The sequence below is a fragment of the Canis aureus genome, chromosome 16 (assembly GCF_053574225.1).
Source record: "Canis aureus isolate CA01 chromosome 16, VMU_Caureus_v.1.0, whole genome shotgun sequence".
NCBI lineage: Eukaryota > Metazoa > Chordata > Mammalia > Carnivora > Canidae > Canis > Canis aureus.
Genome location: NC_135626.1, coordinates 7,680,277 through 7,798,834, shown reverse-complemented (window position 1 = coordinate 7,798,834; position 118,558 = coordinate 7,680,277). Strand labels below are relative to the sequence as shown.

At 48.1% G+C, this 118,558-nt stretch overlaps 1 protein-coding gene and 1 pseudogene across 7 annotated transcripts; one reads left to right on the top strand and one right to left on the bottom strand.

The window, feature by feature from the left end:
* Positions 1 to 14,273: 14,273 nt before the first annotated feature.
* Positions 14,274 to 67,755, bottom strand: FUBP3 (far upstream element binding protein 3). 7 transcript variants are annotated; one of them, XM_077851076.1, is made up of 20 exons: positions 67,575 to 67,718; positions 54,860 to 55,009; positions 53,834 to 53,939; positions 43,637 to 43,667; positions 41,053 to 41,102; positions 40,635 to 40,706; positions 39,318 to 39,375; positions 37,050 to 37,212; positions 35,483 to 35,581; positions 31,374 to 31,478; positions 29,990 to 30,092; positions 29,260 to 29,360; positions 26,304 to 26,445; positions 22,093 to 22,253; positions 21,252 to 21,325; positions 20,875 to 20,955; positions 20,629 to 20,705; positions 17,968 to 18,039; positions 16,577 to 16,704; positions 14,274 to 15,617 (listed from the first exon to the last, which is right to left on the bottom strand). In XM_077851076.1, the coding sequence occupies exons 5-20, from the start codon at positions 41,063 to 41,065 to the stop codon at positions 15,609 to 15,611; spliced, it is 1,458 nt and encodes a 485-aa protein (XP_077707202.1). In that variant the 5' UTR covers positions 41,066 to 41,102; positions 43,637 to 43,667; positions 53,834 to 53,939; positions 54,860 to 55,009; positions 67,575 to 67,718; the 3' UTR covers positions 14,274 to 15,608. The 7 variants fall into 7 exon arrangements, with proteins under 7 accessions (XP_077707202.1, XP_077707201.1, XP_077707199.1 ...); XM_077851075.1 differs by having other exon boundaries at positions 43,637 to 43,670; positions 67,575 to 67,711; XM_077851073.1 differs by lacking the exon at positions 54,860 to 55,009 and adding an exon at positions 65,924 to 66,109 and having other exon boundaries at positions 67,575 to 67,702.
* A 46,975-nt stretch (positions 67,756 to 114,730) lies between these two features.
* Positions 114,731 to 115,331, top strand: LOC144285234 (ragulator complex protein LAMTOR5 pseudogene; annotated as a pseudogene).
* The last annotated feature ends 3,227 nt before the right edge of the window (positions 115,332 to 118,558 follow it).

Here is a 118,558-nt window from a genome sequence, read left to right as displayed (position 1 = left end):
AGAGGGCCTCGGGCCTCGGGCCCCGCGGCCGCCGCCGGTTTCTACCTGTTGCCCCGCGCGGAGCTTGGCGCGCGGCGCGGGGAGAACCAGGGCCACGGCGCGAGCTGCTCCCGAGGCCCGCGCGCGCCCCACCGGCCCGGCGGCAGCACCCCTGGGCCCCGGGACTCGGGGTGGGGGACGGCCCGGGGCGCCCCAGGCCCCGCGGCGCGGCCGGCACAGCACTTTCGTTCTCGCCTCGGCGCCCGGGCTCGGCTCGGGGCGCCCCGGCCAGACAGCGCGCCCCAGCCGCGCGCTCCGAGTTGCAGCCGGGCCCCGGGCCCGCGCGCTCACCCAGCCGCCGCCCTCGGGTGAGGGGGTGCGGGCCGCCCAGGCGGGGCCGAGCGCCTGGGTCCCCGCCCCCCCCCGCCCCGCGGGCCCTCCGAGCGGCAGAAAGGAGCCCATTGTCCGCCGGGAAATACATTTTTGGGGGCCGAGTGAAAGCCCGTCTTTCTTTTGAACTTTAGAAGAAAGTCTTCTGCCCTCGCCCCTCGGAGGGAGAGATTTGTCTCCCCTCCCGGGGGCCCTGCGCGCCTCCTCCTCCCGAAACATCTGCCGGGGGAAAATCCACCCTGGAGGGCAGATCGCGCTCGCTCTAAGCCCCGCGAACTCATTAAAAAGATATTAGCGGCGGGGGCAGGTCCCGCGCAGGTATCGATCGGCCGGAACGAGCCGGAGGAAGAAAAGACGGAGAGCGCGGTAGTGCCGCGCCCCGACCCCCTCCCGGGTGCCCCGGCCCCGCGCGCCCCCAGCCCCGCGGCTCGCCCCCTCCCCCCGGGCGCCCCTGCGGCCCCGCGCCCCCGCCTCTCCGCGCCCGCACGCGGGGCCCCGGCTCCTCCCGCCGCTCCCCTCCTCGGCTCGCCGCCGCCCCGCTGTCCCCCGCCCGCGTCGCCCGCCGTCCCCCGCCGTCGCCCGCGCGCTCTCCTCTGTCGCGGGCGCTCGGGGCCCCTCGCCCGCGGTCTCACACCCTCCCGTCTTCCTCCTCCCACTTCTCTCCCGTGCAGTCTCAGTCTTTCGGGTCCCCGGCCGCCGTGGCCCGGGGAAATTGCTTCCTCTCGTGGGGCCCGCGCATCCCCCGGCCCCGGCCCCGGCCCCGGCCCCGGCCCCGCGGGACGGTTCAGGGCTCCAGGGCGCCCCCGCCGGCGCCCGCTAAGGCCCCGCCGGCGGCCGAAGTGGGGCGGCGTCGCGGGCCGCAGAGACTACGGTTGCATTAGACGTGCCCGAGCCGGGCCTGGTCGTGCCTGCAGCGCGGAGTAGCGGTCGCAGCGCTCCCCCACCCCCCACCGCCCTCCTCGATCTAATTAGCCTCCCCGGCCCCTGAGAGACAAAGGCGCGCCCCGGGGCCCAGGTGACTGGCACGCGAGTCTCGCTGGGCGCTGAGGACCAGGAGCCCCTTCCTGGCGCCTCCCGGGCGCCACTCAACGCCCAGGCCCGGGGCCCCCAGCCCCGCGGTGCCACAACCAAGTCCGGGTGAGCCGTGCAGCGGGCCCGAGGGAGGGGCGCTCGGGGCGAGGGAGAGCTACAGCTCCCGGGACACAGACACAGGCTTATGGGGGCAGTGGGAGGCTGAGACGACGGAGGGAGGCTGAGGCAAACAGAGCCCGAGATGGAAGGATCCAGATAAAAATTAAAGTCTGGGAGGTGGAGATAGTGGGACCTGTAGAGATGAGAGGAGGCAGACCAGGAATTCTCAAAGGGCATGGGGCTTTCGGAGACTTCTGAGAGCTAGAGGTGGCCCGGAAGCAGGAAGAGGCAGGACAGGGGCACTTGGGACAGAGACTGGGCTGGAGGGTGTTGGGGGAAAGCAGGCAGGCAGGCAGGCAGGATGAAGAGAGTAGAAGATGGGAGATGGGCCTGCACCTCGCCCCAGCCTGTCTCCAGGCAGTCTGCATGGCCCCTCAACCAGTTTCCTGCCCCTGGGAGTCCTGGAGCAGCCAAAATGAATGCCCAGACCCCTCACACCCTCTCCCTTCTCCAGTGGCCTTGCCCACCCGACACCCAGCCTGCCTGGCCTTCCTCCATTCCTCCGCTGCCTGCCTCCCAGCCCTTGCACCTGCTCGCCCTCCTCTGGGATGCCCCCAGAGCAGAGAGGGTGGGGGCAGAGGGCTATGCCCTAATGCTGCTGCCCCTCATGCCCTACTGGCTGCCATCCACACCATATCTGGCCTCACAGAATCCTAAAGGCGCTGGTCATCCCTTTGTCCAACAAACACTTATTGAATGTCCACTGTGTACCAAGCTCTACACAAGGCCCTGGGGCACCCAGGTGACCATGGCAGACCCAGTCCTTGCTTTCTCTGACCAGCTTCCAGGGGTGGTGGTGGGGTGCACCCTGTTGGGGCTTCAGGTGCTGGCGGCCTGTGTTGGTGCCAGTCTGGTGGCTCTGATGCCTCTGTCCAAGTGGACCTTATCTATAGAGTGGGAACAATAACCCTGCCTGCCTCATAAAGCCTGATGTGCCCGGTGTGTGAGCTCACACTTGAGAGACGCCTGTGGTTGTCATTCCTATTACTGCACCCTCTTCAAAGACCATCCAACCCGACCTGGATCTTCTGGACCCATCAGGAGATGCTCCAGACCCTGGAGCCCTGAGGATGTGAGTCCAATCCTGGCTCCAGCAGGTACTGGCCGGGAGCCAAGACATCAATTTCCCCTCCTTGAACCTCAGTTTTTTCAGCTGCAAAATGGGCATAACAGTAGGCTGGGAGGGCTATCGTATGGAGTAAAAGACATAATGCATGAAAAGCTCATAGAGGGCAGCCTGGGTGGCTCAGCGGTTTAGCGCCTGCCTTCAGCCCAAGGCGTGATCTTGGAGACCCAGGATCGAGTCCCATGTCAGGCTCCCTGCATAGAGCCTGCTTCTCCCTCGGCCTGTGTCTCTGCCTCTCTCTTTCTCTCTCTCTCTCTCTCTGTGTGTCTCTCACAAAACAAAAAAACAAACAAAAAAAAGAATAAAATCTTAAAAAAAAGAAAAGCTCATAGGATAGCAAATATGCTTCATATATGGAAAATATTAGCAATTTCTTACTCTAGAAAGTAACATGGGGCCAGGCTTGAAAATTGGGGAAATATGAAAGTCCTAGGTGGATACAAATATGCCCAATGGGACACTGAAAACCAGATGCATTTATCTACTCCTACCTCTACCACTCCCACCTTTATCCACTCCTGCCATTCCCTCCTCTCTGTCCAGTCTGACTTTGGGTAAATTAAGGAGGATAAACTTACTTGAAGACCAGTTAAATAAGCTGTTGTTATGATAAGGAAGTTTACTGCTTCAAAGGTCCAGTAAGTCACAAATCGTATTTATTCCGAAGGTTTCTGGATACTCCAGACTCTCAGATCATCAGGTATTTATTTTAATTGTGCAACTATTTAACGCACACGCATAATGTGCCAGGCTGGACCTGGAGTTAGGCCATTGAACAAGGCGAGTTGTGCCCTGTAACATCAGCCCAGCCCTGACAACCACTGGTGCCTGGAGACTTTAGCTAAAGGTGAATTGGTCCAACCAGCGTCTACTGAGAATTTGCACTGAGCTATCCCTGTCTGAGCACTGAGAGGCCAAAGAGGACCCTTCTGGTATCTATCCTCGAGATGCTGGTGTTTTTCTGAGCACACTGGCATCTCCTGCAAGGTGTTAGCCAGTGTCCTGGAATTCAAGCCTCAAATCTCCAGCCGGGAAGAATGTCCACTTGCTTCTTATGGCTCCCATGAAGGGGACGCTTAGAGCCACTGGCCCACCATGCCCACTTCTGGGCCAGCTCCATGCCTCCTACCATGAAGTGCAAAACTGCACTCTTACACACCCAGATGAGAAGGGGCTTCAAATCTTCAAATATGTGTCGAGTAGTGAAATGCTTTCTCCAGATGCACTCTTATAAAGAAATCTAATTTAGAAATCAGACATAGGACTTCCACTTCCAGCCCCAACATGTTGAGAACTTGGAGGCCATCACTCTGGTCCTCACAACAATAAAAAGCTGGACGCCCTGAAAATCAGCAATTTTTCTGTGACCCATCGGAAAACTGAGGTTGCAAGGCCAAGTGTCACCTTGCATTCTGGGAAGACAAGGGGATCTGGAGGACCACAGGCAGGACCTGTTGACCTGGAGCAGAATTGCTGGGGGCAGAGCCTTATAGGAACATTTCATGGTAATTTTGACAAATTGTTGGCTGCGTGTGGAATAGTATCATAGTATCACCGTGAGAAACTCCTGGAGTCTCCAGTCTTGGGGATGGCACGCTTTCATGGTTTTTTACCTCCAGGATCCCCACCAGCACCTCATCTCCTGTGCCTCTCCACCACACCAGCGGAGCTCCAGCATATGGGTGGTGGATCCCAGCTAAAAGAGTTGCAAGCCACTATCTGAGGAGGAGTACGCAGGGAAGTCCCAAGTCAAGAGAGGAGGTGAGAATAGACACTACAGAATTTGAAGCCACAAATTCTGTGCCAGGACCCTAGCAACCACAGCAAACGTTACACAGCCTCACTCCTAGGTGAACTCATGTATCCCCTCACCCTGAGAGCCTATTTACCCCCATTCTTTGATATAGCATGTTCAGCTTTCAATAAAAATTTATAAAGCATGCCAAAAGGCAGGAAAAAACACAATCTGGAGACACAAAACAATGATCAGAACCAGACCCAAATATGACACCAGTACTGGAATAATCAGATAAGGAATTTAAAATAACTGATTAATATGTTGAGGGCTCTAATAGAAAAAGTGGGCAACTGGGGTGCCTGGGTGGCTCAGTTAAGCACCCAGCCATTGATTTCAGCTCAGGTCATGATCTCAGGGTCGTGAGATCGAGCCCCAAGTTGGGCTCCACTCTGGGCTTGGAGCCTGCTTAAGATTCTCCCTCTCTCCCTCTGCCCTCCCTGCTGCCACACTCACATGCACTCTTTCTCTCTCTCTAAAACTAAGAAAAAGTAAAACCAGGCAAGATTCGAGAACAGATGGGCAACGTAAGTAGAGAGATGGAAACTCAAGGAATCAAAAGGGAATGCTAGAAATTAAAAACACTGTTAACAGAAATGAAAAATGCCTCTGACAGGCTCATCAGTACGCTGGACAGGGCTGGGGGTAAAAAATCAGTGAGCTTGAATATGTGTTGATGGAAACGTACCAAACTGAAGTGCAAAGAGAAAAAAGAATGAACGGAACAACTGCTTCAAATCTTCAAATATGTGTCGAGTAGTGAAATGCTTTGATAGCCGAGCACTGTGGAATAATTTCAAAAGGTGCAACATATGTGTAATTGCAATACCAGAAAGATGAAGCGAGGTCGGGCAGAAGAAATGTTTGAAGTGATAATGGCTGAGAACTTTCCAAAATTAATGACAGGCAGCAAGCCATAGATCCAGAAAGCTCAGAGAACATTAAGCAAGCCAAATAATAATTTTAAAAAAGATTTTATTAATAATAATTTTTTAGGGCAGCCCGGGGTGGCTCAGCAGTTTAGCTCTACCTTCAGCCCGGGGTGTGATCCTGGAGACCCAGGATCGAGTCCCACATCGGGATCCCTGCATGGAGCCTGCTTCTCTCTCTGCCTCTGTCTCTGCCTCTCTCTCTCTCTCTGTGTCTCTCATGAATAAATTAAAAAAAAAATCTTAAAAAAAAAATAATTTTTTAAAAAGCACCCAAAACAGGGGCACCTAGCTGGCTCAGTCAGTTAAAGGTCTGCTTTTGGCTCAGGTCATGATCCCAGAGTCCTGGATTGAGCTGTGGCAAGGTGAAGGTGGGAGGGATGTCTGCTCAGCCGGGAGTCTGCTTTTCCGTCTCCTGCCCCTCCCCCTACTTGTGCTCTCTCATTCTATCCACACCCTGTCAAATAAATAAGTAAACAAACAAACAAAAATAAATAAATAAAAATCTTTTTTTTAAAAAACGTACCCAAAATAACACAAATAAAAAGAAACAAAGCCAATAACAAAAACCCAATACACAGAAAACGCCCCACTCCAGCATAACATATTCAAACTGCAGAAACCCAAAGGAAAGAGATACAAGGTAGCAATAGATGGATACAGCTACTTTTACAGTATGTACTTGCTAGGTGGTCAGACAATGGACACCAGCAGTGAAGCAATGAGACATTCAAAAGGAGAAGGGTTAGGGGGTGATGGTTTCCCATGAGCCTCAATGTCCGTGTTATTTTGAATTGGTTGCATAGCGTGGGTGTGATTCTGATTCAGGCAAATAAGCAGTCGTTAATGGCTACTGTTATTTGAACTGCTTATCTTGTTATCTTGGATACTCTTTACTAAAACTGATTCAGAAGATTCAAAGAGAAGGTGGGGGAGGAACTTTGTTTCCAGGTTGAATTGTTCAATCACCACTGCCAGGCATACACAAGCCCTTCTGCTGGCTAGCAAGCTCCCTGAGGGGAGAAGCAGCTTTGCCTTAACTCCCTCAATGTGGAGCACAGCGAGGTGCTCCAGCAGCATTACTTGTGGGTGTTAACTGCACATTGACCACTGGCCACAGTGAGATGATCTGCTTGCTGGAGCCTTGTCTGGGATCCAACTGTGTTTGGGATTCAATAATTAACCTTTTGGTACAGTTTTGCTGGAGACCCAAATCCAAAGACCAGTCTAGAGTTAGAACATCATTCTTTTTTTTTTTTTTAAGATTTTATTTATTTATTCATGAGAGACAGAGACACAGGCAGAGGGAGAAGCAGGCTCCATGCAGGGAGCCTGATGTGGGACTCAATCCCGGGATCAGGATCACGCCCTGAGCTGAAGGCAGATGCTCAATCGCTGAGCCACCCAGGCATCCCAGAACATTCTTAACATTCTTCGTCTGGAGTGTGACCAATGATGGCATACCCAGATGGAAATGAGTAGTAAGCTAATAGCACAAGTCAACATGTTTCAGGTCTTCATTGGGTTAAATTATGATTTAAATTATAGACTGATTGTTCTCTTGAATATACATGCTAACATTCTAAGCAAAACTAATAGCGATTCAATCCAATGATATATAAGTAATGATAATATATTACAGCCAAGTAAGTTTTATTCTAGGAACTCAAAGCAGGTTTAAAATTTGACAATAATGTAATTCACTATATTAAAATTAAAAAGGAGATAGTGATTTTTTTAAAGATTTTATTTATTCGATACAGAGAGAGTGTGGGTGCAAGCAGGGAGAGGGGCAGAGGAAGAGGGAGAAGCAGGCTCTCAGTTGGGCAGGGAGCCTGACTCAGGTTCCATCCCAAGACCCAAGGATCATGACCTGAGCCGAAGGCAGATCCTTAACAGACTGAACTACCTAGGTGCCCCTCATGTGATAAATATTATAGATGCAGAAAAAGCATCTGAAAAATGGAGCACCCAGTCACGATAAAACTTTTGGCTAATGAGAAACAGAAGGGAACTTCCTTATCTGATAAAAAGTACGTATAATAAATGAACCACAGATATAATTAATGGTGAATTATTAAAAGTATTCCCTCTAAGACTATGGATGAGACCAGCCAGAATGCTCACTGTTGCTACTTTCAGAGAACAATCACTGGAGGCCTTGGACAGGGCAGTAAAACAATCTATTTTTTAAAATGGCACAAGGATTGGGAAGGAAAAAAAACAACACCATGTTATTCATAAGTGACATGATTTAGAACATAGAAAATCCAAATGAATCTACAAGCTGTTAGAAGTAATAAGGAATTCAGGTAAAATCATTGGAATCCAGGTTAATATACTTAAAAATTATATTTCTTAAACCAGTGACAAAGAAATGAAAAATGACATTTAGAAAGTACCATTTTCAATAGCAGCAAAACATAAAAAACCCAGCAATAAAAGGAAGGAAAGGTGTGCAAGACCTCTCCACTGAAAATTCCTAGAATTCTAGAGAAAAATCAAAGAACTAAACAAAAGAAGGGGTATACCATGTTCATGAAGTGAGGGATTGAATATTATTGGTTTGGTGATTCTTCCCATGTTGATGCATAGATTCAGGGCAGTCCCAATCAAAATCCTGGCAGCTTTGAACACATTTTTTTGCGGGGTAGAGGGGATGGATAAAGGGATTCTAAAATTCACATGAAGACATAAAGGGCTGAGAATAGCTAAGGCCAGCTTGAAGAACAGCAGAGCCGAAAGATCCACCATGAAGGCACAGTATCTAAGATAGTGTTGTATTGGTACAAAGATAGACAAGCAGATTGAAAAAAATGGGAATGCAGTTGTAACCTACTTGAATGCATGGTGTGTTTAAAAAATTCTATTTAGGGGCGCCTGACAGGCTCAGTTAGGCATCTGCTTTCGGCTCAGGTCATGATACTGGGGCCCTGGGATCAATCCCCACATCAGGCTCCCTGCTCAGTGGGGAGCATGCTTCTCCCTCCCCCCATCACTCCCCCTGATTGTGCTCTCTCTGTCTCTCTCTTTTTTAAAATACAGTTCTCTTATTTTTTCCCAAAGATTTCATTTATTTATTCATGAGAGACACACAGAGAGAGGCAGAGACACAGGCAGAGGGAGAAGCAGGCTCCCTGCAGGAAGCCCAATGCAGGACTCTATCCCCGAACTTGAATCACGCCCCGAACCGAAGCTGATGCTCAACCGCTGAGCTACCCAGGTGTCCCCATCTGTCTCTCTCTCTTGCTCTCTCTGTATCTCAAATAAAATCTTTGGAAAATTAGAGTTAAAACATTTTAAATACATTTGATATATTTTATTGGAATTTGAATCAAACAACAGTGGAACCCTTGACCCCAGCCTAATATAATTTGGAAACCACTGATGTGGTCTAATTCCCATGGAAGAGACACTGAGTGATGTGACTAGTTCTAGTCACAGAGAAAGTCAGCCGTCCAAGTTGGGAACAAAAGCCGGGCCTCTGGGCTCTCCATGTGACTATTGACTCCCCTTGACTGAGGAAAAGGCAGGCTTGGTGAAGAGCTTGTTGGTATATACACTTGGACGGGTTGACTGGTGGGATGTTATCAATCCCAAGAATGAAACCATTACCACCCGATCCTTATTGTCATCCTTTTCCTAAACACAGCTGAGAGCACCCGACTACACCCCAGAGAATTGAAGGTTTGTGGTGGATTTCTGGAGTGTCGTGTGAGCTCAGCAGCGTGGCTGCAGTGAGTGCAGCTGGGACGGTTGGGGGCTCCAGTCCTTTTCAGGGGTCAAGGCTTCCTGGGAAGTCCAGATTAGAGAGTATGCTGCACGAAGGAGGAGACACAAAGGATCAGAATCCTTTTTGGTGTGCTTGAAATCGGATTGCCTTAAACATCATCTTGCAGGCAGGCCAGAATTGGGCAGCCTTGATCCCCCAAACACTGGCCAAAGTCATCTCCTGCACATCTGTGGCACACACCGATATGCGTGTGTGTGTGTGCGTGTGTGTGTGTGTGTGTGTGTGTAGAGGCTTTTCCCAAAGTTGCCCCACCTGCCCTTGGGGGCTGTCCTCTCCTAATGGCCTAGCTGCCATGGCTTCAGGGGATCAGTGAGCTATACCTGGGGTCACAGAATCCCGGGGAGACCAGGAGAGTCCAGAAGAAGCTGGAGGGTCAGTGGTGAGGCTGACACTTTTTTTCAGATCACACAGCCCCTGGCATTCATCGTGGAATAGAAAAAGCCACCAAAGAAGGTGGAAACCCTGAACTCAATATTACCACGAGCTGCCATATTTTTAAAATGCTCATTATGAGGCAGGTATCAAGTGCTATACATATTTGTCAAATTGAATCTTAACTCAGCCCATGACCAGGGAGGTAGTTCTTATGCCCATACTGCAGATGAAGATACTGAGGCATAGAATGTTAATTTGCCCAAGGTCATGGCTTTGAGTGGTGGGGACAGTGCCCAAAACCAAGCTTGAGGGGAGCCTGGGTGGCTCGGTTAAGCATCCGAGTCTTGATTTCCACTCAAGTCTTAATCTCAGGGTCGTGAGATCAAGCCCCAGATCAAGCTCCACAGCTGAGCATGGAGCCTGCTTGAGATTCTCTCTCTCACGCTCTCTCTCTCTCTGACCCTCCCCTGCTCACACACACTCTCTCTCAAATAAATAAGATCTTTAAAAACAAAAAACAAATGAGAACCCCAAGCTTGAGTGTCCCTACATGTGTCCCCTACACTCTGCTGCCCCAGGTGGGCTGAACCTGCTGGGTCCTTCTGGAACCAAGTTAGGTGGCCTTTGCACACGGGCCATTTCTTTTCCTTTTTTTAATTGTTTATTATTTATTGTTTATTAATTTTTCAAAAAAGATTGTATTTATTCATGAAAGACACAGAGGCAGAGACACAGGTAGAGGGAGAATCAGGCTCCTCATGAGGAGCCGATGTGGGACTCGATCCCAGGACCCCAGGATCACGTCCTGGGCTGAAGGCGGCGCTAAACTGCTGAGCCGCCCAGGCGTCGTCCTGCACACATGCCGTATCTGCTCACAAAAGGGGCAATGCGGGCAGGTTTTGCAGTCACACTGAGGTCTGAGCCCGGGCTCTGCCACCTACACGTCCACGGTCTGACTCTGGCAGGAACCCCTTCCAACATGCTTCCTCCTCTCCAACATGAGCCCAAGAGCAGCGGAGCCCCCCCGCTGGAGGTAAGAGACAGTTGATCCTCCTTATCTGCAGTAGTCCCGGCTATGCAGTCTGGAGAACCTGAATCAGCGAACGCGGCACCATCACTCCCAGGAAGGCGGGGGCGGGGGGGGGGGAAATGGATGCAGGGTTAGGGGCCCTCCAGCCTTGGCACAACGTTTCATCCATCAGCGCCTAACCGTGTTTATATGCGTTTCTGTTTAAAGACGCCTTGCTTAGTATATCTTGTTGATTTGTTAAGATCGAGCTCATCTGGCCGACAGCACCGCAACTTGTGACTGAACACAGCTTAGTTGACACGCGTGTCTTCTCCATGGGGCACGTCACTGTCTTCTTTTTTTTTTTAACATTTTATTTATTTATTCATGAGACACACACACACACACACACACACACACACACACACACACACAGAGGCAGAGACACAGGCAGAGGGAGAAGCAGGCTCCATGCAGGAGCCTGACGTGGGACTCGGTCCCGGGTCTCCAGCATTGCGCCCTGGGCCAAAGGCAGGCACCAAACCGCTGAGCCACCCAGGGATCCCCCACGTCACTGCCTTCTCGTACTTGGGGTACCAGACAGCACTATGCGTGGGGGCCGATTGGAGCAGCAACATCACCAACAGCAAGCACAGATGTTGCAGAACCGCGGCACTAGACAGACCTCCAGGACCCTTGCCTCTGGCCTGAGAGCTGTGACCAGCAGGCTGGATGTTATCACTGTTTTCCTCCACTGGACACATGTGCATCGGGCACCTCGGATTTTTTTTTTTTTGCTGAGAGTGACTGCAGGAGAGCAGGGAGTATTCGTTTTAAGATTGTGAACACGTTTTAGTGAGGAGGTGTGTTTGTAAACATGGAATCAAAGATCATGGTTGACTGTAACTCACTTACAGGGCCCAGCCCAGGTGGGTGCCATCCCCCCACCCAACCCCTGCCTAGTGCCCCGTAGGGGCTACTTCACTTGGTGGCAAAGCATAGAACCTGGCACAGAACCGGCCCCCACGATTGTGCACACAAGGACGGGTCACTTAGCTTCCGACTCTGAGCCCTCGTCCGTGAAAGGGGAAGAACAGTCCTGTTTACCCTCCAGGGTGTGGGGACCCTCGTCAAAGGAGGGGCCAGAAAGGACCAGAAGACCCTTGCTGGGTGCTGCTAGAAGGCCCTCAGGACCAAGGCCAGCAAGCTCCCCCACTGTTTCAGCGGTTCATTGATGGGGGCTGTCTTTACTTCCCCTTCCACCCCGCACAAGGCACCGGCCGGCAGCCAGCACCTCCTTTGGAACTGAGTGTCAATCCACTTTCTGGCCATTAATCTCTAAGAGTGTGTCAGGACCATTTGCATTAACCTGCCTCAAAGAACCCCAGCTGGGCCCCGGTGGACCAGAAGTGGGGCTTGGGCAGCCAGCTAGAGGCCGAGGCTCCCAGGTCTCCCAATGCCCTCACCCTCGTGGACCCGGCTCCTGCCTCATGCCATTTGTGCCCCAGCCGAGCCTACTGTGGGACACCATGGGGGGCCACCCCTTAGAGGGGACACTGAGAAGACAGCACCTCCCACCTGACGGGAGGAGCACGCTGCCCGGAGTACTCCCCACCCCCAGCCTGAAGTCTTGGGTCTGATGGGAACTGCCCAGCTGGATCCTTGAATACGGAACTTGGGACCCGGGGGCAGGGTGAGGGGGGAGAGACCTAGTGTGCGTGCGTGGTGGTGGGTGGGAGCAGGGGCAGAGCTCTGAAGACAGACAGGGCCCCCGCCACAGACTGTCCTCTCAGTGATGACCGTGCAGCTTTCTTAATGGAACACAATCGCTGAACCTGGTACATTTCAAGCACTTTAGCCTTCCAGAACCCCAGACTGCTGATGAGAACCATCTTCGTGGGCGCCATGTTAATGAGGCCAAATTTCATATGCTTGCAAACTTTCCCCCTGCCTCCTGCTGTACTGTACCCCGCCTTCCCCTGCCTCAATAAAAGGTTGCATCAGAGAGAGAGAGACAGAGGGAGACAGAGAGAGAGAGAGAGAGAGAGAGATTTCCATAATTTATAGTATGGGCATTTCACTGGGGACAAGTGCTAATCTGTACTTACCGATACATTTAAGAAAATGCATCCTCCCGCAAGCCTGCACCATTTATGACTCTTGGCACAAACCGCAATGCTCAGTCTTCAATTAAGGGACACCTTAGGGTTCATTATCACACAATCGCTCCCTGTGAACCATGCCAAATGCTGTTTTGGCACAGAGCTTGGAAGATGAATTAGAAGGAAGTATTCTCTGTAATGCCCTCTCCCCAACTCCCATTACCGTCATCAGCGTTTATGCCCTCCTCCTGCTCGCCCCTCCTTCTTTCCAAGTGGCTTTTACTATTCAATTTCTCAACGTCAAACTCGATTCTCTAGAGGTGTAGTTAAAGATGCCACATCTCCTTTTTGTCTTCCGGCTTTCAACAGGCCTCAGAATGGCTGCAGATGGGCTGCTCTCCACACCCCTTTTCGGCCTCAAGGAGCCACAGATGCTTTTTTTCCCCTCCTCTTAGAGCTTGGGGTAGAGAAAAGAAAAGGGACCTGAACTGGAAACATGAGCGCACGTATACACACACACACACACACACACACACACGCACGCACACACGCGCGCATGCACATGAGCTGCAGGGAGGTTTGTGCACGGGATCCTCACAGCACCGGGCGTCTAAATGAGGAGATGACTCACACGTAAAGCCAGCAGCAAAGGGCAGGGCATTTTCAAATATTAAAGTCAGGAGCTGTGTCCAGAGCCAGTTGCTTCAACCGACTGGAAAGGAAGGAGAGAAAAAGAGGAGTCAAAGGCTCTTCTCTCTTCTTCGATAGCCTCTAGTGGAGGGCCTACACTGTCACGCTGTGTCCTGAAACTGCAGGACCCTCCGTGACTTAAACCTATGGGTAAGGACACTCCCTTTTGTTTCCTTAATGGAAACACCAAAAGAAAACGAGCACGTTTGCTGGCACCTCCCAGCCACCTGATGCCCCCCAGCGGGCACGGGGCTGGGAGGGTAAATGCCACCTGGCCCCACTGCACAGCCACACAGCCGCGGGCTGAGTGCCGGGGACAAGAGGGGAGCGGCCCAGGCAGCCGCAGCCCGAGAAGCGTGTACCAGGAAAGCATGGAAGGACCGGCAGCCCAGGGCGCCAGGCCAGGACCAGCCCGACCTCCTCTGGCGACTGGCGACTGCATGCCAGGGCAGGGGTTTGGGGAAGCGGGCGGAGGCAGGGGGTGCGCTGACCCAGTTACGGGAAGAGTGCTGATCCGGCTGCGGGCGGTCTGCAGAGCTGGTCACAACCTCCCTTAAATGACTCCTCCAGCTCCACTTACCATGACAGCGCCTCTGCGCGAGGAAACTTGTTATTGGCTTCTTGATCTCACACCCACGTCAAGAGCTGCTTAGACCTGACAGGTAAGAGGGGCTGGTGGTAATCAAGGCTCTCGAGTCACACTGTCAAATTATACCAAGCCATTAAAATAAAATGAGCGTGACGAAGGAGCTAGGCACCTGGGCTGCGCGCCGAGTCGGGCTCGCGTAGTGCAGCACGACCGACAGGCTGCGAACTGCAAGAAATCCGCTCGATTTCATTGTGGGGGGAGCGGGCAGGGGGCAGGTCGCACAAGGAAAGCAAACAGACTAAAAATACTTGGCCCACAAGACGTCTTGTGGAAATTTTATTATATAGAGTGTAAAATGAATTGTCAGTCAAATAAAAAGAACACTTTAAAAAAAAAACCAACATGCATAACATTTTCCAATTGCCTTTTTTTAATAGTTAGACATTTCAAGCATTATAAGGAAAATAAGGAGAAAAATCCAGAAACTGTAACTTCGGTACATTTCAAACGGAATGTCCCTCGGGTCAATTAAAAATGCGAGAAAAATAGCTTCGATTCCGTTTTTCTTTCCTTTAAAAATACATGTTATCTGTACAAGTTGCACTACAGTAAACACTGAAAATCATATTATCCCTTTTATTAAATCAAAATTATTTAATTCATATGGTGGTTAATACTAGATTTATTTATCCATCTAGTTAATTTGACAAATATTAAGAAAATATTTAAAAGAAAAAAAGGAAGAAACATCTCGGAATTAAACAACAGTTACTACATTTTCACGCGGTTTAACGTTCCACAGTGTTTGTTAAAAGTTATATCGAATTTCTTTTTAATATTAAAAATAACAGTATTTATATTTCTGAGAGAAGAAAGGTTTTTTGTTTTGTTTTTAAAACAAGCTTGGAGGTCTTAGATACACAACTGCCACTGGTAATAGAGACACGGAAAAAAACGTTTGCTAAACACACGGACACATTTTTATATTACCCTTTAGCACTCTAGAAATTATACAAACCCTATAAAATGCCCCCTCCCAATCCCTGTTGGACAGCAATACAATTATCTGTCTCAATTCAGAATTCACATAATTAATTACAATACATAATAGTTCAGTTTTTTAAAAAATGCAATAAAACCAGACAGCCAAGATAACAAGAAATTAGAAGTAAAACATTTAATGAATTTACACATTTAAGAATATTTAAATACTGTTTAAAAATTTTTTAAAGAATTTGTTACATACCACCTAAGACTTCCAAGCCACTTTCTGTTGCAACAGAAAAAAACTGTAAATAAAAAGACACGCAACAAAACGGAACAAAACAAAACAAACACACCGTGTTGAAATGTCACTGCTCTGAGGCACATTCTGGTGCCTGAATCTGCAGGTCTTGCTCCAAAAAGAATCCCAGAGCTTACACATTTGAAATAACAAACAAAAATAATGAAACAGAAATTACCAGCAATTTTTAGTAACTAATTTTCCCGATTTTTAGAAAAATCCTGTTAATCTAAATATAGTGTTTCACAGAAAACAAAGGTTCTTCATCAAAAGGTTTGCAAATCTAAAAACCTCTGTTACAAATACGTTTTTGCTCACAATGATTTCGGGGAGAAAAGAGCCGCAGGTGGCTGTCCTACTGCTCCTGTGGGAAGGAAGGGGACAGAAGTTAGTCTGTGAGGCCAGCTCTTGTGTCCTGTCTCAGCCTGGGGCTCTGAAGGCAGGGAGGTGACAGGTCACCCTTTCCCCTGTGGCTCTGGATCTGGCCCAGACACATGCTCTCTTGTACAGGAGGTCCTGGGGCAGCTACTCAAGCAGGGGAGCCAGCACGAGATACCTTTCCACCACTGCCCACTGGCCCTGACACCTGTCTCCACTGAGCCCAGGCACAGAGGGCCAATTTTGGCAGTGAGATGACCAGCGAGTTTGGGTCCATGGGGACCTGGTCAGCAGCAGGTCACCTGAAAGGTGCATGGGGGCGCCTTTGGTCATGTTCCTACATTAATAAGAAATCCATTTTGGCTTCTAACTGGATGGAGCCCTCCAGCTTTCCGTGCGGGATGAAGATCTGGTGCTCTGCCCTGCCCAGCCTTCAGAGGGTGTGGACTTGCCCTCTCCCTGCCGCCCCTCACTGCTGAGGGCCGGGGGGTGGGAGGGCGGGGGGAACAGTCTGGCCACACAACCTTCTTTAAGAGCAGCAGCAGGTGTGTCTCCCACGCTCCCTACCATAGTGCCAAGCCCGCCCAGTACCACAGGCTTGCCACTCTCACTGACGGCTGGGGAAACTGAGGCCTAGCAAGAGAAACTGGAGTGTCACTCAGCCTTGCATGGTGAGGGCCGAGACATGAGAGAGAACCGGGCATTTCCTTACAGAGGCTGCACAGCCAATTCCTCTCCCACTCAGCCCAAACCTGCGAGGAGGGGGCCAGCGTGGTCCCAGCCGGCCTCTCAGCAGACAGCTGCCATGCTGGGCGGCACAGGGGCGAGGGCCATCCCTCCGCAGCCGCGTTCCTGCCCTGGGGTCAGGCACACACACAGGCTTGGCAGAAAGGGGGTCAGGACTGGTCTGGGTAGGCCCTGCGGTGCTGGTGATGGGCTACAGACCTGGCTGTGGGCCTGAGCTTGCCCTAACGTCTGCCCGTAGAAAGCCACCTGCTGTCTGTAATATTCCGCCCAGGCCATTGTGTAGTCCGGCGGGGAGCTGGCCTGAGGAGCAGCGCTGGCGGCGTGACCTGATGACAAAGGAGAGCACAGGGGTTATCAGGGGTGGGGATGTGTCTGGGGAGGTAAAGGACGCTGTCAGCTTAGAGGAATCCCTTCCCAAAGATGGGGGCAGCTGGAAAAAGTGCCAATGCGCTCTCCCTCTGGGCGCTGTTGAGTCTGGCGCTGGAGGGTCCTTGGGACGCTGTGCAGTTGGGCACTGCCCAGGGCCCTGCTGCAGAAAGGACCCTCAGCCACGTGCTACCTGTCCCTGCTCTGCCCCCACAAGATCGCACATCCGTCTTCTCAAAATCACCATCTCTGCCTCTGTCTGCCTACCCCATGGGCTGCCAGGGCCAGAGAAAGAGAGAGAGACACAGACACACAGACAGAGAGCGAGGTGGAGAAGGAGAGGAGGAGGGAGGGAGGAAGAAGGAAAAGAGTGCAAGTGCCCCACTGGGGGCAGGGTGTACCTGTACAGAGCATCCAATCCCAGGAGGGCTGGGGAAGATAGGGCATCTGGCCTTCCAGCAGGTGCTCTGGGTGACGAGGACCTCCCTGACTGCCCCAACCCCCCAAGCTATCAATGGGGTGACAATCCAAACACCAGGGTAACCATTTCTTTGACACTCCTTGACCTGATTTTTGTCAACCAGCAGGTAACATACTCTGCAGTCAAGACACGTGAGCACCTCCTCCAACCACACTCTGGCTCGGTACTTTTGGAATACTAAGGAATTAGGGCTAATTTTAAAGGATTCACTTGGGGGCTTTTTTCGGTTGCTGTAACTAGATTTTTCTTCTCTTAACCGTTAAAGAGATGGGTTTAGTTTCTGGCACAACTAAAAAATGAGCTAACTTAAGAAAAGAAACAAGCACGTTGGCACCCACACCAACTTTGGGCTGCCTTCTTGGAGTTTTACCCTCTTTCTCCTCCCTGCCCTGAAAGGATCAGAAAGAGCTGGGTGGAGGCAAGATGGTCAGGGACCAGGGGCCTGCTGCTCTGAGTCCTGGCCAAGCGGTTCCAAAGGGGATGGCTGAGGCCGGACAGCTGGCCCCGAGCTTGTCCTTAGGTTCTCTGGTGTCTAGAAGTGGGGGGGGGGGGGGGGGCAGCAGACGGCTCCACCACGTCTTCTCTGACGGGGACACAGGGAGACAAAGGCAGAGACTGAGAACGAAGTCACACAGGGAGAGCACAGGAAGAACGAAGGTGACAGGGCACCACGACCGCGAGGCCTCCAGGCGCGGGGGCTCTGGGCCTAGGGTCTGCTTGTTCAGAGGGCCGTCTCACTCACTCTGTTTTTTGTAATAGTCTTCCCAGGCCTTGCTGTAGTCAGGCTGGCTGCTCGGTGGCTGGCTCTGCTGGCCTGTGCGGAGAACACAAAAGCAGTCAGGCCCCTGGCGCCGGCTCTGGACCCCATGGCCTGGTAAGGCAGCAGCAGGCCGGCCGTGGGGAGACATGGGGACGCCCCAGAGGGCCTCCACCCAGGCCCACGAGGTGTGACTAAGGCCCCTGGGAGGAGGGGGTTGGGCAGGACTGCTGCCCCCCCCAAGAGCAGAGGGTCGGAAGAGCCTTGATCCTTCAGATGGAGATATGAGCTCAGAGTGCCCCGGAGCCAGAGTGACCTCATCTGAGGCTCCCTGAACTGAATCGGCCTTCGGATGGAACAAGGAATCCAAGTGGTGCTGACCACACTCTTCCCCTGACCCTTCTGTTCAGAGACTGACGGCTTTAACTCTGGACAAGCAGAAGCACAGGAAGCGTGAGGGGAAATGGCCCGGACATTGCTTGCGACAGAAGACGAGGTACACACAGCGGAGGGGCTGAGGGCCACAACATGCATCTGACCTCAATCTGGCCTCGTGCCTTTCTGGGGTAGGAGTGGAGGGGAAGAAGAGGTGTGTGGGGCTGTTCCTGGCACCCCACCAGGGGCACGTGCTCTGTGTGGCACTGGCAGGAAAGATCTGGGGAGCGAGTGACTGCGGCCTGCCTCTGCAGGGGTTAGAAGCCCTGACCAGAGCGACAAGTTGGGACCTTTCCTTCTGCTGAGGTCAGGGCTGGCTCACGTGTCCACCTGCTCGGACCCCATTCAGCATTTGGTTTTCTGTTAGAATTGCAGGTGGTGGCTAGTGACCACAGTCACAGCAGAGTGTCTTTCCTGCTACTTTACTGCAGTCTGAGGAGGGGCGTGGGGTGAGGGGAGTCTGTGTGCGGGGCAGGGGGAAGAAGTGAGGTGGGGGGACCAAAGGGCAAAGATACCCCCCACCCCCTCCTCCCAGTGGGGCAGGAAGTGGCTCAGGATGATGCGAGGAACAGAACAAGGTGGTTCTGGAGAAGGCCAGGAGAAGGGCAGCAAGAGCTCTTCCCGCAGACGCCAAGGGTTGGGCAAGCAAGAGGTTTCTTCCAAATGAGAGTTCACTAGAACCAATTCTCACCGCCTCCTATAGACAGACAAAGCTCAACACAACAAGATGAAGGAATGGGAACAGAGGCAAGAAACCAGGCACTGACTGTTTTCTTTTACTCGACCCACGGGCCTCTGCCAACCCCTCTGGGGCCAGTGGGGGTTTGAGGTTGCCAGCAGGGCAGGGCCTCTGCAGAACCATGGCCCCAGGGTCTAGTCCCCTCAGGCAAGAGGATGTGTCCCCTACCAAATTCCCCCCAGCCTAGGGCTCTCTCTCAGTCTCTGTCTTGAGCAATGGGGCAAAATGTGAATTCAACCCAGGCCCCCTCTTAGTCTGAGGGCACTTTCCGATCAGAACAGAAGCAAAGAAAACAGGAACAGGCTCTAGGACAAAGTGAGTGCAGTGAAATGGGCCTGGCACACTGTAGGTGGTGTACAGGTGTTCTTGGTAAAATTCTTCATATTATTCTGTATGTCTGAGACATTTCATATTAAAAAAAATATATTGGGGAGGAAAAGGAATAAAAAAAAGCTATTATACAATTTTAGGGCTCATGGGTACTTTGGAAATCAAACCTAAACCCTTCATTTCACAGACAACAGAACTGGAGTGCACAGGAGGGGGACACGCCATGTATAGCTTCGGCCTCGGGACTCTGACCCCACTGGGCTGCTTGTCTAGCTGTGACCTTGAGCAGCTACCCCCAGGCAGGGCTTCTGTGCAGAGACACTCTGCTCAGGGGGAAACAAGAGAAGCCCAGAACGAGGCTCAGTGCCCGGGGAGCTAAAAGCTGCATGCAGGGTCCTGCATCTGGTGGGCCGCAAGGATCACATGCAGATGCACTGAAGAATCCCTTCAAACACAAGCAGGCCACCACTCCGGAGGGACAGAAAACCCGAAGGTAAGGTGTGTGTTTTGTTTTTGAAGGCTGTGAAGGTGGCTCTACCAGCAATATAACTCCAGAATGGCTCCTGAAACTCATGTGGGGCCGGAGGGCAGGCTTAGGGTGTCACTGAGCAGAGCTAATTCTCTAGCTCTGTGCTTTCTGAAAGTTCAGGAGATAGAAAGAACATCCTTTCTAAGCCAGTGCTGGAGAGAAGCGGGCGGGGGGACGACGGTCACCAGGAGGCCAGAGCTGGGGAGTGGGGAGGGCTTCCCAGCAAGTACGGGGGCCTGGGAGGGAAGTGAGGGGAGGAGCTGTGGGCAGGGTCAGGTCCAAGCCTGCAGGCCTTCCTGACCCATTTGTGGAAACAAGGCGGACACCAGCCCCTAGCTCTAAGAACAGAGGAATGGGAAAGAAAGGTCTGAGAGGAGGGTCAGGAGGGAGCCAGCTGCCATCCCTGCTCAGCTGGTGGCTTCCCCCTGAGCCAGCTGCCATCCCTGCTCAGCTGGTGGCTTCCCCCTGCCCCGGGAGGCTCCCGGCATCTCTGGGGAGGGACATGCATGCCGGGCCTACTGGCCAAGATGTGCGACTAGAGCGTTTCAGACACACCAGCCCCTTGGCCCTCCTGAGGGGGGGCGCGCGGTCCCATCTCCTCCACGTCACTTACTTGGGACCTGCTGTGTGGGCTGCTGCCACGCCTGGTAGGTGCTGCCCCATCCCTGGGTCAGAAAGGCCGGAGGACCACTAGGAGGACAAGAGAGCCACTGGTTCCAGAGCAGGCCACATCCCCCTCTCCTCACCTGGGCCCACCTCCCACCAAGCCATCCGTGGTCTAGCTCTTCTCTGCTCCCTCCACCCCACCGGTCCCGCCCGTCCCAGGAGGGCCACAGGGATGGAGCGAGAAGTCACCTACCTCACAGGGGTGCTGTGGGGGTTTCCATTCACTTTAGCAGCAATGCTCGGGAAGCAGCCTGAGCTCCTTGGGGGAAATGTGCTAAAAGAAAGTAAAGAACAAATGAACACAGCGGGCCGAGGACCAGGTGGGGAGAGCCGCTGAGGGATGCTGGTGCTGGCCCCAAGGCCCTCTGGCTTCTGGGAGGCTCTCACCCCCAGGACTGGTCAGTGGGCTGTGAACAGGCTTACAGGGGCCGGTGGAGAGAGGCAAAGGGAGGAATCTTGCTCAAACCCAGGACTCCAGGCTTTTGGCTGGCACTCCCTAGAAGCAGCTGGAAAGAGGACCTCCTGAGACGGGGTGAACTCTTCCCACTGAGACCAACCCAAGAGACTCACTTTTGATGAGGTGCAGCAGGTGGCTGGCTGAAGGGGCTCTGTCCAAAGGCTCCGGGTGCTCCGAGACTGGTCCCCTGTCAAGGGCACAGAGGGAGTTCTCACTTGCTGTCGGCTGCACCTCTGCCCTCTGCCCAGGCCCACCCCAAGGCAAAATACAGCTTTCGGGGAGACAGAGTCAAGTAAAGTACAGATACCCTATGACACTCGCTAGCCTTGCTTCCCCACAGTGGACTTTATCTGCAGAAATGGCTTCTGCCCCATCGAGTGACCGATACCACCACACAGCCAACACGGCACCACCACAGTTGCCCTAGCGTGTCACCCTGGGGGTAGGGACCAACCTGCTTGACTCTCCCGTCAATTTAGGCTGGCCCATGGCTCTTTCTGCCATTCTACGTCCCCTTTGAGGTGAGCAGTGGCCAATCTGTCCTCCATCAACACTCCCTTTCTTTATCTGCTTTGAGGTGCCTGAAACTAAAGCCAGAGTCAATGAAAGCTGCCTGCAGGGCTGGCTGCCAGAGCCACGCCCGCGGGAGTCCGGGGGCAGTGCTGGGGGGGGAAGGCTGCCGCCTGGCTGCTCATCTAAGCCTACAAGGGATACGGCTCTGGGCCTGAGCTGCTGAGCTGCGGTGGCCTTGGTGAGTTCTGCCAGAGGGCCTGGCCCTGGCATCTCTGGGCCCCGACCTTCCCCCTTGGCAAAGTGGGAGGGGCCACCCTCACGTGACACGAGGACTGAAAGGCACAGGAAGTACATGGTTCTGGGGGAAGAGCAGGTACCTTGGACATCCAAAAGAAAACCCAGCTATCATTAAGCCAGGCAGGGGAAGGACCTTGTACGTACGCCAACTTTCTCATCTATGAGATGTCTGGCCACCTCGATCTGTTGAGGAATGCCCCTGATGGTGAATATTCGCAGGTTGGGGTCAGTGTTGGGAGGGGGGTTCCGCTGGAGCTCCACGTGCGCTCCTGACTGCTGATTTATGCTTTTGATGTTGTCACCCCCTGCGGGCAGGTGGACACAAGACAGAGGATAAGTGGCAGTTGTGGCAGACCCAGCAGTCCGGCAGTACTCTGCTGTGAAGAGGAGGAAAGGTGTTATCTGTACCCCAGCACTGGTCTGAAAGCAGAGAAGTTCCTTCTGGGATCAACTCTGAAATCCTCCGCCTCCGGACAAATGTTAGGGCTCTCTTGTTTGCAAAACTAGGCTTATGAGCTGAGCCAGGGTTTCTCTCCGAGCCAGGCCGAGGCCTGGAGCCCATGGGTGGGTGCATGACGGAGCTGGGAACCTCAGAGGCTGGCTCGTGCTGCTCCTGGTGCAGCCAGGCCTTGGCCCCGGGAAGACACTCCATCCTTAGCCTTGTGGGCCACGGCTCTGCCCTCTCCCTCCCTCCACTGGGCAAACAGACAGGGCCACTGGCTCCAACAATGCCCAGAGCCCACTCGGGCCTTCAATATCCCATCCTGTCACTTCTCCAGTCCCTGCCTCCTCCATGGGCAGTGGGGGGAGAGGGGGGGGCAGGTCTAGACAGAGAGGCAGCTGAGGATATGTGTGTGTCTGTATGTGTGTGAGAGAGAGAGAGAGAGAGAGACAGACAGACAGAAAGACAGAGGCCTGGCTGGAGTGGGGTAATGAAAATTTAGTTGGACCCTTTGAAAAACCTGTGAGAGTTCCAGTCTCTTAATGAGATTTGCGTAACAAAAGCTCCAGCAGTGTCACAATGGTTTGATTCTTCTTTTGAAATTTCACAGAATTTACAGATCGGTTCTGCTCAACTGGGGGGGTGGGGTGTAGAGGGCAGAGTACAAGGAAAACCTGGAAGCCCAGAGTTTTGCGAATTTAGAAAAAGACAATCTGTGGACAATCTGGTGCAGGTGAGCAGAGAGCCCCACCAAATGATCAAAAGGCAAAGACTAAAGGCCAGTCTCTGTGTCACTCCACCCCGCCCAGAGTCAAAACTAACCTCAAATGATATTTGTCATTTTACGGTAATGTGTCCATAGTCCTTCCAGCCTGCTGCTGGAGCACCTATCAAGCAGGTGGACAAGGAGGGGGTCCCAAGAGCAGGCCCCGCCTGTGTTGTGTCTTACCTCATCCTCGGTGGGATGCTACGGGAACAGGAGGCAAGGATGGAGTGGGGGTCCTGCGGCCTCCTGAAGGCAGACACCACAGGAAGGAAGAAACTGGGAGGCTGCTGGCTTTCAGAGAAAGCTTTGTTCAAATTGGCTCGTGCCATGTGTCAGTTTAGTTGATGTTGGGTTTCAATTTAAGAGCAAATGAAAAACAACAATGCAACACACCAACGTGTTACACACATGATTTTCTTAAAGTTCTGCTACGGTGGAAGAAAAGGTGTTTTCCAACTGGAGCAAACTGTACTGGCCAATGCAGAAAAGTCATAGGAAGCCTCCAGCGGCTTGCCGGCCTTGGCAGGAGTAAGCCCTTCCCAGCCCGGAAATACTGTCCTCTGCTCAGAGGTGGTGAATTTATCCTCTTTGCACCATGAAAAGCAGGCAGCTTTGCTACTAAACAAAGTGTTTCTGGGGCTGAAGGAAGAGCAAGAAGAGCAAGTGGAAGCCTTCCTACCGCACACCCAGAGCTGGAAGGAATCCTCCAGCCTTCCCCAGGTGCCGCTGGTTCCGAGGCAAGAGCACAAAAGGCCGCGCGCGTGTCTGAGGCTGAGAGCCAGACTAGCAGTCCTCCGGAGGGCACTTGGAGCAGCAGTTCCCCAGGCCCTCTCCCCTAAGCCCAGGGCAGCATGCTAATAAGGTGAAGAGGCACCACAAAACTTCGCGGGGCCGGAAGGAGTTAATTTAAGTTCATCTTCCTTCAAAATGAGGTCACCAGCTTGGCACATGGAGGCTGTCTACAGGCTCATTCAGCAGCCTGTCCATTCTTCCACCTGATGGGGGGCAGAAGCGACCCACCAGTGGCCCCCCGGCTGGATGTGAAATCGTAAAGCAATTAATCAAACCTGCTAAAAGCCTGGCTGACAAGAGCAGGGCTGGCCACACTATCTGTCACCACTGCTGTATTTATCATGGAAATCCAGCAGGGGCCCAGGGAGGCTCAGCGTCTGTCCAAGGACTGGAGCCGGGGGCCGGTGGGGGGGGTGGGGGGGGTGGTGCACCCAATGGCCTGACTGCTGGTGGCTCTCTCTCCCATCTCCCTTACTCACCCTCATCCACACACCTTCTCTCAGAAGATGCACCCCCACACCCAGGCCTCATGTATGTGTGTGTGCGTGCGTGTGTGTGTCCACGCCCATGCAGCAGAGAGCAGCAGTAAAGAGAGACCCCGGCTGACAAAACTTTGGGCCTTTTGAGGCTGCTGTCAGAGCCCCAGGACACAGAGCAGTCACTTCCCTGTGGGAGTCACTCAGGGTGACTTTGTTGAGGACAAACTACAAGGGGCGGTTCTGGCCACATCCAGATTTAACGGACTACCAAGACTGGTCACAGTACAGACAGCGAGGCTGCCCGTCTAGAGCAGACACACAGTCAGCGAGTCAACCCTCCTTGACAGGATGGTCCTCCAAAGGCAAAGACACCAAGCTCTGCTTCTCAACCCACAGGCACTGACTGGTTTCAATCTCACAGCAGCCAAGCTGATGGTCTGGGTAGTGGCTCTGACTTACCACTAGCATCTGGGCAGCTGACAGCACCCCCTAAACACTGATCAGCACATACACCCTGCCAGGAAATGAAAACAAACTCACGTGGCTCCTACCACCTCCAAAGATTAATATTCTCTTTCTCTCTCATGAATAAATAAAATCTTTAAAAAAAAAAAGGGGGGGGGATCCCTGGGTGGCTCAGCGGTTTAGCGCCTGCCTTTGGCCCAGGGCGTGATCCTGGACACCCAGGATCAGGCTCCCTGCATGGAGCCTGCTTCTCCCTCTGCCTGTGTCTCTGCCTCTCAATCTCTCTCTCTCTCTCTTTCTCTCTCATGAATAAATAAATAAAATCTTTAAAAAAAAAAAAAAGATCAATACTCTTGAAGACAACAAAGAGATCAGAGATAGACATTTCAAGAGAGCATACCTTAGACACTGGCCACGACAGGGCCAAATGCAGACTCTAGAAGGTGAATGAGGGGCAGGAGGGATCACCCCCATGTGCTAGCATGGGACAGTATGCTAAGGCAGCTTTAGCTCTCCAACCAAGACCATTCCCAAATTGTGCTCTGTGGAACGTTAGCTTTTTCCCACAGGTCAGAGAGGTGGTGGCAGAAATTGGAGAAACTCGCGGGGGGGGGGGGGGGGGGGGGGGCGCGGGCGGTGTAGCCTGCATTGACTTCCTCCAACATGTACAAAGGCAAATACAAAGGCCAGAGGTGAACCTGTGTGTGCTGCCCAGGGTGAGGTTTCCCGAGAACCTCCAGGGAGCCAAGGCCAGCCTGCTGCAGCCCAGGAATTGCTTGCTCTTCCCCTTGCTCGCAGTGATGGATGGCTAGCGGCCACATTAGCCACTAACAAGGGTTTCTTACCTAATGTTCTCTACAAAGCCTTGAAACAACTAACCAGTCAATTTTTATTTCCCTCCACAGGGTGTCCGTTTTTCACAGTAAATGTGCTCAAAGGATAAAAACCACTCTTACACGTGTCAATAAAGCCCAAATACCCAAATCCAGTAAGCACAAAAAGTGACACATTTGTCACAGGGCAACCTTCACTTGAGGAATTATCTCAACTGTTCCTCTGAGCGCCCGGGAGGCAAATTAATCACTAATCAGTCGATTGACAAACATCCAGAGGCCCCATCATCCTGGGCAGGGGACCTTTTTGACAACCTACGTGGCTTCACCAGGCAGTGGGGTCTTACTTTTGGTCTGTTTGTACATGATAACCGACAGCCCACTCTGCGCATGTTCATGAGAAGACCCTACCCAAACAGGGTCTCTATGGAAGGCTGCTGATGTCACAGATCTGGCACCTGCAGTCAAGTGCAGCCAACAGACCTGACTTTATGTTCTGGAGGTACCATCTGGGCCCTCTCTGCTGTCGGGTAGGACAGATGGAGGGGAACCATGAAACTCCACCAGTGGCCCCTTACCTTTGCCTATGACGAGGCCACACTTATCTGCCGGCACCGTGTAGGTTATCTCCTGGACGCCACCAGGGGCTCCCACACTCCAGTCACCACGGCCACGTCCTCGTCCTCTGGCCACCGTGAGGCCTCCGAACCCATCTCTTTCCTAGGAAGGACGCAAAGCTCAAGTAAAGATTTCTGCCTCTGCCACCAGGACCACTTTTCAGCCCCAGGGAGGAGGTGAAGTGACAGGATATAATCAGTGCCACACACTAGAACCTGAGCACCTTGCCACATTTCAGTTTCTGAAGTGCTCTTTCAAAGCCAGAATTAACACAAATCACAGGAGCACTGAGGACATGTGCAGATGAACGTGTGTGGTTTCACAAACAGCCCCACTGTACTGAACTAAAACACGCAGTCAGGTATACACTCCTGGGCTGAAGCCCAGTGCCCTCTTGCTGAGTCTTAATTACTGGGCCCTAATGTCCAGGTATCAGGAGCCGTTTTCTCCTCCGTGGAGTCTGCCCTTTCCCGTGGCTAACACACGCTGGGCCCACCAGCCAGGCATTAGATGTGGAAGAGCTGCAGGCATTTCAAAGTGACAAGTATGCCTCCAACCCTCCCCTCCGCAGACACTGCTGTGGGTGGTCAGAGCACCTCACAATCCAACTAGCAAATAGGATAAAAGCCTTTTACAGATAGCCGGGTTGTGCCATTCTCCCAAAAAAGGAGGGAACAAATCAGGTGTGTGGGCCTGTGGTGTGGGGTGGAGGAGCCTCCGACATTCTCATGCCGGGCCCCCAGAACAGGGCACATCCATGGTCAACACCTAACAGAAGAAGGTTCTTTTCATTCAAGGGCAGCCAATCTCATTGGAGGTCTCTGTTCTCTGAGTAACTATGGAGCTGCAGCATTTAAATTCTTTTTTGTGGGCAGCCCGGGTGGCTCAGCGGTTTAGCGCCGCCTTCAGCCCAGGGCCTGATCCTGGAGTCCTGGGATCAAGTCACACATCGGGCTCCCTGCATGGAGCCTGCTTCTCCCTCTGCCTGTGTCTCTGCCTCTCTCTCTCTCCTCTGTGTCTCTCATGAATAAACAAAAATCTTAAAAAAAAAAATTCTTTTTTATATGTTGAGGGCAAATCTGGCCAAAGCTGAGAGCCCCTTCGTGGAAGGGAGAAGCCATACAGATGTTCAACAGAGTGGACAAATGTTTGGCAGAACCTACCTGTGCTGATTAAGAGTAAACTGAGTGTTTACCCAGAATTAAAACCAGCAGAAAACAGAGATGACTAGAGTGCTTTTTTCCTTGCACTCGGCTTTTATGAGAGACAAATGATGAGTAAACAAAGCAATTTTAGGGATTTATGTTAAAATGTATGTACACATGGGTACGTGCACACATAGCCGACTTCCTGGCCTTCCCCAGAGTCTCAGAGATGAGGCTATCTCCCCACTGCCCTGAACCTCTGTAGCTCTGGGTCTGTAGACTCCTCCTGTTACCAAGGACGCTGGTCTCTTCTGAACTTGTCTAATCCTAAGAATTGCTGCAACTCTAGCAGAAGCTCAAGCCTCCTCTCTGGGGTATGCTGATTCTGGAAGTCTGTGGTGGGGGCTATAAGCCTGTAACTTCAACATGGCCACTCCAAGACCTGGGGGATTGTGTGGGCTGCACTACCTGGTGCATACGAATCATCTGTGGTCGAGAGCTCAGCCCAGGGAGGCTCAGAGGCTTGTCCCACAGGCTTGTCTAGCTATCAGCAGAGCTCGGGCTATAGTTTCCAATCTGTGCTTCTCTTCAGCTCCAGGTGTTTTTTTTGTTTTGTTTTTTTGTTTTTTTTTTTTAAGATTTATTTACTTATGAGAGAGAGAGAGAGAGAGAGAGAGAGAGACGGAGAACAGGAGGAGGGAGAAGCAGGCTCCATGCCGGGAGCCCGACGTGGGACTTGATCCCGGGACTCCAGGATCGCGCCCTGGGCCAAAGGCAGGCGCTAAACCACCGAGCCACCCAGGGATCCCCCTCCAGGTGTTTTTAAACTTGCCCTCAGTTTGGCACACCTGGGAGACATGCCAACCTAGCGTCAGTCACAGTGGTTCCCAGAGCACTTCACAATGGGAGGCGGGGGTGGGGGGCGGGGGGCGGGGGGCGGGCAGGTGAAGATGCTAACAGCATCACACAAGCTAGCTCGCATCCTGAGAGAGAAGTGCAGGGAATCCAGTGTGTGAAGACAGCTTTAAGACTCTGGAGGATCCAGAAGTGTTTTCTGAAGCTAAGATTAGAGTTTATTTTTTTCTTCTTTTACGATTTTATTTATTTATTCATGAGAGAGAGAGAGGGGCAGAGACACAGGCAGAGGGAGAAGCAGGCTCCATGCAGAGAGCCCAATGTGGGACCTGAACCCAGGTCTCCAGGATCACACCCTGGGCTGAAGGCAGTGCTAAACCGCTGAGCCACCTGGGCTGCCCAAGCATTTATTATTTTTTTTAAAAGAGACTCCATGCTTAGTGTGGAGCCCAATGTGGAGCTTGAACTCATGACCCTGAGATCAAGACCTGAGCTGAGATTGAGTCAGATGCTTAACCAACTGAGCCACCCAGGCGCCCTGGAGTTTACTTAATATATTTCCATGCCAAGTATACCCAATGGCTTGAAATGTGACCTGCACTGTACTTCTCCAAATAGTTTACACAGTCAGGAACTTACTGTGTCAAGAAAACCTAGATAACAAAGAGCAAAGTATCTAGGATATCTGGTATAACAAAGAGCAAGAAGCTAGTAACAAAATACATGAAGGGAGGAAAAGCGCAGACGTAGAAAAGCTGCCAGCCATGTACCTGGAGGCAGGCAACTGGCAAGAGCACTGAGCTCCAGAAATGTGATCCAAGAGGGCGTGACTTCTCTTTGGTGCTGCCCCAAGACCCTGTGTGGCACTTTCTGCTTTTGCAGGTGATGTGTCTGAACTCCAGAAAGCTGGACTCACCTGGGCTGTAAGAATAAGCTCGTTGATGACATGTGCTGCATGCTGACACCGATCTGGGGGTCCCATGACTTGTGCAGCTCTCTCTGGACTAATACCATCATCTGTAGAACAAAATGAGAGACAGGGTTAGGAAAAGCCTGACTTTAGTTGGAAACAAAGGTCAGTCTGATTTGCAATCAATATTCCTACCAGATGCATAATCATCTTTTTGGATGGTTTATATCAACACTCGCTTCTTATGTAATTACAGGCATTTTAAAAAGATATCATTACAGAAACACAAGACAGTAAGGCAAAAGAAAGCAGAGCTGGTAATATATGGTATAGGTTGCCAAAATTAGCCCATCACAATGTTTTCCCATCTTCAGAGAAATGAGGAAATTAAGACAATGTAAGTAATTTTGCTCATGAAGACAAATCTACAAAATTTAAAGAACTGTCCTTTATTCTAAGATGTTAGTCTTTTTCTTAAATGGTTTTATCTTTAAATAATGAAGTCAAAATAATAGATTGTTTTTTGTCTCTCCTTGATAAAATTAAAAGCTGGAAATGCTATGAGGGCCCAGAGGAGAAAGCTAGATTGATAATTTGGTAATAGTATGGGGGGGAGGAGTGGGGAGGAAAGAGGGAGGGAGGGAACACACATGAGCTAATTATAGAGTCCCTAGCTTGTTAAGTACTTTATAATTCTTCATAGCACTAAGGATTTTTGAGAATCATCAAAACCAACCTGGCTTGAACTGAATCCTCACCCCGGCATCATTCTGAATCTTTTTGATCATTTCCCCATTTCTTCCTATTACAATCCCAACAGCAAACCTTGGCACAGACACCTGAGCACAGGGAAACAAAATCTATCAGAGCTGTCTGCAAATCTGTTATTTCTTAAAGGATACATTAAAAAAAAAAAAAAAAAGACCCAAAGAACAAACAACTTGATTTTGATTGCAGTGCCTTCCTAGAAATGATATGATACAGCATATTTTTCCCCTCTTAGGAAAAATATCGTGATTGATGATTACATTCTTGCCTATTAAGTTAGCTAATGCATCTGAGATTTCATCACATTAGTTATAAAAATGAAGAATAAACCTTATAGATAAAAGGTTAAAGATGGCAAACTTATCTTCCCAATTCTATGAAATAAGCATAAATATATCATGTACACTGGTCCTTGAAAATGTCCCCCCTTCATTCTTTTATTGTGATAAAATATAAGAACACATAACCTTTATCATTTTAACCATTACTTAGTATACAGTTCAGTGGCATTAAATATACACACAACGTTGTGTAACCATCAACAGTCTCTGTACTTCCAAAACCTTTTCATCACCCCCCAAAACTATGTATCCATTAAACAGTCTCCTTCCATCAGTGCTGGTCACCTCTGCTCTACATTCTACCCCTGGGAACTTGCCCATTCTGGGCGCCTCACATGAATGGACTCACACAGTATTTGTCTCTCTGTATCTGGCTTACTTTACTAAGCATAATGTTTGCAAGCTCTATCCACGGTGCAGCGTATCTCAAAACTTCATTGTAAAGGAATGCTTTTTGGGGAGCCTGGGTGGCTCAGTCAAATAAGCACCTGACTCTTGGTTTTGGCTCAGGTCATGGTCTCAGGGTTGTGAGTTCAAGCCCTGCATTGGGGTCTGCACTCAGCAGTGAGCCTGCTTGAGATGCTCTCTCTCTGCCCCTCCCTGCCCCTGCACTCTCCTTCAGTCCCTCTCTCTCATAAATCTTTAAAAACATTTAAAAAAATAAAGGAAAGCTTTTCATTCCATTCCACCTCATCAATAAGTTGGCCTTCCAGGTCTGACACCATCACAACACAGAGCACTGAGAAAATCTGGCTTCTAGTCTTCACCTGGGCAGCAGGAAAGTGCTGAGGCAAAACCTCACAACCAGGAAGATGGCCCTGTTCCTTGAAATGCATGCAGCTGGCTCCCCTCCCTATGGTTGACTCTCTCGGTCCTTCCTCACACCCACCCAGGCTCCGAAGAGATCAAAGCTCACTCACTCACTCAAGGTTAAAGAGCTAACCAAAGTGTGGTCTACAATCTAAAAGCGCAGCCCGTTTGCCTGGAAACTAACCTGTAGGACAAGCATACCTCTATGCTGCCTCCTCCCACGCGGGCACTGAAGTCACCTCGGACACCTCGGAAGTCAGCTTGATCTTTCTCTCGAATGATCTCTAATACCATTTCTCTCGCTTGCTGCGTAAACACAGAGGAAAGGCATTATGGAAAACAAAATCCTAAGAAAAGACATGACACCAGGTGAAATTTCAAGATCAGACCCCATTAAGTCAGGCTTAAAGACTCAGAAGGTGCTCAGCTGTGGGAGAGGTCACTTCTTGTATCACAACATGGGACAGGAGGAGGCTGCTAGGGTGGGTCACATAGACCAATCTTAGGTGACGTGTTCTTTACATTGCCCAAGACATCCACACAGACAAGGGCCTGCCTTCCTTTAAGCCACAGTTGGATCAGCACATTTGTGCTAGGTCAGAGATTGATTACTATGGCCCTGAGGCATTTTGGCACACTGTTTCTTTCTGAGAGCTCTGTGGGCAAGTTCCACGTAAAAGACATCACAAGGCAACCAACCCATCGCAGAGGAGCTCCAGGGAGGTGAAGGGAAAAGGCCAGCCTAGGGGGCCTGAATCTATCCTCCAACACCCAGAGATCAAATATCCCAATTACCACCTGGCAAGACTACCTGCCAGGCCTGATGCTTTTGGAGGCACACTCAGTGTCCTCTGCCCCCCCAATGCACTTTAAGTCAGTCCATCTTGCCCATACCAGTCCCAGCCTCAAGGAACCTGCACTGGACATCAGCCATACATAACAACTCAAGTCTGGGAACCCAGATTGCATCCTGGTTCTGGAAAAACCAGCCAAATAAAAACAAACAAACAGGAATTAAAGTCTTCAGACATTTGGAGAAACTGCGAGCATGGGACTATAAGATCATGTTATGAGACTTGCTATCATTTTCCTAGGCCTGATTATAGAAACCAGTTCTTGGGAGATACATGCTGCAGGATCTGCGGGCAGACGGTCATGATATCTGTCACTTACTCACAAATGGTAAAGCAGAAATAAGTAAATAAATAAAACACACAAACACACGAGTGTGGCAAAATGACAGGTAGGACGAGGCTACACAAGTACATGTTCACTGTTCATCTTTTCAACTTGTCTGTATGTCTAAAGATTTTTATAATAAAAAGTTGGGAGAGAAAGCAAACACACAACCATTTATCCTAAACACAGGAAACGGCTTTTCCCAAATAAAAAATGTAGAATACAAGTACTTTTAAAATTAAAACAAAAAAACTAAAAATATTTTGTTGTGACTTTCCTGCAAATGCGTGGAATGTCAAGAAAATAAGCTCTTTCATAAAAGAACAGAAGGTTCCACCAGAGAAGGCAAGCAGGGAGCCAATGTGCACACATTTAGAAAGGTGAGATGCGGGATCCCTGGGTGGCTCAGCGGTTTGGCGCCTCCCTTCTGCCCAGGGCGTGATCCTGGAGACCTGGGATCGAGTCCCACATGGGGCTACCTGCACGGAACCTGCTACTCTCTCTGCCTGTATCTCTGCCTCTCTCATAAATAAATTTAAAAAATCTTTTGGAAAAAAAAAAAAAAAGGAAGGTGAGATGCTTTGGAGGGGCAAGGCACCTGGGGGACCCTGGCCTGCTGGAGGGGAGTGAGGTGCTGCACCACTGCCTGGAGTCCAAGGCCTGAGGCCGTCTGAATCACTGGCCCTCAATTCTGCTTTAAAATCATGATTCTTAATCATGATGTGAGGCTTGATACTGGGACCCCAGGATCACGCCTGGAGCCAAAAGCAGATGCTTAACTGCTGAGCCACCCAGGTGTCCCTAAAACCAGGATTTTTACCTATGTACCTGGACCGGAAGAACTCCTGATAACAGCAAATTGAGTTATGCTGAACAAGAACATTAAAAACTGGGGGAAATTATACTGTATGCTGGCAAGCTGAATTAAAAAAAAAAATTAGGGGATCCCTGGGTGGCTCAGCGGTTTAGTGCCTGCCTTTGGCTCGGGGCGCGATCCTGGAGTCCTGGGACCGAATCCCGCATCGGGCTCCCGGCATGGAGCCTGCTTCTCCCTCTGCCTGTGTCTCTGCCTCTCTCTCCCTCTCTATCATGAATGAATAAATAAAATCTTTAAAAATAAATAAATAAATAATCAAAAAATAAAAAAAAAAATTAGGGCAGCCAAGGTGGCTCAGTGGTTTAGCGCCGCCGTTGGCCCAGGGTGTGATTCTGGAGACCTGGGATCGAGTCCCATGTCAGGATCCCCGTGGGGAGCCTGCTTCTCCCTCTGCCTGTGTCTCTGCCTCTCTTTCTCTCTCTCTCTCTCTGTGTTTTTCATGAACAAATAAATAAAATCTTAAAAAAAATAAAAATAAAAATTAAAAAAATACTTAAAAAAAAAAGGAATTGGGGGAAACAGGGGTGCCTAGGTTCAGTTAGTGAAGTGTCTGCCTTTGGCTCAGGTCATGATCTCAGGGTTCTGGGATTGACCCCCACATTAAGCTCCTTGCTAGTGGGGAGTCTGCTTCTCCCTCTGCTCTGCTCATGCTCTCTTTTAATAAATAAATATTAAAAAAGAAAGAATTGGGGGAAATGAATAGGAGAAGGGGATTAAGAGGTATAAACTTGCATTTATAAAAGTAGTAAGTCCTGGAGTTGAGAAGTACAGCACAGGGGACATGATCACTAATACTTTAATAACTGCACAGTGATGGATGATAAGCACACTATGGTGAGCCAAGTCGTGATGGATATAATTTTGCAATGTGCTGAATCATTCTGTTGTACCCCGAGACTGCCATAATATCATGTTAATTACAATAAACATATATACCTACATAAACACACACACAAATACATATATGTGTAAATAAAGTATCATCGTGGGAGGGGAAGAATGGGGGAAATATTTTGCAGGAGACTGGTAACCTCCACTGGCTCAAAGCCCCAGAACTCCTGTGGAGAAACAGCTGTTACTGACAGCCTAGCTCACCAAGGTATGCCACCCTGGAAGTCCTCTAAATGCAGCAAAGGCACAGTATGCTGCAGTGGGCAGGAAAAGAACATTCGTATTTCAAGAGAACAGACACATTCCCACACCCGCAGCCCACTCACATTCCTGCTGGCAGTGAGAGTCAGAGGGTGGAACTGCCCCAGATGGTCTAAACCTAAGCCCTTTACTGCTTTCAGAAATGGGCTATACTCTGTGGCTGGGAGCTCAGGGCACAGGGCGCTTGCTAGGAGGGCACACATATACGGGTGGGGTGCTCATCTCCCACCTAAGCGGGAAGTCTTGCAAAATAGGACCAAGAGAGAACAAGCAAGTAAGAGCCAGAGAGACCCAGCAGCCGAGGTACCCAAAGGCTAACAGATGGAAAACTGCATCTTATCAGTGCAACAAAATCATCTTCATTTATGGGAATGTTCCATATGTGCACTGTCCATGACCAGAGCTGCCATCCTCATGTGGCTCTTAGGCTCTCAAAATATGGCCAGTGTAAACAAGAAACTCCATTCTCATTTAATTTGAATTAATTTAAATGGCCACTTGTGGCTAGTGGCTCTGAAGGAGACAGGCCGACCTCATATCCTATCATCACGCTTAGTTTGGACAACAGTTCACCTTAAATAAAACAACACCCAGTTTGATAACTCCCTCCCTCCCTCCCTCCCATCCATCCATCCATCCATCCATCCATCCATCCATCCATCCATCTATTAGAGGCATACAGTGAGAGAGAGAGAGGCAGAGACACAGGCAGAGGGAGAAGCAGGATCCATCCATCCATCCATCCATCCATCTATCTATTAGAGGCATACAGTGAGAGAGAGAGAGGCAGAGACACAGGCAGAGGGAGAAGCAGGATCCATCCATCCATCCATCCATCCATCTATCTATTAGAGGCATACAGTGAGAGAGAGAGAGGCAGAGACACAGGCAGAGGGAGAAGCAGGCTCCATGCACCGGGAGCCCAACGTTGGACTCGATCCCGGGTCTCCAAGATCACGCCCTGGGCCAAAGGCAGGCGCTAAACTGCTGCACCACCCAGAGATCCCCAGATAACTTCTTGAATAACATACAAGCTCGACACATTCCTCCCAAGTGATAGCCCCATACCCAGGACCTGCCCCATTCGTGACTTCTTTCCTACCTGTACTTTGAACGGGTCTCCAGTGATGCGGAGAGGCTTGTCTGCTCCCGTAGGCAATGGGCCATCCTGGATCATGACCATTTTCACACCTGTCCGCTCCTGTGGGGGAAGCACACCAGCAGTACAGCCCTCACCGCCATGAACGAGAATGCAGCATGGTGCAAGAAGCATGGGGCTGGGCCCCATCCCCCATCAGGCACGTTCCACCTACCACAAGGTACCGCCCTTTGAGAACATCAGTGTACAGTTCATGCTAGACAGCTGCCAAGTGTGATATGGAAAACTATTTCCCCAAACCCTCCTCTTCTCCTGGTCCCCAGAATATCTCAATCCAATGAACTACTTTTATGACATATCAGGGACTAACATCATCTAGTTAGGGCCCATGCACAGCTCTGAGAAGGAAAGGCTCCTGCTGCCCTATTTCACTGATGGGGCAGGCCCTGAGAGCAAGCTGCCCAAGGTCTCAGAGCTGGGGCATGGGGGAGCAAAAGGTGGCTTCCAGGACCCTAGAGCCCACATTAGAGTGCCCGCCAGGCCAAGTGCTGGTGCGTGAGAGCGCACGCTAGGCAGCCCACGACCCCTGACTTGCAACTTCAAAAGCCCAGAAGTTTGGAAATAAGTTTGCTCATAACTCATTGGGCAGCAAAACTAATCCAAACTCATGGAAGCATATCTGTACCCCTTCTCTCACTGACTATGACTGTCAAGATGTTTGGCTAGGCCAACAGGCATCGGATTACAGGATGTGCCCTGGAACTTCCTGGGGGGTGTTCTTTTTTTTTATCTTTTTTTTTTTTTAGATTTATTTATTCATAGAGACAGAGACAGAGACAGAGAGAGAGAGGCAGAGACATAGGCAGAGGGAGAAGCAGGCCCCATGAAGGGAGCCCAACGTGGGACTCGATCCCGGGACTCTGGGGTCACACCCTGGACTGAAGGCAGAGCTAAACTGCTGAGCCACATGGGCTGCCCTTCTGGGGGTGTTCAATTCTGACACATTTCTGGCTTCCCGTGTCTCACATGAGGGGTTCTGGAATAGGAGCAGCTAATGTTCATGGAGCATTTACTCAGTAACAGGCTCTGTTCTAAGGATCTTAAGTAAATATAAAATCACAAGTATTATTTCAGCTTCATTACAAGAGTGAGGCGGGCATTTCCCCACCTTTACAGACAAGGACTCTGAGCCCTGGAGAAATATACAAACATATTTAAGGTCAGGCAGCTAGGGAGAGGGTGTGTGGCTGGCTAAAAGCTCCAGCTCTGGATGCAGTTCTTTCATCCAAGATGTTGTCTGATGGTAAAAACAAGCCTAACAGAGTGTGACCACCCCAGTGGGCAGTACCACTTGGCATCATACCTGGACTCAGGCCTGGCCACAGTAACTATTCATAAAGTATCTGTCGAATGGAGGATCTGTGCACTGACGTAAGCAGAGGGTGGCAGGGGAGCTCTGCACCGAGAGGTGTATAGCCAGTCTAGCAATGGGGAGTTTGGGTTATGACTAGCCCTAACCCCCAGTCCCAGAAGCCCTCCTGGAGCACCGCTCTGTTAAGGGCTCACATACCTGCAGCTGCTTGATCGTCTCCCCTCCTTTGCCGATGACCAAACCCACTTTAGATGCAGGGATAAGAATTTCCTGGATTGTGCTATTGCCGTCTATGTCGTTGTGAAAGCCAGGTCCATTCCGACAGCGGTCCACAATCTGCCCCAGGAGCCGTTTGGCTTGTCTTTGGGAGGGAAAGAATCACAAGAGAAAGAGCATTACATGAATGTGCTAGTTGCCTGGAGAAGGAAGGACAATAGCATTGGGGGAAGACCATGAAGGAGTCAAGGCAGCCCTCCATCCAGCTCCAGCTCCTCCCCTACAACCCGGGAGGTCTCTGCCATTCGCCACGCTACTGGGCTGGAATTTAAAAGTGACACGCACCACACACCAACATTCCAACACAGCCCTCTCCGGCCTGCCCTTTGCTCATGACGGTGTCTCACATTTCCATCACAAACACGTTTCGTCTCCTATCAGAACCTTCAGCTGCTAAGGTGGCGGAGACCGCCTTTGATCCCTCCTCTGCACCTCTCTCTGGTCCCCAGTCCAACGTAACGCTTCACACAGAGGAGATACTCAAGAGACACTGGTTAAATATGGGCAGGAGAGAGCAACGAGAGAGATAGGAAGAAAGAAAGCGAGGGTTAGTAGTCACCATCTGAATTCCCAGATTCCAAGTTTCTTCCCCCAGCCAACCTGCTCTACAACTTCTGAGATGACCTTCCAGCTCAGGCTATGGCTGATCGCCAGTGTGGTCTGAAGGGGTGAGAAGAAGAGGCAGCACAGCCCCAGTGCAGTCACAGGGCCACAGACGTCTGCTTTGTGCCTGTCCACTTGGATTTTCAGGCTCCTGCTTTCCCCTGTGATGCTGTCTGGTGCCAGTGGACCCGAGGAAGGGGAGGGAAACGGCAGTGTTGACACAGCATGGCCTGACCAGCCGAGGCTGCCTGTTGGGGTGATCACCTTTTCAGCACCAGAAGCTCCCGTGGCTGGTTTTTCTGTGGGTTTTTTTTTTCTTTTTGCAGGATTTATTCCTTTTTTTTTTTTTTTTTTTTTTTTTTTTTTTTAGTATTTATTCTTTAAATCACCATGTGCAATCTGTTTTTTGGTTCCTCCGATAGGATAGCATTCAGCTACTATACAGGCTGGCTGTACAGTATACTCGAAGAAAATGAAACGGTTTCCTCCTAAAGTTACAATCCTGTTGCCCCGACTGCCTGGGTAGAAGAGGAAGCAGGAATGGTTAGAAGAGTAGAGGAAAGAAAAGAAAGGGAGGAAATAGATGTTGCCTTTTGTAGTCTTGAGCCTCTCTGTATACAGAATTGGCCTGGCCGGTCTTCTCAGCGACACCAGCAGCTTAATATTTTGCTTGTGTACTAAATTAACCTGTGTTGGAAGAAAAATGCCTTGACTCCAGCAAAATCCTCCCGCTTGCCCTATAATGCACACCTACCAGCAATATTTATTCTGGTTCACTGCTTGCAATGTTACGGCAGAACAAGAGAATTTAAACTCATCTGGACTCTCGGAGAAACGGAAACAGTAAAACATCCCTATCTATTGAGCCAGGAATAATCTTAGCTACCCTGTCCCCAAATGCAACGCTACTCGGTAGATTGAAAGAGGAGAGTGAGCAGACACTTAGTACATCCCTGTTCCCCAGGAGGCTCGTGGACTGATGAGGCCTGCATCTGACACAAGCCTCTAAGCACAGGGGCCCCAGAGCGGGAAAGCAAATGCTAGTAAAGTGCTTGCCAGGGCACCCAGAGTCAAAACATACTCTGACCAGTCCAGACAGCCCTCTAAGAGGAGTGATGGCCACCAAGAGTCAATTCATTTGGTTCTCAAATAGCAGTAAGGCAGTGGGATCAGTCTCAGGCAAAAGACCTGGTACCAGGATTCTCAATGGTTCACCAAGTGACAGGCTCACAAATACAGACCTGCTCAGGTAAAGGAGATATTACAAAGGAAGAAATAAGCTGCTTAGAGCATTTAGGCGGGGTGAACGCACACTCTTTAAGACCCTGGTGTATGGAGTGGATGTTATAACAGCTACCAGAAATTCTGTAGGGTTTGAGAAAAAGGAGATACCTTATGTGTTTTAAGTAACAGAAAACTCCCCTGGTGTGGCAACCTCCCAGATCCTTCTCCACAGAAGCATGTGCTTTCGTGGCCAAGTTGCAGCACAGATCCGCAGTGTTCGGTAACAGTTTTGCCCTTCCATGTCTCCCCATTTGGGGAGGGAGGAAGAAGAGTGAAAGGAAAAAGTAAATAAAATAAACTTACTCAATACTTTCTGGGGTTCCGGTAAGTACACAGGGCCTCTCTGGAATCCCAGAACTCTCTATAAGAAGAATCAAGAAGATGAGGTGTGTTGGTGGGCATCAGGCAACCGTGTACCTGTGCCTCTGTGTACAGATTGTCTCTCTGGGCTGGTTCCTACACCGGCCCCACAGAAGCCCAAGCCCCAGAAAAAGACAGTTTGCTTCCATTTGTGGAGAGAACAGTCAGCTGGTAGCTCCACCCTAGATTCTCAAAGTAGAAACAAATTCTGCAGGGGAGGTGGGCAGGATGCAGCGGAGCTTTCCCAGCGGGTCCTAATTAGCAATCTCAGCTTCATTTCTCTGACCCATTTGTGTGCTAAAAAGTGCCTGAGTCGCGTCACCCGCTCTTCCTCAGTTTCTCCACCTGCAGAGTAGGTTAAGATCACCTGTTTGCACACCAGTGAGCAATTTAACGGCAGATGCACGTCAGGGCTATTACCAGCTATGGCACGAATCTCCCAAGAGAGCAGTGACATCTATGTGGAACTACTTCCGGACCATTTGGCAAGAGAGGAGAAGCTTGCTTTCCAACACCACACGACGCTTACTTTGTTCCTAAAAAAAGTGCCCTTTGAAATTCTTAACTCAAAAAAGAAAAAAAAAAGAACTAAGAGCAGTTACTGCCTTCGAGACACTGTGACGTGTATCTTTTAAACAGACAAACGCTTCTCTAGTTAACAGTCTTCCACGCCCCCTTTTCCACTATGGAAAGAGACCAAACTCAAATCAGTTGTTAGAACTATTAATAATATGAGAACACTTCTTTTCCTTAAACTGTTTCTCTCCATAACCCATGGTCAAATGGACCCAGCTGGGAAAGGTCCTGAACTGTGTTTCACGTGCACTCGTTTAGCCAGACCCCAGCTGGCCTCTTTCCACAACGGGAGGGGACGGTCTAATCCAGGGGAGCCAGTGAGCCGTCCCCAGGAGTGACCCCAAAGCCACAGCACTCCTTAGGCCCCACTGTCTGACATAACATTCTGGTGCAAAAATCAGAGGTCCTAGAGCAGCAGGTGTCTAGCACGGGCTACACGGAGCTGTAGAACTGTGGAGGGCCTCAAGAGGCCAGACGGGCAGCCTCGTCTCTGGGCCTGCTTTTGCCCTGGTTTTTCTGGTTCTCATCTGGGAGTCCAGCTCTAAAAATGCAAGGAAAACAGCAATCGCATATACTTACCGAAGCTCTTAGACTTCTAAGCAACAAGCAAAGGTAATAAATCTGGAAAACTTGGCAAAATACTGATTTCTACCAAACTGAGATCTATGAAAAAGGAAGCCTTACCTGAAGCAATCTGAATTTTGCAACCAGATTCTGCTTGAATCCGTGAAATCTGCTCACCTCCCCTGCCGATAACTGAAACAAATTGAACAAGGTCAGAACGTGCCTCTGTTCCATATTTAACCATGCATGAATGACTTAATTAATTCAGCAAATATTTACACTTGGCTTGCGGCACTGCAAATCAGGATGGCCTCCGTGAGCCACGGAAATCATATGTGAAACATGGCAGACAGGTACAAGGTATTGCAGCTGAAGGGAGGAGAGAGGTTGGGGGCAGGGGGACACGGGTCTCTCTCAGCCTAGTGAGAGACCTGCAGTCCTTTGGGACTCTGGGGGATACAGGGTGCAAAGCATTCTACCATTGTGACAGTCACACTGACAGATTAATGAAGGTAAAGTAGATAATGTGTATACTTACTAAATCCAACCATTTTATCAGGCACTTTGAATTCTTCTGTTATTACTGCCCTAAAAACAAAGAACATTTTGGAAAAACATATAAAGAATTTCACAGCCACTTCAGGTTCCCCAAATTCCCCACATTGGCAATACTGAAAGAGAGAGGGACTTTAAAATGAATCATGCTAGTTTGGCCAGCAAGTCCATAGCCCCCAAGAAAGAGCATCATCCGGGATCCCTGGAGCAGTTTAGTGCCTGCCTTTGGCCCAGGGTGTGGTCCTGGAGTCCCGGGATCGAGTCCCACACTGGGCTCCCTGCATGGAGCCTGCTTCTCCCTCTGCCTGTGTCTCTGCCTCTCTCTCTGTCTCTCATAAATAAATAAATAAAATCTTAAAAAAAAAAAAAAAAAGAGCATCATCTAATGGACCCTTTGGTTAATCACTTCTTGAGAAGATCCACACCTCCTCTCTCATGTCAGAGAAAGAAACTTCTGATTTTTCATTAAACCATCAATTCTACTAACAACTACCTTTTCTTCTCGACATCCCTTAATGCTTAAAAGACTCTTTGGGGCTTGAGAAGTTAGTTTAGACTTTTCCTCTGGTCTCCTTGCTAGATACAGATATCCAACTTCTCTTCAACATCCCTTGTTTCCCAATCTTTTTATTGCTTTCTGGACTCTTTCTAATTTATCTATTGTTTTGGGTGAGATGCTCCAAATGGAACCAGTATCCAGCAGAGGCCTAATCAGTGTTGACCAGGACAGAATAATTATCTCGCTGACTCTGCAAGGTACTTCTGTTAAGTGCTATCCCGTTCACTACGTGTTGTTGTTGTTTTTTTTTTTTTTAAACAACTACTGTACTGGTTCTTTCAAACAAACCTTCAAATTTGCCATATAGTGTATCGTGGACAATATCCAATTTGCCCAACACCCCAGAAAGCAATTAAATTTAAACATGTACCTTAGGAAGAAGCTAAATGCAAGTAGTTTAAAAAGGAAAAAAAAAAAAGGTTAAGTGTTTTTAAACATCTCTCACTCGGCTGGATTTTTACCCATCATGGAAAGGATTGAATCAAGTGCATGTTTTTAGGGAAAGCGTGGCACTTAAAAGAAATGGCTGTAGCATAAATAGTGCTTGCCATTGTATCAATTTGATGAGAGCAGACTGTCTCTTCTCTAAGGAATTTACCTCCTCCAGTTTGTACATGGGCAGGAATCCTCTCTACCTCTTGGGATATTTGAGTTCAGCTGGAAATCAGGCAGTTCTTCTAACTTCCTAAATCAGTAATACTGCGAACAAAAACGTTAAGCCTCAACGGGCCCAGCACATCCGTACAGAGGCTTAGGGTCCCTGTGGGGAGTGTTTCCTGGCCATGGGGAAGGGTGAGGGCACTCCCATGCATGCAGCCACAAGACTGCGGCTCCTGTGTGTAGCACTATCCTCAGCAAGTATTACTGGGGAATTTATCAGAGGAGGTTCAATGCTATCACAATACAAATTGTCACAAAACTCAGGCAGTTCCTCAGCCCTCAGGGATGGCAGGTAGCAGACACTCATTGAGGAAGAAAAGTATAGAGATGAGCTGCTCTGGGCCCCCTGGAAGACAAAGCTCCATTCTAACGGTGAGGCTGAAACCTGAATGCACAAAGTATGAACATCTTGGAAAGTAAAATCCTAATTACGTTTTTATAGGAAAATTATGTTTGATACTAACAGCAATGTCATTTAAATTATCCTAATTTATTAAAAAAAGAAAGCAAATCAATAACACAACAAAAGCCAGGTTAAATCTTTTGGTTAACTAAGGTCTGATGATTTCTAGAAACTCCCAAACATTCAGGTAGAAAACAGGAGGATATAATTGTATCACTGCTGGTAAAGATTAAGGATAATATGTTACAGTAACAGATGCACAACATAAAATTTCATCCCTGAGCAAAGAGAAACTATGGCAGTTTGCTGCATATTTTACCCTTTTTAAAGGATAACATTGTGACCACAAACATCCTATCTTATAGATTGGTCTTCTTAAAGCCCAGAAGTCTCTGTATCTCTCTAAATCCTCAATATTTAAGGGAAAGCTACAACGGTAAACTGAGGCAGGGAAGCAACTGGGCACTTATCCAAGGTTCTCTGGCAAGTCCCTCCTCAAGTGCATGGGGTGGCCTTCTCAAGCCCACAACTCCTTGAGGATCACAAGCTTTATCTTGTGAAAGCCCAACGACCTACACTTCTTGGGGATGCCTTTGCTCAAATGAAGATGTTAAGGGTTCATAAAACACTGGGAAAGCCATCAACTCAGAATGGAAAATTTCTCTCTTTAAATTAGATGTATGTGGGCAGAAAAATAGAAGTTCCACATTCTAGAGGTCTAACTTTATATACAATAATGGCTGATTTTTAATACCTCCTGTTCGTTTATCCTTTGAACTTATGCTGTCTTGAAAAGGACTATAAAAAAAACTTGAGTCTTAAAGAAATTTTGCCCCTGGTTTTTCACACTCTCAACCTCTGACTTTCTAACACTCTAGTACAGATGGTGGATCAATAAACAATTAGAAATGATCAATAAATAATAAAACATAACCCACTGCTTACCTTTGATGTACCAAGGCCCCTAACTGGTTACCTACTGTGGCAAAGAGAAAGAGAAAAGAAAAATCAAAGCATTAGCACGGATAAACTAACTCCATCCTTACATGAGTTCTTACCATTTCAGGCTGGGGCGGGGGTGGGGGGGGAGACGGGGGAGAGAAAGGCAGAAAGAAAGCAAACAGTAATTTAGGCTCAGTGGCTGCAATGAATGCGTTACATGATATGAAACAGGAGGGGATGTCTTGATCAACACAGTCTCTAACCCAGTGTCCAGCTGAACGCAGGATAAGAAATTGATCTGCGTGTCCACATGCTGAGAGGCCTGGGAGAAAATCCCCGCCTGCCTAAATCCCTCTCCCTTCCCACCTCCCTCCTGCTCTGGATCCAGACTCAATGTAAAGATAGTGAGGGTTCCCTCTTTCTCTTTCTCAAACAAATGAGAAGGTTTAACCTCCTAGCCTGGGAGCATTGTTAAGGATTGCTCCATGGCAGCTGTGGTCACTAAGAACATGCACATATGGTTCCTGCCGACCACGGGGCATCTACCTGCCCCCCCCCCCTCAATTCTCCCTGCCCTCCCAAGAACATAAACATCTCAAGGAGAGGATCTGGCATCTTCCTTCCTTGGGCCTCTTTGTTGACCCACCACAGCAGTCTGTACGCAGTGGATGCTAAGAATGAGCAAGTGCCTTTCAAGCCCATTTCACAGAGGCAACAGTGCCAAACAGCCTCTTATTATGAAAACCAACTCTGTAATCACATTCCCACAAAACCACTTTAGCTACGCTTTTTGTTCCAGTTTCTCCTCTTTCAGCTATTGATGAGCGTCTCCCTCATCAGCCATCAGCAAAAAGAATTCTGTGGTGTTTCTCTTTTGGAAAATGCAGCCCAGGAAACACAGTCAGCGGACAATGAAAAAGTATAAATCCTAAACATATTCCAAAGAACCAAATGGATCTTGCAATGTGCTATCAAGAGCATTCACAAACGTGTCTCTGGGGCAAGTCGTAAGGAGGACAGACAGGAGATCAGTGAGGAAGGGTCAAGCACATCAGCTTCAGAACAAAGAGTGGAATGGCCTGACATCTGAAATCTATGACTCTCAACTGCTCTTCTTTCTGCCTGAACTTAACCCTGTCCTTCTGACTGGACAGGAACGGGTCCTAAGATGACAAAGGAAAAGAAACCAGATCATGATATTTTAAAAGAGTGTGAAGAAACAATGTGAGCAAAAAAGTAAACGAGGCTGTGGAGTCAGTACCATATTTCTTCTGGATCAATAGCAAGATAATGGTTTGCAGCCAAAATATTGACATTATATACCATTAATCTGCTTATCTCAGGGATAAGAGAATTGTCTTTTATTGAATCTTCAGCTTTTCTTCTTGCATTTCAAGTATGAATGTGACAGATGCTCTCACTTGGGGTAGGGGTGCTCATGATTCCCATCCCACGTAAAGACCGTTCAATTCCAGCCTTGGACAAGGAGTCCTCGGCACACACATAGCCCCTGGATGTTGCCCGAGAGGACTGTCTGCCCTCTAAGGCAGTGGGTATGAAAAAAGGCTGAAGAAAGATGTCCATAGAAGAGTACCCTTGAGTTTGGTCAGCTGTTCCTACTCAAGGGTCTAGCTCAGCCTTCCTGCTCACTGTCAGCATTCCTCTCAGGGATGGAGAATACACCGAACACAGACTAAAGACTGAAATGCCTCGAAAGGCCAAGAACACAGGTGTCTGGTTCCCAAACAGGGCAACACAGCTGGACCTTGGCTCCTGGCATGCTGTGCTGTTTGGTAAGAGATGTCAAAAGGGCTGATGATCTTCAGCAATCTGGCCAGAAAAGCCATAGAAATAGGGTAAAGAGCAACGCTACCATAAAGAACTTGATGGGATTCAGGAGAACATTCAAAAGGCTCTTGGTCAAAAGGCATTTGCAATTTTGTGCTGGTTACACAAAACAAAGCAATTCCTTTTTGCAGGGAAGGGGCAGGTCACAGGTGCAGCACACAGGGTCCAGCCCACTGCCTCGATAAGGGGACAAGCTCAGGAAGATGGCAAGCAGAAGCACACATACCATCATCCTGCAAAGAGCCACACGACACCAAAGAAGGAAATCAAATTCCCACCCAGACTCAACTTGGAGTTGGTGGACTCTGAGGAAGGGCACGCCTCCTCTTTCCTCCATGGTGATGCTGCAGCTGCAGGCTGAAATGCGTTATTTATTAAAGTTTCAGTCCCTGCAGAAACGGCCCCATTTGATGCCTACGAGTGAAAACCAGTAGTTAGATTGGGGGCACTGGGCATTCACACAGCAGACGGATAACATCCGCCCCATGAACATGGAGCCTCCTGTCTTCACAAGGAAGAGGGGGTCCAACAGGGGAGGCACGTGGGAACCTATCAAGTTCAATTCCATGGTAACTACAGTCATTTTACTGTAAAAAAGGCAAAATGCTGCATACAATCAGTCCTATTTCCCGTTAATGGTGCATGCTGGCCCACAATGCTTCGTCTCCCCTCAGAAGTTCACCCCAGCTCCATTCCAGCACATGTGCACACACACAGACACAAGCACATAGGTGTGGCTCTCGTTTACCTGGTGCACCACATAATGGGAAGCCGTCTGGGCTAGAGGAAAATGAGCTTCCCATAGAAAAGATTCATGCTGTAATATAAGACATTTTTTTCTAAAGAGGAATAGTCTGCCAATTTCAATAATGATCTTCGGGGAAAAAAGATAAGGCACTGGACACATTTTCCCCCACTAGTGAGGAGAAAAATGTTTTCCTTTTTTTCCTGTAAAGAAATGCTACAAAATGTCACTGGGGAACATACCCAACTTTATAATATGCATCAATTTTAATAGTTAACCCCCATTCCCCCCTCAAAAAAGCCTAAGGAACAAAAGCACCCGTCCTTACAGGTGTGCAGACAGCACACGCTGGCATGGTGCACAGGACAAGCAGACCAGGGGCAGGTGAGTGGGTCGGCCAGGAGACAAAACATTAGCACATTTTAGACAACTGACCAAACAAGTTAATAAACCAAACCTTCTCTGCAGATTTCGGAAACAATCCGGCACCCGTCCCTGGCTCCCCACTCCTCTGACTCTGACCAATGCCTTTTCAAGCCCTGGTTATGGTCAGTAATACCTAGAGCCAGCTGCAGGGATTTGTCTTTTTTCAAAGCATTTTTAAAAAAGCTTTCCTTCCAAGGACAGTACAAAGGCTTTCAGTGTTCTAAGGCAGCAGCTCTGCACCCAGGGCCACAAAACACTGACCTGCTGAGTTCAGCCAAAAAGTCCCTAGGCAAGTAATCCTTCACTAATTTTGCAAATAATCATTTTTCAAAAAGTGAGAGTAAATGCAAGCTCTTCTCAATGATGGCACCCTCCTTGCAGGCTCACAGGCTTTGGGGAGCAGTGCTCTTCCAGTTGACTTGCTTGCTTAGCCCACTCAGGGCACAGAGCCCCAAGATAAAGCGGGTGCTTTATCACCAGGCCCGCTCTACAAATCAGGAAGGTGAAGGGCTCAGGAGAGTGCCTGGGTCCCCATGAAGGCACTCAGGCCATGCCTCTCTGGTCTGGGCACTGTGCCAGTCTTGGGGTAACATAGGGTGCAAGGCCATCTTGGTCCTTAAGAAGTACAGGGTCAGGGTGGGGGCAGGAGGAAGCTGTAGAGGGGCAGGAACTTAACATAGTTTCTAGGGCTGTGGGGACTCTGTGAGGACCCCAACCCGGGTCTGAGTGCCTATCCACAGCCTGTCACTGGAGTGCATTAAGAGAAAGAACAAGTCTACGGTACGTGTTTGTAGCACTGGGCGTTATTTTGATTTAAGCCAGAGGTCATAAAATCGATTTTGGGGATCATGACCAGCTTATTAAAAACTGAAATCGAAAACAGAGTGTGTCATATAGAGTAAGGGTATATATTCCATAAAGCTTTTGTTTCAGCTATACATGTGTTTTAATGTGTGTGTACTAACTAGTTCTGATGGAAATCTTGTGAGTAGTGTTTTACAAGTTTGAAAATCATAACTTGTTCTAATCCTTAGGATAACCTCACGAAGCTGGTATTAGCTCTATTTTACAGGGAAGGAAACAGAGACTCAAGGAGGTTAAGCAACTTGACCAAAGTCACACAGCTAACAAATGGCCAAGCTTGGATTTGAAACCTACTCTACCACTTTGCAGCCGTCTTTTTTTTTTTTTTTTTTTTTTTTAGATTTATTTACTTTTAGAGAGAGAGTGCGTGTGTGTTTACATGTGTACACTAGTGGGGAGGGGGTCAGAGGGAGAGAATCTCAAGCAGACTGCACTGAGCACAAAACCCAACATGGAGCTCAATCTTACAACCCTAAGATCACGACCTGAGCTGAAACCAAGAGTTGGACGCTTAACCGACGGAGCCACCCCAGCACCCCAGAGCCCACATTTTTAAGCATGCACTATCATGGCACATGAGACACCAACTCCAGTTCAGGTCTTCCTTCTGCCACTTCCCAGGCATCAGCCTTGGTCAAACCACTTCTCCAGACATTGGTTTCCTTATTCACATGAAAAGGAATTCAGGCTTCTGGGTTCCTTCCAGTAATCTTTTCTTATTCTATACAGGGGCCTCCCTCCCAGCTCCAGCTCTAAACCCTGGCAATCACTAATCTATTCTCCATTCCAAAAATGTGAAATGAATGGGATCACACAAAGATATATAACCTTTGGATATCGGCTTTTTTCACTCAGCTGAATTACCTGCAGATTCATCCAGATTGTTGCATGTAAGGATAGTTTATTCCTTTTGTTGCTGAGGAGTGTTCCACTGTATGGATATACCATTTTGCTAGCCATTCACCTGCTGAAGCACATCTGGGAGGTTTCCAGTTTGGATCTATTATGAATAAAGCTGCTACAAAGATCTGTGAACAGGTTTTTGTTTCTTGAAAATAAACAGGTATTAACTGTGGGCTGAAGGGCGAGTACCTACTTAGTTTTGTCAGTTTTCTAGAGCGGCTGTACCAGATATGTTTTTAAAAGCTCCTTGCGTGGGTCTCACAGCCAGCCTGGGTAGAGAGCCACTCTGGGTCACCCATTTCCTAAAAGGATTTTGAAAAACTAAAAATACCCTTTTAATGTGACATCTCAAAGTTTTCCCTAGATTAACAGGTACAAAGAACACAACAGGTATTGTACAGGAGCTTCAGTTGGATCTCTGTTTTAACACCGATGTTGCAAATTTAGCTCATTCATTTCTGTGGATAATGTCTTCCTACTGTATGTCCTATCTAGTTGGCTAAGCCAATTATTAAACCTGTCAGATCACACTTTGCCAGGGGCAAAAAAAAATCTCATTTCCTTTTTCTAACTCACACATACATGTTAACATGCACCCAACATGACTACACACACACTTCTAAATTCCAATGGAATTGGAATGGATTCCAATGAATGGATAGATGGATAGAGGGGGAGGAGCGGATCATGTGAGTCTCTGTGATGAGTTGCTTCTTGAATAAAAATCAACATCAGATCCTGTCCCCTTCAATATTTCTTACTGAAACTCCCATGCTTTGTTGTCTTGGGATTCCCCACCCAGAATTCTGGACTCCTGCCTCTTGTGGTATCAGAGAATGGTGATGTGCCACCATAACCAAGAGAAAATTTGGCAAGGGACATGTACAGAAGGGAAAAGTGTCTCCAGCGCAGATCCAATTCTCAGAAAGATCCATTTTAGGGACGAGGGGACACACAAATAGAAGAGCTGAAACAGGGCTCTTGGAGCCCCCACCCCCGCCACCTTGGGTTCTTTACTCCTCCTGCTTGAAGGCTACTGCTGGACAATACTCCTGATCACCCTATGTCCCCACCCTGTCCTGTCCCCCAAGGCCTCAGGGACTAAGGTTCTGTCTTTACTTCCTCATCCCTGAAGCCTCCATCATCCTCCTGCTTCAGGGACAGTACCAGAATGTGTAGGATTCAGTCTCTCTTCTCAAAGCAGAGACTCTGGGCCCGGCAGCAGTGGTCCACACACCCCTGCCCACTTGTTCTTGCCCAGCAGCAAGAACCCTGGCCCTCCCCACTACCCAGCACCAGCACCTTTCAGGCCTCTTCTCCCTTGCAAAATGTGGATGTAAAAAAATCTTCCCTCCTCATTCTTGTTTTCTCCTTCTTTGTCCTGGGCCACACGTGCTGGAACAGAACTTGGCTAGGGCCACAGCGATACTCTGTCCCAATCTTCCTGTAAGTGGTTCATATGAGAAGCACACTCAAGAATCCTGCCTTCACCCGCCAAGAATGCCATCAAGATAACATTAGAAAGGGCACTACTATCTATGACAGTAGTACATATGCCCCAAAGACACGGAGGGCCTGAGAGCCAGCTGCACGGCCACGCTCTCGTGCTTCTGTTGTCTCTGACTGCTTTCAAACTCTGATGGCAGAGCTGAGTTAGTGGAACAGAGCCCATATGGGCTAAAGTCTAAAAGAATTTACCATATGGGCCTTTAACCCCCAATTCACGTTAAATCTGCACGGCTAAACCCCTTAGCAGATACTATTCTCTTTGATTTGGATCTTACCCTTCACAAAATTTTCTAAATGCTAATCATAGGCCATGAAGAGAAAGAACTTGAGCATTAAGCATTTATTAATCTACCAAATAAGGGAGGTAGAGAAAGAAAGCGCCTGTCTCCAGGACTGCAGCCTGTAGAATCTCACAAGAGATGCACATGATGTACCCTGGTATCTGCAGAATAAAGCAGGTATGTGCCCTGGGAAGGGGACAGATGAACTGCTCCAGAAGTTCAGAGAAGAACATGATCTGTTTACTCTCTGGTCAGGTGGGTATGTGAAAAGGTGGAGGGAGAAAGAACAGGGGGCAAGAGAAGACACTAGGTGGCAACTGGCAAGGCACTGAAGAAAGTCAAAAGAGGAATATGAGGACAGGTTCTCGGGAGATGTCCCATCAATTCTGAGACCTAAGGACCAAACAAGACTTAGCCAGTAAAGAGCTGGGAGGTGGGATGGGTTTCGGGAAAAGCAAAGAGAAGAAACAGATGACCAGGCTGCTTCAGAGTGCAGAACGAGGGCAGGGGTGGGGGATTGCAGAGTAGGGCAGGTTAGGAAGGGCTGGACACCCCCCCCCACCCCCCACCCCCATTGCTGGAAGCTGCCACAGGTCTTAGAACAGAGGAATGGAACTGGTCAGACTGGCTTCAGTGAAAGGCCTCAGCCATAGCAGGAAGAAAGTAGCAGATGGAAAAGCTGTCTTCCACACTGAGACCAGCAGGAAGATTCCTAAATCAGCAGGGTGCACCTCAGGGGCTGTTATGAAGTGTGCATGCCAAGCCTGAAGATCTAATAGTTCCAATGACCTGACCTGAAGCAGAGGACAGGGAGGGATGGCTCGTCCCAGGTCAGGGCACCAAGGCGGCAAGGGAAGCCGGGCTTGGACTCCTTCTTGCTGGGCTCCAAGCGGGCTCACGAACTGGCAGTGTGACAGTTCAAAACTGCCCTGGTCACAACTGACCCGGTCCCTTCCTACAAGAGCAACAAATCTTTTCCCTTATTTTACTTGTTTTTGTCCTCCTAGTCAGATACTGGTTTGCAAATCTCCATGTCCTGCAGACACCTGGAGGCTTCTGAGGGTTGTTTCTGGTTGAGTTATGAGTTGAGGCACTTTTAAACAGACTAATACCTCCAAAAGTTCTAGAGGACTGAGCTTTAACCCTCAAGAAGTTAAAGAACCTGGTTTCCCAGGGAAGTCAGAAAGTTGCTAACAAAGCGATCCGATGAACTTCTGTCAAAAAACCCAAGCCAAACCAAACAGAAACTGCAAAGCATTTAGAAATCTTTATTGCTCAGAAAAAAGTGCAGGAATTCCTGCCTGTTGTTTGTTTCTGCTTTTCCAAACCCTCATCTCACAGACAGCAGGACTGTGACCCCCAGGAAGCTGTCTGGTAACCATGAACATCACTGCCCTTGACAGGACCTATTTATTCACATGTTTATTTATCCAAGAGAAGAGGACTGGCCCAGTGACCTTATTACCCCTGGCAGAAGACAACCTCCGCCTGCCCCGGACCTGATCCATCACCTAGAGTTCTCTCTGAACTCAACAGCACATCTCTGATGGCACATCTCCCATGGCACAGGCAGAGACCAACTTGGAGAAAAACAACTTGCGTAATTCTGTTGTTGGGAAGGTGATCAACTGAAGAGGATTAGCTACCACACTGTCACATCTAATGTAAAAAGCCTGAGGGAAGCTTCTCGTTCTTTATGCACAGTCTGTTGTGTAAGATAGAGAGCTGGCCCCAAACAGAAAGGTTCTTTCTAAGTTCTTCCCTACTGTAACTAGGCTTCATATTTAGAAGGAAGAAATAGAGAAACCATGTTCATTTTCAGATTCTCAGGACTCAGTCCCTCAAAGGCAGCCATGGAAAAAAATTATAGTTCTCAAGACAGAGGTGAAAATGCACAACAGAATAATGATCAGGAGTTCCAAGTGAGTTTCTGGACTTACTCTTGACTCACTAGCTACATCTGCCTGCTCCTGAGGTCTCTTTATTGATAAACTCAGAGACTTTTATGAATTTCTTTCAAATAGGTGTACAGAGGACTAATGGGAGAAAAATGTCTGTCTGGTGCCAGTGGTTCCATTTGCAAATATCTAGGAGCTTTTTTTTTCCTAGGCGCTCTTTATGCAAAGGCCACAGTGGTTGCCTGTTCTGTGCGCACACAGGTTTTACACTTCCCGCCACGTGGGGGGTGCAAGCAGGGCGGGGAGTTGTGAAAGGTATTGATCATGATTTCTGGAAACAGTGGGCCAGAGGGACTGTCCATTACTGGGGCATGTGCTCAGAGCCAGACAATTTAAGTTTTATTTTTATATCGATGTTCCATAAGAGAAACCAAAGCATGATTGCCCTGAAAAGGTAAAAAGGTCACTCTGCATTACAGTTTTTCATGTCGGCAAAAATGCAGATAATGCAATCAGTCATATTTCCTCTAAGAAATCACTAACGCCAAATATAAAAAGATCACAGGAAAAAAAAAAAGATCACAGGGTACCATTTTGGAGTAGCAGTTTAAAAGGTCACCTTAGCTCCAATAGCCCTACAGTAGATTTTGTGTGTGTGCGTTCATAAACGGTTCCTTTAAGTAGACAAGAACTTTTACATCCAAATGAGCGCAGTCCCCTTAAAGTCTTCATGCTGTGACCCATAAATTATTCCAAAAAGGTTACCATATTTAAAAACAACGGCGATCTCCCCTTTTAGGATCCTCTTAGAAACTTGAGAAACCAGTCATGTCACTTTACATTTTTTTCTACATACATCAAAATATGCACTTTTTTTTTGGAAAAGGAAATTACATCGTATATACTGCGATACACTTTGATTTTTTTCCATTTAATACTATATCGCAGAAATATGTGCATGCACCCATGGTTGGGTCCACATGCAGATGGCCAGAAGCACAGAAGATGCTGGCTCACCCACTGTTATGTATATTCAGGTACAAACTAGTACATTTCAGATTCCCCTTAACAGTCATACTTTACAGACACAAAATGTGATCAGAGATCCAAGTTCTCTGTACAAACACAACTGACAGATATACTCTTTGCCAAGAGTGCTGGTGACAGGCACTTCTAAGTGGGCTAAAATATAGACATAAACCAACAAAGTAAGTAACATACAAATGAATGAAAGACGGCGCTTCTAGAGAGAGCGTGTCCTAAGTGGGAGTGGTGAAAATCTCAGCAGACTGTAGAAAGGTCACCACCCCCATCCCTATAAGGTCAGGATACGGCCACAGCTTCCTCAGGGCCATGAACCACATCTTAGCTTTTCTTTGGAGAAAAGTGGGAACTTCGATTTCCACATGGGTGTTTGAAGAACGGAGGGCTAAAATCAAACAAAATCCTCAAATAAGTCAAATTACTTCCAAGCTGACACGCAAAAGGCCAAGCGAGTCTTTTACCTTAGAGCCCAGCTGAAAACATTCCTGTATTATCAAGGCAAATAAGAACTCAAATGCTGGAGAACTGCGGGAGGAAAATCTTCCCCCATATGTCCCCTCAACTGTTTCTCTTCAGAAAAACACTAGGGAGAGCTGTTAAGGAAATGGCTGACACCAACTCCAACAACTTAACTGGCAGGTTCACTACCATCTGAAAGGCAAAGATATTTATTGCAACTTACCTCCATCATCCAAGGGCCGTTTCTGTACACCATATCCATACACAGAGGGGTCCACTAGAGGTGTGGAATTATTCAAGTGAGGAACTGAATCAATTTTAGCAGCAATCTACAGAGAGAATCAGATTTAAATACTCAGTAACAAATCCTGGCTCCATGTGAGGGAGAAAGATGAGAGAGTCCTTTTAAAAGGCCTTGATCCCATTTCTCCCCCTGACCTAGATTAATGTAAGGCACTGTCACCAAGGGAACATACAATTTTCACTGCTAACTGAATTTGCTTCCGGCCTGAACAAAAATGTCTTTAAAAATAAGATACTTCCAAATATTTGTTTTTTACAAATTAGTATTTTTAAGTCATCATTTAAAATACAGAAAAAAAAAAGCAGGCCAACTAATGACGAACTTTGTTCAAAAGATTTTATCACAGGATCCCCTAAGAAACAAGCTCCCCAACACTCTTTAAAAGGATGTGTTTGCTCAAACATGATGACTTGTTAGGAAGACATCCATCCCGTAACTTCAATGCCTATGAAGTGATGATGTCATCTATGGAGATCTAAAATAGTGAGCTGCTCCTCATTAGAAGCATCCAAACAGTAGGGAGATGACCGTCTGTCCAGACTACTTCAGGATTCCTGCACTGGGGAAAGTGAGATAACCTCTGAGAGCTATTTCAAATTTTAATGTTTATCAGTTAAAAATTATCACATAGCTATTGCAGCATTTTTCTCCAGAAACAAAGGCTATGTGGAAATTATTTATCTACTTTGTTCTCACTGGAGAATTAAATGTGATCTTCATGATAAATCAACTCTTTCATTTAATCAAAAGAATGTTTACAGCCACTGCTCTTGATGTTAGTCCCTAAGTTAAGCTTAATATGTAGGGGTGGGTTAATATATGCAGATAGAAGTGCTGTCCCACAGAGCTGAGTCTTCAGTGGTAGTTCTGCTGAGCTTGTCCAAATGTGCCTAGAAGTCTGAGACCTTCTGAGACCAACATAAATGGTCTTAAACAACAACTAACCAAAGACAATCATGACATTGAAACCCCAAAGCAGGACTTAAAACGTCAGGGATCCGTGGTGAGGTCTCTCCCTCCGGCTTATTAGTTCTGTGGTGTTGGGCAAGCCCTCTCTCCCCTCTGCATGAGATCTTCTGGGTTCTCCATCACCTGCTGCAGAGTTTGGGGAAAGTGAACAACATAACTCTCAACACAAAGGAGCTTTGTATACTAGAAAGCACCTCACAAAATAAAACAAGGCAACTCATCCAACCAGTGTTAAGTGCCTACTACATGCTGGGCTCTGTTGTAGGCACTGGGGTTCCTGTGGTGAACAAGCATAACCAGGACCCAGGGCACCTGAGTGGCTCGGTTGGTTAAGTGTCTGACTCTTGATTTCAGCTCAGGTCATGATCTCAGGGTTATGAGATCTGAGCCCTGTATCAGGCTCTGTGCTGGGTGTGGAGCTTAAGATTCTCTCTCTCCCCCTGCCAGTCCCCTACTCCTTCTCTCTCTCTAAAACAAAAAAAACAAACAAAAACCCCCAAACCACAGTAATAACCAGGCCCTACTCTCTGAGTCAGCAATCAGTAGGGAGTAGCAGGTACACAGCTAGCCAATAACAGACAATTTCAGGTGGTGAAAAGCATTATGTTAATAAAAGAAGATAATGACATCAAGCCCTTCGGAGAGCTACTTGAAACAGAGTGATAAAAAAAAAAAAAGAAGAAAAGAAAAAGAAAAAAAAAGAAACAGGGTGATCAGGGAAGGTCACTGGGATCACATTAGGTCATATGATCTAAGACCTAACAGATGAGGAGCTAGCTATACAAAAATCTGAGGAAGAGCATTCCAGGCAAAGGGAACAGCCTAACAAAGGCCCTGAGGCAGAAGCCAGCCTGGTAGGTATGAGCCCAGAGGAGAGAAGTCAATGGCACTCAGGGAACTAGATGTGTTCCAGGACATAGGTGCCCTAGGACTCTAGGTCACGGTAAGGACTTGGATTTTATAGGAAGCAACTTAAAGGCATACTAGGGGAAGTAACATGTTGGCTTATGTTTTCAAAATATCCTCTTGACGAGGAAAATAGATTCTAAAGAGACAAGAGTAGGAAGACCACTTAGGAGATATTCTAGGTCAGGGGTCAGCAAATTATGGCTGGTGAACCTCTTGCTTTTATAAATAGTTTCATTAGAGTACAGCTACACATATTTTTTGGTTGAGAAACTGTCAAACCATATGGTGTACAATGCCTATACATGTCATTTATTACAGAGGCCTTTAAAGTCTGCCCATCCCTGTCCAGGCTAGCGAAGATGGTACCCTGGATAGTTGCTTAAAAATATTAGTAGTAAAAAATTAAAATACTAAGATTGCTGGTAGAAACCCAACCTTTTATATCCAAGAGGCCACTTGCTCTAAAACAAAATACTGTATGAGTCTGCCTAACACCATTCTGCTGCTGATTTGTAATCTTACTTTCCATATTTGTTTTGGATGTTTGTGGCGGTTGGCCACTTACTTAAGACACAAAAGTTACCTTTAAGGACCTAGCTGGAAAAGTACGTAGATTAAAAGGTAAGAACACTGCCGTGGCTTGCGTCCCACGGGGACTCTTTCATCTGCCACAATAAACTGAGTGGTAAATAACTGATGTGGGGGTTTTCAGAATAACTGGCTCAGTTACTTCTAAACATGGCCCCAAATGTTCCCAGCAGATGGTGAAGATGACCCCAAAGTACAAAGAAAGGAGTATAAGGGCTTGTGACTATCAGTGGACTTCCCCAACAGCATGCACATCAAGTCACTCAGAAACACTGAACCCCAAAACATCAACTCAACAACATTAGGAGTTGCCTGCTTCTTTCCGATCTCTCTTCGCTTCCAGCTTTTTCCTTGCTTCCAAAGTAATCAGAATGTTATTCCTAAGTCTTTGGCCTTCTTTAGAGTTTACACAGTATGTTCTGCATGTTGCTAAAATGTCATTTTTTTCCCAAAGCTGATACACTAAAAATGTTACAATAGTTTCCTGTTCCTGAATTTGATTAAAGGCTGAGGCTTTCAAGATTTGTTCTTAAGTCATATTTACTTCAGTTATCTGTAATTTGGGAAATTTCCATGAAGAGAAAAGCAGTACACACTAGTTGATTAAGAGGTGTAGCTCTGAAGTTGTCAGACTACATTTGAACCCTGGCTAAACAAATGTTAAATAGTTTAACAATATACAATTATATTGTAATTAACATGGATAGTACATTGTACATATAACGATATTCTGTAAAGAAACAATGTATTCTTTCATTATACAAATGCAACCTTATCTATTTTTCAGATAGGCTCCACACTGTGGAGCCCAATGCGGGGGCTTGACAAACTCACAATCTTGAGATCCAGATCTGAGCTGAGATCAAGAGTCAGATCCTTAGCTGACTGAGTCACCTAGGTTCCCCCAGCCTTGTTTTAAGAAATGATTGTAGAAGTCTACAAAAATAATGAGTTAAAATTTAGTGATTGTTTACTGTGCGAAGAGCATTTTATTTATTTAACAGTTAAAAGACTTTTTAGGGCAGCCCGGGTGGCTCAGCGGTTTAGCACTGCCTTCAGCCCAGGGCCTGATCCTGGAGACCCAGGATTGAGTCCCACATCAGGCTCCCTGCATGGAGCCTGCTGCTCCCTCTGCCTGTGTCTCTGCCTCTGTGTGTGTGTGTCTCGTGAATAAATAAAATCTAAAAAAAAAAAAAAGACTTTTTATTTATTTTTATTTTTTATTTATGAGAGACAGAGAGGCAAAGATAGGTAGAGGAACAAGCAGGCTCCCTGTAGGGAGCCTGATGTGGGACTTGACCCTAGGACTCTGGGATCATACCCTGAACTAAGGGCAGGTGCTTAACCACTGAGCCACCCAGGCACCCCCAGTTACTTTTTTTAAAAAAGATATTTGAGAGAGAGCACACATGGGCGTGCACACAAGTAGGGGGAGCAGCAGAGGGAGAGGGAGCAGACTCCCCACTGAGCAGGGAACAGGATGTTGGGCTCAGGGACCTATCCCAGGACCCTGGGATCATGACCTGAGCCAAAAGCAGCCGCTTAACTGAGTCACTCAGGCACCCCTCAAAGAGCATTTTAAATATGCTATCTTATCTATTCCTTACAATGATCCTCTAGGAGGTTGGTATTATTTCCATTTTCAGACAAGGAAAAGCAGGGTTCAGAGCAGCTGAGTGCCCTGTACATAGTTACACATCTCCTAAGTGGCCGGAGCCCTATTTAAGCCCAGCCTGCCCAGTTCTAGCCTATGCTATTATCCACAGCACTAGGCATCTCCCTTCTTCCACTTAATACTCTATTTAAACATATCTCATTTCTCCAGGACTTAAAACCTAATGATTTCCAGGGCATAGAGCTCAAGCAATTCCTCATATCGTAACTGATCACTCTGAGGGTAGATGCACAAGGGAAGTGAGGTACATTCTCAGCTATTAATGGTGTAGGCCAGAAAACAATGCGTTGTCACTGAAGCCAGGATAGTCCAACAAAACCAAGGCCATTTGGATCCTTACCTTGAGGGGACTTTGCTACTGATTCTTTTACTACTCAATTCCCTTTCCCCCCCCCCTTTTTTTGGGTGGGTGGGGGAAGCCAGGAGGAAAATCAGTTATCTTACTACCTGTGCTATTTTAGGCACCATAATTGATGAACTATAAATCAGCATTGCAGACATTTGACCTCGACTCTGAATAGTTGGTGGAAACAAGGGGGAAGTGATCACTGAACCAGGATTCAGTCAAGGGTCCTGGTTTTCCAGCCAGCTCTTCCGGTCTATGACCTTGGGCAAGACCTTCAATGGCCTTGCTCCTTGGGGTACTCACCTATAAAACGCAGGGACAGACTAAACCAGTGTTTTCCAAGGAAAAATATGCAGGCATTTTTGGGAGGTGCATGGATAAATCTTTTTATGGTTATGTATATATTACATGTTTTTTACATTTATTTAAACTTTTATGTACATGTATATAATGTTTTTTAGTTACCTTCTACGCATCGCAGTTTTTCACTTACAATAGTGATTTAGTTTCCTTTTATTTATTTTTATTTTTTAAAAAAGATTTTATTTATTCATGGAGACAGAGAGAGAGGGAGGCAGAGACACAGAGGGAAAAGCAGGCTCCATGCAGGGAGCCCGACATGGGACTCGATCCCGGTATCCAGGATCACACCCTGGGCTGAAGGCGGAGCTAAACCGCTAAGCCACTGGGGCTGCCCAATTTAGTTTCCTTTTTAAAAATGTTTCAAATAAATCTAAATTTTAAAAAGATTTAGTAAGTAAATAAATGCTGAGGATTCAATGATATGGTAAAAATCATAAAAGCGGTACACAAATCATTAAACATAGTAATTATTTCCAGTGCACATTTTTGCAACTAAAATTCTGATAAGTTGCATAATCGAAACAGTTCACCTTGTAAATCCGAAGAGGAAGCTCTAAGTATCTTCATGACTCTACATTTATTAAAACATTATACTGAATAGAAACAGGTAAAGCCATCTGAATGCCAAGTCATCCACATACCATGTCCATACTATTAAACATAGCTACTATTGATTCTCATGGATCCAAGAAGCAGAAGTGAAGGCTCACACCACCTAGGGAGCAGGAACCTAACTTGCTTCACAGTCACCTGAGTGACCCTGCCTAGGCCCTGGAGAACACACGGGCTGGATGGAAAGTCTCTGCTGCCCACAGCAGGAAGATACAGTAATGTCACTCGAGCAGTTGAGCCCAGGGGCTGAGATGAAGTCCCAGACGGCAGTTCCTGGAGTCATGGTACACAGGAAGGAGCAAGTTCTGCTTCCCTTTATCTAAGAGGTCACAATGAGGACAGCAGTGTATCAGACTTACTACACACTTGCTAAATGCCTGATGGCGTCCTCTGTTCATCTCCACAGCGACCTTATAAAGTATCTACTCTTCTCAGTGGGGGACTGGGAGCCCATCTGCCTGGAATTGTATCCATGGGGATAAATAAGACAACAATGTAAAGCACCCAGAATAATACTGGGCACATGGTAAGAAATAAGAACTGTTGGCTATTTCAATCTTTTATTGGATAATAATAATAATAATAATAATAATAATAATAATACAGAAGAGTACACAGATCATAAGTTTACAGCTCACTGAATGTCCCCACACTAAAATACTTGTATAACCAGCATCAAGATCAGGACACAGAACATTAGTGGGGCCCCAAAGTCTGCTTTGTAACCCCTTTAATCACTACCTACCCCACCTCCCAAGGGGAACCTAACTTCTAATATTAGCTATTAAAAAAAATCATTACAACCACCAATGACCTCCATTTTCCAGATGAAGAAACTAAGGCTTAAAGAAGTTAGAGAACTTGCCCAATTGCTAAGCTAGTTAAGTGGCAGAAGCAGAACATGAACTCACATGGGCTGAATCCAAAGTCTTTTTTTTTTTTTTAATAAGATTTTTATTTTATTTGAGAGAGAGAGAGAGAGATAGTGAGAGAGAACATGAGCAGGGGTAGGGGTATAGGGAGAGGGAGAAGCAGACTCCCCGCTGAACAGGGAGCCCAATGTGGGGCTTGATCCCAAGCCACTGAGGTCATGGTCTTAGCCGAAGGCAGATGCTTAACTGACAGGGCCACCCTAGGCACCTTGAATCCAAAGTCTTAATAAGCACTTCACTGTACAGTAGCTGCCCCCCACCCCCATCTATGGGGGATACATCCCAAGACTCTGGACACCTGAAACCACGGATGGTACCCTATGTGTATCATGTTTTTTCCTATATATACGTGCCTATGATAAAGTCTAACTTACAAATTAGGTACAGTAAGAGATTAAGAATTAAAAAAACAATATAACAATACACCATAAAAAATGTTACGTGAATGTGGTGTCTCTATCAAGATGTACTGCACTTGCTCTTCTTGTAATGATGTGAGATGAGTGACAGAGAGGCTGTGAAGTACTGTTAGGCTACTATTGACCTTCTGACTATGTCAGGAGGAGATCGACTGCGATTGACCATGGGTAACTGAAAACCTGGAAAGCAAAACCACAGATTGGGGGGGGGGGGGGAACTACTGTACTACCCCCTGGGGATTTTGTGACCATCAAATGAGAGAACATATATGGACTCTTTGCTTGGCATCCAGTGCAACAGGGGCTCAATGAATGCCAGCTATTGTTGTCATTAGAGATGGGGCCCCAGCTGATCCTGCCCTATTTACTGGCATTAACCAAAACAAGGAATTCTACATGCCAATCAAATAAAGCACAGTTCTTCACAGTAGCTTTTCAGGACAGCTTCATGCCACCCACATTTGGGGAGAGTTAAATATTCCCTTCTCCGTGTTGGCAAAGCACTTTATAAACTACCACTAAATTAGAAATAAAGAGTTGGTGGTCAACTTGCATGTTACTGACAAGGGGTTATTGGGATTATTATTATTTTTTTTTTTGGGGGGGGGATTAGTTTCTGATGGGACTAGCACGTCACTAAAACAGGCCTTTTGATATATTAAATTTTTTTAAAAAGCAAAACAGAAGTTTAGATTTTAATCCTGTTATAGGGTTTTTCTGAGTCTTCGTTTTTACAGAATCACCGTTTGCTTTGGCTGTCTCCTTCATATCTCTGCTCTATGAGGACATGCATGGGGACAGCCCTGGAGTCAGAACACTTGTCATTTTGTATCCTGGTGTCTATTCTGAGTGTGAGATGCTCCTTTCCATTGTTAAGATTCTCGAGGTGTTACTTTTTCTTTTATAATAAAAAGCAAACCCCATCTTCATCCCTAAAAAAAAAAATAAAATAATAAACTACCACTAAATAATGTATCCCACCGAAAAAGTCATTGGTTATACTGTCTCCCCACTATAGGGAGGTCTCCAAATGGCTGACCTGTCTCAATCCTCAGTACCATGAAGACAAAGGTTTTATAACTGGGAACTCCAGGGCTTAGCTTTAGAGATTTCATGAACCTCTTGAAATTTACAAAACTATTTAAATATTCCTGAGGTGAGAGTCAAAGTTTTAAGAGTTTAAAAAAGGTCCATGTTCCCGGAAGTTAAAATGCAACTTCCCTAATGCAAAGCAAAGTGGTACTCCTTAAAGGTCTACTAAATTTAAAGTGGATCTAGAGAAGCCCATCTGAAGGAAAAATACTAAGATGACCAGCTGAAGCTCTAAGATGAAATGCTGCTCCAGCTGGGACCTCCACCAGGGGCCCCAAAGATGACATGTCCACTTGTTTTCTATCCTACATCCCAGCTAATTCCACCAGCACAACCTAGATCCTTTGTTCAGATTCTGATGCCTCAGAGATGGAAAGTTATCCAGCTATCTTTGTGAAGGAACCAAGTCCTTAGAATGCAGAAAATGGAGGTCCAAGAACAACTGTATATATTAACTATTTATGTGCCTCTGAGAAAATGGCTTTATTTCCCTTTGGCTCATCATTTTCAAATATAAAATGAGAATTATAACCATTGTCCTATTTCACCTGGATGTTATGAGGATGAATCCCATGATACGATGAAACCAGTTGCAAACCTGTCTTGTCTTCGAGCTTGCCCAGCATCCAGGCAGGAGGCCCTGGAGTCAGCAGATCTTCAAATAACGGCAGGCAATCTGAATCAAATCACTACTTCTATTAACACTATTCGGTCTCGCAAGTGATTTATCAGCTGGTATGAGCATAAAAGTATAGTTTATGCCTCCAAAAGAAGTACTGGCATTCTTTCCCAAGTGTCTTCATAACAAAACTCCAAAACATTTTCGAGAGGAGATTCTTTAACTGAGTAAAAGGATTACACAGAAAAGCTGAGGAGAGGGGAGTTCGAACAGATGCCTGATATAACAGAAAGCAAAAGAACCAATATGATGTGGCCAATTTTTCCCCCAGATCCAGCTAGGTAACAGCTAGGAATGTTTGAGGGCTCAAAGGAACTATTGAGATTATCTAGCTCAGAATTTCCTGAAATGTGATCTGTAGACTGTGACTTGGTTTTATGAAAAGACAGTATGAAGTTACATAACCTCAGGATATTTACAACACACATCCCAAACTCCTGTAGGACTAAATACACACAAGCATGTTAAAGGTTCTGAGAAGTCCTGCATTAAAGAAGCCAATTCTTCTTGACCCTGAAATCCCCAAACATATCTGTCCATGACCCCTTTTCCATGGAAGATCCAGGAAAACCCATAGATCAAAGTGTTGGGAATGGCCCACCCAGCCCAAGGTCAGAGAGCTACTTGTAGGAGATTCAGGTCTCCTAAATCTCACTACACCATTCTTTAAAAAAAAAAAAAAAAAAATTTTTTTTTTAGATTCATTTATTTATGATAGACATAGAGAGAGAGAGAGAGAGGCAGGGACACGGGAGGAGGGAGAAGCAGGCTCCATGCTGGAAGCCCGACGCAGGACTCGATCCCAGGACTCCAGGACTGCGCCCTGGGCCAAAGGCAGGCACCAAACCGCTGAGCCACCCAGGGATCCCTCACTACACCATTCTTACCCATTAGAAATTTCAAATAATTTTTGAATAAAAAAGAAAAAAAAAAAAAAAAAAAAAAGAAATTTCAAATAAAAACCAGAGATGATGGACTAACAATTTGGAAAAGGATGAAGTGGAAAAATAGGCATCCCAATGGCTCCTGCCAAGTACTACCATTCCAGAAGGTGGGAGCAATGTGGCCAGATATTTTCTGGAGAAACTAGGGATCTCAATTTTCATGTGAAATCATTCTAGTTTCTAAGTACTGGCACTGTGTAGGTAAAAAAAAAAAAAAAAAAAAAAAGCATGTCTGCAGGCCCACTGTGAGTCTTCTCTAGCCCACGGGCCACCAATTTGGAACTCTGGCTTAGGCAAATTGGTATCTACAGAATAAACAGGACTTTAGAGGAAACCAAAGTCTGATACTACATATGGGCTATCAGGTATTAAAGAAAGATGAAATCTCCCATGAAAATGAGGAAAACCTGAGAAACATACAGTGGAACATACTGTGCATTTACTGTCTACCTTTCAATACTACATAGGAAGTTCAGCACTCCTATGAAAGTGGTCAGTCACATCACCAAATCCCTTTAATAAGGACTTGCTCTCTACAGGGCACTCTACTGGGTCCTAACAAAGAAAAGCTACAGGAGCAGACCAGAGATCTCCTGCAAATATTGGTTTTCTTTGAGTGTCTGAGAAAGCAAAAATGAATGTACCTTCATAAGTTAGTCCCTCCCAAAATGACTTGAGCTACTCAAACTGGGCGGGCAGGAGATAATCTCCGTGGCATACAGCTGAAACCAATGGAGCTGTCAGCACACTTGCCATGAGTCAGAAGCATCATGTATTAAGGAAGCAAAGGCAGTCTCTCTCAGGGAGTGAACAAGAGCCAATGAACAAAGGCTTTTTCTTTTAATGGTGGATGCACATTCTCATAAAGGCAATTTTTTGTGTGTACACAGCACACATGCCAAATCATCCATTGCTTAGGCTCAGAGTATGAGACGGCAGTACTAGGGGCATTCACGGAGCAGCAAGGAAATTCTGACACACCAGCCAATGAACATTTCTCAAAAAAAAGAGCTGGTAAAGAATAGCTTCTGGGCCTACAGAACTGTCAAAAGGTTATTTCCTATTGATTCTATAGGGGCTTGGTCACAATCATTTGGGTGCTGAGCCACCACGATGCCCAACTCCAACAGCACCGATTACATTCTAACTATTTATGTGAACAGAATCCCCTGGAGTTGTTCAACGCAGAGGCACTGACTAGGTCCAGATCAAAACAGGGGCTTAAAGTCCTGAAAAGTGTTAGCAGTTAGGCAAGAGAACTTCTATTTAGGTGATGACTTGCAGACAGCTGGTCCAACCTGGGGAAAGCTACTAGGCGCACATAACACACCGTGGTGTTACACTGTCAACATGTAAATGCGCACACTACATGACAGATGCTACTGACCCACCGACAGCAGGCTTTCCGGGAACATTTTTGTTTTTAGAAAAAAAAAAAAAAATCAAACCAAACAGAACAGAGTTGTATCTACTTATCCATAATTTCTGTGAAGTCCTCTGGTAACCTAGACAGCGTAAAAGTGTGTGGGTACAGAACAGGGTGACCTCGCCTGTTCTGGCTTTGAGTCCACATCTTACCCTTAATAGGATCCTGCTCTCTCTAAATGAGGAGTTTAGAGCTGACCCACCAATGACTTGGAGAACTGAACATGTTTCAATACCTAGCAGTCTTAGATCCTCATCAATGGGACTGAATCAGACCACACTTCTACATTCGTATACTTCCCTACAGGATGGTTGTATTATTTGCTTGTGCCAAGCACTATTAACTCACTGAACTTCATGCTACTAGGGAAAATTTTAAATTTTACATGACATCTTCATTGACTCCCTTTTGATCTAGGAATACCATGCTCCGAGTGAACTAATAATAACAACTGGCTCTTTTCTTGGAAAGAGTCCAAAAGATATGCAGGAAACTTCAAGATGCCAGACAAGAAGCTTAGTGGATTAGGTACTGGGCTCCACATACCAGACTTAATAGAAACTGCAGGTTCAAATCCCAGCAGGGTCAATTTGGACTCTGTTGTGATTTTCCAGATAAACTGAGCACAAGACAGCTTACTGCTCCCTGACACTCTTGAGGGTTTTCTAGACCACTGCTGGTGCTTGTGAGGTAACGTAAGGGAGGTGGTGGTGGGGAAGCTTTGCAATCACTGAAATATAGAAATACCTTGTCTTTTATTTCCAGTTACTGTAGAGAAAAAAAGCACATTTCTGCAACATGCTGTGTATACAGTGAAGTAGAAACTTTATCATCCAGATGCCCCAATAATAGGAGACCCTTTGAGGTGAGCTCTATTATAAAGCATACAACAGTTTCAATTTCTAATATCCCATTCTTGCCCAATGTGAATCTATAAATAAACCTAAAATTACCCACAAACCTGTTTTTTTTTTTTCTTTAGTTTTTAAAGGCCATCAAATCCTTGGAGATAGTATCGACCTCCAGCTGTTAATATTCAGAAGTAATACACTTACAGCACTGTCTCCATTGGGCTTATTACTGCTCCAGTCAATGGTGCATTTCAGAGCTGGGAACATTTCCAATGAAGTTTTCTTTGCTAGTAGTAAACACCACTGCTTCAACAATCCACATTAGGTCAGCATTTAACAGAGGGTCTCCCTCCCTCTTGAGCAGGTTGTCCAAGAATATGAGTTCAACCACTGGCTCAAGAGAAACAGAAAGTCTTCTCAATAGTTCAAAATTCATTTTATGTTCAACTACAGGCCTTCTGCAAACTGAGGATCTGAGCTCTTTAGGATAGTGACTATAATTCTTCCTGGATAGAGAAGGCCAACAGGTGATTGTCACATATCAGCACAAAGCGAAAGCCATTACATATTAGTAGCCAGTGAGAAACAAGGTTCAGGACCCTGTACTGTAGAGGAGAGTAGTGAAACACGCCGGCAAGCAGAGTGGTAGAAGGGGAGCTGGATGGCATGTTCATCCATTACAGCCACTGGTTAGCTCTGAAGTCTAAGTAAGATGAATACTCACTACTGTACTGGTTGACGCCTAGGCAGTAAGTTACAAGTCATCAGATAAAATTTTAGGTGGAACCACAGGTTTGGAAAGTTCTGGGATCCAATATAATGTCTATAGGAGCATCAGTATTAAAATGAAAAGTCAGTATCTGGGAAACAGGTAGGGTTCCCTCCCCTGGAATACTGGAAAGAGATGTAAAGACCATATCTTCAAGCGACCAAGTGGAGACCTTCTTCTAATACAATGAGTCCTGTGGCTTTCTGTTAGGAATCAAGCAGTAATTAGTTATGGCCCAACTTTTAAAGTGTCAGTTAGTACGCCTACAATTAAATAGGGAGAGATGATGAATATAAGATACTCAGCAGAAAAGGTTTTAAGTGTCAGAGCTAACTCGTAAGTTTTATACACAATACAAGGACATGTTCTGCTCTAAGCACCATGCCAGAAGCCAGAGTATTTCTGGCAGGTCCAGGGAAGCCTGCAACCCCCGAAAAACCCAACTTATTTAACTCTGGCAAAATGCACGACACTGTCAGATGGTAAAGTTTCACCGTGAGGATGAGTCCATATCACCTTCTCCCCGAGGGAGGAAACTATTGCCTGTAAGGGATTTCTACATCTTGTGGACCACCCATACCTATTTAACATCTTCCTCTTCCCCTTCTCCAAAAGTAACTTCAAAACTAAAATACCCTCGAATTCCTTTCACTCCACCCTCCAAATACAGGAAGTCCAAAGACGATGTTTTCCAAGTTTTAATAGCTACAGGGCCTGGGACGGCCACTTTCTGTCTATAGTCGGGTCATCCCCGTGCGCTCCCCAGTGCCCACCCCTCGTGAAGCTCGGAAGCCCACGCTGGTTGCCCTGCAGGTCCAGCCCCGGCGCCGGGCCGAGCGACCCGGGCAAACCCTTCCCCAGCGGCTGCACCTAGGAGAGCCGCTCGACAGGCTGGGCCTGGGCCTCGCGGTGGCGCCTCATCCCTCCGCTCCTCCCGGCTCCAGGAGCCCCAAGAAAAGGCCAAGCCCGGCTGAGGCGTCAGCCCAGGCTGCCTCCCGCCCCCAGGCCCGACCCCCTCCTTCCCATCGGGCCCGGCCCAGCCCCGCCTCGGGGTCCCGTGCTCCCGCCAGCCGGCCGCGCCCGTACCTGCCGGACCCGGTGCAGGGCGTCCACGAAGCCCTCGGCTTTCATCCCCACCGGAGCGCTCTGCCCCTGCACCAGCTCCGCCATTACCGCCCCCGCCGCCGCCGCCGCCGCCGCCGCTCGGCTCCCCAGTCCGGCCTCCAGCTCCGCTTGGGGACCCGTAGCCGGAAAGGGAAAGTCGCCCCACTTCCGGCGGAAGGGAAGCCGGGACGCTCGACGCTAGAGGAGCCGTGTCTGTGGGGCGGGGTCAGGGCACGTGATCGCGGTCACGCCGGAAGTGGGGGCGGGGCCGCGGGGCGTGGGCGTGTCTAGCGCGGGAGGCGCTGTCCCGCCTCCAGGAACAGGTAGGTGTTCCCTGACCACGTCTGGGTCAGGCCCGTCGATGGTGTCGTGACAGGCGCTGGAGACTCGGATGTGGCCCGAGGTGTCCAGCCGTCGGCTGTTGGGACACCCAGGGAGGAGTGACGTGGTTTTCCCAAGACGGCACCCAAGCAGTCCTGGTTCACCAGAAACCAGACCCCGGCAGCCCCTCCCAGGAATGGCCGTTGGTTTGGAATATTGGGATTGAGCTCTTTGAAATGGCACCGTGAGGGCCGAAGGAGGCCGGAGGGCAAGGGGTAGCACCACAAAATGTCAGTTTCCCCAACTTTGCAGAGAGTGCTGGGCCAGAGCCCCTCAGATTGCACAGAGGATGAGGACGGATGAAGTCATACCCGGGGCTGCCTGGAGACACAGCTCTGGAAGGATGCTCCCGACCGACCGACCGACCGACCGATAGCCAGCGTGGTGTCCTCTTACACATTCCTTCTCAATGTTTGTAAAACTCAAGGATATGCATCAACCTTCAGGAATGGGAATGATTCTACTGACCCAATGTCGTGATGCTTGTGTTTTGAATATTTTTTTTTTAGATCTGAGCTGAGTATATTAATTAATCCAAATTCTAGCTGGCTCTCCCTCTGAGTATAAATAGTGAAAACAGAGTTATTGGCCCAAACTTGAAGGCGTGTTCCAAAGTCCACAGACTGCCTGAGTAGGAAGACAAGGTTCTGATTCTCCCTCTCTTGCTAGTTGAATAACTTGGGGCAGCTCACTTATTTCTGAAGGCACAGAAGAGGAACGGGACCCACACTCAGTCAAGTCCACTGTTATATGTTCTACTAACACACTGGATTTCATCATCTTATCATTTATATGCATTTATCACAACATTTATCACAATTGATTTTATATCACTGTGCAATTATTTATTATTTGTCTCTTCCACTAGAATAAAATTAATGCTTTAGCTAGTTATAGAACTCTGGATTGTAAGGAACTCTTCTTTAAAATACTGAGGGCACATTCTCTGTCTCTAGCATCTAGTTTTTTTTTTTTTAAGACTTATTTATTCATGAGAGACAGAGAGAGAGAGAGAGAGAGAGAAGCAGAGACACAGGCAGAGGGAGAAGCAAGCTCCATGCAGGAAGCCCGACGTGGGGCTCAATCCCAGGTCTCCAGGATCACACCCTGGGCCAAAGGCAGCGCCAAACCACTGAGCCAACCGGGCTGTCCTAGTTATTTGTTAAAACAACTTTATTGGGGATCCCTGGGTGGCTCAGCGGTTTAGCGCCTGCCTTCGGCCCAGGGCGTGATCCTGGAGTCCCAACATCGAGTCCCACATCAGGCTCCCTGCATGGAGCCTGCCTCAACCTCTGCCTCTCCCTCTGCCTGTGTCTCTGCCTCTCTCTCTCTCTCTCTCTCTCTGTCTCTCATGAATGAATAAATAAAATATTTTTAAAAAGCTTTATTGATTTAAATTTGATATACAATAAGCTGACATATCTAAGGTATGCACCTTGATATTGTTTCACATACATACACACCTGTGAAGCCATCATTATTATCAAGGTCATGAACGTATACACCATCACCAAAAGTTTCCTCATGTACCCTCGTGATTCCTCTAGCCTACCTTTCCACACTTCTCCAGCTCCGCTCCACTGGCCTGCCTAACCACAAGCAACTACTAATCCATTTTCTGTCACTCTAGATTAGTTTGTATTTTCTAGAATTTTATATGAGTGAAAGCACACAGTATATACTCTTCTGAGTTGTTTCACGTAGTGTAATTATTTTGAAGTTCATCCATGTTGTGCTGTGTATCAACAGTTTGTTCCTTTTCATTGGCTAAAAAGTATTCCATTGAATGGATATACCACTACTTATTTATCTGCTTACCTGTTAGGGGGTATTTGGACAGTTTCTGATTTTGTCTTTTATAACTCAATTTGGCTCTCAGTCTTTATATGGACATACATTATTATTTCTCTGGGGTAAATACTCAGGAGTAAAATAGCTGATCATATGGTAAGTAAACATTTACAGTGAGTTATTGTTTTATGGGGACAGAGTTTTCATTTGGGAAGATGAAAAAGTTCTGGAGACGGATGGTGGTGATGGTCATACAACAATGCAAAACATTCCTGATGCCACTGAACTGTCCACTTAAATGGTCAAAATAGCAAAATTTTATGTTCTATGTATTTTACTGTAATAAAAATTTGAATATTGAATATTGAAGCACATGGCACTGGAGTTTACACAACATCATTTCCAGCCACCTGAAGAGAAGCTGACTTTGTTAGCTCCAGTTTCGGAATTCCAGGGCATGATTCTTTTTTAAAAATTTTATTTATTTATTCATGAGAGACAGAGAGAGAGAGAGAGAGAGAGAGGCAGAGACATAGGCAGAGGGAGTAGCAGGCTCCATGGAGGAAGCCCGACGCGGGACTCAATCCCAGGACTCCGGGATCGTGCCCTGAGCCCTGAGCCGAAGGCAGTTGCTCAACCATTGAGCCACCCAGGTATCCCCCAGGGCACAATTCTGATTGCCTCATAAAGGCTAGGTGTTCATTCCAAGCCAATTCCAAATGTGTCTAGGAGTGGAGCTCATCATCAACCTTGAAGTTGGGGTGATGGGAGCCTGGTTAAGTGGCCGACTCTTGATTTTGGCTCAGGTCATGATCTCAGAGTCCTGGGATTGAGCCCCACATCGGGCTCTGCCCTCATTGGGGAGTCAGCTTGAGGATTCTCTCACTCTCTCTCCCTCTGTCCCTCCCCCCACTTTCTCTCTGTCTCTCTCAAAGAAATAAATAAATCTTAAAAAAACCTAAAACCTTGAAGTTGGAATGGGAGTTGGAATGAAGTAGAATGTTTGCTGGGCAGACAAAAGTCAGTGCCTGTTATAGAGGCATACAGAAAGAAATAATTGGATAATATACAAAGAAATAATTGGATTCATATTTTTCATCATCTTCCTATTGAGGAGCTGAAATTAACTTATAGCCTCTTCTCCTTTCTATCATATTTGTGACTCAACATAGATGAGCATCAGATCCATTTTATAAGTGGAGAAAGTAAGGCACAGAGAAGTCAAATGATGTATCCAGATTCCCAAGAGAAATTACTGTATGTATTCCCATCACCAAGCATCTGGTCCACAAGTGACATTGAAGCATGTTGGGTGGATGAATCCCAACTTATCAAATCCTTGAGTATTATCCCTTGGGTAGAGTTTCCCCCCCAGTGCTATGTTAGAATTGAAGTGGTATCTTTGGTTCCATCTAGAGCTGTCCCAATCCTTGCTGACAATAGGACAACATCTCTAGCTCATTTTTCAGCTCCCACCCTTGATGGTTAGAGCAAATGGATATAGGATCTTAGATTGGGATAATAAGTTACAAGGCATTCTTTCCTTATCTTCTAGCAAGCATTGCTACTGCTGAGAAGACTGATGTTATTCTGATATACATAATCCTTTTTTAAACTTTCCCCTCCTTTTATCTGGAAATCTATAGAATCATCTTTTTTTTTTTTTCTCTCCAGTGTTCTAAAATTCCACAGTGATGTGTCTTGGAGTGGGTCATTTTATATCCTTCATGTTGGCTCTTTCTAGTTGCCCTTTTGGCGTGGAAATTTATGTCCTTCAATTTTGGAATTGTCTTGAATGATTTAATTGAGGATTTCCCTCAGTACTTTCTCTATTCATCTTTCTAGAACTTCTACTATTTGGATACTGGATCTCCTGGACTGGTCCTCTAATTGTCTTCTATTTCCTACTTTCTATCTCTCTCTTTGCTCTTCTTTCTGGGCTATTCCCTCAATTTCCTCTTTAAATCATTCTGTAGCATTTTTTTATTTATGCTGTCATGTTTTTAAATCACAAGAGCTTTTCTTTGCTCTCCCAACAATCCTTTCTTAAAAAAAAAAACAACACACATTTCTTGTTCTTTGGATGGAATACCTTCTCTTATCTCTCTGAGAATTATAGTATTTTTTTGAGGATTATAGTACTTTTTACAAAGTTTATTCTCTCTACATAGAGTATGTTGCTTGTAGGTCACTGTTCTCAGTTATTTTCTGTATGCATGTATATAAGTGGGCATTGTGGTCTCTATCTTTCATGTTAGACTTTTCTCAGATGTTTGGGAATATATGGTGGTCTGCTCATGCCTCTGGGTAGGTGAGAATTGTGACTCTGAGCTTCACTGTAGTATGGTCCAGCTGGGGTGTTGGGCATCCCCCAATGTCAACATCTTTAAGCTGTTCCTCTTGGGCTTGTTAGATTACTTATAGAAAACTATCTCAGTTTCCTACCTCAAAACCAGAGCACCTATTTTAGTTTAAGTTATATTTTCATTCCTCTGATTATTTGACTAATACCTGTCTCCTTCACATGACCATGAGCTTCGGAGATGGCATTGTATCCATGTTGTTATTGTATCTCCAGCATCGAGCACATAGGATGTGTTCAATGAACAACTATTTCTAGACATTAATGAATGGACGCTTTGGCAATGTCCCATCATATTCTTTAAATCCCCACCTTATTATTTTGTAGTATGAAATATTTCAGGCATACAAAAAAGTAGATAGACTAATGTAATGAATAGTCATTTACCCAGTATCAACATAAGAAATCAGCACTGCGGTTACTAGTGAAGAATCCTGTGTAACTCTCCACCATCCTATTCTATTCCTTCCCTCTCCAGCGGTAACTGTCCTCCTGAATTTGGTGATCTGCGTGCTAATGGATGTTGTATTCTTGTGTGTATATACAGTGAATGCTTTTAAACATCGTATAAATGGTGTCAAGCAGTATGTATCCTTCTGCAATTTGAGTCTTTTTTTCTGGCCCCACATGTATTTTTGAGGTTTATCCAAGTCCACATATGCAGCCATACATCAGTTACTTTCAATCCATTCCACCATATGAATTAACCAGAAACTATGTATTCTTTCTCCTGTGGATAACCATATAGTTTCTTTTTCTCTGTTACAATGTTGCAATAAGTCTTCCCCAACTTGTCTCTTTGTATTTGAGTCTCCAGAACATCTGCCCAAAGGTGAAGTTGCTGAGGAACCAGAGTGATAAAATGCCCCTTAGCTTTGCTTGCTAAAGCCAAATTGCTCTCCAACATGGAAACTATATCTCTAAAGTGGGACACATATTCCATCAGCTAAAAATGAACTCTTGCTTCTCTTAATCCTTGCTGACATTTAGTATTATTATACTTTGTCTTTTGGAATCTAATGCGTTAAAGATTTTTAAATATTTAAATTTTAATGTTAAAAAAATAAAAAAATAAATTTTAATGTTTATATTGTGGTAAAAGACATGTAACATAGAAATTAACTTAATTTTAACCACTTTTAAGTTTACAATTCAGTGACGTTCACAAGGCTGTGCAACTACCACCACCATCCATCTCCAGAACATATTCATCTTTCCATATTGAAACTCTCTGCCCATTAAACACTAACTCCTCATTTTCCCATCTCCCAGGGCCTGGTAACCACCACTTCATTGTATGTTTCTATGAATTTGAGTACTCTAGGTACCTCATGGCGGCGGGATCCTATAACATTTGTCCTCTTTTTTCTGGCTTATTTCCATAGTGATAAATATAATATTTACCATAATGTCTTCAAGGTTTATTCAGGTTGTAGTAGGTGTCAAAATTTCCTTCCTTTTTAAGGCTGAATGATATTCCATTGCATGTATATACCACATTTTATTTATGTATCATCTGTCAAAAGACACTTGGGTTGCTTTAACATTTTGGCTATTGTGAATAATGCTGTTGTAAACATGAGTACAAATATCTGAGTCCCTGCTTTCAATAAAATTGAATTATTTATTTTTATTTATTTGAGAGAGAGAGAGAGAGCAAGCAGGAGTGGGGAGGGCAGAGGGAGAGAAACTCAAGCAGACTCCATGCTAAGTGTGGAGCCCAATGCAGGGCTTGATATCACGACCTGAGCTGAAATCAAGTGTTGGATGCTCAAGTGACTGAGCCACCCAGGGGCCTCTCAATGAAATTGAATTTTGATTGATGTCCTTTTCTTGGGATGAGCCCATATTAGCTCTGTAGGAAGATAAGTCCCTTCAGGGCTTACCTCTATTCCCCTCAGCACTTAGTATATAGTGAGTACTTGGGAAATAATGGTTGGCTCATTGATAGAGAATGTTGCATTTCACCCTTAGTCTGTCATGGTTATGATATCTGATGTACCAGGCCATTCCATAATTATTCATGGGGAGGTCCTGAGGTAGAGTCTCACCAAATGTCTCTCTCTAGCAACAGGAATTGCCCTATGGACCACATTCCCCAAGCCACTAACTATCTGGGGGTTGGTTGTTATTCTAGCAAAATAGTTGCCACTTGAGATAAGAAGAGCTTTATCCTGGGATCCCTGGGTGGCTCAGTGGTTTAGTGCCTGCCTTTGGCCCAGGGTGTGATCCTGGAGTCCTGGGATCAAGTCCCATGCTGGGCTCCTTGCATGAAGCCTGCTTCTCCCTCTGCCTGTGTCTCTGCCTCTCTCTCTGTGTGTCTCTCATGAGTAAACAAATAAAATCTTTTTTTAAAAAAGAGCTTTATCCAACAAAGGAAGGGAGTCAAGGCATAGTACAACCAAATACAGACACTGACCTTTGCTGTTCAAGTTTTACAAGTGTTCAGCTGACATCCAGGGGAGACAGAATCTGATCTGCTTGATGGTGGGGCGGGGGGCTTGGATTTCCAAGGAATACGTGAAGAAACCCTCTCTCACCTCCCTCCTCTCCTATTTACTGAGTGCCTTCCCATTCTGAACACCTGATATGCATCTAAACACCTGATATACATCGCCTCAGTTAATGCTTATAATACTCCTAGGAGATGGACACTGACATCTCTGTTCCATAGATAAGGACATCAAGGTTCAGATGAGTTGAGACACTTGCCACAGCCACTTAGCTTTCTCTTATATGGAAGAGTGCCCTTATAAGATTAGGTTTCTATTGTTGTGTAACAAATAACCACAGATTTAGCAACTTAAAACAATTTATTATATCACAGTTTTGTGGGTCAGAAATTGTGTCACACTATAGCTGGGTTTTTTCCTGGGCTTTTTTTTTTGTAAGATTTTATGTATTTACTCATGAGAGACAGAGACAGCGACAGGGACACAGGCAAAGGGAGAAGCAGGCTCCGTTCAGGGAGCCTGACATGGGACTCGATCCTGGGACTCCAGGATCACACCCTGGGCTGAAGGTGACACTAAACTGCTGAGCCACCCAGGCTGCCCTTTCCTGGGCTTTCTTAAGGTTGAAATCAAAGTACTCCTGTGTCTGAGGTCTTATCAGAGGCTTGGAGCCCAACCTCTTGTGGTTTTGGGGTTTTTAAAGATTTTATTCATTTATTTGACAGAGAGAGAGAGTGCATAAGCAGGGGGAGCAGGAGAGGGAGAGGGAAAAGCAGACTCCCTCCTAAGCAGGAAGCCCAATGGGAGGAGACTCCAATCCCAGGATCCTGAGATCTTGACAGAAGCTGGAGGCAGATGCTTAACTGACTGAGCTACCCAGGCACTCCGCGTGAGGTTTTTGAATTAATTTCTTTGCATTTGTAGAGCTCAAGGAGGCTGGATTTTCATGACAAGTTAGAACACCTCTCTCTGACACTTCATCTTTTTTTGAAGTCTCAATTGGTTAGGTTGGGCCCACTCAGGATAATCTTCCTTTTGATTAATATAAAGTTAACTGATTAGTAACTTAATCATAGGGACGCCAGGGTGGCTCAGCGGTTGAGCGTCTGCCTTCAGCCCAGGGCATGATCCTGGGGTCTCAGATTGAGTCCCACGTCGTGCTTCCTGCATGGAGCCTGCTTCTCCCTCTGCCTGTGTCTCTGCCTCTCTCTCTCTGTCTCTCATGAATAAATAAATAAAATCTTAAAAAAACCCTAATCATAGGAATGTTATTCCATCATATTCCCAGATCTCATCTACTCTCAAGGCAAGGAGATTATACAGGATGTCTATACCAGATGACAGGAGCTTTGCACGTCACCTTAGAATTCTACCTACCACAGAAATCAATGAAGTTTTCCCTTCAGTCAGAGGGCTTTGGGAGAGGTGAGGAGGATGATCAACCATTCAGGCTTGCCTGGGAATGAAGGATTTCCAGGATGTGGGACTTTTGGTACTAAAACGAAGAGGGTCATAGGAAGATTGAGATGGTCACTAAAGATGTAAAAAGAGAAGACCCGTAAGTCTTTCTACCTTAGCCATCCTTGATTGTTGCTTTGGGCTTTCAGGAGGGAAGGAGAATTGAAGGAGAAATAAAACAAAGTAAAAAGGAGAGGAGCCAGTGGCAAGGTTATCAAAAGGGGAATAGAGCCTTGATTGCATCCCTGTACAACTGTGGGAGTAGAATGAAATCTAATAAATAGACTCAATTGTTCACTCATTCATTCAATGGGCTTCAAAATCTTTTTTTTTTTTCTAAATACAAAAGCAAACTTGCTTTTATAAATGCAGTGATCTCAAGAATGCCTCAGGCAGGGCAGCCTGATGGATCAGTGGTTTAGCATCACCTTCAGCCCAGGGCATGATCCTGGAGACCCGGGATCGAGTCCCACATCAGGCTCCCTGCATGAAGCCTGCTTCTCCCTCTGCCTGTGTCTCTGCCTCTCTCTCTCTGTGTCTCTCATGAATAAATAAATAAAATCCTTTAAAAAATGCCTCAGGTAGAAAATTATGTCCCTGTACTCCCACTTCTAGAAATCTCTACCAATACAGTTTTGTAAAATAATGATGATGATGTCATTATAAATATGTATCCTAAGAGATAATAATATTCAGTACCCAGAAGAGGAGGAAGTCCGTTCATGATGAGCACAGAAAAAAATGAGAGAGATCAAGAAATTTGATAGAGAAGGTGGGATTTCAGATGGGCCACTTGGACATTTGGGGTTGTGGCAGAAGGGCATTCCTGGTGAAAGGAACAGCATGAGTGAAGGAAAATGTGGGATCTCTATGGACAACGGTTTCAACTGGAGCATGATACAGGTACATGGACAATGTCACTGGGACCTCGTCTCTCTGCCTCTGGACTCTGCTTCCTGGTCTTGAATCCATTTTCAGATTAGGTATAGATATGGCATCCCCTTAGGCTCATGTCTGGCCAAAATGAATGTCTATTTTTGTCTCAACAGTCCTTGAAAATGATTCATTGGCTTGACTGGATCACGTACTCATGCTGAAATAATCTTGTGACCAAGGCAATGAGATTTACTAATCGGTGTAGACCCTGATTACATGCTCATAAAACACACCATTAAGAAAATAGAAAGGTGGGAGCACTCCTAACCACTTTCAGTTTGGCACTGCCCAATTGGAATCAATTTTGGCTCAAATAAATTCTCAAAAAAAAAAATAGAAAAGCAAGCTACAGGCTGGGAAAAGATATTTACAAAACATACATCTGACAAAGGACTAATATATATATTATATTTTATATATTATATATAAATTATATATAAAAATACATAAAACATAAATATAAATATATAATGTTATATATATGAAATATATAAATAATATATAATATATAAAAATGTATATCCCACAGCTGGAAAATTTTAAAAAATGAAATAGGCAATAAATGAATAAATATTTATATTTTTAAAAATATTTTACTTATTTGAGAGAGCATGAGCACAAGCTGGGTGAGAGGCAGAGGAAGAGAGGAAGGGAGAAGCAGACTCTCCTCTGAGCAGGGAGCCTGATGTGGGGCTCAATCCCAGACCCCTGTGATCATGACCTGAGCCAAAGGCAGACACTTAACCAACTGAGCCACCCAGGTGCCCATAAAAAAAAAAATTAAAAAGGTTTTTTTTTTTTTTTTTTAACATGTCACAAAGGAAGATGAATGAATGGTCAATAAGAACAAGAAAATGTGCTCAAAATTCTTAGCCATTAAACAAACGCAAGCTAAAACCATTACCCACCTACCCAAAAGGCTAAAACTAAAAAGACTGACACCACCAAATGCTGATAAGATTATGGAGTAACTGGAACTTTCACATCATTCTTAGGAATGAAAAATGGTACAACCACTTAGAAAAAAAGGAGCAGAAGTTTCTTAATAATCTAAAAATATATTCACTCTATCACTCAGCAGTTCTACTCCTACATATTTACCCAAGAGAAATGAAAATTTGTGTTCACAAAAGAAGTTGAATGGTAATTTTCATAGTGGCATTAGAACAGCCTAAAACTGGAAACAGCCCAAGGTGAAAAGTCAAAATAGTGGTTGCTTCTGAAAATTGAGGGTGGAGATTAACTGGAAAGGGGCATAAAGGGACATTCTGGGGTGATGATAATATCCTACATATTAATAGAGTTTTGCATTACAGGGTATATACACAACTCAGCAAATGTAAAGGTTTGTGTATTTTATTGCATGTGTGATATGGAATCAAAGGAGCCTTGTTTAAAATGGAGTCATGAAGCTAGAAGGGGAGGTTCTTATGTTCTACCACTCATCATCAATTGCAGACCCCAATAGCAAGACACACACCTTGTGGGGATCCCTGGGTAGTGCAGTGGTTTAGCGCCTACCTTTGGCCCAGGGCGCGATCCTGGAGACCCGGGATCGAATCCCATGTCGGGCTCCCGGTGCATGGAGCCTGCTTCTCCCTCTGCCTATGTCTCTGCCTCTCTCTCTCTCTGTGTGACTATCATAAATAAATAAAAATTAAAAAAAAAAGAGACACACCTTGAATCACCAATAGGAAAAAGCCTAGGGGTGCATGGGTGGCACAGTTAAGTATCTGACCCTTTGTTTCAGCTCAGGTCATAATTTCGGGGTTGTGGGATTGAGCCTTATGTTGGGTTCTGCATGCAGCATGGAATCTGCTTGGGATTCTCTCTTCCTCTCCACCCTGTTTGTGTATTCTCCTCTTTCTCTCTTTTAAATAAATAAATAAGTCTTTAAAAATTCTTTATTAAAAAAAAAAAAAACAGGAAGAAACCTATATTTTACTACCCCAACAGTATGAAAGATTTTTCTCTTTGTCTGGCAGCAGCCTATCCGATGAGATACTGTCACTACTAAGCCAAAGCAAAGCCACTACACCTCAAACTCCCAGTTTACTCCAGTGGACTTTTTGTCTATACCAGTCCCTCTCAATTACCCCCTTTCATTCATATATATATGATTTTATTTATTTATTTATGAGAGACACAGAGAGAAAGGCAGAGACACAGGCAAAAGGAGAAGGCTCCCTGTAGGGAGCCTGACGTGGGACTTGATCCCAGGACCTTGGGATCACGCCCTGAGCTGAAAGCGGAGGCTCGATCACTGAGCCACCCAGGCACTCCTACCCCCTTTACTTTATAAAAGAGAAGTTCCTTTCCTTTGTTCTCTGGATTTGACTATGGTTTTGCTATGGTTTGCTTGTCCCAAATTATAATTATCTGCTCTTCCTGACTAAACTAATTTTTCTGGTATAACAATGGGCTGTTTTATTTTTAAGGTTAAGATATGTAAGTTTTAGAAAGAAAAAAACATGAAAACAAATATTGGACTCTAGTCAATGACACATGTATATGAGGAAATGTATTGATGTCTGCAATTTACTTTCAAATAAACCAAAAGTGAAGTGAATTAATTGCAAGATAGAGGGATGGGTACAGGATAGACATGAGATAAAGCGAGTGTAATAAAATGCTAATGGTAAAATTTGGTAGTGGGTTAATGGGTATTCACTATCCTTTAAATTTTCCCCCTACGTTTGAAAATTTTCATAATAATATGTTGGCAAAGGAGATTACATGAGTCATCTTGGGCGGTGGGTAGGGATTTGAGCCATAGATCTCAGCCATAGAGTTCAGAGATCTCGGAGCCATAGATCTTGAGTGTGAGTGAAGAGATCAATTCACCAAGGGAAAGATAACTGTTAACAGAAGAAAAATGGATGCAGTGGAAATAATCAACTCTTGTCCACTACAAATGGTGACACACAAATATTCAAGGATGTAAAAAAGAAACAGAATTGATAAAAGAGGATGAATTCAAAAGAATCATGTTCACACAGCTTTCAAGAATATATGTGCTCCTATAGGACACAGTCATCCTCCTCCATCCTTACCTAAACCTTGGACAGACATATCTTCTTCCCTGGCTAGACTAATACAAAACCATTTGGTTGCTAAACTTTCTTACTTCCACCTGTCTAATCATCCAGGCACCCATCTATCCACCCATCCACCTATTCATCCACTTATCCACCCATCCATCCATCCATCCATCCATCCATCCATCCATCCAACTGTCCATTTGTTCATCCATCCACCCAACCATCCATCTATCAATCCACCCATCTGTTGTCCATCCATTCATCCATCCATCCACTCATCCATTCATCTAACAAAGGCTCTCCTGTGGATGGGTTATTGAGGCCAGGGCCTCTGAAAGATCTTTGCCTTCAATAACAGATTCTCAAGAGCTGAGCATGATATCAGGGAAAAGATAGCTAGCATAGGGCTGGAAATGAAATGTAGGTAAGAGTCACAAAGGACGTAAGATAATAGCCAAACCACAAAGAAGGCCTACAACTGGGGTGCCTGGGTGGCTCAATCTGTTGAGTGTCTGCCTTCAGCTCAGATCTTGATCCCAGGGTCCTAGGATCGAGCCCTGCATTGGGCTCCTTACTTGGCAGGGAGCCTGCTTCTCCCTCTCCCTCTGCCTGCCGATCCTCCTGCTATGCTCTCTCTCTGTCAAATAAATAAATAAAATCTTTAAAAAGGAAAGAAAGAAAGCCTATAATTGATGTCTGTGATTGGAAAGAAGCATGAGTCAGCAGATAGAAATGGGTGTGGTGGGGAGCAGTGATGAGTATCTCACTGAATCAACTGGGCACAGAGGCCTCACTGCTAGCAATGAAGGGAAAGGACATGGCAAGGTCTGTAGAACTGTTACTGTTAGAATGTGTGCTTTGAAAAAAAAAAAAAAAAAGAATGTGTGCTTTGTTTGTTACACAGAGATTTCTGGAGATTCTAAAATTTCAGGGCTTCTGGTCCCCTAAATTAGGGATATGGTTAGAATTGTCTATGTGGGGTATATGTGTGGGGTGGGTGGGTGGTATGGATTGGGCTAACAGTGGAAGTATCTGGAGTGGACTAGAGGCAGTCTGACTCCCCTTTCCTGGTCACATAGGTATCCTATATTTGTCTCACATTTTCCTTTTATTTAATTTTTTATTTTATTATTATTTATTTTTTAATAAATAATAACTCCACAACTGTGGGACAATAAATTTCTGCTGTTAAGCCATTCAATCTGTGGGACTCTGTCACCGCAGTCCCAGCAAACAACTACAAGTGGAGACATAGAACGACCCATTCTGAGAGGGCCTGTCACACAGCAAGGTGGGTGCTTGGCGTTCAAGCGAGTGTGACTGGGGTAGAAGGACCTGATCCTGCAGAACTGGGGATGCGGTGTGGAGGGCAGTGGGGACTACAGGGAGCTCAAGGGAGCACTTTAGGCAGGAAGGGGGTAGGATGGGATGAGCTTTGCTAACCAGGAACCCTGGTGATGGGCAACGGATGACACGGGCAAGACATTCCCTTGTTTCCCCTTCCTCTTCCACACATACTCTGGAGGCCCAGCCTGAATTTCCTCATCGGTGTGTTCTGGGGCCCAGGACAGGGCCTATCTGTCCTGATGCAGCTCTTACCCTGGTGGCCTCAGGTCAGTGGCTCTTCCTGGCACACCTTGTGTGCAGAACAGTTTATTTTCTTTTTTTAAAGATTCCATTTATTTACTCATGAGAGACACAGAGAGAGAGAAAGAGGCAGAGACACAGGCAGAGGGAGAGGTAGGCTCCATGCAGGGAGCCCGATGTGGGACTCGATCCTGGGTCTCCAGGATCAGGCCCTGGGCTGAAGGTGGTGCTAAACCGCTGAGCCACCTGGGCTGCCCCAGAACACAGTTTAAATGAGGGAGCTGAGTGACAGCGTGTCCACACCGGGACACCCCTACCACGCAGCCGGGGTGTGAGAGCAGAGGCTACCACAGGAGACACAGTTCCCAAGGACCAGCATCGCCAAACAGGCACTACGACGGACAGACCAGGGGGTGGCCGTCTTCACAGAAAACCCCACGGGAGGATCTCCTTCCTGCTTGCATCACAGTCCAGTGTGAGGCAGGGTGTCAAGTGTAGACTCTACTCGGGTGGGCCCAGGGAGGAGAGGGCTCAGACACACACACACAGAGGCAGAGACATAGGCAGAGAAGCAGGCTCCATGCAGGGAGCCCAATGTGGGACTTGATCCTGGGACTCCAGGATCATGCCCTGGGCCAAAGGCAGGTGCTCAACCACTGAGCCACCCAGGTGTCCCTGCTGCTAATGTTTGAAATCCCTTCTTAGTGGTATCATCTTTTCCATTTCTAATGGTATATATTTGCTGTTCTTCTCTTTTTTTCTTTTTAGATTGGTTTTTATCTTTTTTTAAAAAAATATTTATTTATTTGAGAGCAAGAGTGTGTGCACGCAGGTAGGAAGAGGGGCAGAAGGGGGAGAAAGAGAGAGAGAGAGAGAGTATCTTCAGCAGACTCCCTGTTGAGTGCAGAGCCTGATGCAGGGCTCTAACTTGTGACCCTGATATCATGACCTGAACTGAAATCGAGCCTTGGATACCCAACATCTTGAGGCACACAGGTGCACCTAGGTTGGTTTTCAGAAGCCAACTTTTTAGTATATAGAAGTTTTTAAAATTGTGGTAAAATACATATCACATAAAATTTTTTTATCACATAAAATTTACCATTTTAACCATTTTAAGTGTCCAGTGGCATTCAGTCCATTCACATTGCGGGACAACCATCCCCACCATCTCCAGAAATTTTTCATCTTGCAAAACTGGACGTCTGTCCCCCTTAAGCGATAACTCCCCATTCTGTCTTCCCCTCAGCCTCAGGTACCCTCCATTCTCCCTTCTGTCTGCATTAATTGAATGACTCTTGGTATCTCACCTACATGGAATCACACAGTATTTGTCCTTTTGGGTCCAGATTCTTTCACTTAGCATGACGTCTTCCAGGTTCATCCATAGTGTAGCAGGTGTGACAGTTTCTTTTCAGATTGAATACTATTCCATTTTATGGATGTACCACATTTTGTTTATGCATTCATCCATCCAAGGACCCTTGGGTTGTTTCCACCTTTTGGCTACTGTGACTAGTGCTGCTATGAACAGACACACATAGAAGCTGACTTTTGAAGCCACTGCAGGGGAGGGGGGAGGGGAAATGGGAGGTGTACGGGGAGGTGGGGATGGGGATCAATATCTCCCCCTACTGGTTCCTTGTTGGGGGGAATCAGGATTAGGGGAACCAGCGGATAGTCCTTGTTATCTTCTGTGGGGATGAAATGAAGCTCAGAGAGGACAAACAACACGTCTGAAGTCACAGAGCCAGGAAGTGGAGGAGTCAGCATTCAAACCCAGAACTCCTGCACGATGCACAGCTTCCCAGGACCTCCGCCATTCTTGTCCGTCCTTTCCTGAAGCCCATGAGCAGTGCTGGTGTCTGCTCAGTGACAGGCCTGTAGGTGGCTCAAAGCAATCCTGGAGAGGGTAGCTCTTAGCATTGGGCAAACGGGCTGTGGGAGTCTGAAACCCACTTTGTTCATTACAAATGAAAAGCAGATGTGATTGTAAGTGCTGTGCTTCAGCTGCCAGGGCTGGATAGAGCAGAGCCCCCGTGAGCAGTCACACCAAATAAAACGTATTATTTAGGAGTGATTGGAAGGCAGACAAGCTGAAAACATTGTGCACGGAAAGGCTACCGTTATCCACCCATGAGCAGCAAAATCACTTTCCCTGGATCATACGTGGATTCACATTTAGGGCAATTTCCCTCATGGTAGCGCAGCTCCATGAGCAGGCTTGGGCTTGTGGATAAGCGATTTCCCAGCCGAATGACTTCTAGCCCCAGCGCAGAGCACGGGGCTTGGTGGGGCTTGGCTCCCCTGTGTCTGCCCCAACGCTGTCCCTGGGGATGTCATCCCAGAAGCAGTTCCTCAGCACTCGAGAGTCACTTCCCCAGTTTCTGTTGGGATGAGAAGAGTGGGCAAAACCTTGACCCCATGCGTTAGTTGAGTAGTCACTCTGTGTGCCATAACCAGTAGGCTGCAAAGCTGCAAAGCAGCAAGCTGGGGCTCAGAGAGGTTAAGATGCATGTCCAAGGTCACACAGCTTCCCCAAGGAGCTCCTAAATGTTAGGAAGGCAGAGAAGGCAGGTGCAGTCCTGCGTGGCACTGGTGCCCCCTGCACAGATGTTCAGAGGGAGCAGTGTGGCACTGCCCTGGTTATGATACATGACTTGGGGGGGTCCTCAGGCCCTCAGAAGGCAAACAGTAGGAGGGTTCCAGAGACCCTTGCATTAGAACCCAAAACTAGGGGTCTGAGGCATGGCCACAGGCTGGGGGATCCTGACAGTGGGTGCTGACACAGGTTTCTCACACTGTGGGTAGAGGCAGTGCCAAGTCTATAGCAATAGGCAGGAGGAAGGCTACAGGGGCCAGGAGCTGCCAACTCGAGTTCTCCCAGAAAGAACAACAGGGAGTCCAGATCCTAGGGACTGAAGGGCTGGGGTGCGAACACCGCCCTAACTGCAGACACATGCATACAAGGCATGTGGCACGGATTTATGAGCACCCAGGATGTGCCGGGCCCTTGGAGCTCACCCTCTGGCTGGATGTTGCTGTAGAACAACCAAGATAAACCATTCACCAAGGTGTACTAAGCATAAGCAGTGTGCTGAGCACTTCGTGAGAGTTGTACTCTTCACCCTCTTAAGAGCCCAATGTGTGTGTGCGGGAACCTGTTCACAAGAGCAGGCCAGCATCGCCCAACAGGCACCACAACAGACAGACCAGGCAGTGGCCAGGCCCCTACTTCTTGGTCTCCTCTTTCTCCTGGTTCCACCCACGTTCTTGGTATGAGCTTCTTGATTCCCAGGAAGTATGGACCATCCTTGCTCTCAACACATGCACACTGCCCCCGCCCACCCCCGCCCCCCGCTCGAGGGCCCCCTCCTGCAAAAGGCAGCTTAGCCTGGTGGGTAAGGGTACACTGTCTGGAGTCAGAGTGCCCAAAGCTGGATCCCACCACCACCACACCCTCCCAGGGAGGCAACTGGACCACTCTGAGATTCCGTTTCCTCAAGGCAAAATCGGAAAATGATGGTTCCTACCGATGGCATATACTGGCTGCTGTCCACCAAACTCTTTCCCTCCTCCTCCTTGGAGCTCCCAGCGGGACTGTGCTCCCCAGGCTCCCTGTGCCTGAGTTCTGGCCATATGGATGGTGGGAGGATTGGCTCCCAAAATGTCCTACCCCATTCTTTCCTGAGCCCTCTCCTCCCTGGGCCCACCCGAGTAGAGTCTACACCTGACACCCTGCCTCACACTGGACTGTGATGCAAGCAGGAAGGAGATCCTCCCGTGGGGTTTTCTGTGAAGACGGCCACCCCCTGGTCTGTCCGTCGTAGTGCCTGTTTGGCGATGCTGGTCCTCGGGAACTGTGTCTCCTGTGGTAGCCTCTGCTCTCACACCCCGGCTGCGTGGTAGGGGTGTCCCGGTGTGGACACGCTGTCACTCAGCTCCCTCATTTAAACTGTGTTCTGGGGCAGCCCAGGTGGCTCAGCGGTTTAGCACCACCTTCAGCCCAGGGCCTGATCCTGGAGACCCAGGATCGAGTCCCACATCGGGCTCCCTGCATGGAGCCTACCTCTCCCTCTGCCTGTGTCTCTGCCTCTTTCTCTCTCTCTGTGTCTCTCATGAGTAAATAAATGGAATCTTTAAAAAAAGAAAATAAACTGTTCTGCACACAAGGTGTGCCAGGAAGAGCCACTGACCTGAGGCCACCAGGGTAAGAGCTGCATCAGGACAGATAGGCCCTGTCCTGGGCCCCAGAACACACCGATGAGGAAATTCAGGCTGGGCCTCCAGAGTATGTGTGGAAGAGGAAGGGGAAACAAGGGAATGTCTTGCCCGTGTCATCCGTTGCCCATCACCAGGGTTCCTGGTTAGCAAAGCTCATCCCATCCTACCCCCTTCCTGCCTAAAGTGCTCCCTTGAGCTCCCTGTAGTCCCCACTGCCCTCCACACCGCATCCCCAGTTCTGCAGGATCAGGTCCTTCTACCCCAGTCACACTCGCTTGAACGCCAAGCACCCACCTTGCTGTGTGACAGGCCCTCTCAGAATGGGTCGTTCTATGTCTCCACTTGTAGTTGTTTGCTGGGACTGCGGTGACAGAGTCCCACAGATTGAATGGCTTAACAGCAGAAATTTATTGTCCCACAGTTGTGGAGTTTAGAAGTCTGAGATCAGGGTGTCAGTGGGGTTAGGGGAGGACCTGTTGGCTCTTCCTCAGCTGCTGGGGCTCTACTGGCAGTCGCCGGCATTCATTGGCTTGTAGAAGCATCACCACGATCTCTGCCTTCATGTTCCCTTGGCCTTCTCCCTCTGTATGCATCTCTGTCCACTCCTGTTGGATTGGGGTCCCCTCCTGCCCCAGAGTGAGCTTAACGAGTGACATCTGCAATGATCCCATTTCCAAACAAGGTGATGTTCTGAGGTCCTGGGGGCCGGGACTCGAACACATGAATGGGGCAGGGGGACACAATTAAACTCAGAACACCGGCTTTTGCCTGTGCTTTTCCCTCAGCCTGGAACTCCCTTCCCTGAGTGGTTCAGCAAGCAAGCATCCACTCACAAGCAGGCATCCACTCACAAGCAGGCATCCACTCGCTTCCAGAAGTAAGCTCAAGCAGGGCTCCTCGGCCAAGGCTTCACAGCAGCCGAGGTGACAGTGACCCCCTGTCCGTTGTGTCCCACTGTCCTTGCACAGCCACCAGCCAGCACACCTGATGCTTTGTGCCAATCTATCTCCTCTTTGTCTCCCTGACTCCACTGGACTGTCATCTCCTCAAGGGCAAGGATCCTGTGCCCTACGCACTCTGGGGCACCCAGCACCCCAGCAGGAAGTGGCCCTGGATCAACACCTACTGAATTAATGCATGAATGAGGAGGAAAGAAGTTGAGGAAAAAGACGTTAAAAAGAAGAATGGGGTGTGGGGCAGGCGGTGATTCTTGGCCCTCCCCTTTACCAGGGAGGCCTCCATGGTTGCGCAGCTCAGCCACAACCTCAAGAACTGAGGAGGTGGTGTCTGAGGCCCACGTCCTGCCCAGTGGCTCAGGGTGGTGGAGGTGGGGGCACCTGTGTTAGGAGGCTGGAGGGGCACCTGGAAAACCACCAGGCCAGGCCCAGCCTCCCACGGGAGCAAACTGCAGCCCTTAAACACTCCCCAAACAAACGTCTGATGTAAATCTGGTTTTGAAATAACCATAATGATAAATCAAGAGGAAGGGGATGCAGGAGGGAGGGAAAGGGGGCCCCCGGCAGGCCCCTCCCCGCGGGCCACCAAGCAGGGGAAAGTACATGGGAAAATTGAAATTAGTTGTGACAGCTGAAATTCTCTGCTCTACAGACGACATTTGACAGGGTACTTAAAAAAATAATAAGAAAAGGGAAAGTGGTTTGGGTCGCCCGTGGAAGGGGGGGGACGGGGGATTTCAAGTGACACAAGACGCATAATTCAAGCTTCTTAGATTGCAAAAGCTCTTCTTACCTAAGGGGCCCGCTGCCTTTATTTTTATCCAAATGGCTCAATTACTGCAAAGCCCCACAGAGAAAATTATGGATGTTTGCCTCTATTTTCTCCTCTTGTCTCGACAACTGGAGATATTTTGTTTTCCTTCTTTCTCTTGCTCTCTCTCTCTCTCTTTTCGGTGGTGGGCGGGGGGGGGGGTGGTAAGGACAGAAGGGGGTGTTCAGATGGTGGCTGAGTGGCCAGGGGCTTCTGGATTGCTCCTCAAAGCCCGCGGCTCGCACGCTCCCCATCCCCAGCTCAGGCCGCCCCGCCACCACCTTTGTGTGTGTCCAGCACCCGCATCCTGTCTCCGGGCCTCTCCTCTGCCCAAGCGGGCACCCCTCCTAGCAGCTCTCCTTCCAGCTCAGCTATTTCCAAACCCTGCAATAGACGCAGGGAGGCGCAGAGGTGCCCATTTTCCAACCTTCTTATTGGGTCTCCATTTGTCATTTTCGGAATTGGCGCTCTGGGGAGCCGGGTCGGAGGCGGCCTTGCTCACACCTGCCCACTCCGCCAGGCGAGGGGGCCGAGCCTCAGAACCCACAGCAGGCTCCAGGAGGGTCTCTCTGGGCGGGCCCTGGGGGCACCAAAGGGCTGCTGCCTGAGCACCGGGTCCCAGGACCCTGATAGGTGGGGACAAACTGGGGAGGGGCGCCTGCCCACCCATTTCACCTCTACTTGCCTGTGGGGTTGAGCTTCCTTCTCTATCTCATGCCCCGACCTTCGACCTGACCTTTGGGGCCATCCTTACCACCTCTGCCCCTACTAGGCCACACCCTCCCTTCCAACCCACCCCCTGGCCCGCTGTCCTTCCTCCCACTAAGCCCGGCTCCTCCCCTGCCTGGAACCCCTTCTGATGCACTGACCTTGTAATAAAGCCAAACCTCCTCCCCTGGCCCACAGGACCCAGCAGCTCCAGCCACACCCAGCTCCCAGCTCCAGCTTCATCACCAACTCCCTCCCTCCACTCCCACACCAGCAGCATGAGCCTTTGCAGCTGTGGATGCTTCCACCTGGCTTGCTCTTTGCCCCTCGCTCTTCATCCACCTAAACTCACTCAGCCCAGGTATCGCTGGAATGAATATCCTTCCCTTTGTCAGGGAGTCTTGCTGGTCACTCCTCCCCGCCCAGCATGCCAGGACCCCTTCTCAGCCCCTGCGTGTGGGGTTAATATATAAAATATCACAGCCGCCCAGAGCAAGTACAACCAACCAGAATGGATGCTGGTGCAGCCTGCACTGGGGTCCCGCAGCCTCCCCCACTGCCCAGGCTGGCCTGGCCCTAACCCTGTCATTGGTGAGTGTGACAAGGCAGGTGTGGTGGGTCCCACACCAGGGAAAGTGACACTGAAGTATTCCAGTAGGTCGACCACTGTTGCTGCCAGGACATTCAGCTTGCCTGTTGGGGTCCAGACCCTCCTTGGGTCTCCACCCACTGGGAATTCCTGCTTTGATGCCTGGCCCGCCCCCAATCCCCCCAACCCTCCCCCCCACCCCCACCCCGACCTGTGCGATTGGACTGTGTGCTTCCTGCTCAGGGTTGTATCCAAGGTGACACACAAAAAAGGCGATTGATGAATAGCTGTGGATGGACTGTAAGGCCCTTGGAACCAGGCCCTTTGTGGGGACCACTGAATTCTGGGCCACCATACCCCACATGCCTGCATGTAGCTTAGTCACATGCTGGTGGCCAGCAGGGTGAGCACAGTCCCTGTGGAACATGACATTGGTGGCACTGGGCATCCTGGTTGTACTTCAGAGGCTTTAGGATCCAAGGGCCTGGATGCAGTGCTTTCTATTTCTCTGGGAGACCCTGGGCAATTTTTTAAAAATTGTATTTATTTATTTGAGAGAGAGAGACAGAGAGAGCACAAGGCAGGTGGTAGAGAAGCAGACTCCCCCCTGAGCAGGGAACCCTACGTGGGGCTTGTTCCCAGGACCCTGGAATCATGACCTGAGCTGAAGGCAGAGGCTTCATCCCCTGAGCCACCCAGTGCCTCAGGGGCAATTTATTGAGTCCCTCACCTGAAGGGGAAATGCTAATGTATGTAAATTACTTAACTCCTTGTGCTTGCAGGTAGTATATTGATTATTGATTTAGCTATTTCTCTTACCCCTGTCTTCCATAGTGAAGAGGGACCCCTAGTTGATACTGGTTGCTCCCCCTCAAAAAAAAATTCTGTCCATATCTCCATTCACTCAACACGTATTTGCTGAGTGTCTATTAGTCTCTAGCTGTGAGGATACAGCAGTGACAGAATTAGACGAAGGGCCTGCCCTTGGCAGCCATGGGCTGCGTGGGGTGCTGGGCTCACAGCTGTGATCACCTTCATCTTACAGCTGGAGAAATTGAGGCTCAGAGAGCTTGAGTAATTCATCCAAGATCACTCAGCAGCAGAACCAGGATTTGAAACTCAGGCCCTTCTGAAGCCAGACCCTGAACTTCCATCTGCTAATTGGATGGATCTCCTTCTTTTCATCCTTCTCCTCAGTGGCCTCCATACTCCTGAACCACCCCAAGTGTCCTGTACTCTCTCCCTCAACTCTCTCCTGTCCCCTCGGAGCTCCTTCACCCTGGCTGCATGCCTCCCTCCAGCCACACTGGTCCTTCAGTTCCCCAGGCAGGTCTGGCTCTCTCTTACCTCCTAGCCTTTGCACAGGCTGTTCCCTCCATCCAGGACACCCTTCATTTCCTTCTTCTCACTTTCCTCAGCCTTTTAGAAAGTTATATCCTGGGGATCCCTGGGTGGCTCAGTGGTTTAGCGCCTGCCTTCGGCCCAGGGCGTGATCCTGGAGAACTGGGATTGAGTCCCACGTTGGGTTCCCTGAATGGAGCCTGCTTCTCCCTCTGCCTGTGTCTCTGCCTCTCTCTCTGTCTCTCATGAATAAATAAATAAGATCTTAAAAAAAAAAAAAAAGGAAGTTATATCCTGAGGGCACAGCACCGAGCCTGGCACACAACAGGCATATCTGCCACATAAATATAGAGGATATTTTTCAAGATCAATGAAAACTGGTCATTGTTCACAAAAGTATTGCCTTTATGTAAACTTGCCCTGTCTGGAGAGCACAACTCAAAGTGAGCATTTTTCTAGAAAAAGCGTTTGAAGAATTTTTTTCCCCCTTAAGAAGAAAGATGCAAACAATCTGGGGAAGATCAATGAACTCCCTGTATGGAGAGAATATCCCATGAAAGCGCCAGCCACCACATACTTTGGAGAGAGTGCAAAGCAGTTCCGTGAAAGGAGAGTGTGCTCCCTGACCCTTACACTCCATGTGGGCTACTGTGCTTAATCCAACATCAGGGCTGCAAATAATGCAACTGCCTTTTTTATTTTTTTAAGATTTATTTACTTATTTTTATTATTTATTTTTGTTATTTAAAAAAATTCTATTTATTTATACATATGAGACACAGAGAGAGGCAGAAACATAGGCCGAGGGAGAAGCAGGCTCCCTGAGGGGAGCCCGATGTGGGACTCTATCCCAGGACCCCAGGATCACAACCTGAGCCAAAGGCAGACACTCAACCCCTGAGTCACCCAGGTGTCCCTATTTACTTATTTTTAGAGAAAGAGCATGCACACATGCACATGGGGGGAGGCACAGAGGGAGAGAGTCCTAAGCAGACTCTGTGCTGAGCGCGGAGCCCACCGTGGGGCTTGATTTCATCACCCATGAGATCACGGCCTGAGCTGAAACCAAGATTCGGATGGTTAGCTGACTGAGTCACCCAGGCGTCCCCAACAGAGGGCGCCATGTGAAATATGCCCCAGGGTCAGACTTATTAGAACCTCCATGCCAAGCCGCAGGGCATCCCTCTTGTGTTGGAGTCACAGAAGCATTTCCTGCTGGGCCTGAGCCGTCAGGTGTCAGGAGGTGTCCTGCAGAGCAGAGAGAGAAGAGTGAGGAGGTCCTGTGGGACCTGCCTCTGAGCCCAACCATCTCCAGGAAAGGTCTGGAAACCCACAGATGGGGTGTGAGGGAGATGAGGATGGGTCAGGGCTCCTGTTGGAGTTGCTTGATGGAAGGTGAACCTGGGAGAAGCAGCTCTGTTCCCCAGGCAGGTCTGGCTCTCTATTGGGTCAAGACAGCCACCCCATCACAGGCATCCTGGGTGGCCTCCAGGGCCCACATCCCAGGATTGGAAGCGACTGCCGCAGGCAGGGGGGCCCCAGAGGACATCCATCAGGGCATCTCGGAGCCAGGGCACAAAATCGGGAAGAAAGGACAGCAGAGGTGCCTCTACATGGAGCCCCAGATGCAGAGCTTACCAGATTCTCCTGCAGAGGCCAGAGACCTGGGCTCAGCCAGGCTGTGGGTCTCAGCCTGCAAGTCCCTAGGCCCCCTGGTGGAGTCAGTCTGAAGGTGGGAACCAGGCAGAGCCAGACTCCAGCTCCGAGCTGTCCACACGCTAGCATCAACACCTGCTCCTTCTCCTTCCTTCTAGCACTATCTCCATCCTTGTCCTTCCTTAGAAACATTTCCTGGCCTACCTGAGGAGGTAGGGGCCCAGACAGTTCTCCAGGGAACATCGGCCTGGAGTGGCCCAGACAGGCATTCACTGTGGCTATAGGCCCACTGCCCTGCCTTGTGCTGGGAAGCACCCAGTGGGAGTGTGGTTGTAAATGCAGGCTCTGGAGCCACAGGCCCTGGGTTCAAGTCCTGCCTGCACTGTTTAGTAGCTATGTGTCTTTAGCACCTGGCCTTACTGATGAGCCTCAGTTTTTCTACCTGTAAAATGGGTGGTTGTGAAGAGTCAGTGAGACATAAGCACTTGTCACAGAGGACGTGCTGGGTACTGGGATGTGATGGCTGTTGTGTTATCATGATTCTTTTTCCAATCTGGGAGGCTCTGCCTCAGCCAGCCACTGACCCATCAAGAGCAGGTCTTGCTTTTGAGAAAACTGGTTGAGGGTAAGTGTATGTCCACTATATTGCCATAAACACAGATCAAGTCTGAGGGCCAGAGTCCTGAGACCAGAGCAGGGGCACTCGTGCACATTATAGGTAGAGGCAGGACAGGGAGCCAAGAATCCTGACTCCAGGCCCAGGACAGAGCATCCCCAAGACAAGGATTGGTATACACACCCTCTCTAGAGCCTGGGGTGGAGAGGGTGTAGGGTTGGGCTCAAAGTTTTTGAAGAACAGACAAATCATAAAAATCTGGTATTGTCACTCCCAGCTGAAAACCTCCCCTGGCTTGCAGGAGCAGTTTCAAACATGTTTGCTGCAGAACCCTTCAAATGACATCTTGCACAGAAAATCTAATCTAGGGACACCTGGGTGGCTCAGCAGTTGAGCGTCTGCCTTCAGCTCAGGTCGTGATCCTGGGTCCTGGGATCAGGTCCTGCATCGGGCTCCCCGCAGGGAGCCTACTTCTCCCTTTGCCTATGTCTCTGTCTCTCTTTCTGCGTCTCTCATAAATAGATAAAATCTTTAAAGAGAAAAAAAGAAAGAAAATCTAATCTAAGGCACGACAGGGTACAGCTACTTGACTGCTTCTCACCTCACCTCCCAGCCCTCACCTATGTGCACCCTGCACCTGGCTCTCCCACCCCAACTACTCACATCTTTGGCCAGTCCTGCAGACTATTTCCTCACCTCCTGAAGCTTTCTGCTGGTTTCCACCTGGCTGACACCGCATCCTTCAAAATTCAGTCAAGCATCACCTCCTCCAGGAAGCCTTCCCAGCCCCTCCAGGAAGCCTTCCCAGGATGTTGGCACTGTCCTTCCTGTCCTGGGCATACCTCACTGAAGGCATTTATCACCTGCTCCGTAGCATCAGATTTCTGCAAAGAGGCGATCCCATGTAGGAGCTCAAAGCTTGGGCCTCGGCCTCAGAGACTCGGGTTTAAATCCTGGCTTGCGGCTCAACTGCTGTGGTTCCTGGGACGAGCTTTCTAACCTGTCTGAGTTTAGTTTCATCATCTGCAAAATGGGAGTCATAACAATGCCTGCTTCCCACGGTCATTGTGTGGATCAGATGAGATTGCGTGTGCAAAGGGCTTGGCCTGGTGTCTAGCACATGCCACCCACGGCTGCTGCCCTTCCCGCATGTGCCCTGAAGTCCTGCTAGGGAACAGACCGGGCCAGGGCTACCAGGAGAGACAGAAGCTGTGAATCTGCCCTCCAGGAGCTGATAATCCAGGCCCTGGAGAAGTCTAGAGGCCGGGTAATGAAATAGTGCCATACTAGTTAAGTGCAGGCAGAAGGGAGTGAGTCCATATGGCTGGATTCAAAACAGACGCTCCACAAATGCTTGTTGAAATGAAAGAACTGAGCTCAATGGAAGGAAAGACAGCCCCGGGCTGCAGAGGTCTAGGGACTCCTTGTGGGGAGCCAGATCCTAAGCTGGGGCTCTGGGGTGGGTAGGATGTAGATGGGAAAGGGAAGAGGGCCAGTAGGGCTGGAGGGCTGGAGCCAGGGAGCCCAGGCAGGGTGGGGGGTGGACAGGGAGCACCCCAGTTTTGCTTTTCTTACAAAGAGGGGGCCCTTTTTATTCCATCTCTGCCACCAGTTACCAGAGGCTTGCTTCAAAATCATCTCATGGTTTTGCTTCTGTCCACCTTTCTGTGTCATCTGGATTTTTTTCCTAATGAGCAAGTTTACTTTGAAAACCAGCAAAAAGCCATGAAGTTATTTTCATTTGCAACTCGGTCCCCCTTAAATCACACACACAAAGGCCCGTTTAACTCAAGCTAAGAAAGAAAAGACAGAGGAGGCGCCAGAAGCAACGGTGAAGGGGGTGGTAATTACACCAGGAACCTGGGTAGAGTGAGTTATTTTGATGGACGGTTCACTTTGACTTTGAGCTGCCAGAGCCAAAGCCAAAGGCAAAAGTGGAGGAAGCAGAAGACGGGGTAATGAAATAACTCGCACCTTGCTGCACGGAAAAGTGGGGTAAAGGAAACAGGGAATAATAGTTGTGGCTCCAGTTTGCTGAGCGCTTCCTCCAAACCCAGCATCTCTTCGGAACCTCTCTGTGGCCCCCTGGGGAACCACCACCACCGCTGACTTCACCGTGTAGGTGAGAGACCCGAGGATCAGAGGGTTTGGGCACCACATCTGTGGTCCAGGAGTGGGAAGTGGCAGACGTGGGGTGCAAATCCAGGCTGCCCAGCCCCAGGAGCCCATGTGTGCCCGTGCCTCTGGGGTAGGGACAGGAGGAGGCTGTAGCATCGGCCAGCAGCACACAGAGCTGCCCTCAAGTGCAGGCGCAGGGAGTGAGGACTCGCCGCCCTGGGGACTCCCAGCCTGAGAGCTGTGAGCGGCTGCCTCGGCCTCTCTAATGGAGTCTGGATACGGTGCACTGCTGTGACAGTTGAGCCCAGAGATAGCAGGATGCACCAGAGCCTTGTGACAGAAGGGACAGGCCACCAGCAAACCTGTAATCCTCTGATTTCTGTGAAGCTGTGGCACTCACCGCCTGCCTGTCCAGGCCGGGCAGTAGCCACGCCAGTGGGGGCCCGTGAGCAAGGGCTTCCCGGGAACCAGGGCAAGGAACACTGGCTCCCTCCTCTTTCCATCCAAGGGAGGATCAGTCACTTCAGTCACCCAGCCAGCACTGCTGGGGCATTCAGAGCAGCAGAGGGAGAGCTCCTTGCTTCTGCTCTGTCCCTACTCCCCAGATTCTTTCCACTGGGGAGTCAGGCAGGGCTTTTGAAAAAGAGAAATCTTGTGGGAACACTTTGCTGCTTCCATTCCTTCCAAGGTTCCTTCTTGCTCTCTAGATAAAGGCAAGCTCCTTACCACGGCCTTCAGGGGCCTTCTGACCCAGCTCTTGCCACTTCCCTAGCCTTTCCCCCTAGGCTCCTTTCTGATCCTCCAATTCAGCCTCGCCTCAGGGCCTTTGTATGTACTGTTTCCGGCCCACGGTGATCCTGCCCTGCCTCTGCCCAAACCCTGTGCTGGCTTCATTCTTACTCTTTCCATCTCAGCTTAACTCACCCTGATTCCTGAGACTGGGTCAGGCTGCCCTGTTATGGGCCCCAGCAGCACCCATCCTTTAAGACCATGAGCTTCTGAGTGCAGTGGAGGGCCTGTGTTCTTGGCCCCAAGATCCACACGGGCACCCCCTCCGTGAATTCTTGCGGTTCCTGCTGAGAGCAGGCACTGCGTTATCTCACTTTGTCCATGAGCAGAGTCATGCTCAGAGAGGCTGAAGCAACAGGTCACAGAGCTGGTCCGTAGCTGAGGCGGGATTTGAGCCCGGTCTGCCCGGGAATCCGAGAGCACTATACCAGGCAGCATCTGGAAGCTGGAAGAGACTGTGGAAGCCACAGTCCAAACTGCCCAAGTGTTATCTGGGGAAGCTCAGGCTCAGTGATGGGAGGCGAACCCTCCAAGGCCCTGCGGCAAGCTGGCGGGAGCTAGGAGAGAATTCTACACTCTTGGCTCAAGGCTTGCACCTTCTCCCCACCCAGGGTCGCCCCCCACCCAGGGAGGGTTGCCTCTTCCCTCCTGGTGCAGAGGCAGAGGAGTGAGGCGATGCCAGAGCTAGGCACCCTCCCCAGGAGCTGGGCTCAGTGGGGAGCACAGGGGCTCCTCCCAGAACAGGGCTGAGCTGGAGGTCCCCTCTCCACCCCTCCCCCAGCCCTGCTGGCAGCTGCTTAGCACAATTAGCCAACAAGTGGCTGTTTTGTGGAGTTACTGCTGATGTGTTTTAAGTGGCTTTCTGAGTGGGAAATGTTCTGTAGGAGAGTCAGGCAGACAAAGGGGAGTGAGTGCATTAGGTTTTATTGGTCTGTTTTGCACACATCTGACATCATTCTTTGATGCAAGTTCTGTTCAGCCCTGGGAGAATGATAAAGAGACAAGAGGGAGAGAGAGCAGAGAGGCAGACACGCTCGCTCGCTCGCACGTGCTCCATCCGGTCCTCCGAGTGGAGGCATAATGGCCGGAGATGTTGGAGCAAACTGTCCGACAGATGGGGCCTGCCCTGTTCCGAAGGGGAGGCTCTGGCTGCAAAGAAAGTCTTCAGGTGAAAGAGAATAACTGAATTAGCCAACCATTGTGCGGTGAGAGGGTAATGCGTCCGCCTCTTCCTAATGGCCGCCCCGTTGCCAGAGAATGAAACCTCTTCTGAGCACGCAGACAATCCAAGGACAAAAGTCACCGAGAGAGAGAGAGAGAGAGAGAGAGAGAGAGAGAGAGAGAGAGAGAAGAGAGAGAGAGAGAGATGGCAAAAGGAGCAGGGAGCAGGGAGCCCCCACCTGGGCTGAGGCTTGGACAAAGGGCCTGTCTCCTCGCTGCCCTCACGGTCAGGGCTTTTGCTCCAGGTTTGGTTAAAGGTAGTGAGCAAGGAAGTAGTTACTGTGGAGGGACAACAGCTACCAGGGAGGGGAGTAGCGACCTGTGGAAGGGATTAGCTACCTGTAGAGGGGAGTAGATATCTGTGGAAGGGAGTAGCTATCCATGGAGGAAGTAGCCACCTGTGGAAGGGAGTCGCTATCCATGGAGGGGAGTAACCACTGGTAGAGGGGAGTAGCTATGTGTGGAGGGGAGTAGCTATGTGTGGAGGGGCTGCTGGGAGTGAGCACTGGGTGGGCTGGGGGCTCTGGGAGCAGGGAGGACCATGGCAAATAGGCAGCAGTAACACATGGGACATGGTCTGGAGTTAAAGCAGCTTTCCTTAGCTTCAGTTCAATACAGCCATCTTTGTAAGTCCCTTTTTCTCTTCAAGCCTCCGTTTCTGCTTCCTTAAAAGGAGAGGATTTGATTTAATCCTGTCCATCCATCCATCCATCCATCCATCATTATTCATTAATAAGCTTTCTTTTTTGGAAGAGGGGTTAAGAGTGTTTTATTGTGCTGTGCATGCAACTCTGAGCCACTGAGGTTGGCAGGCGCTCTTCTACCTCCATTCCCATGTTGACGGTCTGCTCTCTTCTTGGAAACTTCCTTTACTCGTGTTTGCTTCTTGACATTTTATCTGCTTTCAAAGCCTATTTTGCATACTAGCTCCTGTGTGGTGCCTTTTCAGCTTTTTAGCTCACTCTATATGACGTATATATTTATATATACATTATATTAAATATATTAAATATATTTTTATATATTTATTTTTATTATTTTTTAAATATTTTATTTGTTTATTCATGATAGACACAGAGAGAGAGGCAGAGACACAGGCAAAGGGAGAAGTAGGTTCTTCTGGGGAGCCCGATGCGGAACTCGATCCCAGGACCCCGGGACCACAACCTGAGCCAAAGACAGATGTTTAGCCACTGAGCCACCGAGGTGCCCCAATTTATATATTATTTAATAAGTACTTGCTGAGCCTCAATTATGGACTCCAAGTTCTTTTTTTTTAATTTTTATTGATTTATGATAGTCACACAGAGAGAGAGAGAGAGAGAGAGGCAGAGACACAGGCAGAGGGAGAAGCAGGCTCCATGCACCGGGAGCCCGACGTGGGATTCGATCCCGGGTCTCCAGGATCCCGCCCTGGGCCAAAGGCAGGCGCCAAACCGCTGCGCCACCCAGAGATCCCTGGACTCCAAGTTCTGCGAGAGGTTGCAAATACTGCGGTGAGGGAGAAGCCCAGGGGCCGGGCGGGTACAATCAGTTACAAATCCCAGGGATAATTATGAATTACAGTGCGGTGCAGGCTCTGTGGAGAAGCTGCATGGGCCTGCAGGCATCTCAGTGGAGGATCAGGAAGAGTGCCTGGGGGAAGAAGCCTCTCTGGGGGACTATGAGGCACAGAGCTGTGAGGAAGGGGACATGGTATAGGACACTGAGTCCTGGAGGCTGAGCCTGGGGGCAGAGAGGGAAGGAAAGGAGGCCTCTGGGTGCCGAATAGCAGTAGACTATAATAGGCTGGGTGGGAGGGACCCAGCCAGAGCCCCAGAGCCCCAGAGCCTGCAGGACACTGGACACCGGGGTGACAACCGGAAGGGCCCTGGTTCTCCACGTAAACACTGGTAAACACCGGGGGTAAACGAGGCGGGGATGAAGGGAAATGCCAGGGACAGTACTTGTCCAGGAAGAACTGGCCACTGAGGGAACCCAGTCTGGGCTGAGAATCCAGTGATGGAGGAGAAAGAGGCTCTTTTCACCCAAAGCAGGCATTTCATTCAATTCACCAAAGCCTTCTGGCTGTCTGTGGTCCTCACCGGGCCGCCAGCCCCTGTTCTGGGCCTGCTCCTCTGTCCAACCCTGTGGCCCCAGCGGAGAATAAGTGGGAAGAGGGGCAGACTCAGCAGGTGCAGCTGCAGTGTCCACTGCCTCCGGAAAGAAGGTGCCTCCTGCCATTTGCCACTGGGGATCACTTCCAACAGAGAAAGCATTTCTCCCACTTGAGTCAAAGTTACATCTCCCTCCCCCTCTTTCTCATTACAATAAGTAGCACAGAGTTGCTGTAAGAAAAAGTCAAGAATCACAAAATTCAACAGGTCCAGAACCCTGGTACCCTCTGGGCTTCTCTCTACCTCTTACCCCTGTGTCTAGTCCGCAGCCATTCCTGGTGGCTCCACCTTCGGAATGGATCCTGACCCCAACACTGGCTACCACCTCCACCCTACTCTGGCCCAAGCCTCTACCATGGGTCATCTGGACCGAGCAGTAGCCTCCTGCTGGCCTCCAGACTGAAGCCCTTCCTCAGGCTCCTCACTCAGCAGCAAGCAGAGACATGTCATTGAGGGAGTGGGGACCAGGGCACACACCTCTGCCCCAAAGCTTCCAGATACCTTTCCTCTCACTCAGAGCAAAAGCCAAAGAACTCCTCTGCCCACAAGATGCTGTACGACTTGCCCTCCTTACTGTTCCCACTCCTCCTTCTCTACCCACCTTCTCACCAGCACCCCCTTTCTGCTCTTTGAACCCATGACCCCTTTGCACCTGCTGCTTTGAACATCCCCTTCCTATATCTGAAGGGCTAGCACAAGTCATTCCCCAAATGTCACCCGTTCAGGAAGGCTTCCTTCAGGATCCCTTTTAAATAGTCCCTTCCTGGGCCGAGGGGAGAGGGGGAATGGGGAGTTAGTATTTAATGGGCAGAGAGTTCCAGTTTAGCAAGATGAAAGAGTTCTGGAGATGGGTGGCTGTGGTGGTTGCACAGCAATATGAATGTACTTAATGCCAATGAATGGTACACTTAAAAATGCTAAGATGGTCAAGTTTATATGTATTTACCACAATTAAAAATTAAGAAAATTCAACCACATATGTAAGCATAGCAGATGATGCTCTTCTGGGTGGGACTCACAGATAACCCAGACTCCAGCCTACGGGCAGGTATCTTCATTCTTTAGGGCTCTGACATCAAAGCAGGTAGATGGTTTAAATGCTATTCTCAATGACTAAGTAATGCAGTGACTATCAGAGGGGAGGGCAATCTCAGCATTCACCACCATGGAGGTAATTATAATAAAGGAAGGTCCAACAACAAAAAAATAGTCCCTTCCCATCACTCTTTACCTCTTTGCTCTGCTTCATGTTTCCCTCTAGCCCCATTGACTTTTTATATACTTGTCTCCAGGTCTGTGATCTGCTCCCTGGCCATTGAGCATGAGTCCCATGGGCATAGAAACTTGGCTTGCTCACAGTGGCATCTGCATCACTCAGTAGGCTGGTTGTTCACAGGATGACTGAGGCTAGACCAAACACTGACCTTCCACCACTTTCCTTTTCTCCTTCTCCATCCTGGCAATCAGAGCAGGGAATGAGGTGGCTTCTCCAGCTTCATTCATGCATCCCTCTATCCATCCATCCATCCATCCATCCATCCATCCATCCAATGCATATTCATTAACACCTACTCTGTACTGGTTGTTCTCTCTTTTAAGAGCGAGGCCAGATCTTATTTCTTGCATCATTTCTGGCCCTCCCACTTACCCTGGCTAGCCCAACTCTTGGCACACAACACATCAGTGCCATAGGGTGGAAAGTGCCCCATGCCCCAGCAGGCAAACTCTCTTTCCCATTGGGAGCTTGTCACTTTGGCTGCACAGATGATCCTAACTGTGAGGGCCTCCAATTCCTGCCATCCTGTGTGAATGACGTAAGGAAGTAGAGGTGAGAGAGAATGGACACCTGCAGAGCTTGTGGGAGAGTGATCATGAATTTCCATTTTCTAAGGGTAATCTGTCCAACTGATTGAGATATGATTTTATTTCCCTTCTCCTTGGCCCTGGTGACACAGGAGATATTTAGAACAGCAATAACAACAAGGTTTGACTTCATCTGAGGGCACCAGCTCCAACCCACAGTGAAGGACGAAGATGTAGGGAGATGGAGGCCCTTGGGAGGCCCTGCCTAGCCACCTCCTGGTGAAAATGCACAGGCTAGGGAGCCCAAAGTTGCCCTATGTGTTGGATGTCACTTGTCCTTTACAGACACACTAAAATGGTCTAAAGACTGGGGAACAGGCTGGGTTTTGGGCTCCTTCCTCTTAACATCTCAGCCAGATGAATAAATGATTTTAATAAAACAACAATGAGACCCAGTAATTTCACTCCTGAGTAATAACAGATGAAGAATGTCCAAAGGAGCTTTATTTCGGTGTCTCTAGTAATTTTTTATTATATTCTGGGTATTGTAATGATACATTATAGAACCATTGGATTCCATTATCTTAGGAGGGTGATCGATTCCTTTTGGAGCAGGCAGGTTTTTTTTTTTTTTTTAAGATTTTATTTATTTATTCATGAGAGAGAGAGAGAGAGAGAGAGAGAGAGAGAGGCAGAGACATAGGCAGGGAGAAGCAGGCTCCATGCAGGGAGCCCGATGTGGGACTCGATCCTGGGACTCCAGGATCACAACCTGAGCCAAAGGCAGGCGCTCAACTGCTGAGCCACCCAGGCATCTCGGAGCAGACAGTTTAATTACTGGCTGATCAACTTGGACGTACCCATGCTTGGTTTTATGTATTGTTAGAGTAGATCTCTGGATAGACCAAAGTGCCTTTCAAACCCCTTTCACTTGACAGGACTTAAACTCCAAATTTCACCCCCTCCTCATGGATCTTATCATGGCTTGGTTTTAGGAATTGCTAGGGCACGCAGGCTTCCTTGAGGGCATAGTTCTTACTCCTGAGGGCCTACTCCTCTTCTGATATCAAAGCTGGATGCCCATGATGTTAACTAGGTCTCTCGTCTCTGGCAGGACTGGACTCCCAATATCCTCCAGCACTGCTTGACTTTCAGTATCTCTGTTTCATTCCTCAACCCATAGCAGCTGATCTCTGGAAAAACCCAAGTAGTCCTGTCCTGGGCATGTGCAGCCCAGATTTGGACTAACTACTTGCTTAGAAACCCACCCCTGTGCAGTACTCTCTTCTCTTGCCCCGCAGATTCCAGCTGCTCTAGGAACTCCAAATCCTGACCTCTGCCTCCCCAGCTCGGTGGGATGCCTCTAGTCAGCTGGGACCCATGCTTTCTGATCTGTGTTTAGGAAACTGGCCCCAGGCAGAGAGCTAGGTGACTGTGGGGCTCACCTCACGGGTTTCCCTTCTCACAGGGATTACAGTCTCACATTGCCTGAAAACAGCTGCCTCATACATTTTGTGCAGTTTCCTGGATATTTATGGTGGGAGAGCTAGTTGTGTGCCCATTACTCTACCATGGCCAGTAGCAGATGTTTATTAGAAGCCGGATTTATTTGCTTCTTAAATACAGTTTTTATTTTGGAATAATTTCAGGTCTACATAAAAGTTGCAGAGGAGAGGGCAGAGAGCTTCTCTAATGCTCTTCCTCTAGTTTCTCTGCCATTAACATCTTTTATATAACCATAGCACGTTTGTCAAACCAACATATTACTATTAGTACATGATTACTCATTAAACTGCAGACTTTACTCTGATTTCTCCAGTTTTTCCATTGTCTCCTTTTTTTTTTTTCCATTGTCTCCTTTTATTGTTCTAGAATCCAGTCAAGAATCCCACAGACTAGCAGCTCTGTATTAATAGCCAGAAATTGGACACAACCCAAATATCCATCAGTAGAGGACGGGGCAATAAATGGTGGATTCACCTACTGAAACACTATGTAGCAGTGAAAAGAAACGAGTTGCCAACACCAGCAACAACATGGATAAATCTCATAGATGCAGTGTTAAGAGGAGCCTAAAGCTAAGACACAGCATGGTTCCATTTCGGGAAGTTCTAATTGATGATGACAGAGGTCAGAATAGTTGTCACCGTTTGTGGCAACAGATCCTAGAGTGATCTCCCTGTAATTCCTACCCTCTGGTGTTTATACATGGTGCAGTCCCCTCCCCTTGACTGTGGCTGGGACCAGTCAGTTGCTTTTAGGCCACAGCACATGACTAAGGTGAAGGAGTTTTACAGGTGTAATGAAGGTCCCATATCTGTTTGATTTTCATTTCATCCGGAGGGTAGACAAGACTTCATCACCCAGAATCCTTAAAAAGAGAGACTCTCCTGCTGGCTGGCAGGAGCAAGCTTCTGTGGTGTGAACTGCCTGTGAGAAGGGCCATGTGGCCAAAGCAGCCCCCGGCAGACGGCCAGCAAGACAACCGGGACCCGGGTCCTACCACTGCAAACACCCAAATCCTGCCAGCAGCCATGAGATCTTGGAAGACAGCCCTGAGCTCCAGAAAGGAATGCAGGCCAGCTGACGCCTTGGCTAAAGCCTTGAGAGACCCTGAGTGGAGGACCCAGCAAGCCGTGCCCAGACTCCTGATTCACAGAGACTGTGGGATCCTACATGGATATTGTTTAAAGCTGTTAGGTTTGTGGTCATTTGTTACACAGCGGGAGGTGACTAACAGAGGGACAGTGACTGGGAGGGGGCAAGGAGGGGGCTTCTGGAATGCTGGAAATGTTCTCTATCTGGATTTGGGTGGTGGTATTAAATAGTAAAAAGTCATCAAGCTTCACATTTAAGCTTTATGCAGTTCACTGAAAGTTACATCCAAATTAAAAAAATTTGTTTTATTTATTTCTTCTTTAAAGATTTTATCTATTGATTTGAGAGAGAGAGAATGAGCATGAGTGGGGGCAGAGGCAGAGGGAAAAGAAGAAGGAGAAGCAGATGTGGGGCTCAATTCCAGAATGCTCAGATCATGACCCGAGCTGAAGGAAGACACCCAGCTGAATGAGCCACCCAGGCACCTCTAAAATGTTTTAATTAAAAAAATTTCAGTGGCGAGCACTATGGATCACTAGCCCTGATTTTCTATCCAAGTCACATGAGGACTGAAGAAAATTTGGGCTCAGGGCCCTCCAGCTCTTGGTAACCTTCCTCCCTAAATAAAGGCTGGTCTTCTTTCCGGGGAGCGACAGGGTCTGAGCACAGGATAGCTTGATGCCTCTGACTTCTGCTCTCAGTGGCCTATTATGGTTGAGCCAGAAGACAGTCCTAAAAGTCTGGTTTTTACTGGCCGTGAGTCAGAGGCAGGAAGCTCTACCCTGGTGATATAGTGAGTCCACAGGGGTAGAGCTTCAAGGCTCTGGGAGAGGGGCCAGTGACATCCCAAATACCATGATTGCCACCTTTGCTCACAGGAGAAGACAAAAGAGCTGAGCAGGACGAAGGCCCCATGGGGAAACCAGAAACCTCCTTGAACTTGCTCTATGAACTTGAGGAGCACCCCAGCCTCAGTTTCCTTATCTGAAACCAAGGCAGCTGGGCTCCTTAATCCCATCTCTTGCAGGCTAATGCCTAAGACATTTCAGTGGAGCATTGCACAAGCCCAGAGATGTCCCAAGCCTGTGTGTACACACGGACCCCAGCTTGGTGGCTGTCGCAGTGGGGCTTCCGGGGAAGGGGCTCCTTCTCTGTTGTCCTGACTGGCCCACATGGGGCTGTTTTTCACAGTATCATTGATCTAGCTAAACCAGGGAGATGCATTATGTCTCCGCCCAGGGTCAGGGGTTGGGCAGCTCCACTGGTAAATCGCCCAGGGGCAGTGTTTTAAAGCCCTGCTCTGTGTTTTGGCTCCTTGGGGCTGGGCTTGGGAGTGAGGCTGGGGGCAGGCTGCTGAAGCCTGATATGGCTCTGGAGGGGGAGGAGGGGGCTGGCAGGGCAAAGGGCTGCAGCCAAGGGAGGGACAAAGAGATGGATGGGAAACTGCCATGACCTTGTGACCTCAGAGATGGCTTTAAACCATGGCCTTAACATGCCCTAGGAAATCTGGGGGGTGGATCTGGCTCCCCTGGGGATAGCAGGGCCAGGGGCATGGGGAGGAGGAGAAGGGGATGCCAGGCTTAGGGGCCCGGCATCCCTGGCCAGTCTGGGTTTCTCTGCTCTCCTTTGTTGTTGTCATGCAATGACGCCACAGACTTCATGGTTTGCGTGGAACTGTCTATGTGTCACCCTGCTGGAGCAGCCTCTGAGGGGCAGGGCTCATGGGCGTAGACTTGGCCCAGGTGGCCCAGCTTGGTGGTGGCAGAGCTTTTGAGGAGCTGCAAATAGGTCAGTCTGGCTCAGGGACAAAACTCAAGGGGGTCTGGACAGGTCGTGAGGGGGGCCCATGGGTGGCAAGGAGCGCCTCCAGCCTCAAGGAGCCACAGGAGGGTTATGGCTCATGCTGGGGAGGGGACGACAGGATGCAGTCTGTGTTCTGGAAATCTCACCTTGCCATGGTCACTGTGGGGTTGAAGGGGAGACAGGTGTTTCAGGAGGTGACTGGGTTTGACTTTCCCTCCCAGCACTGCTCCCTGGTCCCCCGTATTCACCCCGCCGTTCCTGGAGTCTGACAGCCCTGGGTTCGAATCCCCGCTTGATGTGTGGATGTGTGTGGGGGGGTGCATTTGCCTCTCTGAGTATTGAAGGTTTAGCAGCCCCTGGGGTCAAGCAGTGAGTATGGTCCTTATGATTATCTCACGTCCCTTCTGGTGGCCCCAGCCTCCCCTTCCTCGGGGTTCCTCCAGCTCCGATGACATGCCTGGTGCCCAACACAGACGGGCCACGGTGCCATCTGCCCCTCTGCTCCCCCAGTGGCATCAGCTGTCCCTGCTGGACCCCGCACAGCCCCCCAGGGCCAAGTTGCATCCAGAGGGGGCCTGGCCTGGCTTCCAGCCTGGGCTTTGCTTCACTGGCCCTGTGCCCCAGGGGGCGCCCCTTGTTCTCTCTGGGCCTCCCTGTCTATACATTGATTGGTGTTTCCCAAAAGCCACAAGTACACCTGGTGGTGCACAAGCAGGTTCAGGATTTTACGTCTTATAAGTAACATCGTACTGCCTTGTGATAAACGATATTGTCCTTTTAATTCTCTCCTGTCCCTTGCCATTGTGCCAGGAAACCTTGGGTTGGTGTCGATTTGTCTTTAGCACCTGCCACACAGGGTCTCGTGGGCATTAGAAATAATCCCCAAGGAGGCACTCTGTGGACACCACGGTTGCTATTGTCAGCGGTGACCAGGGCTCCTCAGCAGGGGCGACAGAGGCCCGGCTGGCAAGGGCCACCCCCACGCACCCAGGGAAGAGTCTGTGCAGGGAACAGCAGCCCTTGTGGCACGTCCGCTTTCTGATCACATTCCCTCCAGCCCGCCCAGGGGCAGCTAAGGGCACAGATCTTCCTTGAAGCTGCCCTCCTTACCAGTTTATATCCCCCCTCGCTGGTGTTTCCCAGGACCCAAGAAAGGGAGCAGGGAGCAGGCCCACGAGATCCGGTTACAGGTGCCCCGGCCTCACCTGCCTCCTCTCTCCCACAGGACAGGGACTGTACAAAGGGCCTGTCACTGACCACTGTGATTGAGTGACCAAATTGCAGGGGTGGTGAGGAGGGATGGGGATCCCTGTGTAGTCTTCTTGTCTTCCTCTGAGGCCGGGCTTTGACCAGCTGCTCCCCCAGGGCACCCTTTTGTCCCTGGCCTCTCTGCATCTGTAGCCGCAGGACTCTGGGCGGCTGCTGTATGGCTCCATGTGCCTGCCCAGACGGCCCGCTTCCCAGCAATCTGGCCCAGGACACAGATAAAGCCGCCTTTCAGAGCTCCCCCTCAGGCCACTGCAGGGGACCTGGGGAGGAGGGCTGGGGTCCTCAGTGCTGTCAGACAAAGCTGCCTTGTTGGGAGGCCTCAGAAGAAGCAGGGACCCCACTCCCTGGTGTGACTCTTCCCCTCAGGGGCTGTCCGGAGCACATGGGGCCAGCTGCTCCCAGGAGCAGGGCCATCAGCCTCACTGAGCCCCAGGCACATGAGGGAGCAGTTGGGGGTACCAAGGGGCCTGGGTCCCTAAAAGCTGGACTCCTGGGTTTAGGAATGCCTTGGTTGCCTCTTTACCTGGCTCTTCTTGGCCACAGAAGATAAACATTGTTTCCCAATGCTCTTAAAATAAGCCCAAGGCCCATGAGGCCTTATGTGACCTGCCTGTTCCCACCTTCCTAGACCCTCCATGTCTCTCCCACTCTCTCCTGAGCCCACTCAACCCCTTTGGTTCATCAAACCTCGGCTCTTAACCAAGCTGTTCCCTCTGCCTGGAATGCCCTTCCCTGCACTTTTCACATGGCCCCCCTCAGAGGCTCCCTGACACCCCCAAATGACTCCCTACCTCATCTCTGTTTACTCCCCTACCACGTGTTCTCTGGTACATGGGGGAGCCTGTGTTTCCTTCGCTTCTGGGTCCCCAGCACCCGAGCAGGGCAGGATACACAAGATATGCATGATGAATAAGCATCTCTGTTTCCCCAGGGCTGGTCACCTAGCAAGAGGGAGGAGGAGCTGTCAAGTTAATCTGTCACCCTACCCCACTCCTACCCCAAGAATGGGGGGGCTGACCCCTACCTCTGTTTTATCACCCACCCCCCATCCTCTGAGTGATACCAAAGAGTGGGGAGCTGCCTCTGTCGGGGCCATGGCCCTGGACATCTGTCTTCATGAACAGGCCTGGCGGGGATGGAGCAAGGCCCGGGGCAAGACCAGTGTAGACCAGCAGGAGCTGGGGGCGGGAGCTGTGCCCGGGAACGTGGACAGAAATAAATGATTGCACCAGGGATAAACAGCTGGGCTGTGGGAGGCAAGGTGGGGGGCAGAGTGCACACAGGGATTTCTCAAACCTCAGGCAGGAGTCAGGTCAGCCAGGGTCCCAGATGGAAAGGCCTCCTGTTGCCCCACCGCTTCATTACCGTCTTAACTGAGTGGCCGGCTGGGTCCCTGGGAGCCCGGGGCGGGGTGGGGTGGGGGGGGGTGGGGTCTGGGGTGGCTAGTGCCGTGATTAGTCACAATTGGCGCCCTCCACCTCCAAGGGCCGGGGTGTGGGGGAAGGGCTGGGTGAGGGAGCCAGGCACCTGGATGCTGGTGGAATCGTGATGACAGATAAAAATGGACAACAGTGCTCTCTCGCTCTCTCTCTCTCTTTTTAATTTTATTTATTTATTCATGAGAGACACAGAGAGAGAGGCAGAGACACAGGCAGAGGGAGAAGCAGGCTCCATGCAGGGAGCCCCATGTGGGACTCGATCCCAGGACTCTGGGATCACGCCCTGGGCCGAAGGCAGGCGCTAAAATGCTGAGCCACCCAGGCAACCCTGGGACAACAGTTCTCATTTGCTGAAGAGTTACCAGGTGTCTGGCCTGTTTTAAGCTCTGTAATTCATTCCTCAGGGCAGCACCTATAGGATAAGTGCTATCGTGGGCCTATTTTTCAGATGAGCAAATTGAGGCTCAGAGAGGTCTGCCTGGGTTCTTACAACCGCTGTGCTCGCTGGTGTTACTGTGGCCCAGGGCATGATCCCGAGGTCCTGGGATTGAGTCCTGGCATCAGGCTCCCTGCAGGGACCCTGCTTCTCCCTCTGCCTGTGTGTCTGCCTCTCTCTTTCTCTGTGTCTCTTTCATGAATAAATAAATAAAATCTTAAAAAAAAACAAAAAAGCCCTATGGCTTGGCCTTACCAAGCTCTCCAGGCTATCACTAGCAGGGACCCCTGTGGGCTTTTGCAGCCTCACAAATGTAAAAAGGACATTTGAAAAGAAAGGGAACCTACCTGGGAGTTGTCAAAATCCTGTGTTTTTTTTTTTTTGTTTTTGTTTTTGTTTTTTAACATTTGGGGAAACTAAAGGCCCAGAAGGTGAAGGCATCCACCTAAGGTCACACAGCAAATTAGTGGTAGGGTCAGTTCAACAAATTGCCATGACATCAAGTACTTGGGGTAACAGGTGTCTGGGATTCCACCATCTGAGGATCAGTACTCGCTGCCAAGTTCCCGGGGGCACACATGAAGCCATTAAAATAAAGGGCTTTGTATTAGCTGGGCTGATGTGCCCCAGGGCCTGGCAGAAAGTGGCTGCTCAGTTAATAGCTTTGAAACATGCACTGAGCACCCTCCACAGCAGTGGGCAAGATAGATGCGGTCCTTGCAGTCTGAGACCTCGCAGCCTGACACCTCCATGGCTTGTGGGTCAAGTCCAGATTGGTGATGAAATGAGTAGAGCTGGCTGAGTGTGAGACATTAAGGAATGGCAGGGACTCTGGCCAACATTAAAGGCATTTGAAATCCAATGTTTTCGAGAAGCATTGAGCCAGCCAATAGAAAACCTCAATGTACCTAAGGACCAAGTACGGTCTATGGCCATGAGTTTGCCACGACCAGCATCCATCATCCTGGATGAGGAGTCTGGAGACCAGAATTTAGTTCTGGCCTTCTTCTGAGCGTGTGACCTTGGACAAATCACTGACTCAGTATCCTCGCCTATGCTCTAGAGGGTGGGTCAGATTCACCTCTGAGGCTTTGTGCCAGGAAGCTGCTGGGAAGCCGGGATGGACACTGCGGTATGGCTGCTGTGGCTTTAAAAGTGTCCTGGCAGCAGAGAGCCGTAGGCCACCTGCGGAGCCCTCCACAGCTGGGAAGATTAGTCTCTTCCACAAGACAACACCCATTACCATGTTCCAATAGCCATCACTTCCGCTAGGAGAGCCGCAGATGAGATATCGATTGTGCTGACCCCAGGCGAGCCCTTTCCCCAGCCTGAGAGGCGTGCAGATCAGCTCAGGCCTGGGCCTTGGCTGCCAGCTCCTCCCTGCAGCTGCCTGGGGCCCTGAGAGCCAGGTGAGGCCGATGGAGTCCCCGCCAGGTGGGCCTGTGGGCTGGCCAGCGCCTGGGCCCTGAGCCTTTATTCCATGTGCTTGCTGCTGTCAAGAAAGGGAGTTGGGGAGATGGGCATTTCTCATGAGCAGTCAGGTGCACGTGGGAGAGGATGGTCTGCCTGGAGCCTGGGAGGCGACACCTGGCTGGGGACTGGAGGGGGTGGAGGGGAGTGGGAAGTGAGGCTGCCGCCGGGGGAGGACAATCTGATGCCAGTGTTTAGGCTGGTGATGCAAGCTTTGGGGCAGGACAAGACATGATCTCAACCTCACCTTTGTCACTTGAGACTTGGTCTCCGTCCCAGGAAGCCCAGCCTGCTGGCAGCTCCTCACGTCAGCTCCTTTTCCCACAATCCAGGCACTGGAGCATATGAAATGGAAAGGGGGACACCCTTGGGCCTGCACCCCAGGGTCAGGCTCTGTGAGGCAGAGGCTGTGTCTGCCATTACCCCGGCACCCCCAGCATGGCGCCCCCACCGTGGCTGAGGCCACGCACACTGCCCATGCGTGACTGAGTATCTCGGGAGGAATCAGCTGAGAGCAGAGGCAGTTGCAGCCTCCTTTTTTCCTTCATTCTCTCATTCACTCATTCAGGGAATCCCACAGGGCAGGAATGAGCCCCAGCCTAGAGCTCTCAACAGGCAAGCAAGCGGCCCTTTGTGGTCCCTGACACTAGCACTGTGATGGGGTGACCTAGGTGGCTTTGAGCTTGGTCCACTTTCTTGTGTGCCCAACACATCTTCATAAATTTTTGAAAAGAAGCAAGGTGTTCTCCTTTTTTTCCCCCTGCCCCAATCCTATGATTTCTAAGTCTCATGATGTTACCCAGGAGCCTTCTGGGCCCTGGAAATATTCCCTATCTCATTCTGACTGGTGGTTACACAGGCGGATACACTTCATCCAAGCTGTCCATCAAAGATTTAGGCACTTTACCGTGTGTGTGTGTGTGTGTGTGTGTGTGTGTGTGTGTATGCATTAGCGTGGGCGTATATTGTGCCTCAACAAAAACCAACCCCATCTTCTGCCTTTGAATAGGAATGCTTTACTCCTTCTAAGAGCAGGGGCCCTGGAAGGTGGGCCTGACTGGCTGGTGGCTCAGACCTCTCCTTGCCTCCCCAGTCCCAGAAGATGAAAGGGGTCTGGGGTCTTTGCTCAACACTGAGGCCCAGGATCCCAGCACCTGACTTCTCAGGATCCCCTACACCAGAAACCCTCCTTTACCCAGCCAGGAGCTAGAGAAAGGAGAGGGGGTGGATTTAGCAACAGTAATAAAATAGTAACTAAGATGGGATAGGAGAATTCATTTATTTAACATAATTTCACTGAGAACCTTTCATCTGTGAAATCCTGTGCTGAGTGCCTGGTGGTAGAGTGATGGACACAGTACACACACTCACTGCTCTCAGGGTACCTGTGGTCTGCAAGGTAGATGGGACCCGTCCCAGGAATATCTAGGGCTGAGCATTTAGGGAAAGCTGGAGTCTGTGCCCCTCAATCCTGAAGGATAAGAAAGTGGCATTTGTCAGGGCCCAGGGCTCATCAGCTCAGAGGCAGTGGCTGCTGGTAAGTAAAATGCAAGTCAAATAGTCACAGGCCAAACACAGGGGAGTGCCTGTTACCTTGTAGGCATGCTACATGGGCTGACAACCATGATTGGAAGCCAGGAACCCTGAGGTCCAGGATTGCTGCTGTGTAATAAAGTGTCCCTGCCAGGTGGGCACTATTATTATCTTAGTTTTATAGCTGAGGACACTGAGGCCAATGAGAAATACTAAAGGAGTCACGCCAGGTCACTGCTTAGGAAGTGCCAGAGGCAAGATTCGAACTCAGATCTGAGCAGCCTCATCTGTAAAACAAGGGTTCTCCTTCCCCCTCTTTTTCTCACTATGATTGTGAAGGTCCCATGAAATAAAGGAGGAGAAAGGGCCTTTTGAGTTCAAAAGGGTGCACATAAAGGGCAGTTTTTTTATTTGCAGTGACCAGTTTCCATGATGCTGCAGCACCTCCCATGTGGAGCAAGGATGGAGACCAGGCTCAGCCTTTGGGAGTCCTCTAATATCCCCAGGAAGAAGGACCCATTATGAACCCATCTTACACATGTATAAACCAAAGCTCAGGAGGGAGAAGTACTTACCCAAGTTCTCTTGGGGGACAGAGGAGTAGCCATGATATAGTATGGGTAGCCTAAGTGTGGCCCCTGAGCTGCTCCCATGCACCCATCCCATCGGCCTTGCCCACAGCTGCCTCGTGGGAGTCCTCTGTTCCACTCTGGGGTGGACACCTTCCTCCCCCAGCCAGAAGCTGGTTCCAGTCAGCACCTTCCTAGACCATGCTCTTCCCCATTCTTTATCTAACGCTGGCCATCTTTCCTCCTCGTATTAAAAACATTATTTGTGTTTTTTTTAAGATTTTATTTATTGGGCAGCCCCAGTGGCGCAGTGGTTTGGCGCCGCCTGCAGCTGATCCTGGGGTCCCAGGACCGAGTCCCACGTCGAGCTCCCTGCATGGAGCCTGCTTCTCCCTCTGCCTGTGTCTCTGCCTCTTTCTCTCTGTGTCTATGAATAAATAAATAAAATCTTAAAAGAAAAAGATTTTATTTATTTACTTGAGATAGAGCAAGAGGGCTAGAGCAAGAGAACGAGAGCAAGAGAGGGAGTACAGAGGGAGAGGGAGAAGCAAACTCTCCACTGAGCAGAGAACCCAATGTGGGGCCCCATCCCAGGACCCTGGGATCATGACCTGAGCTGAAGGCAGCCGCTTAACTCACTGAGCCATCCAGGTGCCCCCAAAACATTATTTGTTTTTAACAGCTTTAAAGGTTTTTATTTATTTATGAGAGAGAGAGCGAGCATGAGAGGGAGCTTACAAGCAGGGGGGAGGGGTTGAGGAGAAGCAGCTCCTCGCTGAGCAGGGAGCCTGATGTGGGACTTGATCCCAGGACCCAGGGATCATAACCTGAGCTGAAGGCAGATGCTTAACCGACGGAGCCAACCAGATGCCCTGTTTTTAACAGTTAAAAATGTAATTTTATCTTATACAAGATTTACCCACTTCAAGTATATCATGCAAATTCATTATGAAGCCTATCAACAATGTGGAAAATTAATTATGTCAAGGGAAGAAATGAAACAAATATGCAGGTACACAATGTAAACAAATTATGTCACATGCATGAAAACAAATATGTGTGAACAAAAATGACTAGCAGGAAACATAAAAATATTCACCAAAGTATTTTGGTTAACATATGGCTGCAGAAATGAATTTTTTCCCAATTATTTTTCAAAGTTTCTGTAACTTTCAATATCTCTCTACTAGATCACTTTAGCTGAGCCCAGGTAAACAATGCATGGGAGATACTGACAACCCCATCTACCTCTAATATCTATTCGAATTTCCTGATTTTTTAAAGATGTTTTATTTTAGAGAGAGAGAGAAAGGGAGCATAATGGGGGGAAAGGCAGAGGGAGAGAATCTCAAGAATCTCCATCCCACTGAGCATGGAGTCTGATGCAGGACTCAATCCCATGACCCTGAGATCATGACCTGAGCTGAAACCAAGAGTCAGACACTCAACTGACTGACCCACCCAGGCACCCCTTGAATTTCCTGATTGACTTGAGAACTAAGAACATGCCCGGAGAAAGATTTCCAATGTTGGCAATGACCTGATTCAGACAGACCTGGACTTCTACAGTGGTCTGGGGGCAACTTCATGGAAGCCTATAGCCAGGGGGTGAGGGAATCTTAGGTCTCCCAAGGATAAAATCTACCCTAAGAGAAGTAGAGTCACTCCCAATGAGCTAATCTCCACAACAAGGCCTATAGCTGGAGCACAGGTGGTTCTAGTGAGAGCTGGGAGCTGTTGGTTGAAACCATCACCAACCCAGACCACTTGGCCATGCCTACATGCCCACATGGGGCACAGTTGTGTATGAAACGCTAAGAATCCTAACATCTCAGTGTCCAAGTGACCCTTCTCTAGATTCCCTAAGGTGGTGGTTTCCTACCCACTTCTCAGTAGAGTTGGGGTGCATGGTCATGATAGCCGGGGCAGTGGTGGCACGTCAAGGTTGTAGGTAGTGGCTAGAGTGAAGTAACAGGAGTTATGGGAGGTAAGTGAAAGCATGACCTGGGCTGTGGGATGAGGATTGGACTGGAACAAATCTGGCATGCCTAGGCACCATTCCCTATACTTCTAGAGCAGGGAAGGGCCCTGAACTGGGGGGAGAGGGAGTGTGTGTTTCTGAAGATCCTTGGATATAGCTTCTGAGCTAATGAAGGACTATGTAGATATTCATTCATTTGACAAATATTTACTGAGCACCTGTTATGGACCAGGGATGGGTTCAAGCATCTGGGACACAGCTGATCTCTTCTCACATGAACCTCCCTGTCCTGTGAGAGGGACACCCAACAATGCCTAGCATCCAATAAAAAATTATTAGGCACACAAAGCAAATCAATGCATAACAGGCTGGGTGGTGATACGTGATATAGAGCAGAGATAGGCAGAGTAAACAGTATATATAGCAAGTGCCAGGTCAGGGTTCTATAACAAGTGAGCCTTGTGGCTGTCTCAGGGAGGAGGGTCCAGGCAGAGCTGGCCTATTTGGGAAACAGCAAATGAGGCAGTGGGCTGGACAGAGTGAGAGGGAGAGTGGGAGGAGGGGAGGAAGGGAGCTAGTAGGGAGCCAGATCGTGAAGGGATCACAAGCCATAGTAAATGTATCAATGATCTGTGTCTGCATAATAAATAACCCAAACTTAATGCAATAGAACAAATATTCATTCTAATTAGCCCAGAGTTTGTGAGTAGCGTGATTCTCCTGCTGGTCTCGTGTGAGATCATTTGGGCAGCTGCTGTCATTTTAGGCCTGACTCAGGGGTCTCACTTCTGTGTCTGGTAGTTGGTGCTGGCTGTAGTAAAGGACTTTGGTTTTATGCTGAGTGAGATAAGAGCCATGGTGGAGAGAGCAATGATGAGAAACTATGTGATGTATGTTAACTGAAAGGAAAACTGCCAAAATGATTGCAAATTTGATAAAAATTCACAAGTTCAAGCTCGGTGAACCCCAATAGAATAAACGTAAGAAAATCATAACAAGACACCTCCTAATTAGATTGCCAAAAATCAACAATAAAAAGAAATCTTAAAAGTATGCAGAAGGGCGGTGGCGGCGCGGCGGCATGGAGGCCACCCTGGAGCAGCACCTGGAGGACACCATGAAGAACCCCTCCATCGTGGGCGTCCTGTGCACGGACTCGCAAGGACTGAACCTGGGCTGCCGTGGGACCCTGTCTGATGAGCATGCTGGGGTGATATCTGTTCTAGCCCAGCAAGCAGCGAAGCTGACCTCAGACCCCCCTGATATTCCTGTGGTGTGTCTAGAGTCAGATAATGGGAACATTATGATCCAGAAACATGATGGCATCACGGTGGCAGTGCACAAAATGGCCTCTTGACCTCTCATCAGTTCTCCAGCGGCCTGTTGTAGAGGCTCCATCCTACCTACGTTGATTATCTTGTAGAACAACTAAAGTTCCAATAGTTAGGCCATTTATTTAGTGTGCATTGGGCACTTTTCTGTTAATTTTAGAGTAAACTGCTTTTGGACACCTAATGGACTGACTTATCAGAACATTAGTAAGAAAGGATCATGTTTTGAAGCAGCATGTCCAGGTCACTTTGTATGTAGAGTTTTCTTATGTTCAATAAATCTGGTCAGAGGAAAAATAAAAAATAAATAAAAGTATGCAGAAAAAAGAGATTCCATTTAAAGGGACAAAAAATGATAAGTGTTTAGTTACATTGATCAAGAAAAAGCAAGGATACAGATTATACCAAGGTAAGTAATGAAAGAAGTACATCACTATCAATCCTAATACATTAAAAAGATAATTAAGGGGATGCCTGGGTGGCTCAGTGGTTGAGTGTTCACTTTCAGCTCAGAAGTCCCGGTATCGAGACCCCACATTAGGTTCCCTGCATGGAGCCTGCTTCTCCCTCTGCCTATGTCTCTGCCTCTCTCTGTGTCTCTCATGAATAAATAAATAAAATACTTTAAAAAAGATAATTAGGAGGCTTTTTGGAGGTGATGACCTCCCCATGAGAACATGCTCCCCTAGAAGGACCTCCTCCCTCTGTCCCCAGGAGAAGACAAGTGGAAGCATAAGGAGGAGAACCTGGTATGGACCCTCATGGATGTGAAGTGCCCTGGATGATACAAAATCACTACCATCTTTAGCTGTGCACGAATTAGTTTTGTGTGTTGGCTGCTCCACTGCCCTGTGCCAGCTGACAGGAGGAAAAGCAAGGTTTCCAGAAGGATATTCCTTCAGATGGAAGCAGCGCTAAAAGTAACCTGACTCAAGATGAGTGGGAAACTATCCCAATAAACACATTTTGGAGAGAAAAAAGAAAAAGATCATAAGGAAATATCATGAAAGGATTTATGCCAATAAAATTGGTAGCCTAAATGAAATGGGTAACTTCCTCGAAAGACACAAATTACCCAAAGTGACCCAAGAGGAAATGGACAACATGAATGACTCTGTATGAATCAAAGAAACTGAATTTATACTTTAAAAGCTTCCCACTCAGAAAATTCCAGGCCCAAGATAACTTCACTGGTCAAATTCTATCAAACATTTAAGAAAGAAACATTACCAATCCTACATGAAGATAAATACAGAACATTCTTTTCTTATTTTTAATCCTTTTTAAAAAGGTCTTATTTATTTATTTGGGAGAGAGAGAGAGACAGAGAGAGTGCAAACGCACAAGTGAGGGGAAGGGAAGAGGGGCAGAGAAAAGCAGACTCCCCACTGAGCAGGGAGCCTGATGAGGGGCTCAATTCCAGGATCCCAGGATCATGATCTGAGCTGCAGGCATATGCTTAACCAACTGAGCTACCCAGGCACCCCTTATTTTTAACCTTTTAAAAATATTTGACAACAGCAACAAACTACCAAAAATACTTAATTAATTTCAGCAAAGGGCAGAAAAACAATTTAGATGTGGAAAAACTAAATCTATAAATGGGAAAGGTTGAGTAATTTAAGGGTTTTTTCAATATAGCAGAACATTAAGTAACTGTTGTGTTTGAGAAGAGATTTAATGATGTAGGGAACTATTCATGATATAATGTTAACACTTTAATTTTTTATTTTTAAAAAATATTGTATTTATTTATTCACGAGAGACACACAGATAGAGGCAGAGACATAGGCAGAAGGAGAAGCAGGCTCCCCAAGGAGAGATTGATGTGGGACTCGATCCCATGACTCTGGGATCACAACCTGAGCCAAAGGCAGACACTCACCCGTTGAGCCATCCGGGTGCCCTAATGTTAACATTTTAAAACACAACACAACACCTGCTTTTAAAATACTTTAACCTAAATAACTCTGCAAAAATATTTATAAGCATAGAAAAATATGACCGTAAAGAAATACATTAAGTATAAGCAGTGTTTGTAACTGAGTAGTAAGCTGATGGGTGATCGTTCTTGCCATAAAATTTTAACTTTTTTAGTAAGATGCAGTCTATCAGGATGATTAAGGGCATAAACACAAGACCTTGGGGGTCAGCCAGGCCAGGTTTTGTTCTTGGCTCTCATCTTGCTAGCTGAGTGGCCTTTGGCAAATCAATTTCTCTGCATCTGTTGCCTCCTCTGCAAAATGGAGATGAAAGTGTCTACCTACAACAAAAATAGCATTGTTTTGAAGATCAAGTGAGATAATGTGACTAAAGTGTACAGCAAAGTGTTTGACAGAACTAATATTGAGTAATTCATTTATAGCTTTTATAATCAGAGAAAGACATTTTCCTTTTTAAAAAAATATTTTATTTATTAATTCATGAGAGACACAGAGAGAAGCAGAGACACAGGCAGAAGGAGACACAGACTCCATGCAGGGAGCCTGATCCAGGACTTGATCCCAGGACTCTAGGATCACACCCTGAGCCTAAGGCAGGTGCTCAACCGCTGAGCCACCCAGGTGTCCTAAGAAAAATATTTCTTCTTCTTCTTCCTTTTTTTTTTTTTTTTTTTTAGATTTTATTTACTCATGAGAGACAGAAAGAGAGAGCAGAGACATACACAGAGGGAGAAGCAGGCTTCTCACAGGGAACCCAATGTGGGACTTGATCCCAGGACTCCAGGATCATGCCCTGAGCCGAAGGCAGACACCCAACCACTGAGCCACCCAGGCGTCCCAAAAAAGACATTTTCAAGACAAAACTCGTTTGGAAAGAAACCTTCATTGACAAAGGCAGTGGAGTGGAGATCAGAACCAGGGCAGAGCCCAGAGAAACCAGCACTTAAGTCTTCCCAGTAAAGATACTTCTAGTTGGAAGTATCAGGAATTCCCTCATCAAGCTTAAGCCCTAAATGATAATTGGTTCTGAGAACCCCAGGGTGTCTTACAGAATCCAGATTAAGAAATATCACCATAGGGATCCCTGGGTGGCGCAGCGGTTTAGCACCTGCCTTTGGCCCAGGGCGCGATCCTGGAGATCCGGGATCGAATCCCACGTCGGGCTCCCGGTGCATGGAGCCTGCTTCTCCCTCTGCCTATGTCTCTGCCTCTCTCTCTCTGACTATCATAAATAAAAATAAAAATTTAAAAAAAAAAAAAAAAAAAAAAAAGAAATATCACCATAGGGGCACCTGGGTGGCTTAGTGGTTGACCGTCTGCCTTCGGCTCAGATTGTGATCCTGGGATTGAGTCCCACGTGCTTTTCTCTCTGCCTATGTCTCTGCCTCTCTCTGTGTGTCTCTCATGAATAAATAAAATATTTAAAAAGAAAAAGGAATGCCACCATAAATGTCACCAGCCCTGGGTGCTTGGGTGGCTCAGTCGGTTGTCTTGACTCTTGATCTCAGCTCACATCTTAATCTTGGAACCTGAGTTCAGGCTCTGTGTTGGGCTCTGCAACGGGCATGGAGTCTCCTCAAAAACAAACAAAAACCCC

Coding starts and splice junctions, on each gene's coding strand:
- FUBP3 (XM_077851069.1), bottom strand. CDS start 67,658: ATGGCGGAGCTGGTGCAGGGGCAGAGCGCTCCGGTGGGGATGAAAGCC. Junction 37,213..39,317: donor GGAACCCCAGAAAGTATTGA/GTAAGTTTATTT, acceptor TCCCTCCCAAAG/ACAAGCCAAACGGCTCCTGG. Junction 29,361..29,989: donor GAGGATTCAGTTCAAGCCAG/GTTGGTTTTGAT, acceptor TTTGTTCTACAG/ATGATGGTATTAGTCCAGAG.